We start from the raw sequence: 144,179 nt of genomic DNA on the forward strand, positions 1-144,179 counted from the left end.
TTTTGTTTTTTCAGTTTTCTTTGCCGCCGGTCACGTTTGCCTTTAAAATAACCTTTAAAAAAAAAAAAACTATGTATTTCTAATCCATAGCCTGTCCTGCAGATTATGTAATCAAGTCACCACTTTTCTCTTTTAGCACTTAATGTCATAGTTTACCCCAAAATGAACATTTAGTGGAAAATCTATTCACTCTTATACAATTTCTTCTTTTGTTGAACCCAATAGATATTTTGAAGAATGTTAGTTACCCGGCAGTTTACATCCATTGTATTTCTCCTCCCCAAACTATAGAAGTCATTGGCTGCAAGCAGCTGTTATATTACTAACATTCTTCAAAATATCTTCTGTTGTTCTCAACAGAAGAAAGAAACCGATAGGTTTGCAACAAATGAAGGGTAATTCAAATTTAGAGTAAAAAATAATGGAATTTTCTCCTTTGTGAACTATCCTTTAAGACTTGCATTTCTTAAAATAGTGATCCTTTATCTTTTTAAACCCGAGCTAAAGTTTCATTTTTGTGACTTTAGTCATTAACCTTGTAGCAGTGTTACCCGCAATACCCCTGAGTTTACCAAAATTAGCGGTCACTTTTAATTTAGGTCATTATTTGATTTCAAATGCCTTAAAATGTAGTAATCAAAGACTCACTCTTGGATGTGTGCATGTACAATGCGTGTTCAAAGAGTACAGATTATATCGTAGCATTTGCGTTTCTTTAAAAAGGGAAACGCACAGATTCTGCAGGACGAAATGGAGGGCAATACACACAAACCCCTTGCGAAATGCGGCGTTTTAGGTACCTACCTTTTATCCCTGCAAGGCCCATGGTCTTAGTAAATGGTTTATGTCTCTTGTCCTTTCATTTGCTCTCTCTCACTGCCCTCTCTATTTAGTGTTTTTTTTTTTTTACATTTTTTTTATATACAGCCTTGCAGTGCACCCACTCTTACAGCCTCCATAAGGCTGTTATAGCCATTCATAGCCATGTGCGTTACTTTATAATGAACACTTGAGATGCGTTATGACCTAGAGGGGTGTTTGTGTGTGTATGATTGTTTTCTGTCATGCATTGTTATCGTTATGAATGGATATAACTGCCTCTGTGTGGCATTATGTAGGCTCTATGACTGGTGTAAAAAGTGTCATATGAATTGTGATGTAGTCTCAGAGCCTGCAGTGTCTTAATGAGAGATGCCTTTAAACCATTCTCCAGTGTCATCCGCTTTAGTGTCACAAGTCGAATTCATGAGCAGAAAATGATTAATTCTTTGCAAACAACAAATGTGCATTACCTTACTTTGTCATTCTGTGTTATAGAAGTTTGATTTTTCCCTGCTTGGTACAATAGCAGTTACCTCAGTTTTACTATTTATGTTTGTTTTTCCCCCTTAATCTTTTGCAACACCAATAAGAGAGCTTATGAATTCTCTTGCATTTGTTTATTGGATGTTTTAATTCTTACCATTAAAAATACAATTGTATCATTTAACATGTTGTAGTTTCATATGTATAATATCTGTAACCAAAATCATTTGAAGGCTTGATATAAAATTTTTTAACAAACATTTGTACCCTTTTTTTTGGTTTATATATATATATATATACACACACACACACACACACACACACACACACACACACACACACACACACACACACAGAGAGAGACATTACTAGTTATGCTTTACGAAGTAGTGCAAATTATTTTTTTTCTTTCTCTTCCCCCTATTCCCAGTCTTTTGAATTTCATAGGGTGGTTCAGTAATAAATGTATAATGTTCTCTTCGTTGACATTTCTGTTCTTTTCTTTTTCCATTTCATTATCCCATTTCTTCTTGTTTCAAGTTTACTGTTTGGTTAAAGGAGTATTTCAGCCCCTTCAAAAATGCAAAACATTGAAAGTTTTTACTTGGACATTTTAACCCAGCATGGAATTCTAGAATGAAATTGTATTTTTTTTTTAAGTCACGCTCCAATTATTTTCATCTACAATGTCAATCTGTATGACATTATACTACAGGACACAAACATGTATAGATGAATATCTAAACGGAAAGTTCATGCAGGATTTAAGAAGCAAGGTTTTTGAGAATATCAACTTAAAGACTTTGAATACTGTCCACTCTGTGTATGAAAGAGCAGCTCAGACATTCTGGTTAACATCTGTTACATTCCGTAGTTGTAGTAGTAAAGTCATACTGTAGGTATGGAATGACATGAAGTTAAGAAAATTATGACAGAAATTACATTTTGTGGTGAATTATCCCTTTGACTTGTCCTAGAGATGTACTGTATATGCAGAAGTGCATCCATAGTATCTGAAAGTGTCAAACTCTTCAGCAGATTAATAATTCATCACTGGTTGCCACTGGTATGTTTAACTGGACAAAATGAGTTAAAAAACAGCTTTATACAGATGTTTTAATGCTGTATAAATCTGTTTATGCCAAAGTAATGAAAATGATTTTTATTAAAAGAGTCTCTGATGCAGCATTTAATTTATATCAAAGTCCATTTATCTGTGGCTGGGTCTGCAAAATTGCTACTTAAAACCTTAAGCAATTTTTCTTATTGCTTCAGACCATTCAGTATAGTTGAGTCCTGTCTAGTCCAGCTCCTCTTCATCTTTAATATCACCCCCACATACGCTCTTGGGCTGGAGTCATAACATGGTGCTCAACAAGGAAGAAAGGAGCATTAGGTTACTGTCACTCAGTATACAGCACAGTGTCTTCGCCAATGGTTGATTATTTCCGGATGTGACTGTCTTCAGAGGTTAGAAAGTGTGGTCTCAGTCCACATAAAGTAATGCTGACTAAGAACTGATTGGCCACTCTGCTTCTGGGAATAACGACGGCACAGGACTTTCACAACAACACAATCCCACACAGAAAGTTGTGCGCACAAGGTAACAAGGTTGATAAAGTTACCAACAACTACCTCTGACTCTAAAGAAGAAAATTCACTGAACTTAGGTAATGTTTGCAAGATTTTTGGCTTTGTCTGAGGCATATAATAGTAGTTTTGTAACTGCCCATATATATATATATATATATATATATATATAATTCAAAACAATATTCATAATTACCTACATGATGATAAAAGTTACTGACTAAAACAGCTTCTTTTTTGCAGTCAATAAATGGATAATATTGATACGGAGAGTGATAATAATAGATTTCCATGAAGGAGAAAAACACTTCCAGCAGGGGGGGCATGGAGACTGAAATAAATGAAAACATGGCATTGCACATTGGCATGTGTTTTAATTGACAGTCTCAATTCATGAAGAATGATCTGAATCAGGTCTGTTGTTGAATAAGCGAGACATACAGAGCTGTGGGTCCCCCGCACAGAACTGAAAACCACTGGTCGACAACAGGGTATCTAAAGAAGAAACTTTTATTTTATTTAAATGTAATGTATGTCTTATGGCATCCAGCTAGCTTATTACCTTAATTTACATTAACATTAATTTAAATTTAAAATACATTTGCTATTATAACGAAAAGAAAAGAAAAAACAACAACAAACTCTTGGGTAACAGCTATAATTAAAATACTTTAATATATATTTTTTAATTATTGTAAATGATCTGTTTTCATTTTAATTTAGCAGTTTTAGTAAATAATCTTGTTGCTTTTTTTGTTTTTATTCGTTTTTTGTGTTCGTAAAATTTTCACTTTTTATTTCAGTTTTATTTATACATTATTTGTATGTTTATTTCAGGTAATATTTATTTTATTTCAACTAACAAATAGACCAGTGTTAGCTCTAAAATTGACTTTTCCTCACGGTTTTGTGCCTGACCAGCTGATCAGTTTTACAAGCTCAATATGATTAGTGTTGGAGTGGATTTATGTTTAGGACATTGTCAACTTGTGGGCACTTCTTCCACCAATGCCCATTTTTCCTCTGCTTAAAACTTTTCAACCTTTTTGTCTATAGCCTTATTCTGCTTTTCTCCCCATTTTGAGTTGATTGCAGCACCACCAACTGGTCATACTGTAAGAAAAAGAAGAAGAAATATTTGAACCTTGAACTTCTTGGCCTAAATGATTCTTAATTCTCTAAATCAGGAATATATGTTTATTTGGCTACTCGGGTAGCTGATGTGCTGTAATGATATTAATCATTCTGAACAAAACCTTAACATGAAGTTTTTATATGTCTTCAGTTCTGTCTAAAGACTTCACAGGCTCACGAATTCATAATTAGAAATGCAATAAATCTTTTTGGTTTGAAAATATTATTTCTTATATTTATTTACATACTAAATTCTTGGTCTTTTTAAAGCCACTTCTAAAGGTGCGGTCACATTAACTGTGGTTCTGTGACTTTTTGCTGAAAAATTCTGTCATTTTTTACAGGAATCCATGCGAGTTTATAAGTGACTTTAGTGTGAGCTGTGCTTCATATATCGCTACAATAGACAATGGACCTTGTTTTGTCCGGAAAGTTCACTAATGTGACCGTACCTGCAAAAATGGCACAACTATACAAAGGTCAGAAATGAACAAGGGCTTATGGGGGATAGAGAGCAGTACATCCTGTTGATTGTTTAAATCTGTTACCTTATATTTAACTTCTAGGCCTAGTGCTATATCTAGATAAGCTAATATATCAAATGTATTATAGGAGCATGTTCTTTGTCTTTCAATACATCATAAATTATTTACAGCTACTATAATATGTGATGATTTGATTTTATAGATAACAGTAACTGAGTAGCTTTTTTAATTAATTGATTCAGGGGTCAAGTGTTTGACAGATTAATTACATAAGGTGTGATTTTCTATGCTTAAGAGTCCTAATTAAGGTTAAAAAAAAGAATAAAAATACTGAAAATCATTTCCAGCAGGGGACAAATACAGCCTCTTATAACATTTCTGACAATGTATTGAGCACAGGCGAAGTCTTTTCTGTTTATCCACTGCACTTGCATATTTCTAGAAATCTCTGTCTCCCTCTATCCATGGGTTTACAACTTTTTCCAATTATGAGTTTACCAAACATTTCTGCAACCATTCATATACTGGTATTTTCCTTTAGTAAATGCAAATCTAGTTTTACTTTATATTAATATTGTTATTGTAGCCTACTAAATTGGGAAAGGATTAAAGACAATACGTTTAATATAATATAATATAGAGAGCGAGAGAGAGAGAGAGAGAGAGAGAGAGAGAGAGAGAGAGAGATGTTTGGCCGTAACTGGAGCGGTAACGGAACTGCTCTATTGTTCTCGTGAAATTCCTTTCCCCCGCGTCGTTCTCGCGCATGCCACTCTCCCGTTCTTTAGGAGAAGAGACACAGTGGCGGATGCGCGCGCCTTGCTGCCCCTTACGCATTGGCTGAACGGAGACCTCTGGTGTTTTTTTAGCTTATATTTTTAGCAGCGGAGGTCGGACTCGTATTGCATCGCGCGTGATAGAAAGTGCAGTTCATCTGCAGTGCTGCTGAGCGCTGGAGAACCGCAGTGTGTTGCGCTGTGAACGCTCGAGCTCAGCATACTGAACATAGTCCGCTAATACGGCGAATGGTCTGAAGTAAACACGCAGGTCTGCTGTTCGAAGAGCGCTGGATATATCATCTAGGCTGTCTTGCTAAGACGTTTTTTTATTATTTGGTGGAAATGGCCAGTCCTGGAGACGATTCGGCTTCAAATGCCTATCTGGATCAAGCTGAATCTGCTGACGCTAGCCCAGAATCAGCGTTTCAGGAGGCTCAAAAATGGATCGAGGTGAGTTAATCATACATGCTCACAGAGGTGGAAGTAAACATTCATTTTTTTATTTCGACACTCATATAAAGAGGTTGCATTACGCTCTGAACAGCTTATAAATATTGCACAGGTACCTGACGTAAGTGCGTAGCGTGTGGAACGGGTTTGGTTACAACAGCGGGCAATGAAGCCCAGCAGCGCGGGGATCATGTGCGCGGGATTCGGGGACTGTAATCGGACTAGCGCGGCTTTGATGGCTCACCGATTTTTTTCTCTCATGTGACAGCCATCAGCCTATTTAAATTAGCTGCTGGATTTTATAATGTAGGTCGCCTATCGATTGGACGCTTTTGCAAACAAATCATTATTAATTTGGAAGATGTGCAAGAGAAACAGAAGGATGTAGAAATAGTCTGCCAGCGGACACGCCTCCTTTCCAGTAACATTTGAGGTGGAAGCCAAGAGACACGCCCCCTTGTCCTTCACAGACCACGCCCCTCATCACGGCAGCGCACAAGCTCGGTCAATCAGCTTGTTTTCACCGAGCATTTGTGGCCTACACAGTATTTATTTGGCCTTGGTTTTTTTTTTTTTTTTGCCTAATTCACTGTAAAGTATAGCATGTGGATGTAGTCCATCCCCAGAGATATTAAAGGTTTTAGGTCTTGGTATTAATATTATGAGTGACCTATTTTACAAGTCGTGGATTGGATTGGGAGAATCCAAACGTCACTGATCAAGATTTGAGGTTGAGTCTTGTGCATTAGATGGGGCTTTCAGTATTTTAGATGCCATGGACCCCAGATGTGATCATTCTTCTGCGAGGGACCCACACTGTAAAGTCATTCATATCATTTCTTGTATAAAGAACCAGCTTTTGACAAAGCATTATTTATAAATGTCTAAAATATAGTTTAAGAAATATAAAGTTTCTATTAAGTAATATTATACTGTTTTTTTCCACCTGCTCATTAAAGAACTGTGCTGTTTGATGTATTATTTACTAATTTCAATAACATTTCTATTTATTTTGGTTATTTTGATCATTTTTATGCATTTTTATACATTACACGTTCTTGTGGTGCTAAGTTTAATGGCTTTTTCTTTTTTGCAGAAAAAAATAGGACCAGCAGTATTTCCTTATGATTGTATCGTTCTACAAAATTTTACATAGCGACCCACATATAGACACTATTATTATATTGTTAATTAATTCGGAATTTATGTGGTTTATAGTGATTTCATAAATCCCACCTAAAGTATAGACCAGGTTGCCATGCCATAATTCATTCATTCACTTTTTCTGCATGACTGTTTGTCCATTCTGTCTTTCTGCCCATGTGTTTCTATGGTATGCCAGTAACACAGGCAGGAGCTCATGCATTTTAGGACGATCAGTATAAATAGACAGGCTTAAATAGCCTAGCACCCTGCTGCTCGCAAATAGTTTTAACTAAATTGGCACAGAGAGAGACATGCTTCTTCTGTCTCCTGCTAAAAATGCTTTTTCCTTAGCGAGTCATTGAAAGAGCTAGAACATTACAGACCAAAGCATATGGCAGACTGAAGCATGAACAGCAGACTTCAGTACAAAGATACATGAAGCTCTCTTAAGACACATATAGATTGAGCTCTCCTATAATGGTCAGCTTAAAGAGGGTCAATGTCAATATGGTCAATACTAAAAACAATGATCAATGAAACAAATAAGAATGTCAGATATAAAGAAAAGTAATATCAAACTTGAGAAAATAGCAGCGCTCCTAACAGGAAAAAATAGATCATTGTATTGCAGGTGCGTAGAGCCAGTAGGATACTTGAAAATAAACAGGAAGGTGGCTAACCACACACTGATCCACTCCAGACTGAAAAAGTCTACAAAAACTTTTTTTTATTCTATCAATTGCATCGTGTAAAAAGTGCAAAGTGAGAGTGAATTAAAAACAGATGGACGCAAGCAGACGTTTCAGCACATTTCTATTTTCATTGCTCACTTAACAAACAACATTCACCCTTTTTAAATAGGTCAGCAATTAATAACAATCAGCTGAATTCAGTTTTGTCAGGGAAATCTCAATTATCACAAGCAGAATTCCAAGAGAGTTTGATCATTCACATATTTTTAGCAGAATATTACAACGTCAAAGAATAATCAAACATTACAAACACAGCAGGAGAGAGAGAAGACTAATTTAAATAAACTTATGCATTTAGCAGACACTTTTATCCAAAGCGACTTATAATTCAAGCTAACAATTTTCTCCTAACAAGATGAAGAAGTAATAACAACCATTTTTCCAAAAATCAAAAGAGTTCTAGTTTTCATTAATAACCTCGCGATATAAAGATTTAAGTGATGTTTTTGTAGACTTTTTTTTTAGTCATGAGTGGATCAGTGTGCGGTTAGCAACCATCCTGTTTATTTTCAAATTTGAAGGTAAAGAAAATGTAAGTTTCATATGGCTTTACTAAACTTTTATACCCTTTCCAACAAAATGTTTACATTGAATGACTCTAATGCCAAGCAGTTATAAAAGTAAATTGAATCATCTATCCATCTATCCATCTGTCCATCTATCTATCTATCTATCTATCTATCTATCTATCTATCTATCTATCTATCTATCTATCTATCTATCTATCTATCTATCTATCTATCTATCTATCTATCTATCTATCTATCTATCTATCTATCTATCACAAATAATTCATATAAGAAATGAGAACTGAATTATTATATATCTTATATTTTTCATGTTTAAAGTATTACAGTTTTTCTCAGTTGCTTTGGTGCATTTCTCGAATCATCCTTGGGATTTGTAAAGCAGTAAGTGCATTTCTCAAAACAACTCGTTCAAATAGCAAAACACAATGGATTACCTGAGAAAGCCAGTCTCCTGCTCAAAATCCTTAGTTCATCTCTCAAAAATAAATATCTGTGTCAATGAACATGTCAGTGCCATCAGAATGAAAAATCCTTGTATCATAGTTTACAGATAAGACAGTTAAATTGCTTAGTCATGTTGTCAATATAACAGTGTACTCTGGAGGGATGTTCTGATGTAAACTTCTGTATTGAACAATGTGCCATATGCTTATGTATGCCATATATCCATTTCAAAAGTACAAATTTAAACATTACTGCATGTGGGCTATTGATTGAAAGAGACTGGATAGAATTCCCAGTTACACTTTTACTAGTGGTCTGACCCAAAAATTAAAATAAATAAACCCTTTACAATGCCATCGTGATATAGAAAAGGTAAAAGAAATATGGACACAAAGAGGAAAATAAGTCCATTTTCAGAATGTGTAACTCTTGTGTTGTCCTCTGTCTATACAGTATAAGCTTTCTAACTGAAGATTCATGAGATGAACCTTTGAGCTATTTCAGAGAAATGGTTTATCATTGGTTTATCATCTACATTCTCTTCATTAGTAAAGATTCACTTGCACAATTTATGCCAAATTGACAAAAAGTCTAATAATAATGTGTAAAAATAAAAATAAAAAGTGTGCTTGGCAGTTTATGAAAACTAGATGAACCATTATGCATTTAATGACTTATACGATGAACTAGAGACTAGATGTTTTGAGGGGTAAGACTATTGCACAGAAAACTATATAATACATTTTGAGCGATATGACATTAGCAACTGATAATGTAGGAAACCACAGATAAATGTGCATAATCAATTGCATGAATGTACAAAAGCAATTGCAACTTGTTTAAAAGAATGAGAAACTGGTTTTATGTTGTGTATAAATGACTAGATGATGTGGAGGCTGTACAAGTAGTTTTGAGAATTTCATTTCTGATTTGAGAAATGCACCAAAGTGACTGAGAAAAACTGTATTATTATTATCATAGATGATTAAATGTTTTTTTTGGGGGGGGGGGGGGGGTGTATTAGATGACATTTTACAACCTCTGCTTATCTCTACTTATTATTAGTATTTACCTTGACAAACAATCATGAAGGTCGTCAGTGTGTTCCTCTTATGTATGATATCATTTCCTTTATTTTATTTTTTTTACATTTTATTGTTTGTTTTTTTTTGGTTGTATTATGTTACTTTGATTTGGTGTCTACATGTTTTTCTTTGTTAAAAAGAAAAAAGAAATACCGTAGGCCTAACCATATATCGGCCTGTAACTTGATGTCTGTATATTAGGATTGTTTTTAGACCGAGTATCATATGTCCAGTCTTTGTTTTGGTGGCACCTCTCATAGGGCTCATAGGTGTGTGCTGGATGGGCCATGTGATATTATACGGAAACTGTGTGAGGAAACACTCCCAGTGCACCTGTCGGTTAGAGACGGACAGCAGCAACCACATTGCATTACAGAAAATCCTTCTCTGCCTCGGCCTATCATATTTCAAGAGCCCTGGAGTTCCTCTCCCATTGAGGATCGGGTTTCAGAGCACTTCTCTCTTTCTCTGCCTGTTTCTTTCCATCCTACTATTTGACCACCACTGTCATAGTCACCATCGAGACCATATATGACACGTCCCGTTGATTGCACATCAACTTGTGCTCCTCTTTGAGTGCATTTAGAGCGTCTATCTGGGAAAATAAAGGGTATGAGGTCAAGTGTATTTGTGTGTGTGTGTGTGTAAGAGCTGGTACATTTGAGTACAGATGGCTCCATTTGGTCATATGACCTGATAAAGCCAGCTGTCACAGCTGTGCAGTCACATACATACGGATTAAATGATACAGATCACAGTGAGAGAGATTTGGGAGGCAGACACAGGCTCTCCACCCAATTCACTTTAATTTTATACAGTCATTTAAGAACACAGGGACTCAAATCACAGACTAAATATGTGCTCTCCATTATGCCATTGGCTATGGTTTGCTTTCAAGTATTCAGGGTGACCACAAAGACACAGATTAAGCCAAATGACCTTCAGTCCAACACTTTCTGTGACTAAGATCCAGTCCAGTCTACTGTCAAAGACCTAGAGCTGTCCAGCATCAGTTCTGTGTAACGTACAGCACTATTAGCAAAATATATCATGTCTCTTTTCATAAAGGAACTGTTCTGCCTAAAGAAGATGACATTACTTTTATAGTTACAGGGCTCCAGACATAAATATATGAGGGCGCATTGGGCTCCTAAGTGATTTATTTGGTGGACAAAGCTTCGTATTTATCAATAGAAGTGGTTTCTTTGAAGTGCTTTAGTTTTTTGAATGCATAGCTTCTGCTTTGTGCTGTGATGAAGAGACATTTTAATGTAAACAATATTTTTCAAAAGTTTTGGGTCAATATTATTTTTAAATAATTCAGTGCCTTTATTCAGCAAGTACACACTAAGTTTATACAGCAAGTACATGAATCAAAAGTGACAGTCAGATTGTTCTATTTTTTTTTTCTATTCATCAAAGAATCCTGAGGGGAAAAACACTGTCAGACTAATATTAAGCAACTGTTTTCAAGACAAGACAAGACAAGAAATGTTTCTTGAGCTATAAATTAGCATATTAGAATGATTTCTGAAGGATCAAGTGGCACTGAAGACTGGAGGAATGGCTGCTTAAAATTGACAAGGTCTAAAACACAGCGTGTTATTTTAATTTGTAAGCATATTTCACATTATTTCAGTTTTTGCTGTATTTTTCGTAAAATAAATGCAGCCTTGGTGAGCAGAAGAGACTTCTTTTAAGTACACTAAAACCTGAACTTTTAAACGGTAGTGTACAAAAAATCAACCCAAATCATACATCATAGTAATGGTTTCCAGTTCATTTAGAATTTAGAAATAACTGAAAAGTGATTTGTGGTTCAGAGAGGGAGTCAGTTGTAAATTCAGTAATTGTTTTAAACAATTCGCTGACTGAATCTGATTGTTTGTAGTTTTTTAGACACATTAATCCAGCGCTCTCATCTTATACAGCACAATAGTTCATGTTGTGTAAATGAGTCTTGTAGCTTATGTAAAGAAATGCAATTCTTTCCAGCTTCACCACCCACCCTTGAGAGCACACACAATCCTGATGCATTTAGCAATCATTTAAATGCAGTGCTATATAACACTGCTTGTAATAGGTTTTCCTGTGCCGCGTTTCCACCGCAGGAACTTTACCCAGGAACTAGGGACTTTGGCCTGGTACTTGGTGTGTTTCCACCGCAGGAACCAGGAACTAAATAAAGTTCCAGGTAAAAAAATGCCCCTCAGAATGTCCCTGCTGGCGAGGTGGTACTTTTTCAAAGTTCTGAAGCATTGTGATTTCAACCACCATTTATTTGGATCATTTTCAAAATATTACTGTTATTGTGTCATGAAATGTTATTTTAAAAGTATTTCAGGCGAGAATGTAGTTGTTTAAAACTCAAATCTGTGGTTTATTGAAAAAGACAGCGCCTATTTAAAAATGTGTCTCGCCGATCTCGGAGACGGTGAGCTCCACGCGATCAGCGAGAGCAGCCTCACCTCGGCTAGAACTTCTGATGTGTGCCGCTGGCTCTGATGTCTCTTTAGTGGCTAAACATAAAATAGAATTCGTTTTAGGTAAATCTAACAGGTTATCTTTGGTCTGTTTTCAATTTATCTATATGTTAAAATGAAAATAAAAAAGGCAAACTGATATAATATTTAGTTTCATTGTAATGGCTGTATATATATATATGTATATACATATCCCTGAACTAAGTACATCTCTGCAGCTGTTATTATGTTTAAATGAAAACGAAAGGAGGCAGTGGTATTTGATATCCTATTTCATTTTATTGTAAATATACAGAGAGAAAAATGGTCAGCTGACTGATGTTATCGAGTATGCTGCTGTTTGCAGATTTACTGGATTAGCGTCGTCGCGGACATCACACTCACGAGTCGAATGCACAAAGTCTGAACTGCCGAGGATGCACGTCCAAAATCAGCGTACTTTGTATTGAGAAACGCGTGCAGACCTACGTCACCAGTCTATTTGCCTAATCTTCCCGGTACTTTACACCACGGTGGAAATGCAGAAAGCAGCAGGTCTGGGGTGAAAACATTTCCTGGGAAAAAAAGTTCCTGGTACAAATGTTCCGGGTAATTTCGGTGGAAACGCGGCACTTGTCATGGAATTATCTCCAAGAGTCCATGGAACGTTTAGCATAACTCCCATAATTCAATGCTGCAATTTATAAGGAGAGAAGGAGAGAGATACAGTAGAAATAGTATGCTATTCCAAATTCAGGCTACAGACAGTGTGTGTGGCTGTCTGTTTTGTGTGTGGTAGTTTTTGACCTCTGACCTCAGAAATTCCAAATGCAAATGCATTTTTTCTGTCAGGGTGGCTGATTTAGTCAGCAGTCGTATTGGCTGAGGCCTTTGTTTATGCGCTGAAATATTCAGTTGTGTATGGGAAACACTAAAGGCCAAATGAAACAAAACTGGGCTTCCCAACAAAACCATGCAGCACAAATATAATGTCTGAGGATTATGGACAATGTGGCACAAGCCATTGTAATATGGCTTTGTTTACCAAGTTGAACAGCGCTGCGTGAATCAGAGTCATGCACAACTCAATCCATTGGAATCTGACACAGAATTCTCTGTTTGAGACCTCAGTGTGAACCCCAAATTTTGCTTTAACAATGTTAAACATTGTAAACAAGGACAACAGGAGAAAGCGGTGCCATGCACAGACATAAAGGCTTTTCAATCCACATATTTACTGTAGTAACACAAACTGTATTTGTGGCTTTGTTTGCCTTTCTTCAATAAATAAGTACTTTACATACATACTTTAACCTGTTAACTGTCACTCACATTTTTGAAGACAGGCTCGAAAGTGCATGATCCAAACCTAAATTTTTATAATTCATGACTGACATGATTTTGATGTACCATTTTCATGGTAATGCAATGTTTGATTTTAAAATGGGTTTCAAAGTTTTCAAGCGATATGTCAGGATTTCTAAAGTGTGATTTGAGAAAAAGGCAACAAAGACTTTTTTTGACAAAGGCCAGAACTCCTGTTATGATGTAGGTTTTTAAGGCGCACTCTTGCCATAAATTAATCTATTACTTTTCCTACATAATTTTCAACAAAAAAGATTGGTAAAATATCTATTTAGGAGTCTTAGACCTTTCCAATGATATATAGTTTGTCATGATTAGATTAGGATTTAATTGTAATATAGTGATGTAAACGTAGACGTCCCGTACACGGGATGGGGTGACAGTTAACAGGTTAATAAAGTAATAAAAATAGTTACATTACTTATGATTAGATTTTAAATAGAGTAACTTGTAATCTGTAACCTACTACATTTCCAAAGGACCTTCCCAACACTGCTGATAACTATTAGTCCCACAATCAAATATTTTTTCTGACATTCTTAAAGGTTCCAATGTTCCTTTCAGTGAACAGTTCATAAAAATATTTTTTCTTATAGTGTGAAGACCTTTTAAAACAATTAAAGAACAATTTTCCACTATAAAGAACCTTTTGTGCAATGGAAAGGATCCTTGGATGTTAAAGGTTCTTCATGGAACTATCAATAAATGTCAATAAAGAGCATTTATTTTAAGAGTAAAACAGCTGTAAAACAGATGTTATGTTTGTTAATATTAGCCAATTATTATCCGCATTTAAACTTAAAACCATGTTTTACTGTTATTTACACAAAAATATGCATTATTATTGCACTTATAGGTCCTTGTAGAATAATAATATCACTATTGTTGCTTTTATTTTTATTTTTAATTTTAAAGCACTCCCCGTGATCTGCATATACATTTAGAGTAGATTAACAGAGAAATAAATCAAAACGGTACGCTCTTCCAGGAAGGAATTAATCTATATTTATGAAGACAGTGTGTCTGTCTTTCATATTCTTATAAAAAAAAAAAAAAAAAATAAAAATAAAAACCTGGATATGCGTCCTGTACTTAGACTAACTGAGACTTGTCATGGCACTTGTATACTGTTGTTGTTATCTTGTTGATCTGATTGCTTCTATTGTTCTCATTTGTAAGTCTCTTTGGATAAAAGCGTCTGCTAAATGATTAAATGTAAATGTAAATGTCCGTGTATATATTAATGTGCAGGCATTTTTAAGCACTTCAGAAAGTCTTAAGGTGGCGTTATCTCGTAGTGTCTAAGCAACCAATAAGCACAGTGATTATTAACATGTGAATGAACTCACAAACAGTGAGAGATTGGCTGACAAAGAAAAACAGCCGCGCACACACACATACTTCTGACATCTCGGGGGAATATTCTCTTAGAATTAGGTGGAGCAGTAGAAAATATCTTACACAGAAAATATTCCCATTGGGTGCTATAAATCAGCAACTGTTAAACTTTCTTGGCCCACATCCCAAATAAGATGTTTTGTCTTTTCTAAAGCCATGCAATATGCTATCAGATAATTTCTTTCTGTTTTAAGAAATAAATTGTAATATATACACTGATTCAGGAATCTTTATTGTTCTTTCAGACATTTAAAAACAACAGAACGTGAACACTAATGATGGTAGATATAAAAAGGGTTGAAACTGATAATGCATCCAGCTTGCACGAGAATAAAATATAATGTTCTGAGCTGTTTCCTGTTACTGTTACAAAATTGTACTTTTGCTAACCTTAATTTCTGCCAAGTAATATGTTACGTAGTTGTTACAGTTATTGCTTCTGCAATAAAACCGTGGTAACTTGGTATTCACCACAACTGTCATCAAAAATACTCTGGTTTTACAGACTTAGAATAAATATAATGTTTTTTTTCTGTAGACCTGGAAACAATTGGAGTAAGTGTGGTATTTTGGTAGAAACTATGGTTACCATGTGGTTGCTTTATAAAAACATTTCTTCTGACTGAACGGTCCCAACACATACTTTTGTGAATAATTATTCCTACAGAACATCATAAATGCAGGGATGAATGTGAAACCATGAGTTTTCTCTTATTTAACATAGCATTGTGCTTTCCTGTGCGTGCTCTGTGCCTCTGCCCCTGTCCCACACACATGTCATTTGCTTGGTTATTTTAAAAAGCTCCAGTCACCCACATTCTGTCCATCTAAATTTAGGTCCCCTACAGCTGTTCATTTCTTTTTTGTGTGTGTGTGTGTACGTGTGTGTGTACATCCTTGTGTAAATGCATGTCCTGACACCGACAACCTTGTCTAACTTTACACACTTCCAGTTTCCTGTCTATGTGTCCTTCCTCTAGACAGTGATCAATGCTTACAATAATGTCACAAAAAATGTCACAATAATCCACACGACTGCAGTCCATCAGTTAACATCTTGTGAAGTGAAAGCTGTGTGTTTGTATAGAAACAAATCTGTCATCGAGACTTCCAGCTTATATAAGTTCTCTATCCATAACTTTGCATTCTCTAGTGAAACGTCTAAATCGGCTGAGAAATATGCACAAATCAGGCACCATTTAGAAGTGAAAACATCCAAAATGATGTCAGCGGACAACAGGGGATGAACTTTTTTCACTGCAGGAAGCATTATTATGCAGTGGTATTTTTGTTAAAAGCGGCGGTTTAAAGTTAAAAAATCTTGATGGATTTCTGTCTTACAAACACGCAGCTTTTCACTTCACTTTACTTCACTCGTATCCATTACTTTTGGATTATTGTGGTGTTTTTATAAGCTGTTTGGATGTCATTCTGACGGCACCCATTCACTGCAGAGGATCCATTTGTGAGTAATGTCTGTGAAGTAAATTTCTCTGTTCTGATGAAGAAAAACTTATCTACATCTCGGATGGCCTGAGGGTGAGTAAATATTTAGCTCATTAAAATTTTTGGATGAATTACTCCTTCAAGTATGCATTAATAATTAACTAATTCTACTTATTATGACTCAGTTAATTAACTGAATGGTGGATGGTCACTCTTCTACGAATTCATGACCCTATTAATATTTTATAAATTAGGCATTCTAAGTGACATACAGTTTGTTGGAAAGCATAAAAAGGAGTCAATTGCAGTATAGAAGGTAATCAGCATATAAAGTATGAAACATTGGTGGTTTTATAGTATTATATAAAAAAAAATATTTTGTATTTTGCACACTGGAACACAATTTTTACTCACAAATTCTGATAAGGTTCAAGTTCATTAAGCAAATGGATAGAAGAGCATAACATGTTTAAATCCGCCTTTGCACATGTATTATCCCTTTTTTTTTACAGCTTTTAATTTTCCTGTAGTGGTGAGAGAGAGAGCTTTTAATTCTGTGAGTGTCTTTGTCTGGACGGATGATCTGGAGTTGTCTATTTCCAAAGGCCCTAGTCAGGTGGCCTATTTTCAGATGTATTTTAAGACTTGCGTCCTGAGAGACATCATCTGTTTCTGCCTCAGTGAGAGAAGCCCTGCTTTCTGCTGCTAAGGCTGTTGCTTAGGCGATTATAAGCAGAAATAGCACCAAAATACTGCTATTTTTGTCTGTCTTTAATGTTGATGTCATGAGGCAAATTGTCAAACATAGTGTTTTTAAGTGGCACTAAGGTCAGTGTCACCCTATAGAGTGCATTAGTACATTAGTTGTTCAAATACCAAAATTCAAAATCTTTTATTTTTAAAGTTGTGGTTTAGTTAATGGTTCAGAAATTTTTTTTTTGTCAGAAATGCTAAAAGCCATGTATCACAAAAAGGCAGTTTTTCCACTACACAATCAAATGCATTCAGAGGCTAAAGCTAGTGTATGAATTCAGTTAAGTAAAATAGTTTTTGTTCAGTATACTGTACATAATTTGGTTTAGTACAATAGTTTGTTAGTTTGGAACTCCTATTTCTATTTCAGTGAGATTTACATTGAAAGCATTGTAATATGCGAGTTTGACGGACTAACAATAAGCAAGATTTCAGCTTTAAGTGAGATATCGTCTACCAAACTCAAAATGCTTTGAGTCAGCTAATGGGAGGCTGCCTGGAGCAACTCACTGTTTTCTTGGCTCCAGTGCATGGCATCTTTGCATTATGGTGAAATGTAGCCTCTTACACAACTGCACTGTAGGGGAGCTGCTCCTGGGGGATGTTGACTGGACTGTCACCAGCAGGTGTAAGTGTGTGTGTGTGTGTGTGTGTGTGTGTGTGAGCTTGGCGTCAAGGTAATGGAACTGCCTGTCTACCACCACAAGCCTTTTTAGTTCTTCCTAAAAATGTTGCCATCAATCAGCTCTTTCTCTACTACTATCCATCTCTCTCTGTTCATACATGAAATAGCTGCGGCCCTGTTTGAATGAATTAGACCTGGCTCTTACACTATTAAGAGCAGTTTCAAATGAATGTTTGCCAGCTTACCTGTAATTTGTGTGTGTGTGTGTGTGTGTGTGTGTGTGTGTACTTGTATAATGAAGAGAGTGTAAAGACATAAGGCGGAGGGAGAGCGAGTCTGTCTGACAGTTAAAGACAGCTGCAATGGATTTCTGGAATAACTGTGTGTGATTCTGAGCAAATGAATGTGTCTGCATTTGTGGAAATCAGTATGTGTAGCTGTGTCCTATTCCCTAGTGGACTATATTTGCAATACCAACACTATTTTTTAGATGACAAAGCTCTGACATAGTCTTAATATGTTCCGATTTGATTCTCAAGAAACATTTCTTATTATCTCAGTTGAAAATGGTTAAAAGCACTGTTATAACTGTGATACTTTTTTTTTTTAAAGATTCTTTGATGAATAGAAAAATTATATTTTAAATATAAATCTTTGGTCACGTTTTAAATGTATTTAATGTCACTTTTGATCATTTTAATGCATCCGTGCTGAACAAAGGTATCAATGGTTGTGCGTTATTCTTCGCAAAGTACACGTGAGTGCTTCAGAGCATTATTCTGTGTTGAATTCAGTTGCTTATCTTAATGCACTCTTTCCCTATGTAGTGAGCAGTAAGACATTCACTGGCAAGTGAATGGGTGACTGATTGAGTTTGTGTGTTAGGTAATTCAAAGACCCATATTTCAGCGTAAGTGGCATTAGCCTTTAGCATAGTTAGCAACAGCTTAACGGCTTAATTTTTAAACTTTTTTTCTTTTTAAATGCAAATGCCATTTTGTGCATATTTCACTTTCTTGTGACCATTTTCCCACTCGTACTGACCTTTAGAATTAAATGGATGCTGTTGTTCTTTCCCACATGAAGTGAGCAACAGTACACATAGAAGGTGACCATTATCATTTTTAACTCCTCCACATGCTTAAATAACAGCCTCTTTGCAAAGCAAAAGAATCTATGCTGAAATGTGCCGATGCAACATTATCTTGGTTTTAAACAAGCCATGATGTAATGTGCAACACGTTATTAGAGAAGAGAGAGAGAAATGAAAAGAAAGATTTAAAGAGTGATGAATCTGGTTAGCAGGCATTGGGTGATTTAGAAGACAAATTCAGTATTCATGTTAAAGGAGTAGTTATATGAAAATGTATTCACCCTCAGGCCATCTAAGATCTAGATGAGTTTGTTTCTTCATTGGAATGGATTTGGAAAAAGTTAGCATAAAATCCCTTGCTCACCATTGAATCCTCTGGAGTGAATGGGTGCCGTCAGAATCAGAGTCCAAACAGCTGATAAAAACATCACAATAAATAACGCACATGTAATCCACACGACTCCAGTCCATCAATTAATGTCTTGCGAAGTGAAAAGCTGCATGTTTGTAATAAATCCATCGAGACATTTTTAACTTCAAACTGTTACTTCTGGCTAGTAAATCGATAATATTGCTTTCTTAAGTGAAGATGTTGTCTAATCTGATTCAGGAGAGAAAGGTGCACAGATCCGGCACCGTTTACATTCGGAAACAGTCCAAAACTGTTATGCGTTGAATTTGTTGATTACAAAAACACAGTTTTTCCATAAGATCTTTATTGATGTGGATTATAGTGGTGACATAATGCTACATTTCTCTAAATACTTTTAGATTAAGAATGAAACTCATCTACGGTTTGGATTGCCTGAGGGTGAGTAAAGTTTTTTTTTTGGAGTCACTGGGCTTCCTTTCTTAGCTGCAGTTAAAGGACAATGGACAATGAGTGACCTCATACTGATGTACAGGTCAGCTGTTTCCTGCTCTGAAAGAAACCGTGTAAAGGTTCAGGAGGTAACAGGTTTATGGGTAATATTATGTGTATAATTGCAGGTTTTGTCTTCCAAAGTGCTTTGCATTATCGAAAATAATCTTTTATTATTCTCAAAAACTTGGTCATCTTCTTGGCCGCTTGGCAGTAGAGAGTAAAAGAATGTTCTTTCTTTCTCCATTTTACACAAATGCATGGTATGCGTGTATGTGTTAAGTAAGGACAGGTTATGTAACACTAGTTTAGTAGTTTACATGTGCACATTAAATGCACACAACTCACACACACAGAATACATTCATACATATATATTTATATACTCTAACCCATCCCCACACGTTTTGCCTTTAGAATATGTTAAGTATGACTCTAATAACTACCAGATTTGTGTATAAAAGAAATGTCTTCTTTGTGAATCCCATTTTGTCTTTTAGTTTATTTTTAGTTTTTTACTTAGAGCATTAGATGTGTGAACATACATGTTATAAAAAGGAAATATCAGATTAATACATGAAGCATAAGCTTTGAGGCCTCCCTAAAGAAATATAAAGCATCTGTTGGACAAATAATACTGTAAAACTATAGAGTTAGAAGGACACATTGGGTGCATTCAGACTGCTCCAGTCACATTAGCACTCTCTTATCTGTTCATTAAAACATTCTCAGTCAGTTTTTACTGATGATCTCTTCTGTTTGCTTGACAGGCAGTGACAGGAAGAAGTTTCGGCGACAAGGATTTTAGAAGCGGGCTGGAGAACGGCATTCTGCTCTGCGAGTGAGTTTTGCATACATAAGCTTTAGATGTAAATGAGAATCAGAAATTATGATCTCTTGCTTAAAAATATTCAGATTAAATGCAGATGCTACTAATTCACAATTATGTTTACAAAATACATTAAAACTTGTTTGTATTAGCATCACTTACATCTAGCAATATGTATGTTAAAAAGGAAAAATAAAAATACTGATATATGGATAAAACCACCTTATTATGATCACTAGACTACTGTTCAAATGTTTGGGATCCATTTATTCAAAAATAATATATATATATATATATATATATATATATATATATATATTAGGGGTGTAACGGTACGCAAAAATCACGGTTCGGTATGTACCCCGGTTTTAAAGTCACGGTTCGGTTCATTTTCGGTACAGTAAGGGAAAGAAATGCAAACATTAAACTGCAGGTTGTTTATTACTATAATATTTTTAAACAATTTGTTTAAACAATTTTTTATAATATATTTTATTTTAATTTTTTAAACAATTTTTTATAATATATATATATTATATATATATTTAATACATCTCATCTTGACTGGAATGCTGTGGTCAGGTCTGTGCATAAACAAATGCTCTCAAACGATATGAAAGACAGAGAATGATTAATTCAAGTTATTGCTGCTAAAAGTGGATCTACAGGCAGCGGAATCATAGGGTGTCCTAAATTTGTCACACATCTTTTTGTTCCATTTTGGCTTAATTTTTGTTAATTAAATAACAGTGTGATATGTAATGTCATGTTGTTTATCTGAAGCTGTTCATCTGCCAGACTGTTCTTATTATATATATATATACTGTATGTGTGTGTGTAGTGTATATGTATGTATATTAGTGCTGTCAAACGATTTATCGCATCCAAAATAATTTATTTAAATAATATATGAGTGTGTACTTTGTATATTTATAGAAATATATATATATATATATATATATATATATATATACAAACACATGGATGTAAATATTTAAGAAAAATGCTAAGTTTATATAATAAATATATTTATTTATATATATATATATATATATAATATATATAATATATAATAAATGTATAAATTTAAATATATAAATGTATATACATGGAAATATTTTTGAAATATGTACTGTAGGTTTGTGTATTTATATATATATATATATATATATATACACACAACAAGTAAACACAGTACACATACCGTTATGTAAACAAAAACTTATTTCTGATGCGATTAATCACGGAAAAAATTTGACAGCACTAATACAGGTCCTTCTCAAAAAATTAGCATATTGTGTGATAAAGTTCATTATTTTCCATAATGTAATGATAAAAATTAAACTTTCATATATTTTAGATTCATTGCACACCAAGTGAAATATTTAAGGTTTTTTATTGTTTTAATACTGATGATTTTGGCATACAGCTCATGAAATAATCTCAAAAAATTAGCATATTTCATCCGACCAATAAAAGAAAAGTGTTTTTAATACAAAAAAGTCAACCTTCAAATAATTATGTTCAGTTATGCACTCAATACTTGGTCGGGAATCCTTTTGCAGAAATGACTGCTTCAATGCGGAGTGGCATGGAGGCAATCAGCCTGTGGCACTGCTGAGGTGTTATGGAGGCCCACGATGCTTCGATAGCGGCCTTAAGCTCATCCAGAGTGTTGGGTCTTGCGTCTCTCAACTTACTCTTCACAACATCCCACAGATTCTCTATGGGGTTCAGGTCAGGAGAGTTGGCAGGCTAATTGAGCACAGTAATACCATGGTCAGTAAACCATTTACCAGTGGCTTTGGCACTGTGAGCAGGTGCCAGGTCGTGCTGAAAAATGAAATCTTCATCTCCATAAAGCTTTTCAGCAGATGGAATCATAAAGTGCTCCAAAATCTCCTGATAACTAGCTGCATTGACCCTGCCCTTGATAACACACCAGCAGCTGACATGGCACCCCAGACCATCACTGACTGTGGGTACTTGACACTGGACTTCAGGCATTTTGGCATTTCCTTCTCCCCAGTCTTCCTCCAGACTCTTGCACCTTGATTTCCGAATGACATGCAAAATTTGCTTTCATTCGAAAAAAGTACTTTGGACCACTGAGCAACAGTCCAGTGCTGCTTCTCTGTAGCCCAAAGTGGCTTGACCTGGAGAATGCGGCACCTGTAGCCCATTTCCTGCACACGCCTGTGCACGGTGGCTCTGGATGTTTCTACTCCAGACTCAGTCCACTGCTTCCGCAGGTCCCCCAAGGTCTGGAATCGGTCCTTCTCCACAATCTTCCTCAGGGTCCGGTCACCTCTTCTCATTGTGCAGTGTTTTTTGCCACACCTTCCCACATACTTCCCACTAAGGTGCCTTGATACAGCACTCTGGGAACAGCCTGTTCCTTCAGAAATTTATTTCTGTGTCTTACCCTCTTGCTTGAGGGTGTCAATGATGGCCTTCTGGACAGCAGTCTTACCCATGATTGCGGTTTTGAGTAATGAACCAGGCTGGGAGTTTTTAAAAGCCTCAGGAATCTTTTGCAGGTGTTTAGAGTTAATTAGTTGATTCAGATGATTAGGTTAATAGATCGTTTAGAGAACCTTTTCATGATATGCTAATTTTTTGATATAGGACTTTTGGGTTTTCATGAGCTGTATGCCAAAATCATCAGTATTAAAACAATAAAAGACCTGAAATATTTCAGTTGGTGTGCAATGAATCTAAAATATATGAAAGTTTAATTTTTATCATTACATTATGGAAAATAATGAACTTTATCACAATATGCTAATTTTTTGAGAAGGACCTGTATATATAATTTTTCTTAATGAAAAAGGTATGTAAAAGGAAAGAAAAAAGGAATTAAAATAAATCACTGAAACCTTTTTTGCGGGGCCATGAGTCATTTTAATGATGTTATGAGTCTCATATTATGGTACTCTAATGTAATCTCTTTTTCTCTCCCTCCCTCTCTCTCGTCATGTGATGTATTAGGTTACTGAGTTCAATCAAACCAGGCCTTGTGAAAAAGATCAATAGACTTCCAACACCCATTGCAGGGCTGGTGAGTGTGGTTCGTGTGTGTTTGTTTTCCATGTGCTTGTGTTGTTCTGTGCCTGTTTGTGTCAGGCCAGTCTCAGTACTGCTGTCTCAGAACAAATCCAGTACTGTCCCAGTTTGTGCATGCATCTGTTTGTGTGGTAGTTATTTAATGTTTATGTCATAAAAATATCAGATAAATACAGCCTGGATTGAGAGAATCAAGTGAAGCTTAAGCAGTATTTATCATAAGTGTTATGGCACCTTGCAAAAGTAGAAGAAAACTACCCAAAACATATTCTAAACAACTTCAGATGATTATTTTCCTTTTTTCTGGATTGATAACATGCAGCTCAAACTGGGCCTGTAACTGTCACATATAGTGGGCAGCATGTGTATGATATGTAATAATTTAATATTTCTTCTCATCAGGATAATCTGACCATGTTTCTGAGAGGATGTGAAGAGCTGGGATTGAAGGGATCACAGCTGTTTGATCCCGGAGACCTGCAGGATACATCGATACGAGCAAACTTAACGTATGTGTGTGTTTGTGTATGCGTGAACAGACCAGACAGTGTAAGGAGGAGCAGGAGACTGAATAAGTGCAGAAAAATGAATGGGATAAATCATAATTAATTTGGTGGCTATAGGACATCTTGCCTTTTAGTCAATCACAGCAGCTCATCTTTTTCCTCTAAGAGCATAGATTTACATTAACCAATCTGAAAACAAGCTGTTTTTGCGAAAGAAGCTATATTTTTGTTTTAATTGCTGATTTTGATTGTTTAATTGAAGCATAAGCTAAGCCAGGTGTTTTTTTTTTTTTGGAGAATTTTGAAATTTGTTAAACCCCAATACAAGTAGGTATTAGATGATCATACACAGGGGTACACATAAGTGGTCCGCAAGTCCGCATGCACGACCAAAATAAAAAATGCGTTATATAAATATGTTCTGACAGCGCATTTGCGTACCGACATGGTTGACAGCTGTTACAATTTTAAATCACAAACTGTACTATATAAGTTTTATTTTCAACCTGAAAGCATAAATCTAGTCTATCTCATTGCATTTTCAAAGCACAATGTGAAACTGCGACATTCATCCACTGACGCTGATCAGCAGCGCTAAATCCCGAAGCGCGTATACTTACTTGCCGGCAACCCGCCAAAATAAAAGCCTGCTGATTTTAAGTTTGAATATGATGAAAACGCTTTTATTTATTTATTTATTTTTAGACGCTTTTATACAAAGCTACTTAAAATTATGGAATACATAAAGCGATTCTTCTTAAAGAGGCAAACAAAGAAAGTAGTAGTAAATATTAGCATTTAATATTTTTATGTTTACTATAAAATAAATGTATTTGTATTTAATACTAGTACTGCCTTTTACTTTTAATAATATCACACACTATTATTTAGTTTATTTACTATAATTTTATAAAAACTAAATAAATAGTGCTATAATATTATAACTATTATTACTTCATCTTTTATAGTTATATTTAATGGATCACGCTATATGCAGTGTGAGGACCAAACCAAATCTCCTGGTTCTCATTTGAGAACCAGGCTGAAAAAATTATGTGCACCCCTGATCGTACACTAATGTTTACAATTTAAGATGTAACATTCAGAAAGGATTTATTAAATTGAGCAAAAGTTAGCTTTACATTGGCAAAGACTTACATTGGTAAAAAAAAACTTTCTGTTTATCAAATAATCCTGAAAAAATACTGTTATGTACATTTACAATAATAAGTAGTTTTCCTTGAGCATCATTAGAATGATTTCTGAAGGATCATGTGATATTGAAGACTGGAAAAATGGCTGTTGAAAATTCAGGTTTGCATCACAGGAATAAGTTACATTGATTTAAAAATATATTGCTGTATTTATCAAATAAATGCAGCTTTGGTGAGCATAAAAGGCTTCTTTCAAAAACTTGAACGAATCTTACCAACCCCAAACTTTTCAATGGTAGTATATCTTTTGCTTGGATAGAAAACTGCTGTTTTCTCTCTCTTTTTCTGCTGTAGGGGCACTGACTGCAGTAGAAAGCTGAAGAATGTAAGTACACAGAACAATTTTCATAATCTTTGAATGCCAGTTTACATTTACATTTTACATGTAAATTTACAGATTTACATTTTTGCTGATTGGATAAAATTCTCCTCTGTGTTTTTGAATGATTAGGTGCTCATAACCATATACTGGCTTGGAAAAGCTGCTAACAGCTGTGCAACATATAACGGCCCCACACTCGACCTGAAAGAGTTTGAAGGGCTTCTTTCCATGATGCGAAAGGTAAACACTAAACCTTTAAAATAGCCTGATAAATCAAATAAATTCCAATCAATACACTATTATGTTTTTCATTCTGTTTTTTATGTACATCTGGTGTGCAGGAGTGTGTCAATGAAGATTTAGACTCCCCTAAGCGCAGTATAAGGGACAGCGGTTATATTGACAGCTGGGAATCAGAGCGCTCTGATTCGCTGTCTCCTCCGAGGCATGGCCGTGATGATTCGTTTGACAGTCTCGACTCATTTGGTTCACGATCACAGAACACACCCTCCCCAGACACAGTTATTCGCTGCAACAGTGATGGTATGACTTACTCTTCTACTTAGTTTTTGTCATCATGCTAGATCATGTTAAGTCAGGCAATATTGTCTGTAATTGTGTAATAATATATCACAATAGTACCGGTGAGATTAGGAGATGAAACAAAACTTTAAAATGGCATTGTATGTATTATATATTTGTTTTATGTATTTTTTTTTTTACTGTTAGACATTGAATTGTCAAAGAATTGAAAATATAATTTCATGTTACATATAATTACATGATTCTTATATCTTATGCACACACACACACACACACACACACACACACACACTTAAGTCAGACTCTCCATGTCTGTCGTGTCAGCAAACATTCATGCAAAAGGAGCTGGGGGTAAAAAAACACTCGGCACACAATCAGGAACTCCGGACTCAAGAGAAGAATAATACATTCCCACAAATGAGCAGTGGGAGTGTGAGACTGCAGCTGTTGTACTGGACAGACATTTAAACACTCATCCATGAGTGTGTGAGGGGCTCGACATCTGATTAGTAAATCAAGATATGAACAGACTCAAAACAGTCACTGAAAAAAAAAACATAAAATGTTGATGTTAGCAAAAACTACATGTCAAAATGTATGAATTGATGTTATTATTTAACCTGATATGATCAGTTTAGACAAGCTTAAACATATTTGCACTCAAATGCATAAACTTCACTCACAGCCACTTCACCACTTTCAACTTTCAATTATGGTCAGATGGCAGCATCAAACCCAACACAAAATGTATGAAATATGAATGCTGGTTCTCTGTAAACATTTAAAAATATGAAGCACTAATAACAAATGCCACACATTTTGACAATAATAAATAAAAATTAGAAAAAATTAGAAAAACAAAGCATGTTTTCTCTCACCATATCCTTCTGACAGACTCTGAAGGTGACGCTGGGAATAGAAAGTTGCCAGACGTGCGTAAGGATGACATGTCTGCCCGCCGCGTGTCCTACAAAGAGCCTCGGGCAGCTGTACCCTTCAATCAGTATCTGCCAAACAAGAGCAACCAGACCACCTACCTTCCTGCTCCCCTGAGGAAGAGGAGGAGCGACAGAGAGGAAGACAGGAGGAGTCTGAGCAACTCCACATCTCCTGTAGGAGGAGAAAGACCTCTCAGGTAATCAAAGCTGCTATGATAGACAGTAAGTCTTTGGTTTGTTTGATTTCTCAGTTTGCGGCTGGAAATCCCACTTCTGGCTGCAATATGGCTGAGACACATCATACATCTCAACAAAAATCAGAACACAAGCTTCATCTGTTTCACCTGTCTGAGTTTGTTTGATTCATCCTGTATTATCCACAATTGTGTTGGTGAGCGCTGTGAAAAAATCCCCATTGCTGTCCACAGACAAGAGTGCTTAGAAGTGTTAAAAGAGGAGGCTGTCGTGTCTCGAAGCCTTGCGTTCCAGAAAAATTCCACCTGGGTGAATGAGAAAGGGGCGGAGCTTGAGGAGGCGGAGCTTAATAAAATGAGAAGGCTGGAAAAGGCGGGAATAAAAGTATTACCTGCCCCTGTGCGGTATAACAGGTCAGCAGTTGAATGCATGTGTATGCAGTGACTAAAACTGCTAACTAATTGTGTGTACATTAGGGCTTGTTGCTAAAGATAGGTGCTGGTAACCACAAAGCTTGATGAGTTGTCATCTAACCCCAGGTTGCTTTGTGAGAAATGTCCCTTTATACTTTTGCTTTGAGTTTGTGCTGCCAAGAATTGTTTCAGCTACATTATAGCATGCAGTTGACATGGTTGCGAATTAGCTTTAGCCTTTGTAGCTTAGCTAATGTTTTGAGTTGATGTCAGCTGTGTAGTAGTGTGAAGTTATACTGACTTGTTTCGTCAGCTTGTGAATGACTTGGATGTGATTCTGACTAGTCTGAATCTGTTCTAATTTGCGATGAGGAGAATATGTGTGTGACTTTTTATTGGGTTGAACATATTATGTTAGTTATGCTAGTTTGGCTTATTCTGAAAGACGTCTGCATCAACTCCTGATACGGAAAGACTAACATCTGTACTTTATAGAGTGCAACAGTCCCATTTATTTTCTCTACAGGGGAGGTTATTTTTGATTGATAACTTTTAAACTATGATCTACTGTGGGCTACAAGGTTGTTAATCGATGGTATATCAACACTGTTTAAATTTACTCTTAATTATCATGTTTAGCAGCGGAATTCCTGGTAAAAACTACACTACCCATGATTCTGCAGAGAAATTTCCACCAATCAGAGAAATCATGACAAGCAAATCATGTTAAAAGAGCTCTTAAGTGCATTCCCATTTTTCAATAAATGTAAAACATAACACACAATATTGGATTTTTCCCCCAACACAAAATCAACATCTTTAAATCAGTAGTTTTAAATTTCTTGTTTTTAATTTGATTGTCATTATGACGTTTGGAAAAAATGAATGGGGAAAAAAGTGGAAGCACACTGTTGCACTCTGTCTTTCTAAAATATATTCAAATGTCATGGTGAATTTTCCCCTCAGTCCAATTGTGAACCCTGTGGAGGCCAGTAAAGCTAAACCACCTTCACCTGACATCATTCTCCGTCGTGAAAATGAGTTCATGCACACCGCTGCTCCACAACAGTGGGATTCGAATGAGGAAGATGATGATGAAGAGGCAGAACGGAAGGTTCCAGATGTCCAAAAGGATGATCTTGCATCTCGCAGAGCACGAATGAATCAGTTTAAACCCAGCGTGGCACATCACTTCTTGCCAGGCTCTTGTAGCTGGAAGGACCGAGAAAAATGGGAGGGAATCAGACTGGCATCCCAGCATGCCGTGTTGGAGAGGATGGAGAAGATGGAACAGGAGAAAAAAAGGTGTACTTGTGACCCAGAGTGATAGGGTCTCATGCTCAGGGACTAGTTATATTGGCTTGACAAATCTAACACAATGTTATTGGATCAATGTTCTCTGAGTCAGGGATTTTTCAAAGTCTTATCTCGGAGACTTGCGGCCATAGTTTGCTAATGACGCTTTGGGAAAAACACCCCAGAACTGGACAGCAACTACTCAAAACATACTGGCTAGTGGCTAAAAAAGTTTACAGCTCTTCAAAATTAACCGCCCAATGATTCAAAGAACATAAAGACTGTATAACCTTTAAACAAACCTTCAGATCTACAAGTTTGTCTTTTGATATCTTTACTTTTGTAGTATAGTGTTGTTCTATTTGCCTCTGTAACTCTTGTGTCTTTTATGATTACAGAGTTTGTCCATACATTACATGCATATAAATTAGGTGTATACCATTAAAATTGGTAATTGTAGTTGTCAGTATTGGTATTGTTGCTGTGTTCTGTGGGATTATGGGTTAAATTTTTTTTTTCTGTTTCTCATAATGCTACATTTCTACCACAGTCAGGCTGACTCTGCCTCCCCTGAGGTGCCAATCATAATTCGTAAGGACAATCCTTTCTTGAATCCTGAAAAAGACAGGGGAAAAGAGGGGAATGAGGAAGATGAAAGTGAGGAAGAGGGGAAGATAGTTGTTCCAAACCCACTCAAAGATGATCTAGCCAAGAGGCGGACTGGGAGAGGGCCACACCCTCCCAAAGATCCTCATCAGTCATTGGTCCAGGCTTCCATCACTCAGTCAGACCTGGAGACATGGCAGAGGCTCAAGATGAATACAGATAGCAGGTGCCTCAAAACAAACATGCTTTCTAACACTTTTGCTCTTTTTTATGCACATTTGACCACAGGGTCTGTTACTGGAGTTACTGGTACATTTATTAGGAACTGTAACATTATACATGGTTTAAATTTTACACAAAGACTGTGATCCTGGAAGTGACTGAAAGTATGGAAGAAAAAACTACTAAAAATAAAACCTGTCGTTCCAAAACCTGCAAGACCTTCGTTCTTCTCCGGAACACAAATAAAGATATTTTTGATGAAATCCAAGAGCTTCCTGACCCTTCATAGAGAGCAATTTAACTGAAATGTTCCCAGGCCCAGAAACATAGCAAGGATATCGGTAAAAACATGTGACATCAGTGTTTCAATGGTAATTTTTACGAAGCTCTGTGTGCAAAGCAAACAAAAATAACAACTTTATTCAACAATTCTTCTCCTCCAAGTGACCGTTTTCTGCGTTTTACCGTTTTACGTCAGCAGCACCACATGCATACATCGTGGTACTCTCGATAATACCGGAAGAAGGTCACTTAGAGGAGAAGAATTTTTACAGAAACAGTCAATAAACAGTTACACTGCTGTCTATGGAGGGTCAGAAATCTATCAGACTTCATCAAAAATATCTTAATTTGTGTCCTGAAGATGAACAAAAGGTCTTACGGGTTTGGAACAGGATGAGGGTGAAGTAACCTTTTAATATTTACATTAAAATTATTAAACATTGAAACTATATATTTAAATTTGTTATTTGCATTTGTGGCAAAAAGCCATTCCTCCTGCTTAGCTCGGTGTATCCTTTATACTGATCTACAGTGAGTCTGACTCCACTCCTGCTGAAGTGTCAATCATAACTCGCAAGGACAACCCCTTCCTGACCCCTGAGAAAGACAGTGAGAGTGAGCAGGAGAAGGAGAAGGAGGAGGGAACAGACAGAGAGAAAGGGGCAAGGGTGGTGATGCCTAATGTAAAGACTGATGACCTGGCCAGAAGGCGGGGACAAAGTGGGCCTGTCCCACAGAGGGACCCCCGGCAGTCATTGGCTCAAACAACCATCACTCAATCAGACCTGGAGAAATGGCAAAGGCTCAAGATGAATACAGAGAGCAGGTGCCTGACATGTGACCTTTACCTTTGACCCCTGACATAGCATGACTCATCAACCAGCTTCAATACATTTTTAGAAGTTTCACACTGCTGAAACTTTGAGCTTGTGTTTTGTTTACATATAAATCAGATGACAGCTCCAATTTCTAGAGGAATATAAGCTTATTATTATTATTATTTATCAGTTTTTGTCTAACACTGTGTCCTAACCAGATATGGTGCAATAAAGCAACATACAATAGAATCATTGCATGTAAATTCTATACAATTTTCCCACTGAGTGGTCCCACTGTAACACTCTTAGCTTGCTCAATAGTTGTAAGAGCAAAATTCTATTCAAAATGCATTACTGTTCAAATGTCTGGGGTGAGAAAGATTAAAAGAAATTATAATCAAATGAGAAAATATTTGTTCTTTTTAACTTTGTGTTCATCAAAAAATCCCATATTCCACAAAACTATTTAAAAACGATCAAAACTCTTTTTAACACTGATAATAAATGTTCCTCTTGTACCAAATCAGCATATTAAAATGATTTTGTGATACTGTAGACTGGAGTTATGGCTGCTGAAAATTTAGCTTTGTCATCACAGGAATACATTTCATTTTAAAATATTAAAATGTTGAGCAGTTGTTTAAAACTGTGCTAAAATATTTCACAGTACCACTATTTTACTGTTTTTTGATCAAATAAATGCAGCCTTGGTGAGGATAAGATGCTTACACATAAAATATCAGTAATGCAAGTTCAAATTATAATGGGATATTTGGTATAAAAAAGATAACGTGTTAACTTTTACATACTATTATAACAGCAAATATTTAAATAATTTATTTTGCTTTTAGGACCATGTCAAATAAAAGCCAGTAGTGCTATCTTAAAGTATATGCAAAACTTTCATATCATTTATATTATATAATTTTTTTATAATATAGCAAACTTATAATAGGGTCAAAGATGAGACATCTCATCATCGTTAATCAAATTGACCGAAAAACTAAAAACATGTTAAATGCAAGTAAAGTGTCTACTTTCATATTTCAAATTACTTTTGTGAAAATAAAATGTCAGAATATTGGGAGGAAATGTTCCAAGGTGTGAAATTATGATATTGATACTCATTATTTTTTTGCTCAGAAAAACATAAAATTAAACATTATCATATATGAAAAACTTACATTTATAGCGTTATTACATTTTTATTTTCTGATGCTTGAAACCCCCTATTCGTCTTTGACCGAACAGATAATTTTTGAACGCAGTATAAATAAGTCTGCATTTGAATTATATGGCTGCTTTTATATTTCAAGAAGAGTGTATGTTCTTCAAATATGTTTTGAATGGCTGTTATTGTGCACCATCACACTGTATTTTTGCTGACAGTGTAGACAGACAAATTACTTGTTGCTGCTTAAGTATTATGCCCGGTTAAGACACAGTGTGAGCCTAAAATCTATTTAAATCAGTCAAGGCTTACAGCCAAGGAGCTTGGTCTGTTATTGGCTTGAGTGCTACGTAATAGGGCTCTGTCTTGTTACACTGTTGTGGAGACGTTTGTTAAAGTGGGCCTTTGTGAGACTCTAAATTCTGTTAGCAGAGGGAAGCCCCTCTCTAGCAAATAGACATCACCAAGGCAACTATTGAAACCAAGAGATGCTCACAGAAAATGAGGGAGGGGAGCATGTGTCATTCCTTCAGTAATTTCCCTTTTGTATGTTTCAAAAGGCCATGCTTGCATCAGTGGGTTTATTTGGATATCACACAAATTCCCGTCCAGACAATCCATTTATTTGACTGTCAGACTGACGTGGACTTTCTGCATTAGTATATTTCAGTTTTCACGATTTCTTTCCCTCGCTTCTCTAATTCTTCTCTCTTTCTCTTCTTTACTCACGTGTCATGTATGTGTGTGCGTGCGAACAGCGATGCCCCTATTGTCCCTCTGTGTCAGACGTGTCTTGAGAAAGGCTGCCTCTCTGTTTCCTCCAAGATGACGGTTGCCAAGAATGACCTGGCCAGTTGCCGAGAACGTTCCTCCGGTGAACGGCGGCGTTTTGTGACATTTGGGGGTGTGACAGAGATGGAGAGTACTTCCTGGAAAGAGGAGGAGGATGAGGAAGGGGGAGAGGGACAGGGGAACGAGGCAGAGAAGCTTCGGTATCTCCTCTCGATGGCACCTGTTGCTGTGCCCACCATAGGGCTGGGCTCCTTACTGAAAAAGAGAGCGGTGGGCAGGTAGGGAGAGAAAGGAAGACAGAAAAAGAATAGTATAGATGCATAAATACATGCACATTCAGGCACAACTGATCAAAACGCACACATATTTTTCTCTGAGGGTCACTGATTATATTAGTCAAGAGACTTATACAACCTTACTGCCACAACGTCATACGAAACACTCAAAACGGCAGCTGTAAAATGTAGTTAAGCTTTTAAGACTCAGTCTCCGATAGTCAACAATAGAAGTTCCTATAACTGATTATTTGTTAATATCATGATACAAGAAAAAACTAAAAATAAATGAAAGACAAAGTTTGATGCTGCTATCACAGAGTTGAATAATTAGCTAATGTGCTGCTAAACTGTAAGTGTATAAAATGATGTATTAAGTTTTGTATATTGATTACACACATTCATCTTGCCATTTATAGACATGGAGAAGCAATTCTAAGTCCGAGGACATGAACAGCTCTGAATAACATCCAAATTTTTCACCTAGTAATTATGGTAGTTGTGAAATGGCAGAGCAATGAACACACCATTAGTTTCTTTATTTCATTGTTTACTTCACAATATGACCCCTTTAGACACCATCGTCGTCTTAGAATCATGCAGTAATATTTGGTTCTGTGTATAGTATACCGACACACTACACTATACAGAGGACCGCCTGGTTTCAGAAACCCAAGTTTTGTTTATCAAATGATCTTACATGCAGAGACTCACCCTCGTGTGTTGGAGTTTGTGTGTAGTGATCTTAGCAGTGATGCTGCATTTACAGGGCATGTTGATTTCATCTCACTGAGGTTTATGAAGGAGAACTCATGCCTTGAGAGAGAATGTTGACATGATGCAAGCAACTGTAGCAACACTGAATGAATGATGCTTAAAACTGTTCTCATTTTGGCTTATAATTGAGGCTGTTAGCATGATGCTAACAACCATGGCACCCCTGAATGATGCTAAAACTTAGCCTTTTTTGGCCTGTTTAGGATTAGATGTGAATGGCTTAGAGTAAGGTGGTTATCTTGATGCTAACAACAGCCTTCATGATGTTTGGGCTATTTAGGAGGGAAATTAGCTGTGAATGGCTTGCAGTGAGGCTGTTGGCATGATGCTAACAACTGGAGCACCCACAAGTTGTGTGAAAAAATTAACTTTTCTGGCCTGTTTAGGAGAGAAATTAGCTGTGAATGTATGTCACAGGGGTGGTGTGAACAGAAATTTCAGAGTCTGTGAAAAAACAGGAGAAAATATGAAATATGTGTTTGTGCTTGTGTAAGAGAGTAATAAACTGTGTTTCGGTAGTTTTGAGTAACTGCAATGCAGTTGCTTTGGTTCCCACTGGACTGCATCTTGCATTGGCTGTATCTGCATTATCTGTCCTCCCCCCTAATTTTTTTCTTTTCTGCATATGACTCATTGTTTCTCTCTTTTCTTCCACGTCTCACACATTATGAACTAACTTAGTGGAGATGCAAACCCTGAGCCTCCTCCCATCATGCCCCCTGAACCTCCGAACCCTGTTAAGTTTGACCTTAAAAAGCCTTTGACCTCCACCAAGCGCAGAGTGCTGGAGGAGGAACTAGCTGAGAAAGCAAAGGATGAGAGGGAGGCTGATGAAGAGGATGAAGAAGAAGAGAGGCAATCAGATATAGAAAAGGATGACATGCTAGCTCGTAGAAAAGGAGCATTACAGAAGCCAGCAAGCGGGACTTCATATAACAGATTCCTCCCACAGCCGGGTTCAAAGAGACAGTGTGCTCCAGCAGCTTCCTTAGCCCAGAAAGGAATGAGTGGAGAAAGAGATCTCCAATACTTTGAAAGAAGCATAAAGACAAAGAGAACCAAAATTGGACAGAGGTGGGACAAGCAAGACTAACTAGCAATCTCAAACTTCTCTTTGTTGATAATGCATGAGTCTAACATGCTTTGTGGCGTGGTGGAACATACTCTTTCCCTTTGAGCACAGTATTTATATTTTAGTAGTTGTCTAAGGAAAGCATGAGTTTTAGCTTCTTTCATACTTGGTTAGGTTACTGCAGCATTTATATATAGTGCAAAATATATAATGACACCTTGCTGATGAGTGTTGTTACTAAGTGGTTGAACGTTTAATATTTGTTTAAAAATTCTGAGAATATGATAAGCCTGATTATTTCCAGTAAATAGCTGATATTGAAAAAAACTGTACTGTTCTGTCTAAATAAAAAAAACAAAAATCAATTATTTTAAATTCTGTAAATGAATTAAGACATAAGATTATGATGTATATAATATGGAAAATTGGATCTTTTGAGATATGCTAAAGATTAAACTTGATGTTAAATTGTTCATGTTTTTAATGAATAACTGTTAATGTTACATGACAGCAAAGGTAATCAAAATATAATTATTGAAGTAGTTATTTAAATGTCAAAATTATTTATGGGTTGTAGATATGAATAATTAGCAAATTAAATATCCAATATTGACCAATACTGATAAAAAAAAAAAAAAAAAAACTCCAGTGTTGAGTGATTATTGATACTGTAACGTGCATCACTAGTTTATTGCCTGGCAGACAATAAATTGAGGGGAAAACATAGATTTACACTGAAAGAGACACAGAGTCTATCTAGATATCTAAAAATCTAAATGCTTTGACCAGGATACAATTTTCCAGAATTCCTTAGAAGCCAATTTGCAATAGAAACCACGCAGAACACCTCAGCAATGAGCTAAAAATCACACAGAACATCTCACAGAAGTTTGTTTTTTGTTCTTAGGGAAATGTAGGTGTGCATTTGTTTTCAACCTGTTTTAAGTTTGGCCTTGGAGAATATTGCGTTATATCAAACTGAGTTTCATTTTCCAAGTTAGTTATCAGCATATGCTGTTTTGACAGAAATGAACCAGTCAGCCAAGTAACAAAGACACCTGTTCCAGTTGCTGAAAAGAACCCCGACATTGTACGTTCTGCTGCAACTAACGCCAATCGCTCTGGCGGTTACGATGATGATGATGAATGTGGGCATGTCGATCAACTGCCTTATTTTGAGAAGGATGACATGCTTGCACAAAGGACCGGATCTTACCAAAAGCCAAGTACTGGACAGGCTTTTAATGCTTTTCTGCCCAAACCCGGTGCTGTCAAGCATAAAATCAGTCCTGTCAGTGGATCGCAGTCATACCTCAAGCCAAGAGAGCAAGAGACATCCCTGTCTCTGGACAGGTTAGGACCCTTTAGGAATGAAGCGTTTGCCTGTGAATGCTCTGAATGCTTCTTTTGTGGTGTCCGTGCAAAAGGACATTGTTTAAATCGGCACACATTTTTTAGATGTGGATTTGAGCATGTTGTGTGTAGTTGATTTTCCGAGTACAGAGAAGAGATGAATGTCTTGTGCATCAGTGATTTTTGGTGGCTATTGTCTGTTTACTAATATATGTGACTGGCTTGGAGTTTCTTCACAAAACTGAATTATTCTCTTTGTTTCTAATCTTTGTCATATATATATATATATATATATATATATATTCTGGTATATTGTCTTCAAGTACCTAGTTGACAACCCTTTTGACAACCTACAACCAAACCTATACAACACTTGTTTTGACTGTTCTCTCTGGTGATGCGTGTTTTGTAGTCAGAGAACAGAGCCTCAGCCTCCCTTTCACAGCACTGCTTTGCATTAGTAACCTTGGCAAATTTCTCAGCTTCACCCTTAGCTCTGTGGCCCCGTCCCCAAGAGATGCTGAGGACACGCCTAGGAAGTGCCCTCAGATGATGGACAGGCAGGAGGCGGGCTCTGTGGGTGTGGTGGGGCATGAAAGTCTTATTAAAGATGAGACCTTTACCAAAAGCCCCTCCCCCACACCTCACCAGCCCCCACGTCGGCCCCTTTGGCAGGAAGACGATGATCTCCCCCCAATGTGAGAAAGCACTTTCAGGACCAATTTATTACTTTTGAAAACAGCTCTGATTGAAATGTAGTTTTGTATTTCTGCATGGAAAGAGATTGTGTCCCATGGCTGTGTCTCTGCGTTTTATCACTGTTTCACTTTACTTTGTTCATTGGACCAGTGGTTATCCTTAAAGGTGCTGTAAGGGATTTTATTAGTGAAAAGCAACCTTTTTTATTTTTAAAAGTCTAGATTTGCTTATATGTGTCATTAGAGGGTTGAATTTTGGAAGGAGCAGATGGTTTAATGCAGTGACTAAAACTGGGGGGAGTTAGTGTAATGGCTAACATCACTTACAGCACCTTTAAAGTCAATATGAAATGCTGTTGAGAACTCATTTTAGTGACATGTTTTGTGAAATCAGATACATTATAGACACACAGAAACATATATACACTGCTCAAAAAAATTAAAGGGAACATTTTGAAAACACCTCAGATCTAAATAGGGAAAAATATCATGCTGGATATCTATACTGATATGGACTGGGTAATGTGTTAGAAATGAAAGGATGCCACATCGTTTGATGGACATAAAAATTAACAACCTACAGAGGGCTGAATGCCATCTGATGGTGGACCAGGGTATCACTGAGCTTCTGGACAGTCTGAGGTGCTGAGGTTTCATCCCGATACCTAATGGCAGTCAGGGTGCCATTGTCTAGAGCTCTGTGCGTCCCTCAATGGATATGCCCCTCGGCCCCCAGACCATCGCTGACCCACCAACAAACCGGTCATGCTGAATGGTGTTACAGGCAGCAGAACGTTCTCTATGGCTTCTCCAGACCCTTTCATGTCAGTCACATGTGCACAGGGTGAACTTGCACTCATCTATGAAAAGGACAGGGCACCAGTGACGACCTGCCAATTCTGGTATTCGGTGGCAAATGCCAATCGAGCTCCAAAGTGCGGGGCAGTGAACAAAGGGCCCACTAGAGGACATTAGACCCTCAGGTCAGCCTCATGAAGTCTGTTTCTGATTGTTTGGTCAGAGATATACAGACTATATACACACACACACACACACACATACACACACACACACACACACATATATATATACATATATTAATATACAATCCGAATTCCGGAAAAGTTGGGACGTTTTTTAAATTTTAATAAAATGAAAACTAAAATACTTTCAAATCACATGAGCCAATATTTTATTCACAATAGAACATAGATAACATAGCAAATGTTTAAACTGAGGAAGTTTACAATTTTATGCACAAAATGAGCTCATTTCAATTTTGATTTCTGCTACAGGTCTCAAAATAGTTGGGAAGGGGCATGTTTACCATGGTGTAGCATCTCCTTTTCTTTTCAAAACAGTTTGAAGACGTCTGGGCATTGAGGCTATGAGTTGCTGGAGTTTTGCTGTTGGAATTTGGTTCCATTCTTGCCTTATATAGATTTCCAGCTGCTGAAGAGTTCGTGGTCGTCTTTGACGTATTTTTCATTTAATGATGTGCCAAATGTTCTCTATAGGTGAAAGATCTGGACTGCAGGCAGGCCAGGTTAGCACCCGGACTCTTCTACGACGAAGCCATGCTGTTGTTATAGCTGCAGTATGTGGTTTTGCATTGTCCTGCTGAAATAAACAAGGCCTTCCCTGAAATAGACGTTGTTTGGAGGGAAGCATATGTTGCTCTAAAACCTTTATATACCTTTCAGCATTCACAGAGCCTTCCAAAACATGCAAGCTGCCCATACCGTATGCACTTATGCACCCCCATACCATCAGAGATGCTGGCTTTTGAACTGAACGCTGATAACATGCTGGAAGGTCTCCCTCCTCTTTAGCCCGGTGGACACGGCGTCCGTGATTTCCAACAAGAATGTCAAATTTGGACTCGTCTGACCATAAAACACTATTCCACTTTGAAATAGTCCATTTTAAATGAGCCTTGGCCCACAGGACACGACGGCGCTTCTGGACCATGTTCACATATGGCTTCCTTTTTGCATGATAGAGCTTTAGTTGGCATCTGCTGATGGCACGGCGGATTGTGTTTACCGACAGTGGTTTCTGAAAGTATTCCTGGGCACATTTAGTAATGTCATTGACACAATCATGCCGATGAGTGATGCAGTGTCGTCTGAGAGCCCGAAGACCACGGGCATCCAATAAAGGTCTCCGGCCTTGTCCCTTACGCACAGAGATTTCTCCAGTTTCTCTGAATCTTTTGATGATGTTATGCACTGTAGATGATGAGATTTGCAAAGCCTTTGCAATTTGACGTTGAGGAACATTGTTTTTAAAGTTTTCCACAATTCTTTTACGCAGTCTTTCACAGATTGGAGAGCCTCTGCCCATCTTTACTTCTGAGAGACTCTGCTTCTCTAAGATAAAGCTTTTATAGCTAATCATGTTACAGACCTGATATCAATTAACTTAATGAATCACTAGATGTTCTCCCAGCTGAATCTTTTCAAAACTGCTTGCTTTTTTAGCCATTTGTTGCCCCCGTGCCAACTTTTTTGAGACCTGTAGCAGGCATTAAATTTTAAATGAGCTAATTAAGTGGATAAAAGTGTAAAATTTCTCAGTTTAAACATTTGCTATGTTATCTATGTTCTATTGTGAATAAAATATTGGCTCATGTGATTTGAAATTCCTTTAGTTTTCATTTTATTAAAATTTAAAAAACGTCCCAACTTTTCCGGAATTCGGGTTGTACATATATACATATATATATATATATATATAGAGAGAGAGAGAGAGAGAGAGAGAGAGAGACAGAGAGACACAGAGATATATAGATATACACAGATATACACGTGTTGAAGTTCCATCCTGGAGGAGTTTGACTGCCTGTGCAACCTCTGTAGGGTCCAAGTATTGACTCATGCTACCAGTAGTGACACTGACCCTAGCCAAATGTAAAACTAGTGAAAAACAGTCCAAAAAGGAAAAAAATGTCAGTTGCCTCCACCTATAAAACCCTTCCTGTTTTGGGGGTCGTCTCGTTGCACATTCAGTGCACATGTTGTTAATTTCTTTAGCACCAAAGCAGCTGAAACTGATTAACAACCCCCTTGAGCTACTTAAATGACCTGGGCTGCATTTCCCAAAAGCCTCGTAAGCCTAAGATGATCGTAGATCCATTGGTGGCAATGGGTTGATGTACTTAGGCTGCCCAGACCAGGAGTTTAATTGACTTGATTTACTCTGATTAAAAAGTGTTCCTTGATTTTTTGAGCTGTGTGTGTGTGTATGTATAAAATTATTCTTTTTTTAATTACAATTTTAACTGCTTATTCAAATGCGGGGCCCGTTGTTGACTGCACCAGTTTCACCCCCCATAAGGATGGCCCTAGGTAGGCCTAATAATATTTTTTTAAAGATATGTAATTAGTGTTCTATTATGTTCAACCATTTTTTTCTTTAAAGCTCCACGTTATTTACATTTGTTTTTTTTTATCCATTAATGTTCTAGATTCAGAGCTACTAGTGTTTCTGACACGGAGTAAGTTTATTTACCTTTCTCTCTGTATTTCTTACTGTTGCTGCAGAACTGAGCAGTTGCATGTACTGTACACTACACATGCATTCAGCAGTGTCTCTGTCCACATATAGATACAACCATTTTCTAAACTCTCTCTTGAACTTTGTGCATGCATATTCAAAAGTCAAGTCTGTCCCTACACATGCATGTAATAATGTGTTTCAATCTTTATCACGGTTTGCTGTGGTGGATACTTCAGCTCCCTGTATTAAAGGAATATTAAGCCTGTACTCCTCATGTCGTTCTAAATCTATGACTATGTGAGGGAGAAAAACACGAATGTGCTACTCTCTCTTTTCTTTTCCATGGATTTATTATAAATTGGAGTTTATAAGCTTCAAAAATATGTAAATATGACCCGTGTGCACCAAAGTCATCCGATTTGAATTAAATAAGAACATAAATTTAATATGGTATCATGATAATATGGGTTTTGAACAACATGATGGATACTTGAGCAAAAATAAATTGTCACAAATTTACATGTATTTTTTTCTTGTAGTTCTGTTTGCATTGGTCATGGTCCCAATAACCATATGTTACTCTTGCACTAACATTTCTTCCATTTAACCATGTCATTCCTCTTTAACATCATACTGTCATATATATATATATATATATATATACACACACAGGTATATATAACTTTTTGTTATCAAGAATTTCCTATTTTTGTGCCTTCAGGTCTCAGAGGAAGAGATGTGTTGTTATTTTCGATCTGGCTTTGATTGCACCTTTCCTTCTTCAGCTTAAAACATTACAGCACTTGTAAACATGCCTGTTTTTGTTTGTTGTTCAAAGGAGTATGAGTTTGATTGACATGCGTGATGAAGAGGATGAGATGGCCTACCTTCGGCCACACAGCCAATCACGACATGAGCACCTACATAACCAGTACAACAAACTCAAAGAGGAGGAGGACCAGTGGCAGGACGTGAGTCATACAAACCCACACAAGCACGTGTTTGATGAGCTCACACACAGAAGTGTGTACATTCTCTGGCTTCTACGTGTAGGACTTGGCTCGCTGGAAGAATCGGAGGCGAAGTGCATCTCAAGATTTGATCAAAAAGGAAGAAGAGAGGAAGATGATGGAGAAGCTAATGACAGCAGATGGAGGATTTGGCCATCGCAGGAAGAGCATCAAGACATACAAAGAAATCGTAGAGGAGAAGTGAGACACAAACTGAAATCTCTATCCCCTCCTGATTTAGCAGATCGTGGGTTTAGTGAATATGAAGCATTGGTATTGAATACAAATTGCAAAATTGACTGCTTTTTAGTGAAGCAGCCTTTTAGAATTGATCTAGGCTTAGAGTGACTTGGCTTGACTAAAATACACTTTCTACGATGAGCATGTTTTTAATTTTTTGAATTCAAATCAGCATATAATAATAATTTTTAAAGGATCATGTAACACTGAAGGACAGATTAATGGCTGCTGAAATTTCAGCTTTGCAAATTTAAATAGAAAACAGTTATTTTGAATTGCAATAATATTTCACAGTATTACAGTTTTTGATTAAATAATACTTTAATACGTAATACTTAATGAGCAACTGAGACCTCTTTTAAAAGCATTGAAATTGTTTAGTGTAAGTTATATTTTGTTATTTCTTAGAATTTATTTTTTAAAATATATTTATATTTTATAAGTATAATATTTTTGTTCACCTAATAAAACGTTTAGTGTGACCAGCCACCTACAGACCATTATGACTGTATGTAAAGGTTAGTAATTATGAGAAAATTGTTGACAATGCAGTGTTAGTACCCCAAAAACTTTTTTTATATTTGAACATTTATCATGAATCTATATGAATTAATTATCATTCTAATATGTAATTGACATTCTATTGATCTCACTCTTTCGCTTTCAGAGAGCGTAGGGAACAGGAACTACATGAACAATACTGTAAGGCCACCACCCCAGAAGAGAAAGCAGCTGTGCTTCAGCGCTATGCTCTCCGTTTCACCATCAGCGATGCCATATTGGAGAAACTCCAGCTCCCCAAACTGCCTTCTGCTGCTCCACCAATGCACACGTCACCACTTCATCAACCCGAGAAGAAGCTGACATGCACTACCTTAGCAGAAGCAGAGGTCCCAGAGCCTGAACAGACTACCCAAACACACCACAGTGGCTATACAGACCAGAAGACTGCACAAAAACAGGCACCAACCCCTGAACCATCACCTTCTGAGACCACCAAAGCTCCAGAAGTCCTGTCAGCACCCACAAGAGTTCCTCCGGCTCCATTGAAGCCTGTACCCCTGATCACCCCAAAACCCTACAGCCAGCCCAAATTCAGCCAAGGCCTCCACAAATCAGTGAAGGCAAGTATGACTTTCCCTGGACTGTAATATCTAAAACAAATTCATTTAACCACGGCGAAAAGACTGGGTTGAACGGCTAGAGATTTTCAAACTTTTAGGACCTCCAAGTGTGATAATCTTTCCAAAGTGATTATCTTACTATGTGATGATCTAAAAAAAATATAAAGGCAGTTATAGACCTGTTCATATTGTATGAGAAAACACAAGGCAAAATGCTTTTTACAAAATTAAATATTTGGCTTTTAAAATTTTAATATTTCTACTATACCTGAAGCCAAAGTAGAGTTATAAAAATAAAATGAAGCAAAATAATTAAATCAATTAATTAAAAGAGGTAAGTAAATGTACATCCATTTCAGAAAATCTTTTTGATTTGAAATTAGATTTTATTCCCTCTCTTAATTTTTTTTTGCGTAAAACACAACAGAAATGATCTTTCATAATGTATTTTTCCATATATTGAAAATGTATGAGACTAATGACATTGTGGTTGCCATTGGCTTCCATTGTATGATAAAGACCAACCTAAACATCTTGCTAGATACAGTAGCACCTTATGAGTTTCACGCAAGAATGACGTGAAGGCAATTCAATTATCTTAGATTTAATAATCAGCTTAAATAAATGTGTGTTGTTTGTTTTTTATTACAGAGTGATGGGCTGATCCGTGTGAACGGTGACAGCAGAGAGAGGGATGATAGAGATTCTATGTTGTGTCCTCAAATCAACGTCTCTTCCTCACCTCCAAAGCCAGATACTCAGAGTCAACAAAATGAGGAGCTTATTGTCTTAGAAGCCTCAGAACACCAGCAAAACGTACAGACTTCCATTTCTGACAAGGAGAAAGAAGTCATAAAGGAGGAAAAAAAGTGTTCTCTTAGTCCTCAGGAAGAAGACACCTCAACTACACTGTCGGTGTCAGAACCAGAAGGTTGGGAATTATAATATTAGCCACAGTTTTTTGATGTGATGCAACAACGGTCTTAGGCCGAGCTGATTGTTTATTTTAACTTTGAAAAATCAAGACTTCTTCCCCAGTAAAAAAAGACAATTTTTTGATCATTAAAGGGATAATTCCATCCATAATAAAAAACCTGTGATCACTTGCTCACCCTCTGTAAACTGTATGCATCTCTTTTTTCTGTGGAACATAAAAGAAGATATTTAGAGAAATGTCAGTGTTTTTTATTATTATTCTTTTTTTTTTTGGTCCATACAATGGCTGTGTCCGAAAGGTGAAAAATGCTGACTTTGGAAGAAACTTCATGGCCTGTCTTTTGAGATAACATCATCCGACTGATTTTTGAAGGGAGCGTAGATGTTTCCCCCAATGCCTTCAGTATCCCACAATCCTGTGCATCCCATTTCATGATAGTTGAGCTTAAAAAATAAAAATCTTTATTTTTTAATCTTAACTATCATGAAAATGGGATGCACAGGATTGTGCATGTAAAGATCTGAAAGTTGTATTTTATACATAGTTTGTGTACAATGTATGTTTCTGACCAACTCTTGATGTTACTTGTTTCAAGAAATTAGTATTATAGTAATTAAATATTCCCTTTGTTATCACCAAAGATTTGTCTACTTTGTTGTAAATCATTAAACCAATACGTTGCTTTAGATGCTTGTCCTAAATCAGTTTTGTGAGGTGCCTTTGAGCACAAACACCTCCTGCTAGTCATTGTCTGATATGGCAGCAAGGCAACAAGTCAGCAGCCCAAGCTTTTGGACACAGCCAATGGAAGTCAATGGGCTACAGTGATGTTTGTTTCCTGACATTTTTCAAAATCTTCCACAAAACAAAGAGATGCATACAGGTTTGGAATGGCAATAGGGTGAGTAAATAATGACATCATTTTCCTTTTTAGTGGACTATCATATTAAGTAGTGAAAGTGGTTCAATTTTTTGCATCTATTCACCTTAATATATTGACCCTTAGCTGCCCACATTTCACATCAGCAACATCCATTACAGCAGGTGTTAAAAAACTTAACCCTTAAGTGCAAATACATACAAATTCAGAGGTAGACTGAATCATTTTTATATTAACTTATAGTAGTTCCTATTTCATCAGGAAAGCAGCCAGTGCCTGACACAATGATGAAGCGCAGCTGTGTTGTTACAACAACCATAGTGACAGAACTCACTCAGACACACCCCGTCCCGGCAACTGATGCGTCCAGCACCGAGCAGGTGGGCCTTGATTTCTCTCTCTTCAATTTTTAATAAAACAATTATTTAATGATTTTCAAATACATCGGCTGATTCTTGAAGGTAGACCCTTGGGCTGGCTGAAAGTAAGCAATTAGTTAAGAGTAGACTTAATTATTTTGTATGACATTATCTTGTTTGCATCTTTGAGCTTAATACTTTATTCTCATTGGTCAGTGTCTTTGCATTCATGACTACTAAACTGTTTAACTGACCCAAATTTGTAATTGCCTATATAGTTGTATTAGTTTTATGTCCACAGTCTTATAAATAAAATATCCAAATAAATAATGAATAAAAATAAACCAGTTTGCCATGTAATGAGCAGGATGATCGACTGATAATTTTCTGACTATGTACAGCTGACTGTATATTATCCCTTAATTATTTGTACAGCTAATTTTTGTCAGTGCTTTATACCTTAATAGCATACCTTTAAAAATGGAGGTGAATGTGCTATTGTCCCTGTTGAAAAAAACAGTATATGCTGGATAGGTATGTTTTGATGCATGGCTGCTGGTTTGAGCTGGTTTAAGATGGTCCTTAGCTGGTCATCATGGGCTGGTTTAAGCTTTTTCTTAGCTGGTCATCTGCTGGTCCTAAGCTTGTCCTAAGCAACTAACTCCTGCCCAGAACCAGCTCAAACCAGCTGCCATGCTTCAAAACATACCTAACCGTCGTATGCTGGATTTTCCAACAGGGGTGTATTCTATTGGAAACCTGATTTTATTTCAATTTTTGACTGTGAAAACAGGAATGATTTTCTTTTCATTCCCCTCAGCTCAATTCAGTCCATAGTTCATGTGATGTGAGTTCAACTGCCGAGTCAAGCAAGACTTCATACTCGCTCTCAATGACAGGTAATACAACTCCACTTTAATCTCTCATAATGTGATGACCAAACGAAACCCTATTCCAACTTTCCCACTTTTAGTTGTTCGTTTAACTCCCCTAAATCCTCTTTTGGGTTACCTTTCTTCCTGGTTTATGTTTTTCGACTTTTTTCTCTTGCTTTTTTCTCTTGCATTGACTTCCCCTCTGTCATTTGGTGTGTGTGTGGGTCTGTTAGAGTCCTCACAAACCTCTAATAGCTTTAGGTTACGCTGGGAGTTCTTCGCTCCAACAGGTAAACTCGATAGATTAACTAATCACACAGGGCTTCCTTCCCCACGAACAGCAAACGCTCCGTCTGCCCATCGCTGATCATCTCTCGTTTGTCCGCCTCCTTTGACTACTCCTGTGGAGGTGCATTGTATAGTAAATGCTTGTCTGCTGAGGACATTATGAGGCACTACAGATTTTTTGACTGGTTTTTGAGTGTAGAGGAGAGTGGAGTAAGCTTATTCAGTTTAAACACTCTCACATCTTACCCCACTCTTTCCTCATCTTTCCTTCTAAACATAGAGGTGAGTGTCATTTTGTCCTCATCAGGCATCTGTAGCATGGACCCATGGACATATGTCAGCACTCTGTGATTATAGATTAGATTTCTTTAGTCGGGTCATTGTACAGTCATGCACCGTAATTGAAATGAAGATGCTCTGCATTATTGCTTTTTTCTGTTGTTTTCATGTCTAGATTTACAACTCTCAGAGAATAGATCCTTCTTGTCTTTGCCTCTGCTCATACCAGTTATTCATATCCATCTCAGGTGATAGAATCATAAGTGGGCAGCTACATAAAACAGGGTCCAAAATCATTGATTGAATCCCTCAAACCATATTTGGAAGTGGTGAAGTATATAAATCTAGTAACACAATGAGACCTATTAAAATCTGATCATAAGTGGACACAGGAGATCAATTGGAGATGCAAGTGAGTAATAATAATAATAATATATGTAAACAAGGATCACCAGATGGATGTTAGTACCGGGTGTAAATAAAGACATCAAGTCTCAACGGTTTTTTTCTTTCTGTGTCATTTTAATGTTTTATGCTCTGTGTACAGTTTGAGCTCCTATGGTGCTATTGCTTTCATTAGCACATGAAGAGATTAATGAGTATATGATGAGTTTCCCCTCTTCTTTCCTCCACAGAGGGGATTGACTACTCCATTGAATGTGTAAGTATTTAAGCAAGCCAAAATCTCACCCACTCTTCCTGAATCTCTCTTCCTGAATTTCCTCTTTCTGCATTTCCTTTCACTCTTCTTTTCCTTCGTTAGTCCTTCATTGTAACATTTTGGTCATTTTGGCTGTTAGAGTACTGGCTTGATTGGAATAGATTGTATTTGGCATGTTTGCTGTTGTATTGCTTTTCACTGAAGTTTCAGTGTATCGCACCAGTAGCTTTATGCTTTTAATACAGCGTGTCAAGTTCCAATACAAATAGTTAAAGAGTGTTGATGCATTAAAAAAAAAAACAGCATTCTGTTGCATTTAGTTGTATATACTGTTATACTATTTATTCATATTTTATATGAGCTTTTATATTTTTAAGTTTTAGTTATTTTATATACTTTTGTATTATATATATATATATATATATATATATATATATATATATATATATATATATATATAATATATATAGCTTTGATTTAATTTTTATTTCAGTTTTTAGCTCTTCAACTTAAATATAAGAAATGTTGTCAGCGGCAAAGTACCACTCAAATTGTTACTTTAACAAATCACAAAATAAAAAAGGAGGCCCAGTTTTGGCACGTTAACTGATTTTTAATAATTGATCATTACTTATGCTCATACCTAGTTAGAACAGCATAGATGCACCCTGTCTTCTTACCTACTTTCCTTTATTTCCTTTCTGCTTCTGTGTGTGTGTTTTTGTGTGTGTATGTATGTGTGTACTTTGTGTGTGTGCGTGCGTGCGTGATCAGATTGAAACCCCAATGTCAAACCTTGCAAAAAGGGTTGATCACTGGACATGGGATCCTAATGAGGAGCGCAGGCGACAGGAGAGGTGGCAGCAGGAGCAGGAACGCCTGCTGCAGGTACAGAAGCCAGCTCGGGATTAGGTTTGTCTGAGAGAAGTGAGCACCTGCTGTTCTGTAGTGACGACTATCTTTGTTGTTGTGTTCTGGTTAGTAATTTACCATCTGTTCCTGTCTTCCCCCTTCACATTCTCTCAAATCTATCACACTTTTTGTTGACTTTTGTATACCCGTGAAACACAAAAGGAGGAATTTTGAAGAATGTGTTGATTAGTCTTGTCCATGCTGTAACAATAAACTGGACTGAAGACTGAAGCTTTCAATCTTCATATTGAAGGTCACAAAAGCACTTGGGTACTTATGTCTAATATACTAATACCTTTTTTAAATGAATGGTTTTATTCTTCTCATATTTTTAATTGGCTAATAAATCAAATATGCTGCTGAACAATAAAAAAAAAAAATCATTCTATAATATTTTCCTAATGACAATTTTGTGATTTTATTTATATAATTTTTTTCCCCATTTTTATCACAGGAGGCAGCAGTATAGTATTTATACTGATAATAATTCCTAATTCTATTAGCACTGCATTATTCATAACTTTATTAATTACCTGGAGAGGTTTTGAAAAACACACATAAACATAAACCAGTCATACGTTTCTGCTTTGTATTCAGCTTATACAGCAATATCTGGATGCTTCTGGGATCGAGATTTTTTGTTAGGAAATTATTACTTATTTCTAATTAATACTATATACTAATACTATTAATACAGCGCTATCAAGCGCAAGGTTGGGGGTTCGATTCCCCGGGAACACATGATAGGTATAAATTGATATCCTGAATGCACTGTAAGTCGCTTTGGATAAAAGCGTCTGCTAAATGCATACATTTAATTTAATTTAATTTAAGTAGACGTGCGATAATAATAATAATATACAACAAATAATACAAAAAGTACAAATTATTGTCAAAAATGTTTAAATTTCATAAATAGTTATCTTAGAGTTCCTCCGTTTGACCCGAATAAAGTGTATCACAAAAATAATATGATTCCTATTCGTTGTTATTGCATGAATAAGGGCAAACAGTACATTTTTCAGAATTTCTCCTTTTGTGCTCCACAGATATAAGTAAAGTTATGTAGCTTGAAACAACATGAGGTTGAATAAATTATGACTGAAGTGAACTATATCTTTAATCCCTCTTTTTCTGAAGGAGAAATATCAGCGAGAGCAAGAGAAGCTGAAGGAGGAGTGGGAGAGAGCGCAGAGAGAAGTGGAAGAGGAGGAGAGGAGGCACCACGAAGAGGTATGTATTTCAACTGTTTCACATGAGATCTAATTGGTTCTTAATGAGCACTAATTAGCTCTTAATCAATAGGAAAGGCGGATACTGGAGGAAACCGTGACCCCACTGACCCCTCGGACCTCAGGTTTATCATCCTGTATGGTGACAGAGGCTCTGCCCCTCAGCCAGCCCTCAGCCCCACATGACACCATTGTCCTCTCCTTGGCTGACTGGGAAAGGAAACAGGAAATGTTAGAGAAAGAGGCACAGACAAACCAGAGTAACAGAGTTACACACAGGTGGAGTACATACAAATCCATTATAGTAACAAACCCTACAAACATTTTAAATTACAATTTGCAATTTATTTTTCAAATGCAATTTATTTTCTGATTTTGATGTACTCTGGCAACCTATCACTGTAAAAGGTGTAATGGTCAAGTACAGATGTAGGTGTTGATATCATAACCATGCACACAGGATATGTCCGAATGGATGTTTCAGTGTTTATATAACCTCTCTAGCCCTGATCAAGGAATCACACCGGCTCAGCAGAATGGTCAGAGAACTGAACCTCAGCAGAGCCAAACAGCTACACCACAACTGCAGTTTATACAGGGTAAGACACAAACACTAACCCTGGCTCAGATATTATTTTTCTTGGTTTCATACATTTTTGATCTACAAAGCAGTGAAGCAACCATCATGTAAAAAAGTAACTTTTCAAACACAATTTTCGACATGAATTATTATTATTAATATATTAATTAAATATCATGACCTTGATTTAGAGGACAGGAGATTTTTAGAAATAACAGGTCTTCTTCTTTTAAAATATTTTTATGTAATATCTTTACATTTTATATATTATTATTGTTAATATTACTACTAGGGCTGGTAAGTGATTAGAATTTTTTTATCTAATTAATTACATGATGTGGTGATTAATTAATCTAATTAATCGCACATCAAATTTGGAGACATTACTCTGTAAAGATCATTTAAAGTCATTGTTGTGCAAAGCATCAAACTGATAGCCTGGCCAGCCAGACTTACATCAAGATGTTTAGTCTGGAAACTCTCCATAGACGAGGCTTACTCCGAGGGGCGGGATAAACGGCTGTCTCTCAAAATCCCTCTGCACGCAATAGGATAGCGCTACAACCAATCAGAGCAACGAAGAAGGTGACGTATCCAGTCGGCAAAACTCCAAACACATCTTCCTTTTTTAAAAATGACTTAAGTGCCGTTCTTTGCTCTTTTCTTAAAGAGAAACTTAACTCCAAGTCCTCCAGAGTCGCGGCCAAAGCCGATTCAAAAGATCGTTGTTCGACAGCTGCAGCCGCCATTCTTTGTTTTCAAGTGGCAGCCGTCGCAACTCTCTGTCGTCATATGTTAAGCCCGCCCCGCCTGCTCTATACACGACGTGATTGGCCTGACCCAATCTGGGTTTTTGCTGCTAGAAGGTGTATTGAGAGTTGCTAGACTGTACTCTAGGCTGCGAAATACATTTTGCTGCCGCTAGGGTGCGTCTAGATTTCTAGGCTATCAAACTGATACTCTAAATAATAAACTAAACCTGCCAGTAGGTTGTGGTAAATGTCTTAATGATTAAGTCATCGAGTCATTTATTCATTCGTTTGATACGTTCAAATGGCTGATTCATTCAGGAGTGAAGTAAATGGTTCTTTATGAATGGTTCATTGAATCATTAGACTTGTTAGACTTGAGGCGGATCATCACCATCAGACCGATCTGTGTGTTATATCAAAGAAACGCAAGAGCTTTATAGAGCAGACGACTCCTTGTGCTTTTGAATCGCTCTCTTTGATGTCATCGGTCTGTGCAGCGCCACTTCAAAGCCAACATTTCTGAAATCTTGAAATAAAAAAATATATATAATACATTTTCAACAATAATATATTTTTTAAATGCTTTACTCATCTGCCACAATAATGTTTATGTATATATAAAACGGTTACACTTTTTTTAAAGGTGTCCTTGTTACAGTGTAATTGTACATTTAAGTACTGTGTAATACTAATTAACTACATGTACTATATGGTTAGGTTTAGGATCAGGGTTTGGCTAAGGGTTACTTACACGTAATTGTGCATAATTTATTGTTTTTATAATAGTAAGTACATGTAACATGTAACAAGGACAACTTAGTGTTACCTAGAAAACACACCGGATACTCAATTAAAACACATGTTTTTTCTCTTTGTGTTATTACAGATGGCTCTTGGAGCTGTAAGTCTAAAGACAGACAAGAAGATTTGAAGAAAACTGCCTCACTAGATCGTAATCAGAGTCCACCTCAGAGCCAGACCACAAGGATGAAGAGGTGTGTGTGTGTGTGTGTGTGTGTGTGTGTCTGTTGTGGGAATGCATGCTGGCTTGCATACACTCATTTGAGCCAAAATGCTGCTTGGCTTTGCTATGAGTGGAGGATGTTTTAAAGATCAGATCACATGAGGTTTTTTTTCTGGCACATGGAACATTTCTGCATATGACTTGCTTTCACAGTTGTGTGTCTCTGTACTTGTGTGTATGTGTGTGCGGCTGCTGGCAGGACTGGGTCGTGTGAAAATGTATTAGAGACACACCCATCAAAATCACCCACACCATCACAAGACACACCACCTCCATCACCCAGCAGGTATGAGCCTTCCCTCCAACACATACTCAATCACATGGAGATACATGTGTGTGTATGTGCAGCATTCTAGTAATAGGCTTCGAAAGCATTTGTGCGCTTCACCCATACACAGTGATTGTCATGCCGTTGAACTGGCCTGTAAGATTTCTTTCATTTACCGGTAATTTAAATGCAAAAGTATCGGTTTAAAGGAACAATTCACCCAAAAATGAACATTTGCTAAAAATGTACTCATCCTCATGCCTTCCAAGATGTAGATGAGCTTGTTTCTTCATTGGAACAGATTTAGAGAGATGTAGCATTGCATCACTTGCTGCAGTGAATGGGAGTCAAACAGCTGATAAAAACATCAAAATAATGTAATCCACGCTTCAGTCCTTCAATTGGCACCTTGTGAAGTGAAAAGCGGTGTGTTTACAAGTTTTATTTAAACTTTAAACCATTGCTTCTGAACAAAATGCGTCCATAAGCCATAATAACACTTCCAACCCCAAAAGTCCAACCATTGTTGTTTTCTCACATGAAAACCCACAAACATATTTGTTTAGAACTGATTTTGCTTGTAAATGGTGCTTGATCCGTGCATATCACTCTCCTGAATCAGACAAGACAACTTTTTCCCTGGAGAAAGCAATGTTTTGTATCTTGAGTTAAAAGTCTTAATGATACATTTTTTCATTACAAACACACAGCTTTTCACTTCACAAAGACATTCATTGATGGACAGGAGCTGTGTGGATTACCTGTGGATTATTGTAATGCTTTTAGCAGCTGTTTAGACTCTAATTTTCACGGCAGCCATTCACTGCAGAGGACCCATTGGTGAGCAAGTGATGTAATGCTGCATTTTTCCTAAATCTGTTCCGACGGAGAAACAAATTCACTCACATCTGGAGGGTGAGTGAAGTTTCAGTATATTTTTTATTTTAGGTTCAGCATATGATGATCCAAGTTGTGCCACCGTGATAATAAGGCATAACCATTGCTTTCATTTCAGTAGTTACATAATCATGCTAAATGCTTTGTGCACATTAAATTCCGTGCCTGTATTGCATTTGTTACCTCTTTAAAGTCTTTTTTTTATTATTGCTTTTCATTCAGACCTGACAAGAAAAGATTGTTAAATGATAAAAAGTTTTACATTAATATATGGCTTTATATGGCGCCCTCTGCAGGTCAGTAAGTGGAAAGAAGCTTTGCTCCAGTTGTGCACATCCATTGGGTAAAGGAGCAGCTATGATCATTGAAAGCTTGGGGTTGTACTTCCACATTCAGTGTTTTAAGGTAAAACTTAGACACTTTTGACTCTGTGTGTGCGTAAGAAACTTGTGCATCCTCTTAAATCATTATCTGATGTGTTCTAGTGTGGCATATGTAAAGGGTTACTTGGAGACACAAGTGCTGGAACTGACGTCAGAATTCGAAATGGACTTCTTAATTGTCAAGAATGCTACATAAAATCAAGAGGTGAGGCTTAATGTGTTTTAATTGCATCTTTAACATGATCCTAAATGTGCAGGTTACTGTAATTCCCTTTTTTCTGTATTTTGTATCATAAACAGGAAAATCTATGATCAAAATCTTAATGATATTAGCTTTTAATCATTTTAATAATTTCTTCAACTATGGGGCCTGTTGACTTTTAGAAAATTAACCCCCTTAAACACTTTTCACAATCTCACTAGTTCATTTGTTGATGTATACGTAAATCAAATGAGAGTTTTCTGTCAAGTCTTCACCACGTTTCAGATTTTGTACTATGATTAATAACATTCTGTGGTGGAAATAAAAGAAACTCCTTTGCCTTGCTTAGTCAAATTTTATTGCTAGCATTTTATTTATCCTAAATAGAATTAAATGTTATTATAAAATGTATTGTTTTAATATAATTACAATTGAATAAGATTTTCACAAATAGATGTTTACATAATTTGACAAAATATATAAAAATAGTCCGTCAAAGTAGTATTTGTATTGATTTTTCTTTTTCTTCACACATCACACGAGATATTTCATATCAATCAGTAATAATTTTAAGTAACAATTTACCATAAAATATATTTTAGAGTAAAAATGTATCATGGTTTAATGCTATTTTCATGTATTTATTTATTTTCTTATTTTAAGATTGAACTTCTGGCACTAGTAAAAGGTTAAAACAAGCCTAAACATATTTTTAGGACATTTTTAATGTGCTCCTTCTTTGCAGCTGCTGGCCAGCCAACAACATTGTGATGCCTCTGCACTTCTGACAAAGAAATGGAACTGAAATCAGGTTAAACCGACCCAGGACCATACCCAAGAAGAACGGATTTTACGTTTATACCATGTTTTCCTTACAGCACAATCAAGCATAGACATTAAAGTCAAAAATCAGGAATCATAGACACCTGATGGGTTTTATCCTCTGGACTTTCTTTGACTGTCATTGTGCTCAATGAAAAACGACTTTATCGCTTACATGATAAAAAGATATTACTGCAATTACAGAGACTACAGCGAGTCTGTTCATACTGTTAGTTTTACACTTTAGAATGAGAAGTAACAGTAGCACTTTACCTCACAGTGGCCATGTTACACACATCTCAATAGCAATAAGGCCAGAAACATACTTTACACAAATGCAGATGGATGTGTCAATATCAAACCTCAGTTCTAAAGGCTGAGATAGAGATCAGTCAAATGCCTGTGCCATTAACCCCAAAAATATCTAGCTAGCTGTTAACACTCACAACACTTGTCAGTGGGCCAGTATCTTTTCAAAATGTACTAACATGTACCTTAAAGGTACTAATAATATTTTGAGAGTGTATAATAAATATAAAAATCTAAAATCAAGATTCTCTTGAAACTGTTGCCTCATGAGAGTAGTTTGCCTAAGAGAGAAAACTGATTTGTAGAAGCTAATGGGTCAAGGCTAAATACATCATTCTGGGAGCAAAAAGCATCTTTTGCCATTGACGGCCATTCAAAAGTAGCATTGTATTCTGACTAAATAAGCAACTCAAGGCTGTAAACAAGTCTTAAACATTGGACCACCATTTTTTGGAGGGGGTTTGTAATGGCCTTTAATTAAAGGATTCTTAAAAAATTTGAAAGTAATAAAAATAGCGTAATAAGAAAAATTCTAATTTTTCGTAAAGTTATCTATTTGGACAGTTTGGAAATATTTGTATTTAAAAATGTACAACCATTCACTCTTATTCATATGCCTATGTAAAATTGGCAACATAATTCAGAATGGCAAAAGAATGGCAAAACTGGATATTGCTGTTTCAAATATTAAATGTTTAGCTGCTTACCTTGCACTCATTTACTGTTCGTTATCTGTGGACAGTAAATGCAGCATGAATATGACTTTTGAAGTTTTTTCAACATCAAGAATATCACCTGTTGACTCTGGTGGTTACGGCACTTAAGCAATTTATAAATGGCAGATATTACATGTTCATGTTTTATATATTTATAAGTGAAATCAATGTCATAGTTTAGTATACTCACTACTGAGGGTGCATAGCTAGAATCATCTACTTTCACATAATTGTCTAGAGTATGTTTTGGGCCTAACACCACTGACATGGAATTATAAACTTCCACAAATTAATGTCATATTGACTACAACTGTTCATGAGTATTACTCAAGTACTTGCAGGAATACATTGTAACATGGGCACTGTAATGTAGAGTGAGACTGAATCCATTTCCATTGTGAAGAACACGAGGTAGCAAATGTCCGGTTTTCATTTCAAGAAAATTTAGCATTATTAACAATCTCAGTTTTTGAAAAGGTCTTTCCGGTATGTCACATTATTTTCAAATGTTCCACTAACAGACGAATGCATAATGTGCAACTCTTAGGCCTAGCTGATTCGTCCTGATGCCTTAACTGACAACGTGAAAAAAACACAGATAAGATTGTCCATCACTTTTTTCATTTATGTTTTGAAAACATGAACTGGAGTGGTTTTGATTGAAATGTTCTGTTCCTTCCTCCGTTTCTCATCGACTGTTTTATCTTGTTTGATCAGTGAAGGGTTTGATACTTTATTTGTGCAGTATTGTTTAACAGCATGTTGCTAATGGGTAGATCTTACATTTCCATTTGATTATTTTTTCTAAATTTGTTAGTAATATTTAAGTTTTGCTCTGCAGTTGAATAGTAAGAAGATTGCATGATCCCCGAAACTTTCCTTGATTAAGCTTTACATTACAATGTCAATGTACAATTACAATTACTAAAAAGTAATAACATTAACTCTGCAAAGCAGCTCCACATAATCAGAAGTATATTATGTAATAACACTGTAATGTAAAGTGTAACCCTTTTCTTTTAGTTTTTTTTCTTTAAATATTCCTTTTATGTATTCTGTTGCCTTTCTCTCTTCTGCAATGTTGTGCCTTAGAAATGCGCTCCTAGATAACGTCTAGTGTCGGCCACCCTTGCATCCAAAGCTTCAAGTTATCAGTGTGTACTGATGAGAGTATTATGCATATGCACTGAGCACTCTGCTTTTACCCTTGTACTTTATTCAAACACTATGAATGTGCAAACAAGAGATTTAAAAAATGAAACTAACACCCTCTGTAAACTTTTCACTCATTTCATCTGAATGAAGAGATGTAAAATTGTTAAATATATCTATATTTATCTAAATCGACTGGAAAGGATTGCAATCCTAAATGTCACCAAAACCTCAAATTCAACAACGAGGACAGATTGTATTCAGAAACACTAGCATATAATTCCTGCTGTTTTAACTTCTGCTTACCCTTTCTGTTAATATTTGAGATTAAAAGACATTGTCATTTAGATGCAGGGTTTTTGATCGTTGCTCATGTATCGTTTGTTTCATTTCATGACATTGTTGGAATATGAACTGAAACTGAAGGAAGGCAATAATTACTGGAAAGAGTAGCCAAGGATGAGTGAGATGTGTGTGACATATAACACCATATTCTGTATTTATTATACCATTTAAAAACAAAATAGTGATATAAGACAACCTACAAGACGCTGAAATGCAATGGCTTTTATAGCAAGTGTATGTTTTTAAATAAACTGTAATAAACTATTTTAAATGCACTAGCGTTTGACCCACATGCTTCTGTTTGTGACTGTAATAGGAGTCCGAATGAAGTGGTAAATAATTTTTTTCCAATGTAATTTCAAAAAAGAATGTTGCTCTGTGTGCATTTTATGTTAGTTGTTAATCTAAATATTTGTTATTATAAATAACTTGGAGCAAACATCTTTTCCAGAACAAAAAGCAGTAAAAGATTGCATATGTTTACTGATTATATGACACTTTTTCTATCCACTTTCTCTATTTGCGTTTGAATAAAATAATTTAAAAAGATATGTTTCCCATACTTGCAAAATGTATACAAAAGTTCTTCTAAGCATTATAGGTATTACTTGTCAATAAATAGACCAATGCATTATTAATTTCCTATTTGCATGAGATCCTAACAGATAAATAACATAAATGAGGTAATCAAATGGCACTATAACGATCTAGACAGTGGGTTCTGATGTTTAAACTGGCACATCATGTCTTTCATTGCTCAACACATGCAGGCAGTGGTTGCACAGTGAGTTTGGTGACCTCTTGACCTCTGTGTTTCAAGAGAAGAGACCCCAAACAAGGGCAGTTGGTCTGGGGCCTGATCCTCTCGGAGACTGCTGGTGTCCTGTTTGTGGTCTGGGTTTAGGGTAAGAGTGGGTTGTGTGCTGTCTGGGTCAGGGACTGTCATCGGTTTGGAGCTGTCATGGGAAGGTGAACGGTTCACTTTGGAAGATGACTCGGTCCATGTAGCTGCACGCTCCTGTTTGCGAAATTTAGCACGTCTGTTCTGGAACCAGACCTAAATAAAATAAAATAAACCCATTTAATGAATGAATAGTTCAAAATTTACCTGACCTAATTAAATCCAGTCAACAGATACATTATTTTGCCAAAAGTATTGGGCCACCCCCTTCTAATGAAAAGGTTTGACTACTTTAATAATTTCTATGAGTATTATTTTTTAATGTTTTAATAAATGAATTATGTTTCCATATTTGTTGCAACAGTTTTGGAAGGGTCTAAAATGGGTGTACCCATATATACAGGTCATTGGTGTTTGGTGATGAGTTTTTGTCTCAAGGTCTGTATTTAATGTCACACCAGAGGCAGTCAAATCAATAATTTCTTTCTTGAACCTTGCTTTATAAACAGAGGCATTGTCATGAATAGAAAAGGGTCCTATCCAAACTGTTGCTATAAAACTAGAACCACACAATTCCCTACAATACCATTATATGCTGAAACATTTAACATTGTACTCATGGAAATGACTTATGGAAAATACTTCTAATGAAATAGTCAAACCTGTTCATTAGAAGTGGGGCTTTCCAAAACTTTTGGTAAAATGTGAAAAATATAACTTTTATATAACATAACCTTTTCGGGAAAGGTTCAGGGTTTGTTGCATTTAAGTTTTTAAGTTTGTGTTTTGAGAGCAATCAGTTAGAATACATTAATGTCAAATACACATTAGCCAATATTAGATATTTATGAAAACATTTTAAATAAGAATAGTCAGAATAGCCTGTATGACTATGAAGGGGATCTTATGTATCTTAGAACCCAAAAAGAGCATAGACAGTTGAAGAATGATCAGAGCAGAAGCTCAGATACCTGAACTCGAGCTTCAGTAAGATGGATCTCCTGTGCGAGCTCCTCCCGGGTGTAGATGTCTGGATAATGAGTCTGTGCGAACACGCGCTCGAGCGCTTTCAGCTGCGCGCTGGTGAAGATGGTGCGCACGCGCCTTTGTTTGCGTCTTTCCTGGACACCTCGTTCGTAAGGCAGAAGATTATGATGAACTGGAAATTGAATTAAATTCTAATTAAACACAAATATATATATATATATATATATATATATATATATATATATATATATATATATATATATATATATATATATATATATATATGTTTTATATTGCAGTAACTGTTTACGCCTTTAAAAAGTTTGGGGTCGGTAAGATTTTTTAAAAGGCTCTTATTTTAAAAATACAGTAAAAACAGCAATATTGTGAAATATTGTAACAATTTGAAATAACCGTTTTCTATTTGAATAGATTTCAAAATATAATTAATGTGATAGCGAAAGTTGAATTTTCAACAACCATTACGCCAGTCTTTAATGCCTCATGATCTTTCAGAAATCAGTCGCCAGTTTGTAATTTTGTGCATTTATTAATTTATTAGCCTATACACTTTTCAAAATGAGCGATAAGACAACCAACAAGAAGCTAAAATGCAATGGCTTTTGTAGCTAATGTAGACTATGTTTTAAACGATATAATAGGCTACATTGTTTTAAATGCACTTAAACTGCATTTGACCAAATGCTTCTATAATAACACTTTAAAAAAAAGTATAAATATGCTACATAAGGACACTTTTTAATAATTAAAAATTATAATATGCTGTTTTGGTGCTCAAGAAACATTTATTTAGCTAATTTCTGCATGATACGTCGATGAATGTAAAGTTTAAAAGAACGATATTTATTTGAAATATAAAAAATGCAACAATTATAAAATCTTAACAAGGATGCATTAAATTGGTCAAAAGTGATTTTTGATCAATTGCTGAACAAAAGTATAGCTACTATTAGTATCTGTAAAAAAAATAATTTAAAATAAATGTAAAAATATTTTTCCCTGCAAAATGGTGCAGCCAATGCAAATAATAACATCCTTAATAAATTTGATATAGTAATAAAAATGGGATTAAAGCATTAACTAACCTGTTATGTAGTGTGAGGGTTGGTGAGAGCCAGGTGCAAGGAAATGGCAACTGGTTGTGTTTCCCAGGTTGCACCTGTTATATTGAAAACTGAAGGGCTGACTGCAAGAGCTGAACTCCGTGGAGCGGCCAGAAGCTCGGCCAGTGTCCATCCCGGACTCGTACGCAGGAGACGTCAGGTAGCTGTACTCCATCACTATTGCAACTCTCGCAAAGTCTCTTCGATGTCCTCGGAACTGTTCTCATGTGAGGGCTCTGTGGCTTTTATTAGCCCTGGAGTTTAGTTGATTAAATCGGTCACTGACACGTGGCGGTGGGGCTCATTGTATTATGTTTTTGACATGTCTCTCCATCATCTCTGCCTCCACCTGCATAGCTAGCAGCCTAAGAAATGCATTACCATATCAATTTACAGATAAAACTATTTATTTATTAATTTTTGGGGGGATTTTGCACTATTGCATTAAAAAAAATAATAATAATAAAAACATTTCTGAAAGGTCCACACCTCTGATGCCAGGTGATATTTTTTTTTTTACAATTACCGTTCTGAAATATGTTTGTGATTTTTATCAATTAAATATTAAAAGGACAGTTTTTCCCAACAATTTCTAAAGTTTGGGTTTCTGTGCCTTCATACTCTATAGCTGTCTGAAGCTTTAGCCGTTTTGATTGTATTCACAATATTTGTTCTAACTTACTTTGAACCTTGCATGCCATTTGACATGAGCTCAACCCGTTATTGTGTCTACTAAGTGTATATGTAGGTGGAAAAGAAAGACAGGAGATGATAGAGTGGGTTTTGATGCAAATATCCATGAGGCTTTGTGCTCAACAAGCGAGTATCCCGTTGAGCTGCTCAAAGGATTGGCGAGTGCGCACCCATCCATCATAACGTTATGAGAGCACCAGGCCTACACAAGAGCACCAGCTGAACAATAAAACATACACGCTGGTATGATTAGTCGGGTTTGGCGGATACCATTCGCCTACCAGCGCTTTTAAAAGAGACATCTGCGTACATGTGAATCTGCCACAGGCGCATTACATCTTAACAATAGCTTTCCAATAATATCAAATAATAAATCACATTATTTTGTTACAGAATACATGAGATTATTATTAATCAAAATATGAATTGTTGCACTGAAAAGGGGACTGATAAACCAGTCTGATTGTTTAATAAATGCTTATAATTTGCTTAATAAATCACTTTACACACACACTGACCCAGTGCTAAGTCTGCCAATATAACTTGGGTAAAACAAGTTGATTTAAACGTTTTGACTATATATATATATATATATATATATTCAGAATAGGCAAGTTTCTAACACACACATAATAAGACATTTTTAATATACGAGTCAACAAAATTATGTCTGAAAAACGATAGGACATTCTGCGTTCTTTTGACCTGGAACTTTTTCAAAATAGGCTATACCTATATTGTAGAAAAAAAATACTGTAATATAATATTATTATAAATAATATAACTTAATTTAATAATATTATTAGTTAGGAAAGTGCAATTCTTTATTTATATATTATTTTACACCTTGAACAATGAGAAAGTAGCATAGCTACTAGCAACTACATATTTAAAAAAAATCTATATCCACATTAATTTCTATTCGGAATTATAGATTTAAAAATGATGCATTTAATTTTTATTCATATTTTCATTTTTGGTGGACCGTGAAATTTCAAACAACGGGACCTGTTTAGCCATAGGCTGTTTATTATTATTATTATTTACAGCTGCTACGCTAATGATGTCTCTATTTGTTTCTCTGTTTTGCAACGGAATTTACACCCCGTTGTAACTAGGATTTACACAAGCTCCAGTCTGGATCCAGAACACCTGAGAAGAGATGATGCTGACCCTCAGAGGACCCCAGATGATGCTAACCCTGAATCTACAAACAGAACTAACAAATATTGCTAAGTGTGACTGCATCATATAATACTTGCTGTTAATAATGTTCATCGTCTTGCTGACTACGTCTTGTATTAATTTTTTCTGAACAATCCTGTCATATGCACATAAACTGACAGTCACCATTTATAAGCTACTACTAAATATTGTAGAAACTTAATTTTCTGTCAAGTTGCTTTGTAATGATTTGTATCGTAAAAAGCGCTATACAAATAAACTTGAACTGAATTGAATTATTTATTATTATTATTAGCAAATAAACGAATGTACATACAGAATAGGCACTGAACAAACAATATTAACAATTAACAATTCTCAGAGGCAGACATAGTTGCAGTTACAATATGTAACAGTGATTTAAATTAAATGTACAATCACGAATTGTAAAATATAAATAATAACAATAATAGAACACATGAATTACAATAAAATAAAAATAACAATAAAAAAGAATCATAGATAAGTTCTTACAAGGGGGAGCAAGGAGTTATAGGGGACATAGTTCACTGAAGAAACTGGCAACTGTTTTAGCCTTTTACTGTCTATGGTTTTAGCCATACGCAAATACCGTGCGCCTCCGTTACACCACGTCATAACAGTGCGCGGGTTCTACGCTGAATGAAGCGTGTGAGAGGATACAGTTATAGATTCAGTTGTTTATTTGATATTTTCAGGCTGTCAGTATGAGGGATACTCCGCTGTCTAACTGCGAGAGGCGTTTTCTTCTTAAAGCTATAGAGGAGAAAAAAGTAAGTTACACCTTATAAATATAATTTTGATGTGATGTCGTTGGTAATAAAAGGTTTTGATTATTGCCCTTCTACAATTCACATCCCTGTTTTACCCTCTAAATCATATTTCTGTTTTCTTTAGCGCTTAGATGGGAGACAAACATATGATTACCGGAATATTAAAATCACCTTTGGAACTGATTATGGCTGTTGCATCGTGGAACTTGGGAGAACAAGGTATCAGTCATAGTTGCTTTAACATTTACAGTGTTTACAAACAATGTGCTACCCTACACTACCGATTTAAAGTCACACTCACAACAAATAATCGCCTGCATGGTAAGTGAAGAAAATACATTTTGACAGGGGCACTTCCTCAGAAAGCCCTCTCTGAATGTGTTTTCCTTTCAGGGTGTTGTGTCAAGTGTCTTGTGAGTTGGTCCCTCCAAAAGATTCACGTCCCACGGAAGGCATCATGTTTTTTAATTTGGAATTGTCTCCAATGGCATCTCCAGCCTTTGAGTCAAACAGGTTAACAATCATTTACACACAGTTTTGCAAATTATTCTCTTTCTCAGAATTTTTAATATCCGAATGCCTGTGAGTTTCTCAATGTGTCTCACAGTGTGTGTGTTTTGTAGGCAGTCAGAGTTGTTGGTGATGTTAAACAGACAGCTTGAGCGGTGTCTGAGGAACTCTAAATGCATAGACACTGAGTCTCTCTGTGTAGTTTCAGGAGAAAAGGTAATATGGATATCTGTCATGTAACGTTTATTAAGTGAGGATGCATTAAACTGATCAGAAGTACACTGACAGTAAAGACTTCTACAGCAAAATCCATTTAATATAAAAACAGAACTTCAATTGTAATCATATTTCACTTTATACATATTACTGTTTTTACTCTTATTTTTCATAAAATAAATGCAGCCTTAGTGAGCCTTTATCCCATGTCCCGCATGCAATGGCCCTTCACTCGCTGTACCTCTATTATTGATAGGTTTGGCAAATACGGGTTGATGTCCATGTGTTAAATCATGACGGAAACTTGATGGATGCAGCAAGCATTGCTGCCATATCTGCACTCTCACATTTTAGGCGGCCAGATGTTGCTATTCAGGGACGAGACATCACTGTGGTGAGCCTTAAAATCCCAATCTGTGTTTGGAAGGTGGTTTTTATTCTGTATTAGTTATTTATACTATCATTTTTTTAACAGTTCAGTCCAGAGGAGAGAGATCCTATTCCACTTAGCATATATCACATGCCTATATGTGTCAGCTTTGCTTTTTTCCTGCAGGGGTAAGAAATATCACATGCAAAAAATCTCTTACAACATGTTTTATTGGTTTTATTCTGGAGCCAATTAGAAAAACAATTGCACTGGAATTTGTTTAGTTAGTTTTGCTTGTTTATAACTGACAAAATTTAGAACATTGACACATAGATGGAATCATCATTGAACTGACTTGAGCTGAATAACGACACTTTCTTCAGTTGAGCTGTTTACTGCTGAAGTTAACTTGCATTATTGAACTGAACTGAATCAACACTGAACTGACTAAGGCTGAATAAATATACTATTGTCTTTTTAGTGCTGCTTTACAGCAGAATTTGCATTTGCCTTATATTTGATTAAGTTTGTATTTTTGATTTTGTTACTTCCCTATTTAATATTGTGAAACTGCTTTGAAATATTTTCTGTTGTGTAAAGTGCTATATAAAAAAGGTGACTTGACTTGTAGAAAACACTGTGTATTGAGTTGCATTTTGAACTTGTCTTGCCTTTTTGTTCTATATACATGCTGTTGTTTACAGTAGTTGCTAAGTTTTCAACTGCATTCTTTGTTTACTTGTTCTTTCTTCCTAAGCTCTTATTTGCTTGTGGACCCTTGTGAACGAGAAGAGCGAGTGAAGGATGGATTATTGGTGATAGCAATGAACAAACATAGAGAGATCTGCTCCATTCAGTCTAGTGGAGGGATCATGCTTCTGAAAGACCAGGTATTTGTTATAATATGTCTTAGTTATAGTTTTTTGTCTAATTTTACTCATTTTCAGTTTATTTGATTGATTTATCACATACCGTAACTCTAGGATGGGCTTTAAATCTTGACAGTTGTGCACTGTGCAGCATTTTTATGGAGTGTAGTACAGTCACAAACATTTTGTTTTCATGCAGGTTTTAAGATGCAGCAAAATAGCAAGTGTGAAAGTTTCTGAAATTACAGAGCTCATCAACAAAGCCTTAGAGAATGACAAAAAAATCAGGTATGTTTGTAGTTTAAAATGATTTGAAATTTAAATTTGATCTTAAAAGGGTTCGTTCACCCAAAAATGAAAATCTGTCATTATTTACTCACCCTCATGTCGTTCATCTTCGGAACACAAATTAGGATATTTATGAGGAATTCTGAGAGTTCTGTGAGCCTTCATAGAGAGCAATGTAATTACCATGATCAAGGTCCAGAAGCGTAGCAAGGAGATCAGTAAAAAAGTCCATGTGACATCAGGGGTTCAAACGAAATTTTTTTCCTGCACGTCACCCTAGCGCCACTTTGTCAAGTATCTACTGAACATAAATTGTGTTTGCTGTTCTGTGTCAGCTGCGTCCCATTGTTACGTTTTCTATGTTGTTTATGCTTTGATTTGAATGAAAACAATGTATCAGTGTGGCACAGCTGACACAGAACAGCATACGCCATTTATCAAGTTAAATTTTTTTTTTTATTCTAACTTGTACAGCACTTTGGTACACACAGCCTGTGGCTGTTTTTAAATGTGCTTTATAAATAAACTGAACTTGAACATGGATTATTTTACCGATCTCCTTGCTACATTTCTGGACATTAGTCATGTTACTTACATTGCTGTCTATGGAGGGTCAGAAAGCTCTCAGGATTCATCAAAAATATCTTAATTTGTGTTCCAAAGAAGAACAAAGGTTCAGCCAGAGCTAACAAAGGACAACATGAGTGCGAGTAATTAATGACAGAATTTTCATTTTTGGATGAACTATCCCTTTAAATTTAAAAGCTTTTTATTACAAAATAAAAGGCATTTTATCTTTCTTTCTGTTTTATTACAGCAAATATAAAGCAATGGAATAATTTACATTTATATTATACATTTATATGAAATTAATTTACTGTTTTATGTATTTTTTTTTTTATCCACTTGTTCTTTTTAGAAAGGAGGGTGGAAAGTTTGGCTTTGCTGAGTCCATGCCCAAAGAGAGAATCACAACCCTTAAGAGAGACCAAGCCCCAGTGGAGATGACAGATGTCAAAGAGACTGCCAATGAGATTGTGAACAGAACAGAAACTCCCACAGAAGTGTATCTATTGGCCCAGACGGAATATTCAAAGATAGTTTTAGAAGAACTCATGTTAATTGAGAATGTTTTAATATCTTGTTTAGAAATGCAGAAAAAGTGATGTCTCAGAGGAGATGCATGAAATATAAAGGTAATATTGTCTTATTGTATTGCTGTTACACAAATATTACTCCTTGACCCCAGAGCCAGTGTTTCCTCGCCTGTTCTTGTTGCAATGGGAACTGCACAGGTAGGTGAGGGCATCGTGAACTCATGGGGCCTCGATGAGGACGAAGAGGATGAACCTCAGACAGAGGACACAAAAACAGGTAGTGTGTAAACTTGTGTGTTTTTTTGTTATAGAGTGATTGTAAACACACTTTATATATCTGTTCCGAAAAAAAAGAGAGTCTGTTTGTGTATATGGTCAAGATATTTTTTGTTGTAGGGACTGAATGTCACCACAAGAATAGTAAAGCTTAAATTTTTGATGTTGTGGCTAAAAGATTTTGTCCCTATGAAGAAAACCGCTTGTAAACTACTAAATTGTGTGTGTTGTATTTAGTTTTTAAAAGTTTTAGGGTTGGAGGATAGAATATAAAGTATAAAATTTGTACAGTATGAAAAACATGTCTAAGAAGAGTCCTCATGAAAGACAAATCCAATCTGTGTGTCTGTGTGTACATAGATGATGTGATGGTTATCTCTGACAGTGAAGAGGAGGAAGTTGTCATTCTTAATGAAGAAGCCCAGTGAGTAAAGTCATTAAATCTGTCCTCTTATCTCAAAGTAAAGTCGTGGCCAAAAGTTTTGAGAATTACATAAATATTGGAAATTGGAAAAGTTGCTGCTTAAGTTTTTATAATAGAAATTTGCATATACTCCAGAATGTTATGAAGAGTGATCAGAAGAATTGCATAGTCCTTCTTTGCCATGAAAATTAAATTAATCCCAAAAAAACCTTTCCACTGCATTTCATTGCTGTCATTAAAGGACCTGCTGAGATCATTTCAGGAATCATCTTGTTAACTCAGGTGAGAATGTTGACGAGCACAAGGCTGGAGATCATTATGTCAGGCTGATTGGGTTAGAATGGCAGACTTGACATGTTAAAAGGAGGGTGATGCTTGAAATCATTGTTCTTCCATTGTTAACCATGGTGACCTGCAAAGAAACGCGTGCAGCCATCATTGCGTTGCATAAAAATGGCTTCACAGGCAAGGATATTGTGGCTACTAAGATTGCACCTAAATCAACAATTTATAGGATCATCAAGAACTTCAAGGAAAGAGGTTCAATTCTTGTAAAGAAGGCTTCAGGGCGTCCAAGAAAGTCCAGCAAGCGCCAGGATCGTCTCCTAAAGAGGATTCAGCTGCGGGATCGGAGTGCCACCAGTGCAGAGCTTGCTCAGGAATGGCAGCAGGCAGGTGTGAGCGCATCTGCACGCACAGTGAGGCCAAGACTTTTGGAAGATGGCCTGGTGTCAAGAAGGGCAGCAAAGAAGCCACTTCTCTCCAAAAAAAACATCAGGGACAGATTGATCTTCTGCAGAAAGTATAGTGAATGGACTGCTGAGGACTGGGGCAAAGTCATATTCTCCGATGAAGCCCCTTTCCGATTGTTTGGGGCATCTGGAAAAAGGCTTGTCCGAAGAAGAAAAGGTGAGCGCTACCATCAGTCCTGTGTCATGCCAACAGTAAAGCATCCTGACACCATTCATGTGTGGGGTTGCTTCTCATCCAAGGGAGTGGGCTCACTCACAATTCTGCCCAAAAACGCAGCCATGAATAAAGTATGGTACCAAAACACCCTCCAACAGCAACTTCTTCCAACAATCCAACAACAGTTTGGTGAAGAATAATGCATTTTCCAGCACGATGGAGCACCGTGCCATAAGGCAAAAGTGATAACTAAGTGGCTCGGGGACCAGAATGTTGAAATTTTGGGTCCATGGCCTGGAAACTCCCCAGATCTTAATCCCATTGAGAACTTGTGGCGGGTGGACAAGAGGCGGGTGGACAAACAAAAACCCACTAATTCTGACAAACTCCAAGAAGTGATTATGAAAGAATGGGTTGCTTTGTTGATAAAAGCCTTTGAAACGTATGAAGTGCTTGTAATTATATTTCAGTACATCACAGAAACAACTGAAACAAAGATCTTAAAGCAGTTTAGCAGCAAACTTTTTGAAAACTAATATTTATGTAATTCTCAGAACTTTTGGCCACGACTGTACAACATCGCAACATATTGCAACTTATACAGTCTGATATAACCAAATATAATCTTTTTTTTTTAGGAAATCCACAAAGCTTTCTAAACGAAAATGAACTTCAGCACTGCAGAAGAAAGAGATGAACATCAGACTCCCATACCACTGGACACTATTTGTTCCTTTTTGTATTATAAAATAAAACATGAAAATATGGAATTCTTTGTTTTTCAATTACTGAAGAAAAGTTGTAGTGTATGTGAAGAAATTAAATAGATGGGAAACAGGTAGTTAAAGAATTAGTCATGTTGTTTATTTAACAGAATATCACGCCTTGACAAGGTTTATTATAATGCCTTTCACTTATGAAATAACTTTCCAAATTCATAAATATTTCTGTGGCCAGTACGGGGATCGAACCCGCGACCTTGGCGTTATTAGCACCACGCTCTAACCAACTGAGCTAACCGGCCACCTGTAATGTAAAGTTGGGCAAATAGACACACAAACTTAAATTTCAGTGAATAATTGTTATATAATTAGGATAAGATTTGGAACCTTTGTCTTGAAAATATACTATCCCGGCCTATTTCCTTCATGCCAGCTTACTCAAATTCATACATATTTTTATGTGCTAGCTTCCAACTTCCAAGCATGGGTTTTGCCACGTCACTGCGCATGCGAGCCATCCTGACGCGCGCGTCGCTTGACAGGCATCAGCCGCGCGTTCCCGACAGTAGACGTTGCTGCTCAGGCTTCAAGATGGCGGAAGCCCTGACAACTCAAGAGGAGGTGGTAAGATACCTAAATATTTCCACCAAGCCTTTCATAAATTCCTTGGCGTTCCACGCTGAGCCACCACCAGCTCCCCTGTAGCAAGTATTAAGATGGCATGCCATATAATACAGTTATTTTTGTATTATTAACAGAGATGTTAATGAGAATCGCGGCCCAGTGGCTGTTTTTTAGGTAACGTTTAGGTAAACGCTAGCACTGTTAGCGAACTAGCGACGCTCGACAGGACAGTAACATGGTCATACCGGGTTAATAAATATTTATTGGCCGGTATTATTGTAGAATTTTAGGAAACTGGTGTATAACATTGTAAAATGACTTAACAGTTACGTGTGTTTGATTTAACACAAGCTGTCTAGCAGTAACGTAAAGTAACATTGGGTTGACATAAAAACGTGAATGTGGTTCGCGGTCTATCTATTCTGTTCACATTAATATTATTACAGCTTGACTCCATTAGAAAAGCTATTATAACAGATCTGCGTCGCTGGTCTGTCAAGCGCAGGGACTTGTGAATCTCCATGTCGCTGTTGTTAACACGGCGAGCCGGGTGTCTAATGTGCTCCTGTGTTGGAAAGTGTGAGACAGCTCCTAGTTCTGTCTGTCTTACCGTGAGAACACTCAGATCTAGTTCTGGAGGAGCCATTTGTTCTGACTCGTTGAGGAAACGGTGTAATATGAGTGTAGCATAACGTCTGTCAGCACGAGCGTCTCTCTTTACAGCTGTCAGATCATCCTGCATTTGATTTAGTGGTGTCATCTTAAGGTAACTTACTGCAGAAGTCGTGCAGTTTTGCTTTTGGACACCCTTTGGAAAATCCGGTGTTTCAGAACAACCTGCATTAGATCGACTGCAACATTATTAGTGCATTAGATGTAAATCTATGCATTATCGTTTTTTTTTAGGGTCTTTTATGCTGACCAATGCATATTTGATGACAAATGCAGTAAAAAAGCAATGTAAAATATTGTTATTGAAAATTAACGTTTTCTGTTAAATACTTTTCAAAATGTAATTTGTTGTTGTGATGGCAAAGCTGAATTTTCAAGTCAATACACCAGTCTTCACTGTCACATGACCCTTTAGAAATCATTCGAATATACTGATTTGCTTCGCAAGAAAATTATCATCAATGTTGGAAACGTTTTTGCTGATTTTTGTGGAGGCTGTGATTGCATTTGTTCAGGATTCTTTGAAGAATAAAAAGTTCAAAAGAACATTATTTATTCGAAATAAAAGTATTTCATAACATAAATGTCTTTAAAGGGATACTCCACCCCAAAATTAAAATTGTTTCATTAATCTCTTACCCCCATGTCGTTCCAAACCCGTAAAAGCTTTGGTTGTCTTCAGAAAACACTTTTTAATATATTTTGGATGAAAACCGGGAGGCTCGTGACCGTCCCATTGACTGTCAAGTAAATAACAGTGTAAAGGTCCAGAAAAGTATGAAAGACATCTTCAGAATAGTCCATCTTCCATCAGTGGTTCAACCGTAATGTTGAATACTTTTTGTATGGGAATAAAACAAATATAACGACTTAATTCAACAATTTGTCTCCAAAATGGCGCTACGCTAATGTGAAGGGACACAGAGGAGACAAATTGTTGAATAAAGTCGTTATTTTTGTTTTATTTGCATACAAAACGTATTCTCGTCGCTTCATAACGTTCCAGTTGAACCACTGATGGCAGATGGACTATTCTGATGACGTCTTTAATACTTTTCTCAACCTTTACACTGTTATTTACTTGGCAGTCAATGGGACAGTCACAAGCCTCTCGGTTTTCATCCAAAATATATTAAATTGTGTTACGAAGATGAACAAAGCTTTCATGGGTTTGGAACGACATGTGGGTAAGTGATTAATGAAACGGTTTTAATTTTGGGGTGGAGTAACCCTTTAATGTTTTAGCTGTTGATCAATTTGTTGTGTCCATGTTGAATAAAAGTGTTAATTTCTTTGAAAAAAATCATACTGACGCCAAATTTTTAATCAATAGTGTACACTGAATTAATTTTTTAATCATGATCATGATTTTTGCTTTGCTCTTTTTGTTAAGCGTAATCCCCTGTGCTGTTTTCCTATTCGTTATTTATACTGAAACAAGCCTTTCTCTTAAATTGATACATTTTCTGCTTAGTGGTTTACTTAATCTACCCAACCAGGCAACCATGCGAACATGCTTTCTCTGCAATACAGAAAAAGCACAGATGAGCCGAAAACATTGGCAAACATGTAAGTTGGAGCAATCTCTTGAGATATTCTGCTTACATAAAAGTGTAATAAAGACAGTTGGTTTCCTTTCGCAAAATCGTTTGTATTGTTTGCAGCAAATAAATCTGCGAGCACATTCTCCTGATTTGTACCTAGGTGAGAATTATGATAATGTATTTTTTTAATAACAGGAATTGTGTTTTTTTTTTTGTTTATTTTTTTTTTTTATCAAAACAATGTGATTAACCATTAACATGCAGCCCTACATAAACCATTCAAAATTTACTAAAACTATAAAAAAACAGATTTATTGACAAAGTCATTGATACATTTAGGGTTTTACACAAGGGAGATCTATTATAGTTAATACCTGAAGAAAGCCATCCGTTCTACATACCCATTCATCTCCATTTGAGTTTCCAGAATAAACATTTATTTTTGAATGTCTGTCAATAGAAAAGGATGTTATTTGCAGCCAGATGGTGTCATGCTAATCAGCCATACTTTGGTCAAGCCAGCATGTTTATTGGCAATGCTGATGATCTCAAAATGCCAAATATCAGCTGATTTATCTGTGAGGTTGATACATTGGTTTATCACTAGTGACGGCAGCCAGAGCCAATCAACATTATAAAGTACAACATGCATTACAATAAATATACAAAAATAAAAAATAGATGCTGAGAGTGTGATGTTTGGCTGACATTAATCATGCTTTTTCAGTATTGGATAGTGTAAACCTCCTGATGAAATGAATGTTTGTGTGTGCGCCAGGCGGTGGAGGAGTTCCTGGCTGAGCTGAGGTGCCGGGAACAGTCTCAGAATGCAGATCTTGTCAGTCAGATGACAGCAGTTAAGTTCCTCATGGCAAGAAAGTTTGACGTCTCCAGAGCCATAGACCTCTTTCAGGCTTACAAGGTACAGTATACAGTACAGCTCAGATGAAAAAAATTAACTGTATGAGAGAGTCTGTGTACATTTTGATCCTTGTGTGTCTGCAGAACACCAGAATAAAGGAAGGCATCTACAATATTAACCCAAATGAGGAGCCTTTAAGAAGCGAGTTACTCAGTGGGAAATTCACAGTTCTGGTGAGTATAGTTTCAGATGAGCATAATGTGTTCGTGAATATTACTGATTTCCAGGTCAGTTTTTTGGATGCTGCAGGAACAATTTAGTTGCACAGATTGGAGATGGCATGTTTTTGCAGACTGTTTGAGTGGTCAGACTGGCTTTCTCAGTCAGATATTAAAAACCATTTGAATTTGATCAATTAACACTTCTGTTTAAACAATTGGGGTCATTTTGGGAATTTGTTTAAAGAAATGAATACTTGTACTCAGGGCTCTAGACTCATTCCCACTGGTCACTCTTTTGTGACTAACTTTCTCAGTTGGTCGCTTGAGCACATGATTTGGTTGCAATTGTTTTTTTTGCTACAACATGGGATTGTTGATGCTGTTGAAATTTTATCATAGTTTATAGTTATATCGAGAAAAAAAAGAGGTTAACATTCAACCTGTTCTTTTTCATTAGTAGCATTATTTGTGATTAGAATTTAGTGAACGGGAGTTCCTCTTTCGTTATAAGCTGCGGGCTTTGGGTGCTTTCGCTTTTGAATTTGGGATCTTGGCGTCACGTTTTACAAGAAAAGATAATTGTCTGTTTTGCTTACATCTATAACTTTCACTTTTTAAGACTAAACTGTAAGACTGTAAGAATCTTAACTGTAAGAATCAATGATAAACAAGCTTACAAAACGTTTATTAACAAAAATGAATAAGATGAGGCATGTCATACACCACATGCTGTATTATATACTGACTAATTAATTAGAGGAAGTTTAGCAAATACTGAGGAATCAAATTAAAAAATAAATAAATGAGAGCCTCCATAGCATAACATGAGGTAAACAGCAAAGAAAATTAACACTTAGAAAATGAACAATAACTAATGTTGATATGACTAAAATATTACATTCACCATAAAGCTATGTGGATATTCTTTGCCTTTCTGAAAGGAGTTTGCTAGCAGAGGAGTGAAGAATTTAAAAGCAATGCAAAGTTTCATGTTAAGCATTTTCCTCCCATAGAAGAGTTATAAAGAACAAAAAAACTTAACGTGTTTTACTGCATTAATAAAGTAATAATAAAAGGCCTGCTCAGTATACTGATGATGCAAACTATATGCAGGCAAGCAGCCCAGGGTATGAACACAAAGTGCATGCATGTAAAGTGTTTTACTCTAATACAAAACCATTATAAAAAAACTTAATGTGGCTTAATGGTTAAAGACCGTCTAAAAGGGCCCCCTAAATTTAATGGGTCTGGCTTCCAGTCTCATCTGCTTCCAGCAATTTTTAGTTGTACATTTAGTTATTCTAATGTATTGTCTTAATTATAAACACACAGGGTGGATGGCACAAACAATTGTACTTTTTTTGGACTATTATTATTTTTATTGTGCTTAATGAAGTGGAAGTCTCACGCATTCACAGAAAAAAAGCTTACTTCTGCACTGAAAAATAAGGTGTATAAGTTGGTGGTGTTGTCACAAGGTATGTTTGAGATGAGTAAAATCTGTGTAGAACCGATCAACGCGAGATGCATGCCAGTTAGAAACGTGGCAGAGTTGCGTCCGACTTGCTCTGATGTCATGCTGACGTGTGCCAAAAAACTTTTTTGATTGCCCAGTCAAGTGCAGTTGCTCTCCATCGACTGTGCTGATCAAAAGCATGATGGGAAACTACTGGCTTGACAATACAGCTTAATTTTCGTTGGTTCAGACAACCATGATGTTGAGTTCTCTTCCAAAATGTTTTTTTTTTTTTTTTACATCTGATTATATATGATTATGTATTTAAATTATGCGTGAATATTCCAAAACACTATGACAGTGCAATCTCTGTGTGAGATATGATTGTTGTCATATTTCTATAAAGATCTAAAATAAATGTTTGTATAAAAGTACAAATGGATGATAAATACACCTTTCATATGGAATTAAAAAGCAAGCACTTTGGGTGTCTTGTTCATCATATTTATTTTCATATAAAAGCTACAGAACTGAAATCATATCATGTTTATCAGCATGTTTCAGAGATGGGCGATAATTCGATAACGATACTTATCGCAATATCATTTTCCTTGATAAAACGATATGAAGAGTATGAGGAACGAACCACCACGACTCATTTAAATCATACAACACAGACTGTTTATCCACTCAGATCAAAGTTCAATTAACATAATAGATGCACTTGTGGAGGCAGAAAAACAAAGTTCTTTAACCCTCTACTGCACGCATTATTATGCAATCATGGAAAAAAATGTTACAGTGTTTTTTTATATATAAAATAGACTCAAATTAACATATTTATATATTTTTTATTTTTTTATTTTTTTCGTGGGGTACTTTTGGGTGCGTTGCCATATGGCAACATTGTGCGACAATGGAACAGCCTGATGTGTTTTCTCCCGAAATTACATGAAATTCATAGATGATTACAGACCTGTCTTTTAGAAATGAAATAGTTTTTATTATTTAAAAGAACTTTTCAAGAACTTTGTGTACAAAATATGAAACTCATTTTCAAAGTATTATTTCAACAACATTTACAAAACATCTGACGCAAACTCATAAGAACTGTTCAAGTGAAACCACTCAATGTGAAACGATTATTTCAACAATATTTACAAAACATCTGATGCAAACTCATAAGAACTGTTCAAGTGAAACTACTCAATGTGAAATGATTATTTCAACAATATTTACAAAACATCTGACGCAAACTCATAAGAACTGTTCAAGTGAAACCACTCAATGTGAAACGATTATTTCAACAATATTTACAAAACATCTGACGCAAACTCATAAGAACTGTTCAAGTGAAACTACTCAATGTGAAACGATTATTTCAACAATATTTACAAAACATCTGACCCAAACTCATAAGAACTGTTCAAGTGAAACTACTCTATGTGAAACACCTTAAAGCAGTTGTTCTCTCCGTTAAGGCAGAGGTGCACCTTGCACTTAGAGCAAACCACTCTGACGATTCCCTTGCAGCCAGGACTCTTGCACCTTCCTTTTGGTGCACCCATCTCTGGCCAGTGATCAAAGCGGTCAAGACGGATGCTGCTTGGTGGAAGGGGGGCAGTGGGTCCTTTGTGCCGCTTCTCTTCTATACGGACCTCCAAACTCTGTGAGGGTCTACCTTTTCGTTTGGTGGTGCCCTTGTTGACCTTTGTAAGGCAGAGTGCCACATTGACCTTGAAGTCCAGTAAGCTCAATTGTGTCTTCTGTGAAATTCCCATGGCATCAGAGTCCCTGCGGTAAAGCAACCATGCCTGCACCACTGTAAGATCAAAGAAGTGAAACACAATGCGGTGGTACCACTTCTTGGATCTGATCTTAGTACGGTACAGGGCAATGAGGGAATCCAATAGGTCAACACCACCCATGCACTTGTTGTACACGGTGACAATGTGTGTGCGCGCGTGTGTGTGTGTGTGGGTGTGTGGGTGTGTGTGTGTGTGTGTGTGTGTGTGTGTGTGTGCAAATGTGCATGGGGACTGCACAGCGACTTGTGTATATGGTTATTTTTTTGTTCACCATACAGATTTTGGAATTCCAAAAACCTCGAATTCTTGATCTACTTTACACCTTTCCCAACATCAGCTCAACAGTGCAAAGGAAGACGTGTAACCTGAATGCTGAACATACCGGAATAGATACATACCTGTCTCTTCGTCCTCTAAGTCTACTATGCCTAATTCTGCCTGCCTCTCATACTCCTCGTCACTGATCCCTAGCTCATCCTCACTTTCATGTGATGGTATAACCACTTGTACCCTGTACATTTCAGCCCTCCTCTCAGCCTTGCCATAGAACACTGACGGCTTCATTTTCTGAACAAAATAAGCATTTACATATTATACTTATACTTTACTTTTACTTTTATAAATATATACAAATATATATAAATATATGAGTAGAATACAACCATCCAACTATATCAGTGCATCCATACATTGTCATTCATACAAAGCTACTCTGCATTAGCATGGGCAAAATATTGTTCCATTACCGCACAATGTTGCCATATGGCAACATACCTATTTTATTGAATAAAAAGGTAATAGTAGTATCAAAACAATGTGACAATGATTGAAAAAAGATTAGAACTTACCCCAGATGCTTGATGTAATTTTTAAATTCTGAAGAAGTATGACAAATTGAGGAAAATCTTCACATATTCACGAGCACTTTTTCAGCAACTGGAGTCATCAAAAGTGTGTGAAAAGAATGACAGTGCAAGGGTGTGTAGTGTCATGTGAGGTCATCAAAGCATATCATTGGTTACCACCAGGTTCTACCATGAATTTAAGACCAATCAGAGCTCATGTTTATTTTCAAATTTCAAGAAATGTCCAAAAAAAGGGTATGTTGCCATATGGCAACACCGTGCAGTAGAGGGTTAAGATCCGCGATATTGCTTGTAATAAAGATTTAAATGCAAAAGGCACAAGAGTAGACTGTTTCTGTCAGTGGTGAGTTTTAGTTTTAAATGCTGTTTAAATGTGTTGCCACTTGCTTAAGCAACTTAAAATACAAACCTAGAAGTCAAATGCATGAATAATGGTTTTTATAGCTATTTGAGTTTAAACCATGTAGTATAAAAACAGGTTTAAACTAATGTCTATGAAAGATTGTTACTGTACTGTGATAAGAGAATCACAATGCTGAAAAAAACATTTTCAGTAACAACTTTTGAAATCAGAATAATGGATAAATGTGTTTGTGGTAAGCAGCCTCGGATCAGTATCAGACTGCAAAAGCGTCCTGTGTGAAAGCACAATGAGTCCATGTTGCTTCTGCACTGCATACGTAATGCAAACAGACTGCATACGCACTGCAGACGAAATATGTGTGAAACAGGTGTCAGAAGGCTTTTCAATCTAAAAATCGCCATAATTTACCATGGATTTATTGTAGTAACACTCACTGCACCATGTTATTGGGGCAGAAATTTGGGATATTCAAACTTAACTTTACTAAAAGAATAATGGTATCTAATAGTAGTATGTATTTGTGATTAAGCTATAGCTTGTGTGCATTTATACTGAATGTGTTTCATACAAATAGACTACCTAAAAACCATATAGTTATATTTTTACCATGGTATTGAGATGCTATCTATATGTATGGTTTTAATTATGTTTATCATGCTTTAAATGTATGCTACTATTGGAGACCAATGCTTAATTTAAAAAATAAATAAACAAATACAAACTTGGTCAGTGTAAAATTAACCATATAAAACTGAGGTTGCTACAATTTTTCACAGATGTTACTGATTTTGATAATGAACAAAAATGAACCTCTGCATCCTAACTCAAGCTACTATCAAATGTGCATTTCTAAGAGACAAAAAGTTATATTATTAATAATAATATCAGGCAACCCAAACCTGTTTCTCGATTTGAAAAAGTAGCACTCATTAGAACAGTGTTACTCATTGTGCGGCTAATTACAATTAGGGGTGCACTGATCGAGATTGGCTGATCGTTAATGCGCATCTTGTCAGTAAAGCCGGTTCTCTAATCAGCGGTAAATTCCCTCAGGTGCGTGATTTCACACAGAGCAGCTGTTACTACACAGAGCCGTTGTTAACTGACTAGTTGCGCAAATAATTGCTGATGATGAACGTGGATTTGCGCAGCTTCTCAGTTAACAACGGCTCTGTGTAGTAACAGCTCCTCTATGTGAAATCACACACCTGATCGAATTTACTGCTGATTAGAGAACCGGCTTTACTGACGAGATGCGCATTAACGATCGCCGATCTTGATCGGAGCACCCCTAATTACAATGGACGTAAGTGTCCTGATCCGACAAAAGAAAATAGAACCTAGTGATGAAATATAGACCAGAAAAGATATTTACACTTGCTCTGTCCTAAACGTTCATGAACGTTCATGACACTGACTCACTGCGGAGTTGCCAGTCTTAATTTTAATAGCTCTTAACGTCGAATGTGCACTTGTATGTTTAGATAGTCTAAATGTTGGGCTAATATAAAAAAAAAAAAAAAACTTAAATCATCTTGTCTCAGTTACAAATTTGACTGGTAAATAATAAAAAGTGATAGCCCCTATTGTATTGCATTGCATAGCAGGGATGATAGATTGATGAAAAGACATGCTATTTATGACTGGATGTAACTTTTGATACTTCGTGGTAAAAATGGCTCTCCGATTGACTTTGCCCTATAATAATTGCGGCTCCCATGAAAAAAATTGTGAACACCAGTGCATTAGAACATGCAGAAACTAAGAAATATTTAGATATTTATTTTAAGGAAAATTAATCTTCTGGTTTCTACAACTTTCACTTTGGAGCAAAAATCTGGCTTTAAACTTTAAACTATGAAGAAGAAAAAAAATTTGACATTTATCATAATTATCGATATCGACTGATAGGAAAAAAATTATCGTGAGAATTTCTGGGGGATCATGACATTGAAGATTAAATTACATTTTGTAATATGTTCAAATAGAAAAATACCTATTTTAAATAGTTTCATAATTTTACAGTTTTTACTGTATTGTTTTGATATATGATGTTGTAGCCTTGGTAACCATGAGAGACTACTTTTAAGAACACTATAAAATCTTACCAAGCCCAAACGGTTGAACTATAATGTATAAATAAACCTCAGCTACAAGAATTTTTATTCACTTTAATATTATGCTGTCCAAAAACAGTGCGTCAGCGAAATCATTCATATTTACAGTTCCAGTAAATAAAGCCGTAAATAAAGGCCAACATCATGGCTAGAGACAGCTAAGGAAATTTAATCTCTGATCTCACACCATTACACGCAGAGCAGTTCCATGATCTTTGTTTAGTCTGGGCTTTACTGTTTGTTTCAGCCATTTTTCATTCAGGGCCATGCTGTATACAGAGTTTGCTCAAGTGTTTGTGTAAGCAGTTCTGATGTACTCATCACATCTTGGTTTTCAGAGCACTAATCATGTGAGAGAATTCTTCAAATGAAATAAAGATTAATGCAACTTTTCTATTACATTCTTGCATTCGCTTACTGGATCATTCAACTTTTCCCGGAGTTCAGCAGCTTAAAATGATCTGATCAAAAGCAGAGAAGCAAAATTGGGTTAAAGGGTTAGAATAGAAATTGTGCTTCAGTAATTTTGCGTTAATTGCATTAAATTAATTTAACAGGTTAAGGATTGTAAAATGAATTGCATGCATTAACGTGTTTACATTGACAGCCCTAATTTATACATGTATGTAATTTAGATATCATGAAATAAAATGTATCATATTGTGCATATATCACAATTCCCCGAATTGATCTGGTCACGCTGTGCATGTTTTTACAAGTTGTGTATGCATTAATTTGGCTTCTGTGTGTATAGCCTGGTCGGGACGCGAAAGGTGCGGCTTTGGCACTTTTTACAGCACGTCTCCATCGGCCAGACCTCACTACCCATAAGGCTGTTCTTCAGGCCATTATATATCAGCTGGACAAGGCCATTGAGAGGTAAAATAGACCACATTCATAAATCTCATCAAATTTAATATGGTTAACAGCTCTGCATTTTCATCTAAATCATCTTTGTCTCCCCCAGCGTTCAGACACAGAGAGATGGGCTCATTTTCATCTATGATATGACTAACTCCACATACGCCAATTTTGACTATGAGCTTTGCGTCAAGATTTTGAATCTGCTTAAAGTAAGTGTTTTTATGCTGTCAGAACCATCTGTCTGTTTCACAGTGCATCCATATGGCAATAACAGAACTCAGTGGAGCTTGGATTTACTCTTGATATATAGAAAGCTTTTCGGCTGTCATCTGTATTTGCTGTTATCCCTGTAATATGTGATTAAATGGATGTTTATTAATATTCAGTCACATACAAGTAGGGTTTGCTTATATATTCAATATTCACAATATGTATTTAGGATAATTTGTTTACATATTATGCCAGAATTTTACACATCGCTATGATCTTTATTTATTCATATTTATTTGTTTAAAATATATATTTCTCAAAGATTTTGTCCTTAGATTAATTTCACAATCCTTGCTTGTTTTGCAGCTGTCGAAAGTGTTACGTTGTTTTTAATAGTGTCTTTAAGTTGAAAAGGAAATAATGACTAGTTCTTGAAATATGTTAAGTCGATAACTCCTGCTATCTTAGGGAGACAATTGAAAGGAGAATTATAAAAGTGCATGACATCAAGTTTCTTTGTTTTGTCCAGACTTTATGAAAAGTATGCAGACATACCCTTTTAATTAACATATTTAATTAAAATACAGGTGCATAAATCAAGTACATATCCACAATCCTCCTTAGGCAAATATTTTTAGTAAAAAGAGACACTCTTTTTGTTCCAGCATTACAGTGCCCCTGTGCACAAAGCTAGATCCAGAGAGATTATTTACTGAGTTTCGTGTGAAAGAACTGCACAAATCCCAGACCTGAACCCCATTGAACACCTTTGGGATGAATTGTACAGCAGACTGTGAGCCAGGACCCATCACTCATCTTCACTGCCTGACCTCACAGATGCTGTCGGGTCTGAATGTGAGCAAATCCCCAGCATCTAGTGTCTTTTTAGAACAGTGGAAGTTTTAAAAGCAGCAAAAGGAGGATGAACCTGCTATTAATGCACGTTTCTGAAATATAACATTCTGCAAACATACTGTATATGAGTACAGTGCTTGGCCGTCCACACACTTTTATGCATAGTGTATTTACAGATACACTTCACTAGCAAGGACACATTAAATTGTGTCCTGTCCTGATAGTGACTGTCAGTAGTGACAGTAAAGACTTCTACATGGTTACAAATATATTTTTACATCAATTTTAAATAAATGCTGTAGCTGAACTTTCTACTCCACAAATATAGACCCGTTGACACTGAGGACAATAACTATAATGATAAATGTAATGATTTAATAATCATTCTAAATCTTTGAGAATAGAAATTTCTACATCACAACTATGTTTTTTTTTTTTTTAACAAATCAATAATCTCTAATCTCACAAATAATCTTTTTTGCAACTCTTTTACATAAGACCATCTAAAAAATGTAAATCTTAAAATAAAATGTTAGGGTTAACCTTGCATCTTTCTGGGGAAAAAATTTGGTTGATGTATATTTCTTGTTAAAAACTAACCAAAAGGAAAAATATTTTGCTTAAAATTTCTGCACAGGAGAGAATTGGTGTTATTTAAAAACAAAAAGAGATATATCGGTATCGGCCAAAGTGAGATGAAAAATATGGCCAGAAATGCAGTATCATGCATCCCTAAGAAAATCATAATATTTCACAGTATTATTTTTTTGACAGAATTTTGATGAAATACATTTTACCTAGATGAGTGTAAGGGACTGCTGTAAAAAAAAAAAACGTATCAACCACAAACTTGTTCTTGATTTTTCAGAGGGTTTGTTTAATGGGTGGGTCTGTGGATGGGATTGGCACAGTCCTTTGTATGTTGTGCTTACTGTCTTCTTTGTGATTTAGGGGGCTTTCCCTGCTCGTCTGAAATGTGTCTTTATTGTGTCGTCTCCGCTGTGGTTCAGAGCACCGTTTGCGGTACTCCGTCTGTTTGTGAGAGAGAAACTGAGAGAGAGGGTATGTCTAGAGCTCTGTACATTCAAACATTAAACTTTTTCAAGTGGACGGTGTTACATTTATCATTTTTACAGGTGCAATACATTGAATATGATTTCATGTTTGTATTCCTGTGATACCTCTGCAGGTGTGTACTGTAAAAGCCCACGAACTGGTCAATCACATACCGGTCAGCTCTCTTCCAGAACATTTGGGTGGCTCGTCACAGTATAGTCACATTGCTTGGATCCAGTCCTGTGTCAACTCCAGCCCCAATCACCCCAATAACTCACCCTACGTCACTGCGGACTGCTTGGGCAGTCTGCTCCGCTCCTACTCCATGGAGCATGGCCAGAACACTTCAGCAGACCCCTTAACTGCCAATACTTCAGGGGCCACTCTTCTGGGAGATGGACTGAACTCAAACTGCCCCATACTGGATGACGGAAATGCCAACCTGCAGAACCACAGGACAGCGGGGCATGCACATTGGAACGGTTCTGTACTGCCAGGTTCTGGGGGAATCTTGGGGTCCAACGCCAATGTCGTCAATGGCCGTGGCTGGCAGCCGCCACCACAGTCAGACACTCCCCCAGACACACCGCTGCATCAAAAACACACAGCAGGTGCCATAATACCAGGAGATAACGGGACTGTTGGTGTGGAAGGTGCATGTTTGGACTACAGTAGGCAGGATGGCAATGGTGCTGAGGACTACCGACAGGATGTTGAGTTTCTGGAAGAGGAAGTGGGCGGGGGAGATGGTGTTCCACCCCTCCCACTGAAATCAAGGCCAGCTCCTCTCCATCACAGCTCTGCCCCAGATATGAGCTGGTTACCGGGAACGGAAACGGCTGAATTGTCGGTACATGTGGCTGAGCCAGGCGGAATGAGCGTGCACGATCTGGTGCAGCATGTGAAACGTAAAAAGAAAAAGGGCATTTATCAGGAGTATGAGGAGATCCGCAAAGAACCTCCTGCTGGAACCTTTGACTACTCTAAGTAAGTGACATTTGCTTTCAAGGAATGGCTGAAAAGATAATACATTTACAGACAAAGAATTGCTTATGTAAATATAATGCTTATTCTGGCAGGAAAGCCTCTAACCAGATAAAGAATCGCTACAGTGATGTCCTTTGCCTTGACCAATCACGTGTTCGACTTTGTCTGCTCAACAATGAGGATGACGAGGTCAGAGTAATGGGCTTTTTCCTTTATGATTTACATTGTTCAATGCTATGCTATTTTATAATTATTATTTTTTTTACTATTATAGTAATTCATATTGTTTATTTTAGCTATTTTTTTGTTTTTCATTTTCTTTCATTTTCTCATGTGCTTTTGTCATTTTTATTAGTTTTCTTTTAATATTTCTATGTAACTTTCATTTATTTGTATTTCAGTTTTAAATTTGCAACCCTCTACAATACATATAAATCGCTCATATATACGATTAAATTTCCATGCTGGGTGACTAGGGGTGGAACGGTTCAACTTTGTCACGGTTCGGTTTGTTTCACGGTTTTAGAGTCACATTTTCAGTTCAGTTCAATATGTGCTATGTTTATGGAAAAGCTATACTTTCAAAAAATATATATTTTATCATATATTATTAAGAATATACTATCTAACTACAAGCAACATCATAAATAAATACAATAGTGTAAAGATACAAATAAAATAAACAGTAATTTTCATTTTTTTTTTAGGTGGGTCTAGCATTAGTTTTTAGGTACAGAAATTTAATAAAGTAATCAAATGTGAAACAGCATTGCATATTGGATTGTATAAAGTAAAGATTATTCTCAATTAAAGTTACAGAAGTTGTTCAATCAAGAGCAGTATTTATAGCAAACTATATTACTGCTGCTTTGTCAGATTTAAGCAGAACCGCGGTCCCAGCGCATGCCGAACCGTGTGTGGAGAACCGAACGGTTAGATTTTTTTCAGTTGACCGTCCCACCCTTATAGGTGACCAAACAATGTCTATTGTTAGCCATTAGCTATTGAATTATTGTTTGATTTCACTCACCAATGTTTGACTTTAAGGATAAGTACAATTATAACACGGGCATTGCACTTGCCTTCACCCATTTTGAACACTTGAGTTTCATTCTCTGTCTTTAAATCACATCAAAAACTCTAGTGAGGAGGTGCCCAACTCACCATCACTTAGCTGAGAGTACTCTTTGTTTTTTCCACACAAGCAAGTGGCAGAGCATGACAGGCTTACCACATAGAATTTGTGCGTTACATGTAAATTATATATTTTTTTATATTTTACTTAGAATTAAAATGGTGGAGTTGATGTGGAATTATTCAATTTTTAAAGAAACAAGCAGAAGCTGCTTCCCTTTTCTTCAGTAGTAGGCAAAACTAATGCGCAAATCTCATTGGCTGATGTTCACCTGTTACGTTCAATGTTTTGATTTCAGCAAATCAGTTCAAGTGAATGCAGACAACAAAATTATTACTCATTTACAATTGAACGACAGATATGCATTCATACGTTTTCATTAGTACATGGTTACCATGGTTTAGTTTTAATTACACAAGTTCTATCATAAAATTGCTTGGTTGATGTTAAAAGTGTACTTTCGGATCATATCAAACAGTAATGCATTGTGTTGAAGATAAGCTTAGTTGGTGGAATTGTCAATTGTTTTGGTTAAACACTGGTTCATTCGTTTTCTTCATCAATTTGATGGTTTGCTTTCAGACATCTGACTACATAAATGCAAGTTTCATGGATGGTTACAAGAGGAGCAATGCTTACGTCGCCACTCAGGGTGAGACTCTTTTTTGAGCTAAACATTGTGTTGTGGAGTACACATGCATGCATGGCACAGATGTCAGTGTATGTGTGTAAATGTAAATGTCTGGGTTGTTTCAGGGCCTTTGCCAAAAACATTTGGAGACTTTTGGCGAATGGTGTGGGAGCAAATGGTTTTAATAATTGTTATGACTACAAGGTTAGTTTCCCTCTGTAAAGGTTGAGTTGCTTTTCCTTTAAGGAATGTTTTAATGATGCTTTAACAGAATGTTGGTCAGGATAATACAGGGCTGCAACTAACAACACCATTCTTAAGTATGGGGTCAATAAGATGTTTTTTAAACAAATGAATAAATTTATTCATTTTTTTTACAAAAGTGTTCTAATATCATTAAACATTAAATGGAGTTCTCTCTCTAAGTTCATGAAAACCATGCAGTTTCCACAAAAATGGAGCTCGATGGAGATGATTTGTGAAGGATTGTGTGACAATCTGAGAGACTGGAGTATTAGTTGAAATTCACAGGAATAAATTCTTATCTTGTATTTTTATTTTCTTTAAATTATTTTAAAGTATATTTAACAATGTTACTGTTTACTGTATTTCTTACCGACCTTAAATATTTGAATGTATATCTTAATTTTTTTATTTAATTGAATGCATTATAAATGAGCTTAAAGAAATCTAAAGGTATATCATTTTATATTATATAATGTCCAATAACAAACTGCGTCATAATGAACATGTAATTACAATTGTGGTAACTCAATGTTTGTTATTGCAGCCCTGCACTTTTCATTTAATGCATATGCATACTAATTTTGATAATAGAATGTCTGTCCTTTATTCAGGGATCATTTAATTGCATTTAAAGATATTTTTCATCATCATATTCAAAATAAAGATTAATATCTGGCGAAGACGACCAGAATATCGATTCTTGATCATCTTTCTATCTCTGTCTCAGAGTTGTAGAGCGAGGCCGAGTGAAATGCGGACAGTACTGGCCATTAGAGGCTGGCCGCACTGAGGATTATGGGTACTTTTTGGTGAGAAATGTCAATATTGAGATGTTTCAGGACTTTAAGCTGTCACACCTGGAGCTCTTCAACACTCAGGTCAGCATCTCAGTCACTGTTTTTATCCATTCTTGACCATTTATTTTTATTTGATTCCATTTCCGTGAGCAGTTGAAGTTCTTCTCACATAGCCAGTTATTATGACTACCGACATAAGGTCTGGTCAAACTTTTTGGCTTATTTTAGCCAAGAACAGCACAGTTGCATCACAAACTGATTGTGTAGTCGAAGGCACACAGTGATCATGACGCTTCTCTTTCAGACGGGGGAATGTAGGGAAGTGTCTCATTATCTCTACATGAGCTGGCCAGATTTTGGTGTTCCGAAGTCAGCGTCGGCCATGTTGGATTTCCGGGCACATGTGAAACAGAGACAAGAGTCCTCATTACGAACACTGTATCCTGATTGGACGGGACCCCCAGAAGGCCCCCCTGTGGTGGTGCACTGCAGCGCAGGCATCGGCCGAACAGGTGACCACCTGCCTTCATTTTTAATCTAATTTCTTAACTGCACTACAGCATTCTTACACGTTTCCTTCTTTTCTTCACCCTCAGGCACCTTTTGTACTTTGGACATTTGTCTCTCTCGTCTGGAGGACATCGGGACAGTGGACATTAAGCAGACGGTGCGTCGCATGCGGACACAGCGTGCCTTCAGCATCCAAACGTGGGACCAGTACTACTTTTGCTATAAAGCAGTGATCGAGTACGCCCAACAGAGCAGCCTGCTGCAGCCCGTGGAGTGGTCCGACAACGAGCTGGAGACCGACAGCGAGTAAAGCAGGAAAAACAGAACTCGCACGAGAGGGGCGCAAAAGGCACAGAAGGAAAAGAAGCCATCTTTCCCCTCTCTTGGCCACAGGTAGACTCCACCTCCGAGGAAGGAGAGGAGGATGCTTTCGTCCTGCCACTTTTCAAGCCCTTCTTTTCACTCGGATCCAGACGACATCAGAGATTGTGGCTTGATGTACGAGTTGTAGCAATTTTTCTTTTTTTCCTTTTGTCTTTTTTATAAACACTGACTTGCACATGTGGAATGACAAACTTGAAAATCCAGTTTATCCTATTACCTGCTCTTTTTTTTTATGCTCAGTGTTGTCGAAATTCAATATCGCTCAACTTGAGGGTTAAATTCACACTTTTTATCAAAAGTGTAAAAACACAAAACTTGAATATTCTTTTTTTTTTTTTTCTCCGTCACATTGAAATAGCAACTACTTTGTGTCTGAACAGGTTCCAACAGGTTTCTTTCAGTTGTGTACTTCGTTAAACTAATCTTCAAGCCAAAGGTATGTTGTCGAATGCTTGGATGTATCCGTAATGATCGGTGTGACTTAAAACCTTGTATATCTTGTAACATACATTTATATAATGTGCATAACAACCTTTGAGAAGCCTTGTTTTAATATAAAACTCTTAACTTTCTTCAGAGTTTTATATATATATAAATAAAGAATAGAAGTTTAAGTATATGTTGGGTTAAAACCATATGAAAGAGGAGGAGGAACACAGCTATGCTATATATATATATGTATATATATTATGTCTTAATGACTGTTCTGGTCCTGCAGTTTTAATTTTCATCTAATCATAATCCAGGATTATCCAGCCTTTATGCAGGCCGTCTATTACTTGCAGAGCATCTCAACTGTGAAGATTCTCTGAATTCTGGCCCTAAACCTTCAATCACTGCCTTGCTCCCTCTAAAGTATGAACTTTGACTTTTGACTCAGCTGGTCTTTTTTTTTTTCTAATTGTTTTGTTTCATTTAAAAAAAAAATCTCCTTCCACTGCAGGCCCCAGATTGAAGTATCTTTACCCACATGGACACTGATTCTGTTACCGTGATTATCTTAAGTGTTCCGTACTGATGTGAAGTGTTGGAGTCATTTGTTACGAGTGAATTGGGGTGTGCGTGCATGTGCGCGTGTGTGTGTGCGTGTGTGTGTGTGTGGAGTCTTGGGGTCAGAAAGCCCCAGTTTTTGTGCCTTCCAAGTTTTCCGTAGCGCAATGTGTAGTTTCAGGCAACGAGTAGAACAACTGGTCTCAACATGCATATAGGGAATTTATTTTAATCTCAGGGGTATACTTTGTGTTCCTGCTCTCAAAAACGTCATTTGCCTCTCTGGTAAATATCATTTCCAAAAAAAAAAAAAACTTAAAAAAGTGAAAGACAAGAAACAAAGTATACTAATTTTATTTCAAGTTTTATACAGCATCCTGTATTATATTCTGTTTTTATTTATGCCTTTGTAGAACTTCAGCAGTATTGAAATTTGAATGTTGGTACGAAAAAAAAATGAACAGATAAGCTAAAGAAATCAAAACCGTGTAACAAAAGACTGATACATTTTTTTTCCCCGTGTTCAGTTCAGTGTGGAATTATGTTACTCGTCATTGTGTTTTGGGAGATGAAATCTGTTATTTTTCCAGATGCCTGTAGCAGAACGTTTTTCATACTCTGTGAACTGTTAAAGGGCCAAGACTGAAACAAACATGTTTCCGATCAGCATGGCTGCCACTTACAGTTTTTAACTATTTGCCAATCAAAAGAGACTGAGGTTTTACATGTAAGAAAACCAAAAAAAAAAAATGGAATGCTTTCTCCTTGAATATCAATGCTTGTTTGATGACAGATGGTAGTGAATGTGTGAACGTCCCACTCATCTAATGTTTACTTGTTGATCCAATGCAGGTGTGCAGAATGTGCTTGACTGTTTTATACAGCTGATTCCTGCTTGAATGAGACTAAGTGGAAGAGACACACTTGGCTCTGATTTATTAAAGCAGTCGGGAATGCGATTTGAGTGTTTTTATTTTATTTTTTGTGCCCAAAGTTCTTGTGATTGAGTAATGGCCTTTTTACCCGACATCTGCAGTAGTGTCGTAGTAAACATGAATATTATTCTGAAACTGAGCATGTGTTTGTGTTAAAAATGAGTTGACGAGAATTGAAACGTGAAATAATGACTTTATTGAAATATATAACCCTTGTCAAAGGAGTGATTTATTTCAGAGCTGGCTGCGGTTTGGCGTTTGTTTGAGCCAAACAGCACGTTGCTTTGACTGGTTTCACTTTGGTCACGACTGCTGATTTGAAAGCTTCACACAAAAGTAGTAAATGGTTTTAATTGGCAAAACAATCAAATTGAGGCTTGGAAGCGAAGAGCTTTGTTTGTGTGCAATTCCAGCAGAAAGAATTCTAAAGTAGTTTTGTAGTGCATTAGGCTTCATTAGGTAAAAATGATTTTTTTAGCTTCTGTAAGGCCGAAAAAAGGGCCTGGATTTAATATAAAACCTTACCAGCACTCCAGACATTGTTAAACTAAAACATACCCCTTTATCTAAAATAATATAAAAAAAATGTGAAATGGGAATCCAATGGCTATAATGATGAAATGCATCTAATACAGTTTAATAGCAAATTAGATGCACATAATAATGTTTACATGAGATGAATTTTGCACAAAATTTAATCCAAATTTCCTAGAACTAAATAAGGTTACTCCATTGTTAAGGTGGTCTTAATAACATTGGTTTATATTGTCATTATATTGTAAAGTATTGTTAAATTGGGCGCTAGGGGGCGCTAACAACTTTTTTTCCCGTTAAAGCTTGTTGGCTGATGGCCAAAAATAAGATGGACTTCTAATAGCTCTGATAATAAATCAATAGGATTATACAACAGTATAGCAGACTACTTACATAAAATGCATAAAAGTATCAGTTGTTATGCTATATTTCCCAAAAATATGGGTAAGTAAGGTTATATGTAAATACTTATTTTTAAACTCAAAGCTAGTTTTTTTTTTTAATAATGGGACAAAACACGTAATGCAATCCAATATAACGATGAATGAGAGATGTAAACATAGTTATTAAATCTTGTGCATTATATTTGATACGTTTTAATGTTTTCAGTTAATTTTTTTTTTTTTCTAAAATGATTTATGGATTTAGTACATCGAAGTTGCTTCACTCCAGTAAGTGTTCATCTTGAAATATTACTAATAATGTAAAATGTACTCTTTATAAAAATCAGTAAAGATAAAAAACAAAAAACTAACTATATTAATTACAACCTAAAGTTGGACAATGATAAAGTAAAAATGATACTAAAAGTAAAAGATATAATTAAAAAATAAATCTGTCTCGGCAAAGTTTTGATGAGATTGCTCATTTAAAAGCCTTAATTTGTATATCAAAGATGATAGAAATATTTGAGTTTTCTTGAATATTTTTGCTCGTCAGTATAAACTGATCACTGTTCATGCAGCATGGATAAATAAAAACTCAAGACTATTCTTACCATTTTATTTGTAACAAATAAAACTTTTCCAATACAATTGTATTCTCATACACCTGTCCTTAAAACATAAAGTAGGAAAATTAAAAAAAGAAAACATCCTCTGAAATATTTACATTTACTACAAAATCAGAGGTAAAAGATTTCCCTTTTGTGTTTCACATTAATTGATGGGTGAAATTGTAAAACCACTCACAACGTTCGACAATATGAAAATGGTGATACAATGCATATTTGGTCAGATTACATGATATAGATTGTGCTAGTTTATTTTTCACATGAAACAATATCATGATTCATCAAAATCTAATGGTGCCTTCACATCTGTACAAATGGGGACTGTCATGCACTGGAAAATAGATGATTTTTTTTCTTCTTTTTCCTCAAAACACTGACAGATCAGCATAGACTGAAATGCTAACTGATATCCTCTTGAAAATAGAAGCATAGCTAGTTTCAACTAAAGTTGAAATTTGAAAAACCCTGAAACTTGGTTGTAAAATATATATGTTGTAAAGTGTAACAATATGGAGAAGGTAGATAATGGAAGAATTGCATGTTAGATTTCAAATACAAAACTGACTCAACTCTGGTTTAAAAAAAAAAAAAAAAGTACACAAAGACAAAGATGCTGCAAAGAAAGGTAAACATTTCTTTACACCGAACGTACAATGAGCTGAAGTTCGCAGTGACCAGACTTTCTTGGAATTACTGAATGATGACTATTACCACTGGACTAGAAGGACAACCACTCATATTAAACCACTCTATCATCTAAAGTTTTCAACAATAACAATATGCACATATTGTCTTAAGCTTTGGAACCAAAACTCATTTTTCTCTTAACATGCACACACTGTGAAATTCATCTCATTCAATACAAATAACATTCTGTGTTGAAGAAATAGTAAGGGTTAGTGCATAGAACAAGAGTGCAGTTATATCCCAAACCATAACCATACGACTGTTACGGTCCATGAAATTGATATAGACACAATTGGGCCGTTTCTATGAGCAAGTTTGCTCCCAAAGTTGCAGATCTAATTTATCATGCAATGTTTTATGAATCAAAATCTGGACATCAGACTTCTAGTGAAAAGTCTTTTAAAATGTAATTTAGTTCAACTAGCTCTGGCTTTTAAAATCCCCCTTTCGAAAGCATCCTCATCAGCATGAAAAATGTTTTTTTTCTTGATGTTAACACACTAACATCATTAATACTATCTCAATGCTGATAAACCAGAATGCAGACATTAACAGTTAGAAATGCATGTTTCCTGCAACGGTATGGACTGAAAGTGAGAAAACTATTTCCTGTTCTATACTCCGTTATAATTTTTAAATACAAATCATTTATAATATAATCGCTATTATACATGTAATGGAATATGCAGTTCTCTTGGCCCAATATAGATTCCATAAATGTGTGTCCTCTCAAAAATGGACACATATTGGCTTTCAGTAATAGAATTGTCTAGTCATCTTGGCAGTACTTCACTTGAATGAATAAACCACCCTGGTACTTAAAATTGGCCTTGGTGTGAAATGTATATTAAAATTCACTCTGTAGGATGTAACTGTATTTACTTCAGGTTTTATTAAGCATTATATATATATATATATATATATATATATATATATATATATATATATACATATATATACATATATATATATATATACATATATATATATATTTTTTTTACATAAAAGCAGGTTAATATCCATAAATGTGGAACATTTAACTTTAATAGCGAACCATTTTAAACATGTGACTATGATAAGGCACTACCAGTGTCAGATGATCCATTATGTTATTGTTTTAAACGTGTCACCTCATGTTTAGAGTGCAACATTTGATCTTCCAATCCTGCATTTAAATAGTTGTTTTGGTAAGTTTAGTGGAAAAAATATATATTACTGCAAACAGTACTTTTCATAACTTATGTGCACTGACAAGTACCTCATTCACATAGTATAAATATCACTCAATACATTGACAATTTATATATATATATATATATAATGTGCTAATATGCATAATAACAACTTGTTTTATATTTTATATTATATAGGATTAATGAGACAATATAATTACAGTGAGAATATGTTTAATACTTGAGTGGTTTTAAGCTTGAAGGTGCAGTTCACGTTCAATATTGCACAGTTTTTGAAACAAATCTCCATTTTCAGCTTGTGATCTTTCCTTGTCTTAAATCTGTGATAGATATGTATCTATGTGTATATATCTATGTGTGTGTGCTACAGATAAACAAACAGGATACTGGCATAAGCACCAATACTTAGGGTGTCGTTGAATTTCATTTCGTATGTATGACTTTAGTGAGTTGGTGGATCCACTATACGACTGGTGACAAAAACTCTAAACCCTCAATGCATTCCTCAATAAACTGTATTTTTGGGGGGTTCTGGTATTGAAACAAATGATGATACCATCAAACTGCTTGATTGTTTTCTCCCTCGGTTTTGGTCTGTTGAATCAGTCCAGACAGCACATTGTTGGGTTCCTGCGAGTTTATGGGATCTGCTGGCCGGTTGCCAGAGTTTTATGACCTGACAACTTTCAGCTATATGATTGGATCTACAATTTGTTGTGACAAATCTGTATCCCAGCTGCCCTCCCTGTCTGGCTATTAAACTGTGTGCTGTCGGGAGAAATCAAACAGACTCTTGAGCTGTGGGCAACAGAAAGAGGCTGTCAGATTGATCAGACGCAGGTCTCGTGTGTAATGATGTGGCCCTTGGTCCAGGGGAAGGTTTTATGTTGCATAGTGATCAAAACTGCCCAGGTATTCCAGCGCTGCTCGATAGCAGAACTGGTACTGCTCCTGCGGAGGGCACACACACACACACACACACACACACACATCATTTAAACCGAATCACAGACTGCTGATTAATACACTATTGAAAACAGTTTGGTAAAAAAATACAATTGCAATTCTGAGAGAGTGTTCAAATTTTAAGTGACAACTGTGAGATATGAAGTTTAAATTACGAGAGATAAAATTGCATTTATTAGAAAGTCGGAAATTTGGTATACAGTATAAAGTCCTAGTAACAAGTAATAAAGTGACATTTGAAAGAAATAGTCAATTATGTACGACAGTGTTTTAGTGCCATGAAAAAAAAAATCAAAAATTACGAGAAGTCGAAATGTTTCGAGAATAAAGTGATAAAACTACGAGAATAAAATCAAAATATTACTAGAATAAAGCCGAAAAGTTTCGAGAATAAAGTTGAAATGTTGCGAAAATAAAGATGAAAAATGTTTCGAGAATAAAGTTGAAATGTTTCGAGAATAAAGTCCCAGTTATCACAATAATTTTGTGCTTTGTTGCTTTGACATAATTAGAAAGCTGAGCTGTGTTATATTAGTTTCATCACGAAATACAAATTATAAATGTCTTTTCCTCTTTATTTCAAGTTTATAGCAAGATATAAAAGTGAAGGAAGATCAGAAGGCATGAAAAAACAGTAGCCTATATCTTAATTTATAATGTATCATTATTGTACCTATCGGAAAGACTCACATGCCGCTTAAACTGAAGCAAATACAGCGATCTGTCACACCACATTAAAGAGCGTGAAAAACACACATTATTGTAATATATTGTTTGTATTTCACTATAAAACTGACAGATTTTGAAAACTGAGATTTTAGAATATCTCCTGGTGCTCCCAATCCAGGAAACCTGCATGTGCAAAAGGCCAGAATATACTCTCAAAATATTTTAACTTTAATCTTTATTCTCGAAACATTTCGACTTTATCCTTTTAATATTTTGACTTTATTCTCGAAACATTTTGACTTTATTCACATAATATTTCGACTTTGTTCTCGTAATATTTCGACTTTATTCTCATAACATTTTGACTTTATTCTCGTAATTCCAACTTTATTCTTGAAATATTATCTACGACTTTAATCTAGTAATCTCAGATTTGCTTTTTTTTTTTTTTACGTGGCAGTAAAATGCTGTCATAATTATGAGATATAAAGTCACAATAATTAAAAATAAATTCTTAATTATAAAAAATATAGTTTTAAGTAATAAGTAATAACAATAAAGAGAATTATCATAGCTGGAAGAAATGAAGTTAGTTATGAATATAAAGCCACAATTGTGAGAGTTGCAGTTGTGAGATACAAAGTAGCAATAACAAGTAATAACACACAATTATAAGAAATAAAGTCACAATTATGAGAAATAGTTGTGTCTGTGTGCTATAAATTCACATGACAACCAAAGCTGTAATTACGAGATATAAAGTCAGAATTGTAGGGGTCAGATGCAGTTATGAGCAACAAAGTGGGAGAAATAATGAGAAAGTCAACTGTAAGAAATAAAATAAAAATTATGAGATATAATGTAATAAAGAAAACTACATGAAAATCACAATAATTCTAAGAAATAAACTGAGAAGTAGTCACAATAATGAGAAACACATGGCCAGAGTGTTTGAGCCAGAGTTGAAATACAGCAATGCTGAAAGCATTATAGACACTTTTTATACTTTTATGGCGAATTGACCTACAAATGGCTTTGCATGTTTAGTTAAGAAATAAAAAAGCATTTTAATATACAACAAAATTATGTGCGGCCGTCTGAATTTTTTTTTTTTTACTTGTACTAGTCTAATGGAATTACGGAATTATGAGATAGAAGGACATGAATACTGCATCATATGGGTTACAGTGTGCAAGTGTACCTCTGTCTGCACCATGGCTGGTCTTTGAGTGCGCAACATTTTGACAGTCTGGAAGATGTCAACCACTCCTTCGTAACGCATCCTCTCCAGCACTATACTCAAAGTGATAAATACACCTGTCCTCCCAACACCAGCACTGCACAGAAAATGTGACATTGAGTAATGCATCAAATACAATAATGTGAATACATTCATTTTATTTCACAGCTCTTTGTAAGACTTGAATGTTTTTTTAAATCCATCCTAAATGCCTTCATTGTTCTCCTCACCTGCAATGTACCGTGATCGGTCCATCCTGACCAAACTGCTCTTTTGTTTTGTGCACTTGACCAATAAAATCAATGAAGCCTTCACCAGATTTGGGTACACCCTGCTCTGGCCAGTCTGTGAACTGAAACTGCCGGACTGTTCTGGACTGACCGTCCTAGGAGCAAGAGACATGTCGTGAGAGACATATAGTGGCAGTATATAAACCGAGTTATATAAACCATGGTGTTGGATTAAATTTTCATGATGGTTCTAACTAATAAATAATTTCTAATTTGCCAGCTAATAAGTTCCAGGCATTATATAATGTGGTAACATTATTTAATGTTCTGAATGAAAGTTTAATAAAGTGTAATCGAGAAAACCTAGCTTTTTTATGCTGTAAAAATCCCTGTGCTAATGAATAATAAAAACCAATCGTTTTGACTGAATCATTCAAAAGAACTGACACAAAGCATTTAACAGAACTAATGCAAGTTAATAAAATAAAATAAAACAAAAATATTTTAATGGATGTAGATACTATGTACATTACAGTAGGAAAATGTATACTCACAATATAATATGGTTTCCAGAATAAAAAAAAGACTATGTATTCCAGATTTTCATGAGCATGGAAAGCTTAAAGGTTTTAACAAGTGCTTGACATACCCTTGCATCTGTGACTTTAAACTCTCGCAGAATATACTGAGGCATGTTGTACTCCGCCATGGGGTCCACCACAAAGTACTGATAGCGTGCTGACCTGTCAGACGGCCAGTACTGATGACATTTCTCCTGCATTAGAAAAAAGTTAATCGGTGTTAATATCGTTATTCAAAAGTAAAATGCAGCTGAAATCAAATACAAATATCAGATGAAAAAGTTCAACTTAAACGACTTAATTGATGCACTAAACATGCTAACTGGATCTCAGTTAAAATTAAATCAAAATAAAAACAAATTAAACCCAAATAGTAATATATATAAAAAAAAGACAAAAGCAGATTACAAATGAAAACTGAAAATAAAAACATAAAAGTTAATTAAAAATATTTATAAAATAGTATATAAATACTTAACACTGATCAACCAATCACAATAATCACCACTGATATGTGTATGTGTGTATGTCAACTAACCCTTCCCATTTCTCTGAGTTTAGTAAGCATAACTACGATAGTAGAATTATGTTCCCAAAGCATTCTCCAGTAATCTTCAACGGTCTCCGCCAGCGGCCCCTGAGTCGCAATATATGCCCTCTGTTGCCTAGAATGACGAGAAGGAAATGAAAACTTCAAGAACTTTCAAGAGTTCAAGAGATTTTCACCAGCTTTCTTGCAAATGTTGGTGTGGGCATGTTTTGTGGATGTGTTGTTTTATTTTGACTAATAAATCTATAAAAAAGAGAGATCACAATGTACCTGTAGCCATCTATAAAACTGCCATTGACATAGTCTGAGCCCTCCACTCCTCTGATTGGCTGCAGACACACACGTGTGGTCTCATATGGCATGATATTGACCAATCGGTTTTTGAACTTATTGCACGGAAGGCTTGCACTGACGAATCGGGAGTTATGCGCTTTGGCATTAGCTAAGCGCTGAAAAAGAGATACAGAAAAAAGAAATAAACATTTACATTTTATGAACAGGCAAATTACAAAGCTGCCAGCAACAGGAGACAGTATTTTATTATATATATATATATATATATATAACTAATGAAAAAGCTGTAACAGTGTTGTGGTCTGTTCCTTTTAAAAAGTATATTTTTGTAAAAAAAAAAAATTGTTTTTATTGTTTTAACTGTTACAGCTTCAGTTAATTTGTTACTGAAAAAAGTAGCAAATATGTGTTACATTCATGGGAAGTACTGACTTTAAATTCCTGCTCCATTCCGCTGATGTGCTCCGGCGGTTCTGTCTGTGACAGTCTCTGGATGTAGGCATAAAGATTGCGTGCTGGGACCTCTGTGTTGCCGCAGGAAACAGCCTCCAGCAGTGCATCATAAATAAAGACGTACTGCTCCTCTGTCTGCACCATGTAGTTTCGCTGAGATCGCATCAGAGTCACGTGACCATAAATATCTATCGTCTTCTCCTGCTTCACACGCTCCAACATGGCATCGATCACAATGAAGCAGCCCGTTCGGCCCACACCAGCACTAAGAGAGAGAGAGAGAGAGAGAGAGAGAGAGAGAGAGAGAGAGAGAGAGAGAGAGAGAGAATGCTTGTCACAAGCACTCAAATTAGCGGATATTCCAGCAAATGGTTGTATAAAAATGACTGACGTGTGAAAATTATTTTGCAATGTTCTCTAAATGAAGAGTTTCATAGAATAAAACCATTAGACAGATATAGACAAATATATATATTAAAATTATATAAATTTTAATGATGAATTATATAAATTCATTACTTGAGTATTATTATTTTTCTCCTCTCACTTCTGTTCTGCATGCATATAAACTCTACTGTTATAAATGCTGGGCTTTTCTTTGAGATGAAATAGTAAAAACATTATTTGACTTTTTTTTTAAACTTATTACTTATACCGACCCTGTAAATCAACTAAAATCGAAAAAAGAGAACATTCTTCAAATGTATAGTTTATATAAGTGTTTGAAAGGAAGATGTATCCATTGATTTCCATTGATGGTTTGTTAGGATAGGACGATATTTGGCCGAGATGCAACTATTTGAAAATCTGTAATCTGAGGGTAAAAAAAAATCTGAATATTGAGAAAATCACCTTTACAGTTGTCCAAATGAAGTTCTTAGCAATACATATTACTAATCAAAAATTAAGTTATAATATATTTAGAGTTGAAAATTTACAAAATATCTTTATGGAACATGATCTTCAATTATTATCCTAATGATTTTTGGCATAAAAGGAAAACCAATGATTTTGACTAATACAATGTATTTTTGGCAATTGCTACAAATATACCCGTACAACTTAAGACTGGTTTTGTGGTCCAAGGCCACATATGTAGTTTTATGTAATTTATTTCCCCTGTGTCAGTTAATTTGTAAAAACCGTGCGTGTACATATTGTAGCAATGTTGCTTTGTTGTGTCTTAGCTAAATAAAACACACAAAAACACTCAGACTCCACAAAAAGCTGCAACTCAATTCTGTGTGATATAACACCAATTTTATATAATCAACACAATTCAGGCTAATGATTCGATACTCTCTACAGAGTAAGAGCACATTCAGTTTCTCAGTTCTCAGAATCTTTCCCTGTCATGTCTGACTGGATATAAACGTGTTAGCTCAGTTCTGTTCTAGTTACCTGCAGTGGACCACAATAGGCCCAGCGTCTGGGGGATTGCAGGCTTTGACCCGTCTGAGGAAGGCCAGGAAGGGAGTGGGGTGTTCAGGTACCCCCTGATCTGGCCATGCTGTAAACTGGAACTGACGAACCTCCCTTTTCTCGCCACTGCCGCTCTGCACATAAAAACGACACAATTCAGCACAGTACAGAACCATATACTAAAACAGACTACACTAGACTAGAATAGAAGATGTCAGAGAATGCTTCTCATCCAAGCAGCAATGTTATTTTATTATTATTATTAACATATTTCCCATCAAATGTGTATTCAATGTATACTCAATATTTAGCGCACAAAGCACACTAACAGTTACAAACTAAAACAAATGCATAATTATTTTAACTCTTCTGCATGATTTTCTCAAAAAAATCAGACATTGCCAAGGAGATGAAGATGTCAGTAAACGTGTTCACACTAGTGAGGCCTATTTCATGAAAATGTCAAGGTTCTAAAAAACCTATGGGTCGACCCTGCCATTAGGTTACCTTTGGGAGAGTAAAAATGTGCTGATCACTGCTTCTTCATTACCTTAAAAAGAGCAAAAGTCCTGACGCAGTAGGTCGCGAGCTCCACCGTGTCCAGTAAATTGACTTGCATCAATCCGTACGTCTCTGTGCCTCTGCTGGGCCAGTACTGATCGCATTTATTCTGCACACAGTTCAGCAGACACTTGGTAAACCTCTCACCACTGCATATGTCTCAATGTCAAAGGAGACTTTAGAGGAGAGCTGAAGAACCAGCTGAGATCAACGCTGACAGTCAGCTGCTCTTCAGCCTTGCTGCCTTCCATCAACAACAGTACTCACATGGTTATGTGTCATTCCGCTCCCTAGTTCACCGGTAATTACACTACCAAGGGATTGGGTTGCCTCGTTGTCAAAATCATTCCAGTGCACTGAACAGTTCTCTCCCTAGAAATCAGCAGGATGCTTTTTAACCTATTTTTACTAATTCCCACCAAAGGGAACTAGGGAATAGACTGAGACACACCCTTTGAGAGTACATTTCAGCATGCAGTGAGAGTGTGATAACCAGCCAAAAATTCAAGTTACACTTTGGCGAAATGTGTCTCAGAAGTCAGTGAGGGAAAGAGGAAGCGAGAAGAGACAGATCAGAAAAAGAGAGAGTGGGTGTGAAAAAGGGATGAGGCAGAGTTAACAAGGAGGAAAGAGGTGAGACACGGAATATCAACCATTCATGTGAAAAGTGACAGTGGTCTAATTAGCCAAGTGAGACGTCTTGCCTTTGAGAAGAAATACGAAGGCATCTGGAGGGTAATAGACAAACAGCATAAGACTTACTCTGCTCCGTAACACCACACAACAGACTCACTGAGAAATATGGAAAATATCAATGCTGTGTTTGATCAAAATGTTAGTATGGTTAGTATGTGTGTATGTGTGTTTTTATGAGTTTGATTAAATGCTGTAGTGTCTCAGTAGTTCTGTTTCAAAATCCAGTCACCTTAACAGCATTTTAAGCATCCTGATGCAAACAGTTTGACATTTAATTAATACATTTTAGTTTATCTAACATTTTTGGTGGGCTGCATAAATGCCCATAGCTTTTGAAAATCTGAAAAAAAAAAGATATATTGCAGACAAAAATAAGATTTTGACAAGGAACCAATTGTTCATGTTATTCTTGCAAAACATTTGTAGTTACATTTCAGTAGTGCACTTAACTGTATATACAATATATATATATAAATACTCAGAATGGCAACAATTTCTGCCATGGTCTTGAACTGATTATATCCTTCGTGGGGTCAGGAACGGTAAAATCAATCAGTAACATTTACATCTTTCATGTCTACACTCAACTATTGTACTTCACAGATGCTCCACCCACTTTACTCACACTGGTAGTCGACTAGGGTGACCATACATACTCTTTTTCCTGGACAGTTCCTTACCAGTATTTCAAAATTGCCTAAAATGTTTGGGTTTTGACTTTGCTTTCCTATTGTTTTGATTCTTGGTGAAAGTAATAACTGACCAAGAGCGTGCATGCATTGTACATAAGTGACCAATCATGTCACATGCTTTCTATAGTTGAAAGCAAGGATGTTTACTAGATTTTGGAACAGAGACTGTGTTTCTGTCTGTAAATGTGTGACTGCACATGACTTGAGTGTGGTCTGTAATTGTATTTTAGTGCTCTTACCCTGGATTTCTCCTCAAGTTTGGTAATCATGATGATATTTGCTGTGTGTTGTTCCCACACCATCCTCCAGAAGTCACTAAACATGTCTGTCATGGGGCCCTGTGTGGCGATGTATGAGCCCTGTCGGCGGTAACCGTCTATGAAGTTGGCATTGATGTAGTCACCGCCAGGAACACCTGCATAACAAGAGGGAATGACAAACACTTCATCACTTTCAAACTGACAAGAGGAAACAAAAAAATGCTCTTCATAAATTTTAATGGATGTAAATAAAAGATTGAATTCAGTTCCATTAGTAGTGTGTCAGATCTAATATTTCAAAATGACGAAGCAGCATCAGAGCCAAAATTTAGCATACATGCACTTGAGGCAACCCGAGTCACGTCTTGATGCCATACCTCTCTGTCCACCAATTTGCTTCCTGTCTATCTATACTGTCCTATCGTGATAAAGGAAAAAATGGTACAAAAAAATACAAAAAGTGAAAAAAATGAATAAATCAAGAAGCTCAAAAATAAACAATATAAGGCATATTAGCTGTACAAAAGCTCTTAACTTCTGCAAATGTATCATTCACAAGTGATCTGAAACACCTTCAACAACACCTGTCAGTGTTATTTTAATATTAAAATATTATGTCTATACTATTATACTACTTATTAAAATGTAAGCTTTTTTTAAGTGTTTATTTTTATGTTTTTAGTCATAATATTGTATAATATTTGAGTAATTTTGCTATGTGCTTTTGTCATTTACATTTTTTTAACATTAATTTTTAATATTTGTGTATTAGTTTTAGGAATTGTACTAATAACTTATTTCAGCTCGTTTTCAAGATAATTATGTTGGCAGATTCCAAGTTTTTTAAGTTTACCAAACTTGTATTTTATTTTTAGCTTGTATAAAAATAAATAAGATTTAGTTTACAATAATAATACTGGTAGAGTTATGTGTACATTTAGAGATAACAAGCAGCAATGGTGCAAGATGCAATAAATGTGAACAGGTAATAACATTCTCTTAGTTGATTTCCCATGATAATACCCCTTTAAGATTAAAAATGAGTTATTTCTCATGAATACAGACATAGAAAAAGCAATATTGACATACTGGGCACACGCAATCTCACCATCATTGTTGGAAAGTGCTACTCTGGTGTGGTCGTAGGCGATGACGTTGGCATATCTGTTCTTTGGCTTGTTAATCTCAAGGTTAGAATGTTCCCATGAGAACTGCTGCCCTGGATCAATAGACTACAAGAGAGAAGAACGCCATGAATTACACATCACACTGGACAAGTCCCATACTGCACTTCACATGTTATAAACATCACATGGCCTATGCATTGAAATAAGTGCTCACACAACAAAAGAACATAAAAAAGATTTCATAGCATATTATAGTATGCTGAAAATGTGGTGTGAATATATATCATTCACAGGCTAATATGTTTTTAATGTAGACCCATGGGGTGTGAATGTCAGTGTGTTTATGTGTGAGATCGGACCTCATACTCTTGAGAGAACCTCAGGTTGTCATTGGCTTTCATCCTCTCTATGTGAGCTGGCAGTTCTGAGACGGACACTGGAGGGTGGCTGGTCATGCCTGTCAATCACATCACACAATCACATCAGTTCAGACCCTGAGAGCACGGCATCCTGCTGGACTGAGCGCTCTGAGCAGTGTGAGAGAATTTTAGTGATCTCGTCTATGTTTTAGCACTAGGGTTCATGAGTTTAGGTGTTCTGAGGAGAAAACAGCTAAAAGAATATCACCAGAATTTAACCCTGTAAAGCCTGATATATGAATCTTTGATTTTTTTTTTAATGGAACAGTTTATTGAACCTTTGAACAATTAATTAATGTGTTTTTGCCTATCAGGCTATTACGGCTTATAGAGTATTAAACAAAGAGAATTTGGAGCTCATACTGAGGATGGAAAAAACACCTCAGTTTTATTTAGAGGCCCAAACGGAGCACACATTTGGTGCAATTGCTAATATTTGTATGGCCAAAAAATAATATGAAATTCTGCATGTAATGTAAATCAATGAGATCTTTATGACAATATAGCAGACTACCTATTTAAAATGCATATACAGTAAATACCAGCTGTTACACTATATTTCACAATAATGTCTTATTAAGGTGATATTTAAATTAGTGTTGGCAAAAGAATTATTCACGATTAATTGTTTTCAAAATAAAAGTTTGTGTTTATATAATATACAGTATGTGTGTGTGTGTGTGTGTGTGTGTGTGTACTGTGCATATTTATATGATATATGAATATACGTACATACACACATGTATTTATTTAAGAAATATGTGTAATATATATTTATATTTATGTATGATATAAATCATATTTATATACATAAATATATACACAGTTCAACCACACATATATATTAAGTAAACACAAATTTTTATTTTTTTATGCAATTACATTTTAATTCTTAATTTTATGATCAAACCTCTCTGTTTTTGGGGGTTATAGTTGTGGACATATAATGGTACAAAAAATATTTGACAATAAACATCTTAAAATGATTTTTTTTTTTTTAAGTTAAAAGGATAATGGATAAAGTTGTTTTAGTCCAGTAAGTGTTCATCTTGAAATTTCACCACATAAAAGTTATTCTCACGCTTACGTAATAAAAATCAGTAAATATATAAATAGAATGGCCCCTTATGAATGGTTGTACTTTCAGTTGGATAATATATATTAAATGTTTCATACATTTAATGTCCATTAAAAAAATAACTGATCAATTAAAAGCTCAAAATGTAAGATTGTCATGTTTACACTATATGATACACTAGGCATCTATAAACTAAAATAAAAGTATCATGTTATTTAAAAATAATTGTTAACAATTTTTATTGTATTCTGTAGTAAGGTAACCAGCCTAACAGAAAACGTATAAATTATTTCATGATATATAACTTATTTTTGATTGTGGGAGGAGACTGGTCTTCACCCAGACAGATATTCAAATCCCACTCTAAAATTTCTATAAATAAAATCTGAACTATACTGAATGTGCACAGGAGAGGGTATATATTACAAGACATTCAGAAGTATCAAGCAAGATGAAATAAACAATGAAACGGCTGAATCAGATAAAATAAACCTTAAAGCAGAAATCAATATTGCTGCATTTAGAATATCATTGAGAAGAGTTCATGTCTGCAATGAATTACTATAATCTCTAACATCTTATGTTTTATTTAAAAACATTCCTGGTGTGTCCCCATTTAGAGAGCTAGCTGTAATTGTGTGAGTGTCTGTGTGTAGATCAGTTTTCACCATTATCGAGGGGAATAAATCTCCTCACAAGTAGGGTAAAGAAACATCTTAATAAACACTAAACATTGTCTTAATGAAAATCTAAAAATGCTGAAAGTTTGTGTGAGGGTTTAGAGGTTAGGAGATTAGAAAATAGTATTAGCTAAATATAAAACAGGGAAGACAATGGAAAGTTCAACATGATTGAAAGTGTTTATGTATGAGTGTTTGCTGGTGTGTGTGAGCTGGTTGTGACATCAATCAGAGCAGAGAGAGAAAAGCTTCACACGCTTCACACCTCTCTTATGAGCCAAAGGAGTTAAGAGGATGAAAAAGCCAAACCGGTTACTGCATAAACATGAATGGGGTTAAACAGTTAATATAGACTTCAAAAACCACAACTAACTTGATAACCGTCGATAACCGATGATAGATGCACGCAAACCTAAAAAAGAGACAACACTGTGTTGATACCGACATTGTGTGTGCATCAAAGGGGCACTGAGAGTTGATTCTTGAGCACTCTGTACCTGTACGTGAGTGTGTTTGTGACATGTCTTTTCATCAGTATATATTACCTGCCGTTGGGAAGTTGATTCTACGCAGCTCCACTGGGTCAGATGGATGCTGGGAACTCATGGCTTTACTGCTGCTGGGAAAGCTGCACTTCCTGCCCTCCAGCTCTGCCCGCTTCCTGTAACATCACACATGCAGGAGCATTAAAGCAACACTCACTTAGTAGGAAATAGTTTATATTGCATTTCGGTCGTAATAAGATTTAGAGAGAAACATAATACACAGACCTGTCTGGTTTGCTGGTTTGTGCACAGATAAAGCGAGGAAAGAAAAAAAAGAATTAGGGATAAATAAAATCAGCTTCTGCAGAGGTGAAATATAAAGCATATATCATTTTTATTCCTTTGCTAATTTCCCTCTCGTTCTGTTCCATTTTCATTCAAACGGCTAATCTGTGAATCGTTCAAGAGATTCATTCAAAAGGACTGACTCGAATGAATGACTCACTCGCAAAAAAACTTCATGGTTTTAAGTTCTACACAAGCGATATCTAGAAGATATAACAAGTTGTATTTCCACCATGGATCTATGATTTTTCCATTTTAAATGTTTTAATTCCCTCTTTCACTCTCACCTTTTAAAGAGGAGGATGAGGATGACAATGCTGATAATGAAAATGACCGCCAGGACTGGCCCCACCACCCAAAGAAGCCCCTCCTCCTCATCAATGATTGGCTGTGGCTCAACATCAGAGAATAGCACGGCATCAGAGAATGGACTCGTGGAGTACACGGTCTGCCAATCAAAAATATCATTCTTACTGTAGTTTTTGCCCCCGTATTTTCTGTTGAATGTCACAATTCCTGCTTTAAAAATAAGCAGTACATCATAATTTCCTTTACTAAATGTTTCAAACTAAGCTATGTTTTTCTCAGAAATGATTTACTCACACAATGATTATTTAACACAGTGTATCTAATCACTACATTTTCATGTACATGAGAGAGAAAAGAAGGACTTACATTCTGGCCCAGTTCAAGAATAGCCAGCACGAAGCACACACACTCCTGTCCGTTTACAAGCGGCCGGTTTAGGAATGCTCCATACACGCGTCCGTCTCCTAGTTTGAATTCAGATGGAAGATTCTGGAAATGAGCACTGATGTATGCTTTTGCCTCGGCCTGCCTCCGTAGACGCACAGAGCGACCGGTGCCATTAATCTCCCTCAGCAGCTGGAGAAACCAGAAAACAGACAAGAGCATGACACTAAGTTAATCACAACAGACACTGCAACTCCCCTGTGTTGAACCAACATGTGCTTTAAACTTTGAACAGCTTCTTCAACAACGACAGTGAACAACTTGATGAAAAAGTTTACAAAATTACAACATCTGCAACTCAATTACAAAAATGTATTACCTCATCAATGTTCATCTCATCTGGATCACTCCATAAATTCTGGAAGTTTCCTCCTCTCTGCCTCTTTAGGGGGACAACCACAATGTAGAAACCCCTTCCAATAAAAATATGAAAGTAATTATTATGGGTGAATCTCATACAGAAAAGTCTGGGGTTGCTTTTTGCACAAAAAAAAAAAAAAACGAAGAAAAAAAAACGGTTTGCACCGTAAAATAATATTTTATGCCATAACAGGAATAAACTACATAAAATATATATTATTATAATAATATTAAAACAGGAAACAGTTATTTTAAATTGTATTGCCCTATTGATAGTTTTTTTGCTAAGTATACTACATATAGATTTACATATTTATGTACTTAATAAAAATACCTTGCAATTGTACTTTTAGTATATTAAACTGGTATACTTGAAGTCTGCTGAATCGGAACAACTAACTTTGTACTTAATGCATTTTAATTCTGCGGAAGTAGTGCAGAAGTGACTAAAGATGTACTGAAGTAGATTTGATTGTGCTAAAGTGGAACTAATGCAAGTATACTTTAGGTACTCATTAAATATCTTGCATTTAAAGACTTATTATTCAAAGATCATACAATTTTCACCAATAGTGGCATTAAAACACATTTTATGCTTAATATGAAAAAAATGTGCACAAGTAGTACTCCAAATTAAGTTTTATCAGAATTTTTATATCAAGTCTTGATTGATATGTCAGTAAATATGTTAATAGATTTGAACCATATTTAGTATGAAATGAATGTATTTTAAATACATTTCTTTTTTATTAGGGTAATCTTTCACAATATTATTTTTACTGACATTTTGATCAAATAAATGAAGCCTCTGTAAAATTTTGAGTTTAGAATTCCGAGACCACAATAGAAATCTGGAAATCTAGTTTAGACCTGAACATAAACAGTTGAAAGTAAGTCCAATTTGAAGCTTTTAATAAATCCCACCCTCTTTTTATTGGTGTATTCCTGACCTGACATTAGCCTGTCCCTGGACAGTGGGCAGCTGCAGGGTAGCGATGCTCTGAGAGCTGGTCTTGTCCAGAACCTGGGGTTTCCTAGTCAGCAGGTTTGGAGCCGTCATTGCATCTGCACGGTGCTGCAGGCCTCCAGTGGCATCAGCTTTACTAGTTAACATGAAGGTGTAGAGAGACTGGGGCTTCAGCTTAGTCACCAACTTCTGCCCGAGCCGCCCATCCACCTCCAAACTCTCACCATCACCATATGAGATCTGAATGAGAAGCAGAAAATAGAAAAGCAAATAAACGTAAACTGCACACTTAACCAGCCAAGACTTTGAACATCTTGTGGCATGCACACATTCGAAGAGGGCAGAGAGAGATTAAGACTGACACCTCAGAGACTTGCTAAATGTGCATGCTCACACATTTATACAAACACTGTCATATACGATTTCATCTCAATATGTTGCATGAAGTGTGGCGATGGAGAAACAACACACACACACAAGTTTGTTTGTGGGTTAATGATATCTTCTGTCATCTAAGCCAGTGATTCTCAACCAGGGGTCCAGGGCCCACCAGGGGGTCTCAGCACACTTAAAAGGGGGCCACAAGATGGCTTAAAATCATAAAAAAAAGATAAAACATGCTTAAAAAAAAAAAAAAAAAAAACAGCAAAAAATATCAGATTTCTTATTTGAATTTATCCCATGGTCATGGAAAACATATGAGGGAATTTTAGAAGTGTGATTTATAGACCTGGAAGAGTCATAAAAATGCACAATGTTTTTTTGGTATATATATATATATATATATATATATATATATATATATATATATATATATATATATATATATATATATATATTTTAATCTTGGAAAGTAATGTACATTTCTATAGTTTCTAAAAGTGTGAACCAGGAAAAACATTATTTTCTCGAAACATCTAGAATTACTGAAGTTATTTTAATTCATTATTTTATGCGTATATTGCCACTCCTAATTTGTGTAAATAGAAACTTCTGAAAACAAGCAGCTTGTCTTTACAGTGCTTTACAGTACATTTTTAAAAGTGAAAGTAAAGAGAACTTCAAAATGTTTTCAGTATTTGTGTGTATAATTTATGATGTAGAGCAACAGACAATTAAAAAACTCCTATTATATAAATCCATACTTATAAACCCATTAGTCCTCCAGGTTTTGTTGTCATGATGGCTTTTGGAGTCAAACAGGTTTAACCACATCCCTAACCTATTCACACGTTAACTTTTTCAACAAAACCAGACTCATGCTCTCACACACATGCAACAGAGTACTGTATTTCACAGTACTGTACTTACAATAAGAGACTGTGCTTTATTACTAGTGGTTCGTGACTCCCAGGTCAGCAACACTGAACTCTTCATAGCAGCTTTCACTCTGAAGTTCACAGCAAACACTATTAAAGAGAGAGAGAGAGAGAGAGAGAGAGAGAGAGAGAGAGAAAACAAGAGATCAACACATCAATGCTTCAGCTCACCTGAGCAGATCCTCTGGCCTCCAGCATTGCTAAAGCATTTATGAAGAACATCAAAGAATCCTTTCAACTGTTTCTACTAAAATCATTTACCACATCAGGCTGTTATCTGTAAAGAGGGCACAGAGCCACCAGGAGAAAAAAAGAGCTAGTAAGTTACTTTTTCTCATAGCGCTGACAAGAATTCATCACTCTTTTCTAAAGGCTCACCTTTACCATAGTTGTCTTATGAGATAATGGAGCACTCCACATTCACCTAGATCCATTTACAGAAAGAGGCTCACCTTTTATCTGCACTGAACGGAGGCCACCGAACAAGAGACTCAGACCAACAAAGACAGTGAAAAATAACCAGACATAAACAGAAAACATCCTTCTAGAGTAATGAAAATGTAGTGGTTTTGTTTAGGTAGGCTTGCCTGATGGTAAATGTTTGTGTGTGAGAAGGATACACATGAGTCCTACCTTCCTGTGCTGGTTGTGTTTTGATGGATATAGGGAGACTATAGGGCCCAGGGCCGTGTTTGCTTAGCACACACACTCTCGCCACATACTCAGTATTTGGCTTTAGGCCATGAAGAACCACCGTGGCCTCCGAAACGTCTGATTCCATGGCAATGTCCGTGCCATTACTATAGGTGACAGCGAACCACACACGGTAACCTTGGATCCAGTCATAGTTTTTAGGTCGCTCCCATCTCAGGATCACAGAAGAGGAGTTGATGTCTTGGGCTGTTAAGTTAGCCAAAAGCGGAACTGTTTCCTGTACGCTCACATTTAAAGCATCTGTTGTCCATGGGGCTGTTACCATGTCGTCTGTGGTTGTCTGCACCACGTTTGGTGTTAAAAGGGTGACCTGAGCGCTTGAACCATAACCCCAGATGGTACGCGCGGCCAGACGGAACACGTACAGCACCCCTGCGCTCAAAGATGGGATGCTGTAGGTGCGCTCCTCTGCGTTTAGCTCTTGCACCATGAAGGAGTCTGAGGTCGGGTCAGCCTGGCCATATGAGAGCCTGTAGCCCAGCACCGGGGACAGACCAGCAGGAGGAGGCTGCCATTTCAGCAGGGCAGTGCCATCTTCTGATGGCGCAACTGTAAGCACGGGCATACCTGGCACTGTGGAGGAGAAAATAATACTGCTGATCAACACTACATATGTAGCACTGGAGATAATATATGTGTAGGATTAAGTGATACACTTGATTTAGTGGTTACTTCAATGATTAGTTCACCCAAAAATTAAAAGACTTTCTCGTGCAATACAGAAAAGAACAACAACCGGAAAGTTTCCATGGAATTACAGTGAACAGGGACTAAAGATTTCAACCTTTAAAAATGACTCACTGAAATCCCCAGATGAAAGAATTGACTGGAAATCTTGACATTCACCAGAGCGTTAATAAGAGAAGCACTCTTTTGAGTGAATTGTACAGTATGATACAGTCACAAATTGGTTGAATCGAAATGTCACAGACTCAATATTTAATGATATTCACTAAAAATCTTGACATCCACCGTAGCTTTTTAAGTGAATAGAAGTAGTGTGATTTGTTAACAATGTTCTTTTTTATTCAGATCTTGTCAGTGAATTATTTGATCTGGTTCATGATATCGGTCTGAATGTTTTGTTTAATGATTCAAAAGTTGAACTCGCACCTTATTATTCAAAAAATTTCACTCATTCAGTGATATTCACTCTTGACATCCACCATTGCTTTCCTTGGCACATTTTTGAAAAGTGCAAAAAAGCAATCCTTTGGATGACCTTTCTCTTTAACATTGAGATAAACATAAAAACAAGTGTATATACCAATGCATTAGCATGTATGCATGTTGGCGTGTGTACACACGTGATGGTTTAGTTCTGATGACTGTAGGTTTGCTACGTGCTCCATCGCCTTTTGAGTTGAATGCAGCCACAGTCACAGAGTATTCAGTGTTTGGCCATAAATCAGTCAATATTAGGTCCTAATAAACAAATATACATTTTACCATAACACCAATTCAACAAAAACAAAACACACACACAAAAAAACAAAGAAATCAAATGTTCTGTATAATGCAACACATAATCTGTATTCATATCAGATATTGAGTAAGGAGGAAGGCAAGGAATTGTGGCAAGATTAATGGGAGAAATCGCAATGCTCAATGTGATGGCAAATGGATGTCCAGCTTTTAGGTTAAAAGGAGTATACTTTTAAGTTTTACTTTGGCACAGTGCAAACACATTAGCTGGAGTGGCATGAGTTTTTTTTTTTTTTTTTTTTACTATGATTTGAGCTAAAGAAGCTTTTTATATCATTGATATCTTAATGATTTGATTTGACTCTTGACAAACAGACTACATTTTTTGTCCACACAGGTATATTTCTATTTATGCCTACTGCCTAGATAAAATAAAGCTGCCTGAAGGCACAACCGCAAAGTGAATTGATTTGTCTCAAAGGGACTTTGATTCATGTAAATATATGCATTCAAATTCTGGGTCATGTTCAAAGTAGATATACTCACATATTGTTTCAAGTCGTTCTGTGGCTGTTTTCAAAAACAAGAGTTAAAAATAGTTAAAACTGATGTGAATGCCAAGATGTAATATGATTATTCGCAACAACACAATGAATAAAGGTCTATTAAGAATAAACAGTGTGAAAGGTTCACTGGGACAATTACATGGTGGTTTTAAGGCTTTTCGTTTTTGAGATCGTTATCAGAGGTTCTGTCTCAGCATGTGGATAATAAGCAGATGCTGATGTTATCTAGTGATTTAGGCTAAATTAAAGTCCATTTAGAAAGCAGTAGCTGAGCTAAGAAGCCTAATTACTGACAAACAAAAAACTCGTTCAGATCAAGTGATAGCTGGGATCTGCATCATATTTCTAATTGATATGAGTGATTCTTCAATTAGCAGCACTAATTGAAACCTTGAAAAATCACACTATCACATGTACTTGATCAAGTTATTTTGTTATGTGTGACCGTGAGGATTTTTATATTTTGTGTGACATTTTACAGGTTTCTACATATAGCTTGGATTAACCTTATACTTATTAACACAACAATCGGCTTGCAGTAAATTATACATTTAAATATGAGTAAATAAATATGAATGAAAATTTACTAAACACAAGAGGAGGAGATTGAGCTGAATTGAATGTTGATAGAATTTAATTATAAATAAACTATTTTAATTTTAATAAATCCTTTTTAATAATCATTATGTGTAGGTTTATCAGTGATTGGATAAATGGTGAGTCCTACAGTATTAGATTTTCTGTAGTTTCTCTGGTTTCCATGCACTACCGTTTAAATCATAAAAACATAAATAGAAATATTCAAACATAATCATTAATCAAAATTGACTGTAAAGACATTTATAATGTTACAAAAGATTTCTACTTTTTAATGTTTACAGTTCTTTAATGTTTTCAACGTTGATCATAATGCGAAATGTTTCTTGATGATTTCTTGATAATCTTTGCCATCACAGGAATAAATTACATTTAAAAATATATATAAAACAGAAAATGTTATTTTAAATTGTAGAAATGTTTCATAATATTACTGATAGACCTTAGTAAAAAAGTTTATTATTTAAAATACATTCATTTCATACTAAGTATTATTCAAATCTATTAACATGTTTACTGACATCGCTCAAGACTTACTGATATAATAGTTATAATTAAAACATTTATTTTGAGTACGATTTGTGCACAATGGACATTTCTAAACATTAACCCTTGAATGTGTTTTTAATGTCACTACTAATGAGGATTGTATGATCTTTGAAAAATATTGGTTTTTGAATGCAAAATATTGAAAGTGGACCTGAAAAATACTTGCAATCATTCCACTTTAGAACAATCAAATATACTTACAAATGTACTTAGTTGGTCTCCAACACTACTTCTGCACAATTAAAGTGCATTAAGTACAGAATCAGATGTTCCAATTTAGTATACTAAGTACAATTAGAGGGTATTTCTATTAAAGGTACAGGTTGTAGGACCTGCTACTAGAGGGCGCACTATCAAAAAAATAACAATCGCGTGGTTTGATGATGCTAAGAAGGAGCGTGGAATGATGAGATTTATTGTCTTCTACCCAACTGCTGACAGCCATCAATCAGACAGAAAGGTAAATCATGGATTTAACGCGAGTTCAACGATTTGTGCGAGTAGATTACATACAAAGTCAATGCAAAGACGCAATCAGACTATGGATCAGACGCGTCCTCAAGTGGGTCTATAGACGCGATGCCCCGCGTGTGGCGTGTATGCCCCATAATAATATTGTTGATCGTTATAATAGCATACGTTTTCTGTAAAGATACAAAAATCAAAACAACTCACCTGTCGAGTAAAACACAAGCGAGATCGGCATCTCTTTCTAGTTAAAGTTTGTTGTGAAGCTATACTTCGCATTTGTTCACAACACTGTTGTCGTGGTTTCTACGTCAGTAAAGGCGGTAACAAAGGGTAACTAAGCCCCGTGTCACTGTTTAGAATGGGAATTTTCTCATGATTTACAAGTAGTTGAAAACATTAGAGCTATTGTTAGTAATCAGCTGGACAAAATATATAACACTATATATATATATATATATATATATATATATATATATATATATATATATATATATATATATATATATATATATATATATATATATATATATAACACTAGCCTAGTGGTTTTGGGATATTTTACTGCAAATATCTTACAAAATGTATTTATAGTATACCTAGCATGAAATAAATGTATTTCAAATTTTTTTATTTTAAATTTTTTTATTTATGTTAATAAATTAAAATGTTCAAATACTGGCTGCTTAGATAATGACATTCTGTAAAAATACTCTCAGATAAGATGTTTGACCATTTCTTACAGTGCATATATATGTGACCAGTTCTAAGAAAATGAGTCGAAATGAGCAAATTTTCTAAAATTACTTATTTTTAGGTTTGCATTCTCCATTGTGAATCGGACAAAAAAATTGAGTTAACGTTTTTTGAAGATTCCAAAGAAATATCACCAAGCAACGTTGCATATTCTCCTCCAATTCATTTCTTAATAATAGTTATCATATTATGTTTATCAAAGTGAGAACAACTCAACAAAAATAAACACCCCATTTCTAAAGATTCGGTTGCAGCACATACTGACTAAGAAGTGTATATGTGTGTGTGTCAGTGAGGTGAAGTCTCCTACCTGCGGGTCTCTCAGTAGGAGTTCCCTAATTCTGGGAGAGACTGTTCTCTCCCCTGCTGTTCGTCTGGCGTATGTCACCTGGTAACCTCGAATCTTTCCATGCTGTCGCTCAGCAACCGGAGGTTTCCATGACACTCTGGCAGAGGTGGCATTTAAGACCACCACATCCACACTCTGCGGCGGTGCGCTGGGCACTAAAGGGGCATTTTAGTAAAGGACATGTAGTCACAGCTGAACAATCCTTCCAGCTCACAGCAGAAGGATGGAAAAGGTGAGGAAAAAAGGTATGTTTTCACCAGGATGACGAAAATGCAATTATCAATACAGATGGAAAAATCCTTCAAGAAATAGGAGCTTGGGGGAAGTCAGGAATAATGCAACCACTTGGTTCAGGACAAGGCAAATGTCGAGAGGACAAATGTGCCTTTGGTAGATGAAGGAAAGGGAGGCTTAGCTTCAGGTCAAAGGTCAAATTTAAGCACTGTCATATAGACATACCGTCTTCTTCTGTGCGGATCAATATTGGTAGGCTCTCAGGCCCTTGACCTGTGTCAGTGTGGGCAGCAACTGTCACAGAGTACAGGGTCCCTTTCTTCAGCCCCTCAACCCGATATCGGAAACAGTTAGAAGGGATGTCCGAGATCTTCTGTACAGGGTCTTTCTCCCGTTCCACTGCCACATATCTGATGGAGTATCCTGTTATGCATGTGTTTTCATCTGTCAGGGGTGGAGCCCAACTGAGCAATAGACTTGTGGAGGAGGGGCTTATGCATGTGACTTCCTGGGGAGGGGGTATGGACTCTGATTGGGTGATTTGAGAAGAGGGTGGGTTTAATTGTGTGTGTTGTGGCAGCAGAGGTTAGTTTTAGTGTTTTAATGGATGATAATGCATGAAAATGAGATGAAATGAGAGATAAAGACAAAAAAATAGACAAAACATACATAAAATGTTGTGGTTCTATCACAGACAGGTTAAAAAAAGAGATCAAATTGCAAACGATCATCCACAAATGGTGAACTAAAATGAAAAAGAATTATTTTCAACATAAAACTTACTTGTTTGACTCCATCTTTCCAGATCCTTTTTAATTGAGTGTCTCATGGTCTTACCTGCCGTTTACACTTGGGACAATATCATGTGAGTCAGAGGGAAGTCCTCTTTCTCATTAAATTTTTTCTTGCATAGGGAAAAGCTAAATACACCCCTCTACGGCATTATATAGGTTTCAGTGGCAATAACAAATAAAGTCGTGTTAACACCAAGAACGGTAAATATACCGATAACTATAAAGATAAATTAACGTCCACACCAGCGAACAATATCATCTGTTTATTCTAAGGGCATGCTTGTCTGCCAACTTAAATTCTCGAGCTAGTTATAGCAGGATGGATTCTGAAGTTTTTTATCGTTCATCAGCTGGAAAAAAATAATTCTGAAAGTAATTCCAACGATATCGTTTCTATGTGACTTTATCATTATAGCTGTGGTGTGGACTATTGACCATGATTTTTAAAACTATATCTTTATCGTTATCTTTGTAGTTATCATTTTTGGTGATAACTATTCCATTATAATTTTATTTTCATTGACTTCCATCCATCTGTATGCAAATGTGAAAGGGTGGAAATGCAAGTACATGAGAAGCTGTTTCGCATTTCGCTGCTTCCCATTACATTTTACATTTGCCACTTAAATAGCTTTAATATCATTAGCAACTTTTATTTAGTTTACCCATACTTTAGCTACACTATTAAAAATAAAGGTGCTTCAAAAGTTTCTTCAAGCAATGCCATAGAAGAACCATTTTTGGTTCCACAAAGAACCATTCAGTCAAAGGTTCTTTAAAGAACCAACTCTTTCTTACCTTCTAACTTTCTAACCTTTTCTTACCTTCTTTTGCCATAAAGAACCTTTTGTGAAACAAAAAGACCTTTAGGAAAGAAAAAGGAAAGGATGTGATGCTTTTTTTTACCTCTCCAAGTGCACACTCACAGCAGTGAGCAGTGTGTGAACAAACACACACACACACACACTGTGAACACACGCCCGGAGCAGTGGACTGCCTCTCTAACCATTAGGCCACGACTGCTCCAAAAGGTTGTTTTAAGGTTCTTTATGGAACCATTTAGACAAAAAGTCTTTAAAAAGGCATCGTGAAGCAACTTTATTTTTAAGAGTGTAAGTAAATTTAAATAGGGGATGTTAGACTGCAGACTGAATACTTTAAAGTTAAATTGAATAAAAGCTTGTAATTTAAGAAGCTACAGTTTCTAGTTTTCCAACATCAGTGTGAACCATGCTGAAAAGACAAAGCTGAATTAAGCTGAAAAATGTAGCTGGTTTAGCTGCTCCACCATTATGATCTTAATAGTGAAGCTGACTGAGCTGATTAAAGGACATCCTGCTGGTAAAATTAGTTGAGAAGCCTGCCAGCACACCACCATTTAAAATACATAGCTTGGTGTTTTTAGCAAGGAGAAAAGTCTCTGTGTCTGTATCTGTTTTATAAAAGCTTTACACAGAACATACGTGTTTGTGGAGTCTGAACGGTGATTTCACTGGTGAATGCCCCCAGGCCGTGTTTGCTGCGTGCTGCAAGTTGAAATATGTAGGTGGAAAACGGCTTCAGATTCTTCAGCAGATAACTGGAGCTTGGATCAAATGATATTTTCTGGAAGAAAGAGGTTTAAAGTAGTTAGCATTAAACCAGACACTACAAAATGCAAACATTTCATATGTGTGTGTCTGTGTGTACCTGCTCTGGCTGGTCTCCAAGCCTGTAAATGAGCTCATAACCAGTGATAGCGTCAGTACCACTGTGAGCAGGAGGGATCCACGACAGAAGAATACTGGTCTCTGATTTCACCTCTGCCTTCAGTTCTGTGGGCTGGGATGGGACTAGAAATTAGAGGAGGCAGAAAGACGATGCTTAGAGAATGATGCAACAGAAACAAAATAGGCCGCAATATTAGAATCTATAAAATAATCCCAACTTCACATTCTGCACACCTCCTGTCTTGGCAATGATGTGCAGATCACTGGAAAGAGGTCCATCTCCCACTGCAGTGAAAGCGAGAACTCTAATATAATAGGTTTTGTTCGGTGTCAGGTCTCGTATGTTCAGAAAATTCGCCCCTCGAACCATTTCCTTCTCCCATTGGCTCACAGATAGTGACGAATCCGAGGTGTAATACACCCTGTAACCAACCACCTGACCGTTGGCTTCCTCTGGCTCCTCCCACTGCACCATTGCGGTGGAACCACTCAGCATACGACCTCTGACACGACGGGGAGGGGAACTAGGCGCCTGTTCTGCTGTGCGAGCTTCCACGGTTTGACTCGGTGGGCCACGGCCAATCGAATTCACTGCCACAACCCGGAAAAGGTAGTGCGAGTAGGGGCTGAGTCCACCCACGCTGTAACGAGTTGTTGCTATGGCATCAATTTCTTTAAAGGGGTCGGTGGAGGAAGCGGGACGATACTGAATGATGTAGTAAGATACAGGAAGTGGATTTCCACTGTCCCACATTAGAGTAATGCTGGTGGCAGATCGCTCCATGACAACCGGAACTCCTGGAGGATTGGGAAGGGCTACGGAGGAGGAAATGGATAAATTAAAATTAAAATGTTTATTTATATTTTTCTGTACATTTATACTTTTATTAAGCATGGATGCATTAAACGTAATCAAACGTAAGAGTAAAGACTTACAGTATATTTGTACATTACATGTACTAATATTTTGTTTCAAATACTGTTAATTATGTTCTTTTGAACTTTCTATTTATCAAAGAATCATGAAAAAATGTATCACTGTTTCCACAAAACTATTAAGCACCACGACATAAAATATAATAACATAAAATAAGAATGTTAGTTGAGCATCAAATCAACATATAATGATTTCTAAAGGATCATGCGACAGATGAATGGGGTAATGGCTAGTAAAAAATCAGCTTTGTCATCACAGGAATAAATTACATTTTAAAATGGTGAAAATATGAGTCTTCTTTCTAAAAAAAAAATAAAAAATAATATTAATATAATAAAGTATCATCATTACATATTTTATAGCACGTAAGGTTGTTCCAAAATGTAGCAATGTAGCTTTTATTTTGGCCAAATTCAAAAGCAGAAAAGCTTTTTTTTCTTACAGAGAAGGCAATCTCAATGCATTGAAACCAGCTCAGCCAAACAAACATTAAGGTGAAGGAAATGAGACAAAAGCTGATTTTGTGTGCACCCAGAGTGAGTTGCTGCCAATAAGGAATGTTCCAAGTCATTGACTTATGAGGTCATATTTCAGTTAGCCAGGCATTAGACAGCAAGCCAGCTCACTAGGCTTTGGAACAACCATCAGACACCCTGCTTCCTAAATACTGGCTCTGCCCATGGAACATATTGTTTAACTAAAAGGTTTTTCTTACTTTAATAAATCTTCAAAGAGCCTTTTAAACATCACTCCTGCGTACCTTTAACTGTGATCTGGGCAACAGTTTCAATAACTCCGAGAGTGGACATGGCCACACACGTGTAGTTGGCAGACTGGCGTACATCTGTGAGCTCTAAAACATTCCGCCCAATAGGCATGTCATCTTCTGGAGTCAAATCCTCTGCTCCCAGCATCCATTTGACATATGGCATGGGAACGCCCACTGCCTGACAGGAGATATTCACACTTCCTCCCGGCATGATCTCATAATCCATCGGTGGCACTGAGAAGCGAGGAGGGATGCGACGCACTGAGGGTGTGAAAGACAGCGAGTCATTTATTAACTCATGCTAAAGACATTATTAATGCTACAGAGAGCACTGCGCCTAATAAGATACGCCCTCAAGATGTTGTACGCTGCAGGTTATCAATCTGTGTTGTAGTGAAGAGTGGGATAAGACGTGGCTGTGCCTCCTCTTTAATCTCCCAGACTGTGACTGGCCATATAATTAGAAAGAACCCATCAAAAACAGCTGCCTGTGACCACATGAGAAAAGCGCTACACATTTTTTTAAAGCTACACACTGATTTTGGCATGACAAAGTACACACTATACATTGTAAAGCAAATTTATTCAGGCTTAAAAATATATTTCATACAAGTTGATGAATTGATAGAGTACAAAACAGGGGGAAAAAATGTGTACAAATTACATGAAGAAATAATAAATATGTTATTATTAATAATAAAGTTGTGGGGTTAAGTGTACCAGACAGTGATGCTGAATTTGTCATTTAAATGTAATGAAATATATATAAAATATATAAAAAAAAAACACAAAAGCACTTTTACTGGCTGGTTTATGTAAATGCTAATAATATGCAGCAAAATAAAATTGTTATGCATTAGTAAATTATATTCTAAATCATTTTCATATTAAACATTGAATCTATTCCATAAAACAGAAATTGTATTCTAAATCATATTCCTATTAAATGTAATTAATTGTAATGTTAGTTCATGGGCCATTAAATAATATTAACTAACACATAAATGCTTCAGAAGTATATTTCATTGTTAGTTCATGTTAACTAATGCATTCAACTGATTAACAAATGAAACCTTATTGTAAAGTGTTTCTTATGTCTTATGTTATGTATGCTTTCTTGTAATTTCATTTCAAACATTGAATATTTTATATATTATATTATAAATCCTTCTAGTGTATCTAATTTTTACTTGAAAACAAACAAAACGTTCTTTCCCTTGCTTATAAGTTGTGAAAATACAGAAAAATATGGTGCTGTAATGTCACAGTATTCTATAACATAAATGCTCTTATAATATAAGATGAATGTATGAATTACATTTTTTTTCAGATGGACACAAGTTTAAATGGGTATACAGCATTTCTATGATATAATTTGCTATTAGCATGATGTTATGGAATGCGGTTAAGTAGGATCAGGTGAAATATGGCAGATTAGTGTCAAATGACATATGCAGTATTAGGATCTGGAAAGTGAGTTAGATCGTCCGGAGGGAGGGAATTCCAGTGGAGGGGAAGGATTATGTGGATGTGAGGGTCTTAAACTTAGGTTAGAGTAAGAAAAAAGAAGAACACTTACCATCTCTTAACTCTACAGAGGAGTCCGGCAGTGAGAAATGAGCATTGAAAAAGACAAATAATTACAACATTTCTAAGGTAAGAGGAGATGATCTAAGAAGAATCAGACTACACTATTCATAGAAATGTGTTAGTTACAGGTTTTATTTTCTAATTCTACAGCACTCAAATAAGTAACACTAAGTTGTACCTCTGACATAAAGGTTAGCTGGTGTTGAGTAGCGCGTTCCTTCGCTGTTGGTCGCGACACACTCGTATTTACCCTGATCGGTTTCTTCACTCTGATCAATCTGAAGTGCACCTGGATACATATGCACATATAAAGGCATTTACATTTACAATAGGGATGCACCGGTCTATCGGCAGCCGATATTTATCAGCCGTTTTTTTTCTCAATTTACAACCATTGGCATATCGGCTATATAAAGAAAAAGTCCGATATAACAAACCGATGGTTTATTAATTAACTGCATGAAGGCACTGAGCTGTATAATATCTGTTGCATAATCCTAGCACTGCTGTCTGCACTTTAATGCTAATCAAATAACGAAAGACAAAAGATTGTATGCTGTTCTTGACTAAATAACTTTTGTAACTTTCATAAGTATAGCGGACCTCATCTAAATGATGACTGATGTTTTATTTAAGTTTATTGTGTCCTTTTTCACTTAAAAAAAAATCACCATAAAAGCTAAACAAAACACAGCACAAGAAGTGCACATTAAACTCTCTCTCTCAGTTACATTACCATCAACATACAGCAAATTAAACAAAACACTTATTACAACTAACAGTAAACACATTTGTGACCCTGGACCAAAACCAGTCTTAAGTCGCTGGAGTATATTTGTAGCAATAGCCAAAAAAAACATTGTTTAAGTCAAAATGATTGATTTTTCTTTTATGGCAAAAATCATTAGGATGTTAAGTATAAGTATTTCCTACCATAAATATATAAAAACTTTATTTTTGATTAGTAATATGCATTGCTAAGAATTCATTTGGACAACTTCAAAGGCAATTTTCTCACTATTTAGATTTTTTTTGCACGCTCAGATTCCAGATCTTCAAGATCTTCGAATATTGTCAGATCATAGTAAATCATACATCAATGGAAAACTTATTTATTCAGCTTTCAGATGATTCAGTGTAATTCTCAATTTCGAATAATTGACACTTAAGGCTGGTTTTGAGGTCCAGGGTCACATATATACAGATCTCATGCCTTTTCAGGGGGTGCTTAATAAACTATTTGTCAGTTTATTAAGGACCCCCTGAAAAGGCATGAGATCTGATTTAAATCTGAAGAACTGCGTGCTTTCATTAACCATGTAGCTTCGTAGACTAGAAATCCCGTCAAAATAAGAGTCACGCCTTAGTAGAAGAGATCTCATACATATTTAATACATATTAAAGATGGATTAATATGTATTTAATTTATACAGTGAAGTGTTATTTTACATTTGTTTACTTTATTTCTGTACCTGAAAACTGTTAAACCTACCTAAAAAGCACTGTTTATTTAATATGTATTTTTGTTCTGTTGTATTTATGTAGGGCTGCTGAATGTTTAATGGATCCATTCCATGTTCATTAAAAATTATTTGATGATGGAGCAATAAAACTGCTAGTATAATTTAATGCAGGTGTTTTTTAACTTTGCTGATTTAAAACATGATCAAAATATTATCTATTTTGATCGCAACATTTTAAATAAGAGAGGAAGTGACAAATATCGGTATCGGAATCGGCCGATAAGTGTTTGTTAAAATCGGTATCGGCCCCAAACAATCCTATTGGTGCATCCCTAATTTACAACATCACAACACATAACAACACAATTTGTCACCAGCTCAGTACTTTGGAAGAAATGTTCTGGGTTGTGTACAAGTTAAGCTCTATTGACAGGCATACACTTTTTCATATACTATTTTACAAAATCAGTAAGCAATTATATAATGCTAGTGTATACAGGAGCTACAATTTCTGCTGTATGTATGCATTATACAGTTTATCCTGGTACAATACATTCCCTCTTTTCTCTGGAACAGCATGTCACAGATGCTTTACATAGAGCTTAATTTGTACTGAACCTGTAACATTTTGTTAACTGTAACTCAGACATGCCAACACCACACAAACTGGTTTGCATGTAAATATCGGCACAAAATGAAAATAGTTAACGAGTATAACAATCATTACAGTATAAAAAAAAATTCCAAGAACAAATTTTCAAGAATAAAATAAACCAGATATTGCCTTAAAATCTCAAAACAACCAAACAATTGGCCTTGCCGAAAAGAAAAAGAATAATCGGCCAGCCTCTTTCAACAATGTTATTTAAATATTAATAGTTAGATAGAGACACAAACAGACAGAAATGACTCCAAGAGACACAGACTGTTGCACTGCATGTAGAGTGGATTCTAAAAAGGCTTCATTAAAAAGACAAGATATAAATATAAAATAGCCAGATTTATCATCCAAGCAGAAATTTCTAGCTGAAAAATGAAATGGTGTTTAATTAGAGAGAGAAAGAAGTGAGAAGATCCACAGAGGGATCAGAAGAGCATGAGAAAATCAGCGAAAACAGGAAAAAATGCTTTAATTTGTGCAAAACAACAATATTTCACAAAAACGTCAGTATTTTCTGTAATTTTAGTGACAGCAAAACATGTCACTGAAATTGCTAACTTAATGGTCTACATTTCACAATACAAGATAATATAAGATGATTTAGCCAGTCTCTATTTAAGTGGAAAACACAAGCCATCTTTCATATCTGTACCCTCATATCATTTATATTATATATTTTCTTTCCTTTCAAGCAATGGTGCAACCATTCTTAACTGAAGGGGGAATAAAAGTTGATTTTCGTGGCTTTTAGTTTTCTGCTGTTAGTTCTGAAGCCATCTAAACACTATAGTGCGCTCTTACATAATATACACATTTAAAATCTATAGCCTTTGGGGACAACAGACCAAAAACTATAGATGACTCATCTATCAATTTTTTATCCAATAAAATGTTCTCGAATGAGAATGTCCCTCCTACCAATATAACCTACGTAGGTTTTAGGGATGAGCCTTTCAATATGTCCTGCCTAAGCTTCCTGTTTCCAAAAAGTAATACCATCACAAGAAAGAAAACCACTAAAGTAAATCCCCTTTAAATTATTTTTATCAACTCACAAAATGAATGCCTATTTGATTTTAATTTACCATGAAAAAAAAAAAACACACTGAGATAAGATCAGTGTAAAGGGGAGGAAGTCTTATCATGGTGACAGAACATTAATCATGACAAACAAGTCTCTGAAAATGACACGGTTAGTCAAACAGAGATAAACAGAGAGAGAGATGAAAAGAGAGGAGGGGAAAGGGAAGACAAAGATAGAAAGAAAAAGAGCGGTAAGGTAAGGAAAGATGTGGTGGGTTGCTTTAGTCTCTTACCTCGGATAGGTGTACCCCCTGGATGTGTGAGAATGAAAGCAGATGGGAGATTAAAGAGAAGACGAGTTAGTGCAGCGAGGGAGAATGAGAAAAAGACAGAGTGACAGAGAGAGTGAAAAAGATACAGAGAAAGAAAACAGAAAGAGAGAGGGATATAATAGAAACAGCAAAAAAAAAGAATGCAAGAAAAAGAGAAAAAGGGGAGGAGGGAGACTCTTCATGTCTTAAGTGCAAAGTGTACGTTGGGTTTTTATGAGATGACAAAAGAGGTTGTCTTAACTGAACAGAAAAGGACATTTTCCATCACTTAGCATGTTTTAAAATATTTACTATTAAATATTCTTCTTTTTGTTTTTTTACATTAAAAATAATAATTAAAAATAAAATAAAAAATGCTTTCAATTAATTTCATTTTTCACAAACATAAGGCATCTGGTCTGTATCCCTGTTCCAGAAACCCTTTTTTAAAATTCTCATACTAAAATAGACAAAGATTAATTGTTGAATAATTCATGAAATATTGTTTGTATTAAAGCTGCAGTCTGTAACTTTATGTTCAAAATGTACAAAATTAATATAATAAGTAAGTACATCATGAATCCATTTTCCAAACCACGTTTTTGGCTTGTCTGAAACACCACGGTACAGCTATAATAAGTGTTTATATTCACACGGGCGCTGGTTGAACCGCTGCGGAGTAGCCCAGTACCTGTGTGATTCGTCATAGACCTGAACAGAGAGAAGTAGCTCCGGCTACAATGTTCTTCCACAAGATGCAAGCAGTTCTGTTTATTAACTGCTAGAGTGCCAAAAGTTACGGACTGCAGCTTTAAATTTTATGTCCAGATTACAAGAAGAAGAGTGGAATAAAAAGTCAAGAATCTGCTACTCTGCTATACTGTTGTGATATCAATGTCACACTATAAATACCAAGTGTTACATGTATTTTACTAACAGAAAAAAAACTGACAGAACATGATGGAAAATGTACAACCAAGTCTGTCAGTGGCAGACAATGATTTGTAGCACAACCTCTGAATGCCACCTCCGTTTTCTAAGAAAGCAGATCATAAAACCAGTTCAATAGAGAAAATATCTTTATGAATGATAATTGAAAAGAACACAGAGACTTAAGACAGGCAGACTCGAGCCCAGAGAGAGAGGAAAGCCAATAAAGGCCACGGTTTTGGGTGAAAAGCCACTGTAACATTCAGCATTAGGACATTCAAACCTATCTAGGCAACAAAGTGAAAGAAAGAGAGAGAGAAAGAGAGAGAGATCAGAAAGAGTGAGGGGGTAGTGATGCAGGAAATCCAATGCCGAGGGCAGTGAGTGTTTGGAGAAGTGAACGAGTGACCCAGTGAAGGAGGGAGCCAGAAACAGCGAGAGGCTCAGTATCACACATTAGAGGGGCAGCGCTTGGGTAAGGGGGACTGTATCTACTGTACGTGACTGCTGTGTGACTAAGTGTGTGGAGAGAGGGGGACTATACTGTTAGGGGGAATACAATATATAGATATGTCATGCGCTTTATCAATAACTACATGTTTGTTTGTTTTGTGCTTGAACATGTGAGTGTGTGTTGTGCCTCAGAATAGCACACTTACCAAAGGACTCTGTAGATTAAAACACAGAAAAAGAGACAGCACATTTATCACTTAAGGTTCTCGCACAGCAAAAACAGTGTGTTTGAGACTTTCTGTGTGTGTGTGTGTGTGTGTGTGTGTTTGTGTGTATGAGAGAGAGAGAAAGCATATTAGGCTACAGGATTTCTTTAAAGGTGTACTCAAAGAGGTTTTTTGTGTAAGTTTGTAGCATGGGAATCGTTGGCTGTTATGGTTTGGTATTGACTGCATGACAATTGATTTTTCCCACTGTTATGATGAGTCTTGTGTATGTGTATTGTATTCTCTCGTTTCCTTGTTCTTTTATTATTATGATTTCTAAAGTATATAGCAATGCATAATATACACATTCAAAAGTTTTGGTATGTTTTTAAAAATTCATTTAAAGTCTCTCATGTGTACCAAAACTGCATTATTTTATCAAAGATACAGGAAAAATTTTAATATTGTGAAATATAATTACAGTTTAAACTAACTTTTTTTCCTATGATCCTTCAGAAATCATTCCAATATGCTGATTTGATGCTCAATAAATATTCATATTATAATCAATGTTGCTTAATTTTTTTTTTTTTTTTTCAGATTAAATTATTTGTCAAGGAAATCTTTTGAAAGTCTTTCGGAAGACTTTTGGAAGTCTTTACTGTCACTTTTGATCAATTTAATGCTGAAAAAAGTATTAATTTGATAACTGACCATAAACTTTGTATGAATTATTATCATGGTGGTATAAATTTCAATATTGGTGCATCACTAATGAATTATGTATCTGAAGTAAACATATTATAATAACATCATTGATATTTGTAACTTGTAACTTGTTTTTACAAGCAAAACTGCTGGTCATGTAATTTCAACCTGACAACCTGCTCCATGTAGAATAAAACATTTTTTAAACTACTGAGATGACTCTTTATCTCATGTGGGTGTACATCATTTAAAACATATATGTGAAATGTATTATAATTTTTTTTTATGTGTAAAACATTTTAATGAGACACATTTGCTAAGTGCACCTTTAAACATATGACACAATAGGAGCACAGAGACTGTGTGAATCCTCCAGAGCACACGAACCTGAGCGTAGCTGTTTGATCCGCCCATGAGTGTGTGTATCTATGGGGAGGAAATCTTTAAACCAGGTGATCTCAGGGTCAGGTGTTCCACTGGCTGCACACAGCATGGTAGCAGTGCGAGAACGCTCCACAACCTTCAGCTGAGGGCCCATATCTATAGAAGGGAAACCAGTGGGAAGCTGGTCCTCTGAAATAAACAAATACAAACAAGCATTACACTCACACCTCTGCCTTCAATGGAGGGCTTCGATCTTCACAAGATGAAGGTGATCTTATGCAGATGTTATGCAAAGTAGCATACATTTTGTTTTTAAAAGGTATCTTTCATTAAGGACCTATTCTTGTAGATGACAAACAGCTCTGATGGGTACGTATATAGACCACAAACTACAAAATCGAAAGGGATGCATTTTAATTTGACAAAAAAATAAAATAAAAATAATAATAATAAATACAAGTACATCTCTAAAAATAACAGTAATACTCAGAGATGCCATGTTTTGAGTAAGCTTGACAGAAATGCACTTCAGGTCTCTGAGTAAGTTAACTCTTAAAGAAGCTTCTAGTCAGATCTGTGCCTACCGCGGAGAACACTAAGACGGGTGGAGGCGCTGATCTCTCCTGCTTCGTTAGATGCCACACATTCATACACAGCCTCATCACGGGGGGTCCGCAGTGGCTGCACTCGCAACACAGACCCTGAACCATCCTCAAACTCGATCACCTACACAACAACACAGAGGCAAATGTGTTAGTAACTCCCTGAATAGCTTGTGGGTCTTTATAGACCATGTGTATAGCATCCTTTGAGCCAGGGCAAATGTGTGAAGTTACAGAGAGCGTACTGTGGGAATCTCACTTTAGTAGTGTTACAACCTTGTATCGCTGCTCGCAGCAAATGTGTAAGCAAGCTGTCTGTATGGTTTGTGTTTGTTCAGTTGAGGTGTGTTTACCTCAAATCTCTGGTTGGTGACTTTTTTGCCTTTTCTGCTCCATGTGATTTTAGGCTGTGGATCTCCTGTGGCTTGACATACGAAGGAGGCCACGCCCCCCTGAACCCCTATCTGATCAACAGGTGTCCGAGTGAACTGAGGAGGACCTGCAGAGAAAGACAGAGATTGGTCAACTCAGAATTGTCTTGAGGATAGGGAAACCTTTACTATTTAAAATCTCCAGAATAAAAATTGACAAATGTATCTATGGATCATGAAGTTGTACTTCTCACTTAGAGTAATTAACAGGCAGATTTTAAAATTTATAGGCACCAGATGCACTAAATATAATAATATAATAAATTGACTCATTATAATTTTGACAGTTAGGCCAATAATTATACTCCTATGTTTAAATACATCAAAAAAAACATAAATATCAAATCAATTGTTTTGAATGATATAGTTTTAAATAAAATAAAACAAAAAAATTTAGCATTTAGTATTGCTGTTCTAAAAACTTTGTGGGTCCACTGGCAAGAATTTTTTCACCTGCATTTGGTGCTTGTTATATTTTAAACCCTACCGGTAACTTAAGTCTATTTTTATTTTTACATTGCACTAAATATTAAATTCAATACCACTCTCTATACTACTCTCTCTCTCTCTCTCTCTATATATATATATATATATATATATATATATATATATATAAAAAACTAAAACACTAAAAACTAAAATCAGTCATTTTAAATAAAATAAAATAATTTTCTTTCTAAAATTTAGATTAAAATGTGTTGACAGTTTACCATAATGATTTAGGAAATGCAGTATTAAATACTACATTTTATTGCATTTTGTTTATGATACAAGTATTAAATATTTATGATAATTATTTTCCCTATAAACCAATCACTGGCAGGAATGGCAAAAGTTCTGGTCTGTAATTTAAACATGTTAGTTTATAAATTTGACTTTGACTTTAAAATCATAAAACCTATTTGAAAATCAGGCTGTGACTTCATGCATGCACTCAAATGCGTTACAGTTAATACAAAAGATGGAGTGAATTAACTCTTGTAGATGAGGAAAGTGCAGATAAGCGGTGTGATTGATGCAGTCTGCAGTGCTTGCTAATCCACTCGATCTAAGGATGATGTCACATTAATCTGCACGATAACCCAGTGACCAGCAGCTCTAAACTAATGGCATGTGTAACTAACCAAAGGCTCAGCTCAGGTTCAAACAGAACAATGTAGTGAGTGCGTGGGTGAGAGTTCGTGTCATCACCCCTGATGATGCACAGTGAAATCTCTTCATCTTCACTTTACATGCTTTAATCTGCAAAAAGCTCAGATAACGTTTACAAAAGAAAGCCCTTGAGTGCAACTACTCTTACATTTCTATAAAACACAATTACAAAGACCAAAGAGAGAACCATGTTTATAATAATTAATATAAAATAATTGACTTTTTTTAATAAATTCAATAAATTAAATACAAATACAATTGATTGTATTTTTATAAAAAAAAGTAATCTTATTTTTAGCATGTAAATTCTTAACAACTAAAAAAACAATGGTTTTTCTTTCCTCTTCTAATAGAGAATAACATAATGCCGGCCTGATTATCTTCTTTAATGTTTTTCGTGGTCATCAAATGAAAAGTGAAAAATCCATGTATTAAACGTTGACGTCATTTCTTTACGTAGTCAACGAAGGCCACAGTTGTTTTGTAAACACTGATCTGGACATTTGGTGCAGTGAAAGAAACAAATGGAAGATTGTATTATAATCCGGTTTAACATGATGAAATTGCTTAGCATGTTCAAAAACCTTATTTTTTAATTACATACTACTTTGTAAGCTGCATTAAAGTGTGCCTTTATCCTTTGCGCTGGTGGGGAAGAAGAATATTTCACAAAAAGACCCAGCGATCATTCTGAGTTTCAGAGGATTCAGTCTCTGTTTTATATGTATTTGATGTCTGTGTACTCACTTTGTGTATTCGCCAGCTGGAGCACGCTCAGTAGAATCAGTAGTACCGGCTGGTAGGCGCTTCTGTAGATCATGTGACCTCTGGCCATCCTCTCATTGGCTTGTCTATGTGGATCACCAAGCTGTAAGTGCACTCATAACCTAAAGTAAACATGTGAACAAGCAAACATATCTGTCAGTCACATGTGCAGGCCGCAGCTCAACACGAGTCGATTGCATTAATCAATTAGTACTCTGTGTGTAAGACTTTCTCTGAGGATCAGATAACAAATTACCGAGTGGTCAATCAATCCGTGAACATATCATTTAACATAGAGCCTTCACAGACAGAGAGTAGTCTAGCTTGCATTAAAGGAACAGTTCACCAAAAATTAAAATCCTGTAATCATTTATAAACTCTAATGTTACTCTAAATTGAATAGGTGATTGTTGAGCTCCAAAAAAATAAATGCAAATAAATAAACACATAAATAAATCAGCATATAAAAAAGTCCATATGATTTGTGATATTCAAAGTATTCTGAAGCCATAAGATCTTGCTGTAATTTGTGTCATTGGTTTTAAGGTACATTTACATATGGTGCCTCATGGCCGAGTGTGACTGACATCAAAACTGGCACCATGCATCTTGGCGCATTATTTTTATGTATAAATGTGAATGACACTCTAAAAGCTACAGCAGAGGGAATGATTTGTAAAAACTGGCTCTCTTACAAAGAAGGCTATCATATGGCTTCAGAATATTTTAAATATAATGCAAAACTATGTATAGATTAATTTCATAGTGATTGTTTGGACACTTTTTGACTCTTGACTAACCATTCATTTCCATGTAATAGAAAATAGTCACCAGGAAGTGCTAAATATCTTCTCATGTGTTCCAAAAAAAAAAAATAATAATAATAATATTAATTATATTAATAATATATATATATATATATATATATATATATATATATATATATATATATATATATATATAAAGGAAAACCTATAGTACACTATCATTTAAAAGTTTGGGGTCATTTAAAAAAAAATATTTAAATTATTATACTATTAAAAAATATTTAATAATTTCATTCAACAAAGTTGCATTAAATGATCAAAAGTTACAGTAAATACATTTATACAAAAAAAAATATTTGAAATAATGTTGTTATTTTGAGTTTTCTTCAGAATCCTGATTTCAAAAGGTTTCATAAAGACACAAATCAGCATATAAAAGTTATTTCTGAGTGATCATTTGATGAATAAATTACAATTTAAAATATATTACAATATCAAATAACATATTGTAATATCAATACTTATACTACTACTACTACTACTGATAATAATAAAGAAATAATAAATGCAGCCTTGGTAAGCATGAGACTTCTTTTACAAACATTACAAAATGTTACCAACACCAAACAATTAATGGTGTTTGGAATTGCATGAGGGTGAATAAATTTATTGTAAAATTTTGTTGATTTTTGTCTTTCAGAATAGTACTTTTCCAAGCGATAAAAATTACAACAATCTGCCATTGCACAAACTTTAAAGCTGTCAGCTGAGATTGCAAAAAACTTTTTTTGGGGCATAGTTGAAAAAAGGAAAAGCTGCACAAAAAAACAACTGATAACAGATGTCTTGGTTATGACACATGTGGGAAGAAATATAACTCGAAAGTTATACAGAATTCAGATTATAACTTTATTAAAACTTTGATTAAAAAAACTGCATTGAATATGATAATACATGACAGCTCCTAAAGGCATCTCTCTCCAGCACGCTGGAAAACTTTAACATAAACTCAATAATTATAACATTCAGCCCCTAAATGTATAATGTATCTTACTTCTGAAAATATAACGTGAAGAATGAGAGACAGGTCGAGAGAGAGAGAGAGAGAGAGAGAGAGAGAGAGAGAGAGAGGGAGAAAGAGTTTGGGTGGGCAGTTGAACTGCACTAAGTAAAAGTTGCATTAAATATGAATGCTGTGCATGGGAGATTGCCACAGATGGGGGGCGTGTTGAGAATCGCTATGGTAACTCTGCCCCCACGAGCACCACACTTGTCACATCACATCACATCACATCATTAGGAGAGAGAGTGGTTGCAGACCCCCTCATCCGTGCTGCCTCCCCTGTCTCCTATTCATATTTAATTCCTCTGCTGCACTCTGAGGCTTCCTTCACTTTTACAGGGCTGAGAGAGAAAAGACCACACATGTCACTTCCTGCAGGGAATCATGATGATGTAGGAAACGGGGAGTGAAGGAGGGGAACGGTGACACATACAAACCCTAAATGTATGTGTGTTTCCACATGTCAGGATTCTGCTGTGGAGGAAATGGGTCAATCTGATCTCTGACTCATGTAAAACTGAAGCCCTTCAAACCTCTAAAGCTACACACACACACACACACACACACCATCTGCCTCATTTGGAAAACACTCCACAGCAGCTTAACACAATCCCTAATACACATTATTATCAGGAAAATACATAGATGCACGCAAACAACACAAATACACTGAGTATATCCACCAAATATACATCACATCTAAGAAGTCTAAGAAGACATATTGGGAAAATGCTCCTATTTTTTATATTTTTCTAATTTAAAACTCAGTAAAAATATATATTTTAAAAAGTTACATAAATTTCACATAAAATAAAAAATAAAAAGAATAACAAATAAATGCATAAAGCACCAAAACATTTTTTTTTACTTGTGCTACTGTACATTTAAAATCTGAATATTTTATGTTTTTTTTTTTTGTTTTTTTTTGACTTTTTTGAAGGCATGCACTCAAGCTGGACTAAACTTAAGTCTAATGATCCATGCTGTCCAGCATGATTTGAAAGAGCATCTTCTGCTTGAGTGGAAGCAACAAAAATTGACCTTTAGCACAAGGGCCTTAACATTGTCAAAACGTTGCAGAATCTTAAAGAAAAATCTTCTTAATTTTCATAATTAAAATTTTTTTTGTTTAAAACTACACTTATTTGTTTGTTTACAGATTTAAATTAGAATCTGAATCCTTGATTTTCGATTTGGACTGCGCAGACAATGTGGATTGTTTGTGTGTGTTTGTGTGTGTGTGTGTGTGTGTGTGTGTGTGGATTATTTTCCTGTGTTAGAGCCATACGCTACCCTGTCTAATCTGGAAAGAACAGACATCATAATGATAACCTGATATTTCCTGCTTCAACTCCATTTGTGCCAAAAGTCGATAGCTAAGCTTTGTGGCTACGTCTGTGTGCATATGAGAGAGACAAAGTGAGAGGGAGAGGAACATAAGAGACTATGAAAGAAAGCCGACAGCAAGTGTGTGTCTATGTGTGATATTTGTGGAACAGTGAAACATAGCTGCTGACTAAACAAATCTGCATCTTAATTACTTATTCTAAGATGCAACGAGTCAAATAATTGATATTTATTACTAAGGCACCAACCACGTTAACATGCACAGACACAATTAGCCTGCAGTTAGGTGAAAATTAGCCTTGATGTGAATGAAAAAAAAAAAAAAAAACTTTACCCTCTGCTCTCTACAAAAGAAATAAAGTTTTATAGATTCGCATTGACAAGAAGAGACCTTGGATAAACTATCCCTTTAACGTCTACAAAACAGTTATTTTAAACAACATCCCCTGTATTTCAAGTGAAAAGAGTATACAAAATTGCGTAGGCTTTGAAATTACTACAATAAAAGCTCAACAGCCGAGCCACTAAACTCCCTCTCAAATCCTGACTGAGCGATGTACTCTTATTTTGCTGAACCATGACAGTTTTTAACTATTAAATCAATTTGTGCTCTAAGAGTCCATGGACATGAACAGCAATTTATAATGCAGCTTATTAACTATAAATGGACCTGCAATGCCATAAATATAACTGTTGTACTATTAATGCTGTACAGCAGGGGTCTTCAACAGGAGGTTTGTGACAGTACTGCAGTCATTTTTGTGCAAAAAAATTAGTAAACAAACATCAATCAAAGCTAAAGTTAAGAAACTGAAGCTCAGCTAAATGTTTCATTATTCCTCCCACATTAAAGTAAAATTAAAATGCAACCTATATATGACTCGTTAATGATCATTTTAATGGCTTTGCAATGTAAGCCCCATATAAAAGTGTATAAGTGTATTAATTTGATACTATATGCATGTTATTGTAATACAGGCTTCAAATATAACAGGAGGTCTGTTATCCATCAGGGGGTCCTTCGCCTGAAAAATGTTAAAGACCCCTGCAGATCTTATAAGTAAATCTGTTTGGGAATAATGGTGGTTACATAAGGCGATTTGCAGTATTGGGGAGGAAAAATGCTGTGTGTGTTTCCCAGAGGTTTGTTCACAAACACACAAAAACGCACACTGAATCGGATGTAATGACTAACTGAGAAGAGAGTACACCACCAGGTACTAGGAACTGAGTTTTCTCATTTACAAACAGCTTGTCATCTCTAATATGCATCCCATCACATGAGCACTCAAACATATAACAGCAAGGAAAGACAATTCTTTGGCCATATGGCCGCTGTAACTCAACACAAGAACATGTTAGTGTGTTACAAACACAAACTCTACAAAACCCTTCATTAAGTCTCTGTACAACAGATGCAGCTGTCAGGGCAAGAGACAGATGAGGACAAAATGACATGTAGATGTGGGACAGTCTCGCTGGCAGGCACTCATTGCCTTGACAACGCAGAACTCCAATTAGAGCTCCTTTGACATGGAGCAGCTGTGACAGTTAACAGGTACACACATCTGTCTCACCCTGGCCAAAAGTGACCTGAAGCTTCTGCATATGGAACACCCTGCGTGACACGATCACATGGGTCCTCTGTGTATTCCAATCTTCAATCTGTTTCAATGTGGTTACTTCTATGCAACATTTAAAGACCTTAGATGTTTCACTCCGCCAAAGAAAGAAAAGAAATATTGATTTGTTCAACAAAATAAACCCACAAAAAGAACAGCTTGTCTGGATATTTTGGGCAACCTAAATAATGCAATTCTTACAATTCACTTACAGACCCAGTGTAGGTCTTAAACAGAGTATATAGAGGAATCGTGGAGTTACATTTAAGACCTTTTTAAGACAATTTTCATACATTTTAAGACCTCATCGCCACTCCAAGTTTTAACTGGTTACATCAGCAACGCTTTAACTTTTTACTATATATTGATTGTAAGATAGCACAGCTAAACAGACTTACTTTGTGATAACTCCTTATCAATACAACATAATTCAGAAGGGGGGGACGAAGCACAAGATAATTAACTGATTGACTAACCAATGCAACCCAATAAACAAGATTTAGACCAATAAACAAAACAACTGACAAAACTTATTGAAGAGGGAAAATAAAGCTCTATGTGCTACCAGGGAAATGAGTTCACACGGTATTTGAAACATCAACTCTTAGAAATGTTTGCAAACCATAACTGTTTTGTGGAACTCTTCTCGTGACAAACATCTGACTGATCAGACAGTTTAACTGTGATTATGTATTGCTTGATTTGATGCAGACTTGACAGATTGTCAGTAATACTGCACCTGATCGTGTCTAAATGATCATGGAAGGTGAAATAATAATCACAACTTTACATTTTTAATTGTGCATCCCAAGCCCATGCCAGTTACCCATGCCAGCACAATTACCATGTCCCAAATTTTAAAATGTGATTTCCATCCCTAAAATACATATTTAACAGTCACTGCTATGCACATTTATCATAAACACAGCTTAAATGCTTCCTATTAGTGTGGCCCAAAACATTAAACACAGTTTTATTACAGGTAGAATGCAAAATGTTTCAGTGCAAGCGCTTCAACCAAATGTAATTTATGCAATATTTCAAACCTTTAACCCACTGGAGAAAATCAACCGATGTCAACAGTTTAAAAGCTGACAAATTTTGTGGAAAAAACAACAACAACCCTGCACACAACACAGGCTGCAGAACTGTTGGAGGATGTTGGAGGATTTGCTCCTCAACAAATACAGAGCTCATTGACAAATACAGATGTGCTCTCTTCACACAGAGCGCATGCCATTCACGAAATCGAAAGTGAACTGCGACTGCGAGCGCTAGTTTTTAAGACCCCGTGGACACCCTGTAAATACATAAATAAAAAACTATATCTTATAGGGCTGCATTAAAAAACTGACATTACGATATTTCATTTTTCTTGCAATATACTGTATATTAAAATATGAAAAATATAGGAATTTTCACCAAAGTATTTAAATAGCTACAGTACCTTTAGAAAGAAAATATTATTAGAAAGTTAGTTGGGTGATTTTGTAAAGGAAGTGCATCTGTATATACATAAATAATAATAATAATAATAATAATAATAATACACAGATTTTTTTATTTAAAGATCTTCACCTCTTTAAGCAACCAGTTCAAAATGTAAAATATATATATATATATTTCCAATTCTATGATTCCATTTTTTTTAATTGTTCATTTCCAATTCATTATTAATAATATGAATAAAAAATAATAATAAATGCCATGCATTGTGATTATTGACAATAATAATGAGATTCAGATTATTATTAAATAAAAATAAGATATAAATGCCACATTTGAAACCAGTAAAGAACAAAATTGCAGCTATCTGTATTATACTAAATAAATAATATTGCAATATCGTTTTCATAATAAATAAACACAAATACATGCCTGCTTATATCAAAATGTCAGTTTCCATTTTAATGGAATAAAGAAATATTTTCTGCAATATTATGCAGTGATAATATTGTAGCTCTTCTTTCAGGTGTTTATGGGTAATTTGATTCTGTCTTCAGGTCACAAAAACCCATGAGGTACACTTCTTAGTGATTGGGCTTCAAATATTTGTTTGTTATTGTATAACCATGTAAATATTTGTTTGTTATTTATTTGGTATTGTATAACCATTTTGTTATAAATTATTTAAAAAGGGAAAAAAAGAGTTTTAAAAATGGATCTGAAAAACCCCTAAATACATATTCTCAGAATAGTTGCTTCTTAAATAGAAACACTTCAGAAGACAAACAGCTTGTATAAATGGATTGCCATAATTTTATATCCTACAAATGGGATTTGCAGCACCAAGCTAAAACAAACCATAATCATTATAAAAAGCCTTTTTTAAAGTGCCTGCATGGTCACTAGCAACTTAGAACCATTCTTTTTCCCTCATACATCTGTATTTTTGGCTACATTTAAAAAACTGGAACATGGTATGCACGGCATATCACAACAACAACAGTACTTTCTATCTTCATAAAGCTGGCAGATAAACTAGCAATGAAATAGTTTGTAAACAAATTATTCCAAACAGCAAGGGCCTGTACTGAATCAAACATCTCAATTCAACAGGAACAGTGCTGTAAGCAACAGCGTGTTCCTTTATGTGGCATGAAGACAGTAACAATTAGGATGCAACTGAATTGCAGCACATGAAATTACTGTACAGTCATTATGATATCTAATGATCTAACTTAATCCGAAATACAGTGATATTTTATTACCTCATACGCTTTTAATTATGTCTTGTTAAAATGCCCCCAGGGGCTTCAAGGGAACATTTTTGATGACGTAAATTGATTTAGACCGAGCCATTGTGATTTGAGACTGAATCAGTTGCACTGTTTTATTAAAACAACTTCAAGTTCAGAATAACTTGTATTGACTACCACATTAGAAGCCATACTGTGAGTAACACTAGTTGTTTCTTGTTTGCTCCTCTTCTCCTCACATTTGACTCTGCTATCCAATAAAGAGGCAAAAATGCTTTTAAAAAGAGATCTGAACCTCTAGGCCTAGTTCATGAATTGTACGTACATCACTAGAAAATCTCCTTGATCACAATTCTTTGATGTTTATCTTATAGGACCCATCCTATTAAATTAAGTCTGAATCTGCTTGCAAACAAGTTCTCTACGAGTTCACAGAACCTCGCATTCTTTGTTGACTTTTTAAAGGTAAGGGGTGTAAATTTTTCACTGGTAATGTACTTTCTCTCATATCAGCTTAATGTACAGAGACAACTAGGAGCTGTTTGTAGATTAATTTACAATGTGGAGCTTTCAAAACATTGCTCTGTTTACTTCCCCAGAAGCCCAACATAGCAACAATGGCTCACCCAATGGCATAAATCTGGGGCAGGTTTAAACAATGGAAGACGCAGAGAACTGTTTGGGAAACCTCAATCAGTACAGTCATTATTTTTGCAATGCCAATTGGTGACAATAGTGTAACAAAAATGGATTGTTTGAAACAAGCCTTCCAAACAGATGAACTAATACTCAAAAATAAATAAATAATAATAATAATACAAGTAAGGAATAATGTACAGTCAGCCAATCATTACTGCAAAATAAACCCTATATTCTGATCATCCTGTTGAGGTTCACTTTGCAATAATGACCATCTACAGTATATACTGTACACATTATCCTACTGTGCATTAGAAAAGAAAAAAAGATAAAAGATAAAAGAGCTGTGAAACTAACACAGCTATGTAGGAAATTGGTTGTCAGTTGTACAGCTTAGCAGCCATTAAAAATATACATAATAGAGATTCCAGAGAGCAATGCTTCCACTTATCTGTAAGCAACACCAATCTTGTCACGTTCATCTTGCAGTGAGTTGATTGTGCTGTCAATGTGAAAATACTACAATAATACAGTGATAGCCAAAGCAGTACATAATAAAACCGAATTTTTCTCTCAATAAGCAACACATTTCTGCCCTTGAGTGAAATAAAAAATAATGCTATAATGCTACATAAAACATTTAGATTTCTGTAATCTGTATATAAGATTTATATATATATTATATAATAGACAGAGAGATAGATTCTGCTCCCATGCTGTACTTTTTAACTTTTGGTCTACTTTGTTGGTCATGCATCAAACAGGCGTTGTTTTTTAGCATCTACCGCCATGACATAAATTTTTTTATAACTGTGTCAAGTACAAAAACTATTCAGAAGTTTTTTTCCATTTTATTTTGTTTCGTCTAGCTGTATTCAAATAAAGACATACATCACATTTGCAACATCTAACTCTTTTGCATTCCTATTCGCTCAACATTAGTTTTTAGCTCATGCAAACATAACTAATGCATAAATACAGTATTGCATGAACTGACTTGAAACACAATCATACTTGCCCCAGTCCATCAGACTATCTATACCGCTATATAATGGCTATTGTGTACATGTTCTTCTCAAGAAGGCTAGAAATCATTTCCAAAAAGACCCCTTAAACCATATGGTTTTGACAGTAATGCACATGCAGAACACTTGAGCTGATCAAGCTTTAAGCACTGAGCACATCAGTGCTATTAAACTCTTCTCCAGTTTCAGGAAGAGATTTTACTGCTAGCTTTCAGCTCAGTGTCATAAGCACAACATTCACTAGCAGAAGCACTTAAGACCCACACCTATAAATGGTATCAGAGACGCACGTCTGTGCAATAAGCACAAGGACTGTGCCTCTGTGACGTGTACATTATTAATATAAACCATATGGCACTGAAGCTGAGGCAACCTGCTTTTCAAATAGTGCAAGTTTTCAAGTGTGCTCCAAGCAGCCCTTAGTCTGCAGGTATGGAAAAGAAATAAATTATTCACAACTCAGAAAATCACTCTCTCTTACTTCGTCCATCTGTCATTTTCTCACAGCTCTGGGCATTCCGGGTCAAACACTTACACCTCATCCAGACCAACCGCCAAACTCAGCTCCACTCCGTTCCTTTCCTCCAAATTTGTTCTCTTGTATAAGCAAACCTTAATACCCTAACATCATAATATCCCTTGCTCGTTCCCTCCCTCCCCTTTCTGTCTATCACACACACTAAGAGCATTAGGAGGTATAGCAAAAGTCATCACACATAATCCCCTTCCATGCGAACTTTGTTCAAATGTAGAGTCATTCAGTTTATTGGTCCATTAAGAATATGCTTTTAATGATCCGTGGAGAACATTCTGTCATAAACAGTAATACTTTAAGCTCAGAATAATGCCCCCGAGCACTGGGTTCCCCGTACAGCACTGAATGATCTAAAAGGCAGTAGTGGGGAAACCACAACAAAAATCCATGTCATTTAAGAAAATAAAGCAAATGCCTAAATTGTCCCAAACAACTTTTATATATATATATATATATATGACAAAAGGAAATATTATGAACGTAACATGATGCAATACTGTTTATCAAAAACACATTATGTTAATATGCTAGCAAAACAGCAGCCAAAAAGTAGATTGTGCATGCATGCAATGTAGTCTTCTGTATTAGCCTGCCTGATTTACAATAAAGGATTTCCCATCGATTCACATGCAGTTGTAGCTCGAGTGGATGACTGAACATTACAATGAAATCATTTAGTCATTTCCTCCATAATAACCGGGGAGCGGGTGAGCTTTCACTCCTCGCCTACCTGATCAACATCGCTGTCGGGTACAGGTCTTCGTTCGGGTCTCACCGGCTCGGTACCGCCTGTGCATTCATCTATAAGCACCAGATATATAATCCAGATGCCCGTCCTCTCTCTTGTGAGATTCACCGGTGCTGGGCTGAACTATAAAAAAACACAACAGCAGTAGAAGCGCTGCGTGTTTCCAGCGCTAGTAAAGGGCTCGCAGGTCTCTCTTTTTGATGATGCTGATGCTGTGTGTGCAGCCGAGCGCGCGAGCATACAGAAGCGCTCGCTCGCACACACACTCACGCGCAGCGGAACATAAGGGGACGGGCTCGAGGCATTTGGCTTCCCATACAGGACAGAGTGGCGGCGGAGTGACGTCAGGTGCCCCGGAATGAATCTCCGGTTCAGGGAAAATAAATAATTTGGAGAAACTGCATTTGCACATCGGAGAGACTTAAGGCAAACGTCTAGAAACTGGGCCAGGCAAATTTGACAGTTTGTATAATGACACAAGGTCCGTTATATCTTTAACATCCTGAATGTTTTTTTTTCTTGTAGATCTGAGAGACCATATGACTGTTTCAAATCGCACTGTAGAAAATGATATGATAATATTCGCTAATAGGCTATGTGATATATAATCATGATTGAATGTCGGCTAATAATTTTGATAGGGAGACTTGAGTAAACCCAGGGGCAATGTTAGCGGGGTGCAGAATATCGATTTTTTTTTTCTTTTTTTAACCGCGTCTTCTTGCGCTTTAATAGACGAATACACCTATCCAATTTGAACAGTCAAGCGGTTTTTTTAACGTATTCAAGCACAACGACGCTCGAGTAACAACACTATTCAGTGCGCTGCTACTCAGCCGCGTCTCTGTGGATATTTAAAAGTGTTCTATGTTCGAAAAAAGTGGATATTTAGTTAAGTGTGTTAACTTCACGAGTCAGGTAAGTAGCATTGAATACATATTTGTACTTAGACTGAATTTATCAAAATATGTATATTAAAAAGGTGTCAACGTTTTAATTAAAACGTAGCTATATATTTATACACAAACGTTCAATAGATATCTAAAAACATCGAATAAGCATTGTATGAATCTATTATCTAACCTGTGTTGCAGCCTGGAATTAAACCACGCTATGCTGGTTTGGTCTGGCCAGAGGAGAACTGCCCCCCGACTGAACCTGGATTTTCTAGTCTAAAGGATATTTTCTCTATTACTGTCACCGATAGAGTTTTGGGTCCTTGCCTCTGTCGCCTTTGGCTTGCCTTGCTTATTTGGGGACGCTTGACTGATTACATTATTTGCAATGCTGAACTGAACTGAACAATGAGAGCTGAACTGGATGATGATTTCACTTAATCATCAATTACCCGAATGTAGTTGGAAAAATGACTTATTGTCCTCTTGCATTATTGACAAACTATTTTCCTGTTTGACTGTGGAAAGGTGCTTTGCTTTCGGTATTGTAAAGTGCCATTTCAATATAGATGACTTGTCACTTGACTTGATTTTATATAGGCTACTATAACACTTGACTCCTTTTTTAGATGTAATTGTGAACAGTAGTAATATTTGTAAATGTTTGTTTGCTAACATTTAGTTGAGTATTTTTAGTTCATTAAACAAAGTTTAATCTGAATTTTGCAGTTGTTTTACAGCTGTAATGTTTGTCAACTAGAGCTTTAAAGGGATAGTTTGCCCACAAATGAAAATGTTCTGTTAATTTACTGTCCTTTAAGCCACCCAACATGTAGGTAACTTTTTTTTAAGCCTGTATGTTTAAAGTGTGAAGTAAAGTGACGTGACATACAGCCAAGCACGGGAGTCATGCATTCATGATTTTTTGAGGGGGCACATTTGGGGGAGGGGGGGGGGGTGTCGGGAGTATAAGTCATTCTACGAAAGCACTGTATAACTGATATAGGCTTTTTTTATTATTTGTTTTCCTTTTTATTCAAAACAATTCCAAACATGCTTAATATATCAGGAAATATCTCGTTTCTCAAATATGTGTAGGTAAACGCGTTTTGCACCTTTATAGATTGTTATTTGATCAATATATGGAAATGTAGTGTAATCTATTAACTACACATAAAAACCTGACTTTTTGATAAAAGTCGATAAGTGCCATATCATGCCATAAAATATTTTAATACGACTGAATTTGCATTTAATGTAAATTTTAATAACAATATTGTAAGATACTTATTTTAACACTTTCATTTTACAGAGAGTAAAGAACATTTACATTATCAAAAAACATTTTCATTCAGTCTAGCCAGAGTTCAGGCACTCTCAAAAACTCCCATTAAAATCACTGAAGCACTTTACATTATGAAACGAATATCTTACTTACATTCGTACGCACATCTGCACTTTTTGTTGTTTCTGATGAGAGAATTCGCTAAATAATTCAGTCAGCGAGCAAGTGAACAAAACACCGCGTTTCAGTGATGACTCTTCTGGACGTCTCTCATTGGCCATTGCATCCATAAGCGCAACAGAATAGTTTCTGATTGGTTATCATGAAGCGTTGTACGAACGCGTCTGTCTCTGGCTCAGCGCCAGCCAGCGAACGCAGATTTTAATTTAGCAGCTGATGCTGTGCACTGAACGATCTAATCTCACCGCTGTGATCGTATCAAATATATAAAAAATATTATTCTGCAATTTTTTTTTTTTTCGTTTGGAAGCTGCATTTAAAATCCACTTGGCTCAGAAATCTGAGGGGGCACGTGCCCCCTCACTTTGAATGGGCACGACGCCTCTGCAGCCAAGTATGGTGACCCATACTCAGAATTCGTGCTCTGCATTTAACACATCCAAAGTGCACACACACAGCAGTGAACACACACACACACACACACACACACACCGTGAAAACATACCCGGAGCAGTGGGTAGCCATTTATGCTGCGGCGCCCGGGGAGCAGTTGGGGGTTCGGTGCCTTGCTCAAGGGCACCGAAGTCGTGGTAGACTCGAACCCACAACCTTAAAGTTAGGAGCTTAGTCTGTATGAAAATGTTGAAGACTATGTGTTGTAATTAATGTGTTTTTAATAATTGAAAGACACCAGGTATGATTAATAACTGTAATAATAATTAGCAAATTTTGTTAAATTATAAAAATATATAAAATGTAATAACTAGTACCACAGACATTTCTTATGATGACCAAATAATAAGTCTTAGTTGAGGTAACATATAAAACAAAACATATAAATGGTTAAATTTGAATTAACATAACTTGATGTAGTTTTGAAAAATTAAAAGTTCAGTTCAGATAACACTCGGAAGAGAAACATTTCCGTGGACCTAGTTACTAAATAATAAGCAGCTGAAGCAGCTAGATTTTTTTTTTACAGTATATATATATATATATATATATATATATATATATAGTGATGACCAAAATTATTAGAACACTAGTATTTTCACCATATGGTTTTAAGTCCATTATTCCTATTTGTTGGAAATATCAGTCTATTAATGTTGCCATTAATTATAATAGTGAAATTTTTGTTTGCACAAGGAGTCTGACAGCAGCCAGTGCTCCACACAGAGATCTGATCTCACCATCATCAGTCTGACTGGAATAACATGAAGAAACAGAACAAACTGAGACAGACTCAATCCAGAAGAACTGTGGCAATGTCTCATAGATGCTTCAAGAGATCTAACTGCAAAGCTACCTGAAAAACTATGTGTAAGTGCACCTAGGGCAAAAGCAAAGGATGGTCACACCAAATATAGAAGTTAATCGATAAAGAAAATCTATTTATGACATCATTTTTGACAGCATCCTCATTTTACATAAGTTTTACCCAAGTGACTAAAACTTTTTATAGTACTGTAAAAGTAACATTGCCACAGTTCTTCTGGATTGAGTCTGTCTCAGTTTGTTCTGTTTCTTCATGTTATTCCAGTCAGACTGATGATGGTGAGATCAGATCTCTTTGTGAAGCACTGGCTGTTGTCAGACTCCTTGTGCAAACAAAAATATTAGACTATCTATCTATCTCTGTCTGTCTGTCTGTCTGTCTTTCTGTCTGTCTGTCTGTCTGTCTGTCTGTCTGTCTGTCTGTCTGTCTGTCTGTCTATCTATCTATCTATCTATCTATCTATCTATCTATCTATCTATCTATCTATCTATCTATCTATCTATCTATCTATCTATCTATCTATCTATCTATCTATCTTTCTATCTATTTTAAATTGCATCAATCTATCTAGCACTGTGTGTGTGTATGTATATCATTATATCATATCATAAGCATCATTACATGGAACTGGCGAATGTATGGAAATGGCAAAAATACACAGAATGCAGAATGTTTTTTAAAGATCATTATTTGGTGTATTTGGTGTAACAGAATATGTTGATGCTTTAATGTAAAAAAAAAAAAAAACATTATTTTTCAAATACACACGTGCACAAAGCGCAAAACTCTGCATTTAAACATTCAATAGCAAATACTTACACTAATAACAAAACTTACAGTAGCTGATTCAGAAGTGCCAGATTGTCGTAGCAAAGTCAGAATGACCTCCTCTCCTAGGTTCACGAAACAGTCGTCTATAAAATGCGTGGCTGTTCTGTTGTAGGTAATCTTGAAGATTCCTAAATGCATCTACTTTCAGAAGGCCAAAAAAAGTGCTTTTGCTTTCGCCTAGATACACACTGCATCTCCCAGACATGGCTGCTTCAACACTAACTGTGGTTACTGAAACCACACCTTAAAGAATATCTCTTTGGATTTGAGACTTTAGTCTTTGCAACTTTACGGATCTTTGTTATTCACCAAGAGCTTGTAACACTCAAGAGAAAGGAAAAATTGAAATCACATCATATGACCCCTTTAAACAAACAGTAGAAGGTTTTATTATAACCTACGAATGGCTTGCTTATGCAAGATGTATAGCAAATATGTTTAATAGTTTTTTTCAAATTACATATAGTTTTATTGTCCATGTTGTACCATGCACAATAAAAAACATCTTCATCCTAAGATGTTTCATTCATTCATTCCTTTATGTAGGTATATTTATATTATGCAGTCTAAAGAGGAAGCAAGAAATATAGGGAAACTTATGATGAACTGTTTTAATTAACTGTTTACTGCAGCAGAATTCAATTATATGCAAATTAAGGTGCCAGTTTTTCTAGTGGGCTGAATTTGAACAATACACAAAATAAATGCAGAATGAAATTTGTTTCCCTCTCATGCTCACTCTCTCTTTCTCTCTCTCTCTCTCTCTCTCTCTCTCTCTCTCTCTCTCTCACACACACACACACACACAA

General features: G+C 35.9%; 5 protein-coding genes and 1 non-coding gene across 19 annotated transcripts in view; 3 read left to right on the forward strand and 3 right to left on the reverse strand.

Moving 5' to 3' along the window:
- The first annotated feature begins 5,225 nt into the window (after positions 1 to 5,225).
- Positions 5,226 to 54,899, forward strand: LOC132143534 (LIM and calponin homology domains-containing protein 1-like). Of its 6 annotated transcripts, XM_059553831.1 has the most exons (33): positions 5,227 to 5,743; positions 20,474 to 20,544; positions 23,524 to 23,593; positions 24,001 to 24,107; positions 25,613 to 25,643; positions 25,770 to 25,880; positions 25,982 to 26,183; positions 27,078 to 27,318; positions 27,550 to 27,729; positions 28,696 to 29,034; positions 29,576 to 29,857; positions 30,668 to 30,961; positions 32,883 to 33,194; positions 34,650 to 35,042; positions 36,067 to 36,393; positions 36,876 to 37,091; positions 40,561 to 40,590; positions 41,431 to 41,563; positions 41,646 to 41,803; positions 42,510 to 42,966; positions 43,618 to 43,897; positions 45,045 to 45,163; positions 45,963 to 46,041; positions 47,220 to 47,245; positions 48,020 to 48,133; positions 49,298 to 49,390; positions 49,463 to 49,668; positions 49,894 to 49,988; positions 51,608 to 51,716; positions 51,945 to 52,031; positions 53,207 to 53,315; positions 53,396 to 53,498; positions 54,241 to 54,899. In XM_059553831.1, exons 1-33 carry the CDS (start codon positions 5,636 to 5,638, stop codon positions 54,264 to 54,266), a joined length of 5,508 nt encoding a protein of 1,835 aa, XP_059409814.1. In that variant the 5' UTR covers positions 5,227 to 5,635; the 3' UTR covers positions 54,267 to 54,899. The 6 variants fall into 6 exon arrangements, with proteins under 6 accessions (XP_059409815.1, XP_059409814.1, XP_059409816.1 ...); XM_059553832.1 differs by lacking the exon at positions 51,945 to 52,031 and having other exon boundaries at positions 5,226 to 5,743; XM_059553833.1 differs by lacking the exon at positions 48,020 to 48,133.
- A 2,164-nt stretch (positions 54,900 to 57,063) lies between these two features.
- LOC132143277 (paired mesoderm homeobox protein 2B-like) lies at positions 57,064 to 60,059 on the reverse strand. Its single transcript, XM_059553399.1, has 3 exons — positions 59,834 to 60,059; positions 58,712 to 58,899; positions 57,064 to 57,896 (listed from the first exon to the last, which is right to left on the reverse strand). Exons 1-3 carry the CDS (start codon positions 60,024 to 60,026, stop codon positions 57,597 to 57,599), a joined length of 681 nt encoding a protein of 226 aa, XP_059409382.1. The 5' UTR covers positions 60,027 to 60,059; the 3' UTR covers positions 57,064 to 57,596.
- Positions 60,060 to 62,353: 2,294 nt separating this feature from the next.
- LOC132143542 (exosome complex component RRP45-like) lies at positions 62,354 to 68,244 on the forward strand. Its single transcript, XM_059553862.1, has 12 exons — positions 62,354 to 62,520; positions 62,645 to 62,739; positions 62,914 to 63,033; positions 63,144 to 63,246; positions 63,503 to 63,640; positions 63,722 to 63,804; positions 64,374 to 64,506; positions 64,685 to 64,773; positions 65,693 to 65,839; positions 66,029 to 66,147; positions 66,507 to 66,570; positions 68,118 to 68,244. Exons 1-12 carry the CDS (start codon positions 62,455 to 62,457, stop codon positions 68,146 to 68,148), a joined length of 1,188 nt encoding a protein of 395 aa, XP_059409845.1. The 5' UTR covers positions 62,354 to 62,454; the 3' UTR covers positions 68,149 to 68,244.
- A 185-nt stretch (positions 68,245 to 68,429) lies between these two features.
- Positions 68,430 to 68,503, reverse strand: trnai-aau (transfer RNA isoleucine (anticodon AAU)). Its single transcript has one exon. It is a non-coding gene; the product is annotated as a tRNA-Ile (tRNA).
- A 187-nt stretch (positions 68,504 to 68,690) lies between these two features.
- On the forward strand, positions 68,691 to 86,724 carry LOC132143537 (tyrosine-protein phosphatase non-receptor type 9-like). 3 transcript variants are annotated; one of them, XM_059553853.1, is made up of 14 exons: positions 68,780 to 68,825; positions 70,972 to 71,066; positions 71,820 to 71,963; positions 72,047 to 72,136; positions 79,490 to 79,614; positions 79,703 to 79,808; positions 81,616 to 81,726; positions 81,854 to 82,707; positions 82,800 to 82,896; positions 84,425 to 84,494; positions 84,599 to 84,677; positions 85,447 to 85,597; positions 85,821 to 86,028; positions 86,113 to 86,724. In XM_059553853.1, the coding sequence occupies exons 3-14, from the start codon at positions 71,889 to 71,891 to the stop codon at positions 86,334 to 86,336; spliced, it is 2,190 nt and encodes a 729-aa protein (XP_059409836.1). In that variant the 5' UTR covers positions 68,780 to 68,825; positions 70,972 to 71,066; positions 71,820 to 71,888; the 3' UTR covers positions 86,337 to 86,724. The 3 variants fall into 3 exon arrangements, with proteins under 3 accessions (XP_059409835.1, XP_059409836.1, XP_059409837.1); XM_059553852.1 differs by lacking the exon at positions 70,972 to 71,066 and having other exon boundaries at positions 68,691 to 68,825; XM_059553854.1 differs by lacking the exons at positions 68,780 to 68,825; positions 70,972 to 71,066 and adding an exon at positions 68,892 to 68,909.
- Positions 86,725 to 91,543: 4,819 nt separating this feature from the next.
- Positions 91,544 to 144,179, reverse strand: part of ptprdb (protein tyrosine phosphatase receptor type Db) — a 69,243-nt gene continuing 16,607 nt past the window's right edge. Inside the window, exons 5-38 of one of the 7 annotated variants that reach the window (XM_059553844.1) lie at positions 128,437 to 128,576; positions 126,460 to 126,605; positions 126,089 to 126,230; positions 125,508 to 125,693; positions 119,544 to 119,654; positions 117,767 to 118,036; positions 116,304 to 116,885; positions 116,050 to 116,192; positions 115,824 to 115,965; positions 113,792 to 114,094; positions 113,294 to 113,487; positions 112,092 to 112,094; positions 110,594 to 110,617; positions 109,930 to 110,047; positions 108,542 to 109,195; positions 107,901 to 107,998; positions 106,573 to 106,829; positions 105,582 to 105,675; positions 105,185 to 105,394; positions 104,797 to 104,957; positions 104,450 to 104,461; positions 104,225 to 104,340; positions 101,862 to 101,959; positions 101,484 to 101,607; positions 100,355 to 100,530; positions 98,717 to 98,836; positions 98,146 to 98,300; positions 96,724 to 97,009; positions 96,268 to 96,446; positions 95,986 to 96,112; positions 95,516 to 95,641; positions 94,867 to 95,021; positions 94,598 to 94,733; positions 91,544 to 92,712 (exon numbers count right to left, since the gene is read on the reverse strand). In XM_059553844.1, the coding sequence (XP_059409827.1) occupies positions 92,644 to 92,712; positions 94,598 to 94,733; positions 94,867 to 95,021; positions 95,516 to 95,641; positions 95,986 to 96,112; positions 96,268 to 96,446; positions 96,724 to 97,009; positions 98,146 to 98,300; positions 98,717 to 98,836; positions 100,355 to 100,530; positions 101,484 to 101,607; positions 101,862 to 101,959; positions 104,225 to 104,340; positions 104,450 to 104,461; positions 104,797 to 104,957; positions 105,185 to 105,394; positions 105,582 to 105,675; positions 106,573 to 106,829; positions 107,901 to 107,998; positions 108,542 to 109,195; positions 109,930 to 110,047; positions 110,594 to 110,617; positions 112,092 to 112,094; positions 113,294 to 113,487; positions 113,792 to 114,094; positions 115,824 to 115,965; positions 116,050 to 116,192; positions 116,304 to 116,885; positions 117,767 to 118,036; positions 119,544 to 119,654; positions 125,508 to 125,693; positions 126,089 to 126,230; positions 126,460 to 126,605; positions 128,437 to 128,524 (5,805 nt within the window). In that variant the 5' untranslated portion in view covers positions 128,525 to 128,576 and the 3' untranslated portion in view covers positions 91,544 to 92,643. Of the gene's footprint in view, positions 92,713 to 94,597; positions 94,734 to 94,866; positions 95,022 to 95,515; positions 95,642 to 95,985; positions 96,113 to 96,267; positions 96,447 to 96,723; positions 97,010 to 98,145; positions 98,301 to 98,716; positions 98,837 to 99,431; positions 99,456 to 100,354; positions 100,531 to 101,483; positions 101,608 to 101,861; positions 101,960 to 104,052; positions 104,092 to 104,224; positions 104,341 to 104,449; positions 104,462 to 104,796; positions 104,958 to 105,184; positions 105,395 to 105,581; positions 105,676 to 106,572; positions 106,830 to 107,900; positions 107,999 to 108,541; positions 109,196 to 109,929; positions 110,048 to 110,593; positions 110,618 to 112,091; positions 112,095 to 113,293; positions 113,488 to 113,791; positions 114,095 to 115,823; positions 115,966 to 116,049; positions 116,193 to 116,303; positions 116,886 to 117,766; positions 118,037 to 119,543; positions 119,655 to 122,805; positions 122,824 to 125,507; positions 125,694 to 126,088; positions 126,231 to 126,459; positions 126,606 to 128,436; positions 128,577 to 138,881; positions 139,221 to 144,179 lie in introns of those variants that run through there. The other 6 variants (XM_059553839.1, XM_059553838.1, XM_059553840.1 and 3 more) reach the window with 6 other exon arrangements.

Source organism: Carassius carassius, chromosome 7 (assembly GCF_963082965.1).
Source record: "Carassius carassius chromosome 7, fCarCar2.1, whole genome shotgun sequence".
NCBI classification, from domain to species: Eukaryota; Metazoa; Chordata; class Actinopteri; order Cypriniformes; family Cyprinidae; genus Carassius; species Carassius carassius.

Coding starts and splice junctions, on each gene's coding strand:
- LOC132143534 (XM_059553831.1), top strand. CDS start 5,636: ATGGCCAGTCCTGGAGACGATTCGGCTTCAAATGCCTATCTGGATCAA. Junction 25,644..25,769: donor GCAGTAGAAAGCTGAAGAAT/GTAAGTACACAG, acceptor TTGAATGATTAG/GTGCTCATAACCATATACTG. Junction 49,391..49,462: donor AGAGGAGGCACCACGAAGAG/GTATGTATTTCA, acceptor CTTAATCAATAG/GAAAGGCGGATACTGGAGGA.
- LOC132143277 (XM_059553399.1), bottom strand. CDS start 60,026: ATGGAGTACAGCTACCTGACGTCTCCTGCGTACGAGTCCGGGATGGAC. Junction 58,900..59,833: donor ACCCTCACACTACATAACAG/GTTAGTTAATGC, acceptor TTCAATTTCCAG/TTCATCATAATCTTCTGCCT. Junction 57,897..58,711: donor TTACTGAAGCTCGAGTTCAG/GTATCTGAGCTT, acceptor TATTTTATTTAG/GTCTGGTTCCAGAACAGACG.
- LOC132143542 (XM_059553862.1), top strand. CDS start 62,455: ATGAGGGATACTCCGCTGTCTAACTGCGAGAGGCGTTTTCTTCTTAAA. Junction 63,034..63,143: donor CCAGCCTTTGAGTCAAACAG/GTTAACAATCAT, acceptor TGTGTTTTGTAG/GCAGTCAGAGTTGTTGGTGA. Junction 64,507..64,684: donor TCATGCTTCTGAAAGACCAG/GTATTTGTTATA, acceptor GTTTTCATGCAG/GTTTTAAGATGCAGCAAAAT.
- LOC132143537 (XM_059553852.1), top strand. CDS start 68,709: ATGCGAGCCATCCTGACGCGCGCGTCGCTTGACAGGCATCAGCCGCGC. Junction 82,708..82,799: donor GGAACCTTTGACTACTCTAA/GTAAGTGACATT, acceptor TTATTCTGGCAG/GAAAGCCTCTAACCAGATAA. Junction 86,029..86,112: donor CGCAGGCATCGGCCGAACAG/GTGACCACCTGC, acceptor CTTCACCCTCAG/GCACCTTTTGTACTTTGGAC.